This window comes from Leuresthes tenuis, unplaced genomic scaffold (genome assembly GCF_036924035.1).
Source record: "Leuresthes tenuis unplaced genomic scaffold, fLeuTen1.0.hap1 SCAF_2, whole genome shotgun sequence".
NCBI lineage: Eukaryota > Metazoa > Chordata > Actinopteri > Atheriniformes > Atherinopsidae > Leuresthes > Leuresthes tenuis.
In genome coordinates, this window is record NW_027325356.1 from 41298504 (window position 1) to 41414620 (window position 116117).

Sequence of the window (116117 nt, forward strand, 5' to 3'; positions counted from 1 at the left end):
TTCTCTGGAGTGACGAATCACGCTTCTCTATCTGGCAACCTGATGGACGAGTCTTTATATATATATATATATATATATATATATATATATATATATATACTATGGCATGCCGTTCAGGAAATTAATCTTTGAATATATGGAATGAAACTCTGAATATATTGAATGAACCTTGAATATATGGAATGAAACTCTGAATATATTGAATGAACCTTGAATATATTGAATGAAACTCTGAATATATTGAATGAACCTTGAATATATTGAATGAAACTCTGAATATATTGAATGAACCTTGAATATATTGAATGAAATTCTGAATATATTGAATGAACCTTGAATATATTGAATGAAACTCTGAATATATTGAATGAACCTTGAATATATTGAATGAAACTCTGAATATATTGAATGAACCTTGAATATATTGAATGAAACTCTGAATATATTGAATGAACCTTGAATATATTGAATGAACCTTGAATATATTGAATTTAATTCTGAATATATTGAATGAACCTTGAATATATTGAATGAAACTCTGAATATATTGAATGAACCTTGAATATATGGAATGAAACTCTGAATATATTGAATGAAACTCTGAATATATTGAATGAAACTCTGAATATATTGAATGAAACTTGACTGACGACGACCCTGCACCTGCGTCCTGACACTATTAAAAAAATAAATTAACATACCGCCATTCCGACCAAAGGAGGGAAAAAGTGTTGGAATGACGGGACGTTTGATAGAAAGTTAAGTGTCGCCATTCTGACAACTGGAGGCCCATGTTGGACTGGTGAGACGTCGGGATGGCAGCATATAACCGTGGCTGCTACCTCACTTACACTAAAGCATAAATAACTGACAGAAATACAATGTCAAAACATGATCAGTAATCAATTTTAGTAATTTAATCATTTTTCTACACGGCCATTTTTAAGTCACAAAAGTGCCAAATGGGACCAATTCAACATATATGAATGTAAATGAAAACATAATGCCACTTGGGATAGTACACGCAAACAAAGCACAATTTGACACATAAGAAGTAGAGAATATTGATTAAAAAGGCTGGTTTATGATTTTTTTTTAAAAGGAGCTTTTAATTGTTTTTTAAAGAAACTGATTCAGTAGATCTGACGGAACAAGGAAGGAATGTTGGAGGAAAGGCCCAAGTGTGAACACATTAGTTCTGTGTGAAGCTGACACTTTGTCCTTAAAGGAGGTCTGGGCAAAAGAGCCAGAATGAGGTCACATATGCTGTCAATAAACACTAAAATATTCTTTGATTGTTCATCATGAGCGTTATATAAAATACTTTTTTTTTCTTTCTCAAATCAACTGCACTGAAATTACTTGTGAGATGTGAGAGTGGTAACCAATGGTTATAAGTTTCAATGCCTCATTCAAGGACTGAAGAATCTTTTAAAACACCTTTAAGATTTTTTTCATTTGCTTTCACTCCCCCAAAATTTCCCAACATGAAAGTGTGAACACTGTAAAAAATGAAAAAAAGGATACAAAAAATGAACAACATAGGTGGATATAAGTGTGGCTTTTTACCACTTAGCATATTCAATGACATGACTGTCATGAAAACAAACAAATGCAAGGACTGGACTCAATCCTTATCACCCTCTAGGTTTTTCATGAGCTGAAAAACTTAGAACATTACCACATCTTAAATCTATTCACCAAAATGGAGTCAAATCAAACAGGTTTTACCACAGAAAAGTTGACAAATGATACCTGCTTAAAGTGCAGACAGTTTGGTTAAAAAATAGAGGCTCACAGGAAACTAGATAACAGATCCCTGGACAGCTAGGAGACAGTGACCCCAAGTCCCACAAAAATGACTCAAATTGTCTCTTGCACACAGCAATAAGTAAAAAGCACTAGTTCAAGAACTACCGTTTTATCAAAGCAGTATTCCCGCAGAACAGCTTTTGCTCATTAAAGATTTTCTCCCTGTGACTGGGTGGCGATGTTTCTGGTTGGTGGGGAAGAGGCTAACCGTGGTTCGCTGAGCGCAGCTCTGATTTCCTTAGTCAAATCACTATGCATACTGACGCAGGTGTCACATTCCCATTAACACGAAGACCATCCCAGAGAGTAGCAACAGAAGTTGATCTGTTAACACTGCTGAAGCAGACGACTTCCACGACCAGATTACAATTCTGAAGCACTTTTCTTGCCTACGCCACAGCGTGATCCAGACACTTACATTTCGTCATTAAGGAATATCATAGAAAATTAGAGCATGTTTCTGCTAACATAGTTTGGATTCTAAAAAAGGGGCTCTTACACTTACTATGACTTTTATTTAATTACAGACAATCTTTCACCCAATATGTCACGTCTCACCGTTACAAAATATTAAAACTACATAATTAAAAACTATACATACGTTGTTGCATTTCAGGCCTGCAACACTTTGGGAAGAAAGTTGGGTCAGGGGCAATTTAGGACAAGCTGTGAGGTTTCTAGAAAAAAAAAAGAGTTCATTTTAAATTTCAGAAAGGTGATAACCAGGAGATTATCATCAAATTGACACTGAACTGAACTGATTAAGTTCAAAAACCATTTCTAATTCTATGTACCCTAAAAAGGTCCTTTAAAGCATGGCAGTGAGCCAGCGTGCAGTTCATAGTTTGCCATTTTTGTATCATCATGCCTGCTGAGAAAAATGATCGCTTGCAACAAACAACTTGGTAAAGCTCTGATTAACTGTAAAACTTTTAGGTTAATTTCCAAAATAATTTCCAACTAACTGAGGCACCTGCATTGCATTTGTGAAGAACCAATCAAAAACAGGGCAAAATAAAAGCAAAAATCCTTTTACAATAGTTCACTTACACACCTTGCAACTCTTTGAAAGAAAGTATATTCAGAAATCTTAGTACAAGGAATTAAAATTGTGGGGAAAAGGTACTGATGTGAAAAGGACCGTTGAAACTACCTGAAACTGAGATGGAACCAGAGCTTTGGAAAAAAGAGGTTTCAGGAAAATAAAAGCTCTCAACATGGTGAAACTAGAATACTATAGAGCCCTGTTGCAGCTGTGCTCATTCGTATAAAAACAGCTAAGCCAGTTAATAAATCAAGAAACAACATGACTACGGCTTTTTCTATCAAAATTTCAGGCAACAGCGATGACATTTCACAACCCTGCATAACTTGATTAATTCTAAAAGTTTAAATTAAGGTAAAATACATCGATGAAACCCTGATTGCTTGTTTGTCCCCCCCCCACCCCCACCCATAATTGCTGGTGAAGGAAGACAGAGATTCTGTGTACAGCTGATTGCAAAAGCGATCGTTTTTGGAAACCTGAGAAAAGAGAGGGTTTTGACCTCAAAGCACAGTTCATGACCTCCTCTTGATGATGAGATGAAGGTTGTGGAGTGAGTGTAATGGATGTCCCATAGACAGAAAGTCTTTATCAAGTGGGATTTGAGACTACAGCCCTGCTTTTGAGGCTGTGAGATTTGACTATGTCAGCGTGTCTTCCTGTAGTAAACAAAGGCTGCCACCAATACAACTGATGCTACAATGGTTACTGTCCTCCATCGAGAAAAACTACGGATCACCCCCTCCTGGAAACAAAAAGAAAGCAGAGTTAGGAGCAATAGATCTTCCTGACAAGTGCATAAAGAAGACCATGTAATAGCTACATGACAATGGATCACTCACCCAGCCTCCCTGTTGCACTATCCAGGAATAAAGCTGCTCTCTGATAACCTGGAGAACCCAGCTGATGACCCTTCGGATGTTGTCTAAATGGTTGGTGGTAAGAGCCTTCAACACAAAAAAAAAAACAAAATCATGAAATACTGCACCAATACTGTAGGTGCTGCTAATCAAGTTTATGTAGCCATTTTCACAAATGAACTCAATTTGGTGCAGGCTTTTTCTGCAGAGTCTGTTCACACATGGGCTTCGCAGTGAGAGACGTTCAGAATACTGAAGCCTCCAACCAGCATCCACATGCTGACGTGCTAAGTGGCAGCAAATGCTCCAGAAGAATTTGCTGACACGTTTGCGCTCTCTCACCTGCTCCTCTTGATGCTGACATTTGCGTTCCCACCACTCTGGAACACCTTTGGAACATTTCAGGAGTCCAGTGTATGTGTGAAAGTGGTTTATGTTTGCTATTATTCAAAAACAGCTTGGCCTATACTCAAAATCATTTCATGACTTACATTTTTGAATTCATCTACACTTTTTCACTTTAAAAATCTCAGTTTTTTGGGGTTTTTTTTACCATTTCTCCACTTTCGTGAACACCTTGAAAAGCAGTTGTGGGATGTAGTGTCTCTGTAGGAAAAACAAACCATTGTCTGAACCCTGTAGCTACACAGCTATACATGTGAATTAGAGACTGACAAATGACACCTCCACAAACTAACAGATATGTAAAAGACCTAATAGGGTAATGTCACAGGCCCTAGTAAGAATGAAACTGCACATGTTTACACAGAAAGATGAATGTGATAAATAAACAAGCTCACAAAACAAAAGTAGAAAAATAAAAGGCTCTGGTTTATATCAGGTCATTCTGAAGAACCTAAATGTGGCATTGTGTGGAATCAAAATATCTTCAATGTAATGTAATGTAATGTATTTAAAGTATTGCAATTTAGCAGTAAACAGTTTGAAAGGCGGTAAACGTCCAACATTTCCTACATCTCATGAATGACAGATGAAAATGCTGCCGTTGTGTATTTCCCGAATGTCACGATACAGAGCACTAAAGTTAATGTCTGGAGTTTCGGAACTTGTTTCATTACTTTTATTTCTAGGAGTCAACCACAGCTTCAATCTTCTCTGATGTGAACCTTTTGAAACCAGGCGGCCATTTTAGGTAAGTTAGCCTGTATGGTCTTGTTTTTGCTGGCATTTTTATTGATTGTAGGACTGTTTAGGTCAGTTTGTCTGCTAAATCTGTTAGTGTGCCTTGTCCTGGCTCCACCTCTGGCATCCTCTATGCTTTCATTACCCCCTACCCAAACCAGGGCTTGTATCCCCATCCTGCTACGACTGGTGTGCAGTTGGTGAGAGGCTGCGGCAGCTTGTGGTTGTGGAAAAAAAGAAAAGAAAGATTGTTGTTGTGGTGTGAGGAGCAGTGGTGGCTGGCATTAGGGGAGTGACTCTGGGACACCAGTGATCACCTCCTGGAGGTGTCGTAGGCTCAACCAGACGAAACACTGATGAAAGGAGGTTCCCACCTGATGACCCCGATGCCATGTTGGCCAGCACTGCTCACTGGTCTATATAAGGATTCTAGGATATTATTCACTGAGTCTGGTCCATTTTTTTCAGCACAAATTTCTTGTGTTTACCTTGAATGAATGAGTAACAGCCTACACATACCAGAGGGAGAAAGAATGATCGGATTCTTTTATTTAAACCTTCAAGTCAGCAACTTTCCTGACAGAACTAAGCGAAGCAGGCATGACAGAACAAGGCAGCTCATCAGGTATGTCCTACCTGCCTGTCATCCTGTTTTTTTTCTTTGAGCACTCTCCAGCAGTAAAATCCAATCTGATGTGTATTCTTGTCTCAAGTCTTGCTTGTATGCTTTATCTCTTCTTCCTCGCTTCCTCTAATATGATTGTCTTGGGTCTATCTGCTGCATCTGCCGCAGCTGTTTTAAAATTTCAAATGATTTTTTTTTTTGTAATGACTACAGTGTTGTTCGTTGTAGTTTTTTCTGGTGTGTGATGTGGTATCAATGAAGCAGAAATGTTGAGCCGGGCAGGACACCACAGTTCTAAAGTGTGGTATCTCAACCCCCGGGTGCTTCAGTTGAGTTACAGGCCCATGAATGTGCATAACAAAGGTTGGTGTACTTCAAAACAAGTCAGAAGCACATAGCTTTAAGAAGGGTTTGGTATTACAAGTCATTTTTGAGGTCAACTAATCAAGCCAATCAAAGTCTATTAGTCGAAAGGTCATGATGTCATCATTAAACATTTACCACCAAAGCACTTAGTTGTTCCTGTCGTTTGCTGTCACACGAGCATTTGGCTACAATAAAACCAGTCCTTTGTGTTTTTTCTGTCTGGCCTTTTTTTTCCCGAAGCTATTTTTGTGACTGTTTAGAACATTTTAGGACAGCAGTTCATGCATAAAACCAACTTTCCAAGAACAGATTTAAAAGGATAAGCTAGCACAGAGGTACAGAAACACTACGTATAAGCAAAACAGACTCATAAATACCATATATAGCCTTGATCAACTGTGTGTGTGTGAAAATTGTTACCTAAAAGCAAAACAGCTCATGGTTTACTGTGTGTGCTTGTAGAACTGCTCAATAAGAGAGTATGAAGTCATCAGATGAGTGACTGTACTTGGGATGATCAGTTATTAGCCACTGAGTTGCAAAAAGACAGCTGGAATGTTTGACTACTGGAACACACGTAAAACATCTAAAATGGTGAAGAACTGTTTTACAATGGACTGTACCAACAGATTCAGAGAGAAGTCTGGGTTTTCTTTCTGAAAGTATAAAAAAAGTAAAGAGAAGTGAGCCAAATGGAGAAAACCTTTCATAGAGACAACTGGAATCCCGGATATTGATGAAAAAACATGTAACAGTGTCTTTTTTTGGTCTGCATTTTGGATGATGCTTGGCCGTTAGCTTGCCCTGAAAACCTCAGAGGAATAAAAAGATCCTGGTTGAGACCAACAGCCTTTAATTTAAGATAACATTTCTTTGTAATAATCCCAACCCCATGGGCAGCTGCAGCAGCTCCTTTGAATGTTTTGCCTCAGGAACGGGAAACAACCATTCAAGCATTCTAGGCATGTCTACATAGAATAGTGACATAGGTGCATACTCTTTATAGAGAGCATGATTTGAACAAATCCTGCTAACTAACTGTTTCATTGTTAACTGTTTTAGACTAAAGGAGCAAAAACTAAAGGAATTTCTGACATTACTGGAGAAAAGTTCAGCCTTAATGTTTAACAAAAATTTATGTGGTTTTGAAATAGATTTCTTTTCAAACTGATACATGGATTTTTTTTAAATTAATATAAAAAAAAAAACTAACAAGGAGCATATTTTTTCACCAATTTCATGTCAAGTATAATATGTAGCTTTCACCATAACTAATTCATACTTACAACTGTTGCACATGAACTACATGTATCTCTTCCATAGTAAAATACCTTTAGAAAAGGTCTAAAATTCATCTATCTAGCATAACAAGCCAGCATAATTCATAGAAAGGTGTTAGCGTGACAACAGCACAGACAGAGGCTATGTTTCATATCAATTTGCATAAATCTAAATCAGCCTCAGTCAACCTATCTTACTGTCCAAGTAAGTATGTGACTGGACTGATAAAAGCCCCGACAGGCAGCTATCAAACTAAAGTTAATTCTTACAAACAGCAGGAGCACATCATTTCTGAGCACATGTGTCTGCTCTGTTGGTACAGATAAACTGATAATAATTCAACTGGATCAGTTACCCTGTATATAAGTCTGTAGGCCAGATGGAAGAGAGCCACCACTCGACCCCAGTTAATGCCATCAGCAAAGATGCTCCTGGCCACCTTCATGAAGATGTCCTTAGCACAGTTACCCTGAACCTGGTTGATCAGCCTGATCGGAAGAAAAGGAGAAATTAAAATGGCATACTTTGATTTAAAATCATCTCTTATAGGATATGTCCTGCATTAAAAGTAGAATTCATAGTGAAGTTCTATCTATCTAGTTCACTAGAATAAACCACAGACAATATACACCATTAATATATTTGAGTACCACGAGGGATTTTTGTGGGCAATGTGAACACAGCACGGCACTCACGACTTTGTTAGCAGTTTGATTTTAAACGGACCAGAGGTCAGACTACACGGTCAGACTGTAAAATCAATCCATGGGTTGATGCTGCAGTTTCAGAGCCTCAGTTCAGATGCTACAGTCCAGAAATGTGTATTAACAAATGAAGACATAAGTTGTGCCCACTCTATGGAAAAAGAGAGAGCGGTGTTCAGCTCTTATGCTTCATGTGCTTCTACAAAGCTTTTTGGCAACTTGCACTATATGCTGACAGTGAAAACGTTTGAGGAAATTTTCAATATTCAACCCATAGACTGAGATTCATTCATAAACTAGAAATGAAAACAATTTAACAACAAAAAAACTGAAGGATCAACAGACTGGGATTGTTTGTTTTTGTAGATGATGAATTACTTACCGCTGCAACTCTGCATTCCTGTTTAAGTCCTCTGCTATTTTAAGCAGCTGTTCCACCACTTCTTTGATTTGTGGATCCTGTTGTTCATCTGGCCTTCCTCCCAGATCCTCAGAGCAGACATGCCGACTAGGATCCACTGTGTTTATACGCTCGATCACATACCTGTGATGGTTACAATTGATGAGCACCAAACTGCTGCATGTATTTATACAGGATATTGTGTGTTATAACTAAGTTACATACAAAAAAGACATAAGGTGAAGAAAAACAACAACAACAAAAAATAATCAAAGAATCAAAACAGTTTCATTACACAAATGTTAGCATTGGTAAAAACCTGACAACATGAATGTAGGCTTTGCTCTCTAAGAGCTGGTGCAGTTGGATTTATCTACTTGCACATGAAAAGCTCTGAAGATTTTTTTTCATACCCTTTTCATTTGGAGCCTTTGGGCACTCTTGTTTAGCAAGCTATGCCTGCACATAAAAACTCAACAACATTTTGAATGCGCCTCTTTGAACAGTCACTCTTAACTTTACACCAGCTGCTGCAGCAGAGTGGGATGTTACACACCATCACCGTCCTCAGCTCTCTTATTCATGATGGAATTAGAGGGACCTCTACTGGTACGGGCAGAGAAGCGCAAGATGTGCTCAATGTGTTATTGACAGTCTACTTAGGACTAAGTAGATACGATGCAAATAGAGGTGCACTAAAGGGCATGAAGAACCTCTAGATGTTGCAAACATCAGCCACCTCCATATATATATATATATTTATATATATATATACACTATATTGTCAAAAGTATTCGCTCACCTGCCTTTACACGCATACAAACTTAAGTGACCTCCAATTCTTAATCCATAGAGTTTAATATGACGTCGGCCCACCCTTTGCAGCTATAACAGCTTCAACTCTTCAGGGCAAGCTTTCCACAAGGTTTAGGAGTGTTTCTGGGAGTTTTTGACCATTCTTCCAGAAGCTCATTTGTGAGGTCAGACACTGATGTTGGACAGAAGGCCTGGCTCTCAGTCTCAGCTCTAATTCATCCCAAAGGTTTTCTGTCGGGTTGAGGTCAGGACTCTGTGCAGGACAGTCAGGTTCTTCCACACCAAACTGGCTCATCCATGTCTTTATGGACCTTGCTTTGTGCTCTGGTGCGCAGTCATGTTGGAACAGGAAGGGTCCATCCCCAAACTGTTTCCACAGAGTTGGGATCATGAAATGGTCCAAAATCTCTTGGTATCTGAGGCATTCAGAGTTCCTTTCACTGGAACTAAGGGGCCAAGCCCAGCTCCTGAAGAACAACCCCACACCATAACACACCCTCCACCATATTTTACACTTGGCGTGATGCCAAGTACCGTTCTCCTGGCAACCGCCAAACCCAGACTCGTCCATCATAACGCTTCTCCACTGCTCTAGAGTCCAGTGGCGGCAGCTTTACACCACTGCATCTTTGCATTGCACTTGGTGATGTATGGCTTGGATGCAGCTGCTTGGTCGTGGAAAGCCATTCCATGGACCTCTCTACGCACTGTTCTTGGGCTAATCTGAAGGCCACATGAAGTTTGGAGGTCTGTAGCGATTGACTCTGCAGAAAGTTGGCGACCTCTGCACACCATGCACCTCAGCATCCGCTGACCCCGCTCTGTCATTTTACGTGGCCGACCACTTCATGGCTGAGTTTCTGTCGTTCCAAATTTCTTCCACTTTGTTATAATACCACTGACAGCTGACTGTGGAATATTTAGGAAATTTCACGACTGGACTGGACAGGTAGCATCCTATCACGGTACCACGCTGGAATTCACTGAGCTGCTGAGAGTGACCCATTCTTTCACAAATGTTTTATAGAAGCAGTCTGAATGCCGAGGTGCTTGACTTTATACACCTGTGGCCATGGAAGTGATTTAAACACCTGAATTTAATTATTTGGATGGGTGAGTGAATACTTTTGGCAATATAGTGTATATACAGCTGTTCTGAAAGGCCCAAGAGTCTGCAACACCAAGAATTAGGAGGCACCACCAAGCAAGCAACAACAGCTCAGAGACAAAGTTGTGGAGAGTTATAAAGGAAAGGGTTCTAAAAAATTTGCTAAACTTTGAAAATCCTATGGATTACCATTAAATCTATCATCACAAAATCAAGAGGATATGGCACCACAACCGACCTATCCAGTGAGGTCAGTCCACCAAAACTGGATGACATTAATCAGAGGGGCAACAAATAGCCCAAATGTAACCCTGAAGGAACTGGAAAGCTCCACAGAGGAGACTGTTGTAACTGTCCAGGCGAGCATTGTAAGCTCTACATTCCACAGAGCTGGCCCCTTACCAAAGAGTGGCCAGAAAAAAGCCCTTGCTCACTGAAAAGAATAAGAAAACACATTTAGATTCGCCAAAAAGGCATAAAGGTGACTCCCCAAAGACATGAAGTAAGATCTTCTGGTCAGATGAGATTAAAATTTTACTTTTTGCCCATCAAGTAAAACACTGTCTGGTGCAATCCCAACAAATACCATCACCCCAAGAACACCATCCCCACAGTGAAGCATGGTGGTGGAAGCAGCATGCTGTCGGAATGTTTTCAGTATGTAGAGACTGGGAAACTGGTTAAGAGAAATTGGGGCAATTGATGAATGGTGCTAAATAAGGGAAACCGCTTCATGAAAACATCTGTTTCACATTAAAGAGATTTTAGACTTGGGAAAAGGTTCACTGTCCATCAGGACAAGAACCCTAAGCATAATGTTTGTGGTTCAAGTGGTTAAGAGGAAACATTTAAATGTGTTGGAATGCCCAAGTCAAAGCCAAGACTTTTATCAAATTGAGAATCTGTAGCATGACTTAAATATTGCTGAACACCAGCAGAACCCATCCGACTTGAAGGAGCTGGACCAGTTTTGCTTTGAAGAATGGACAAAAATCCCAGTGGATGGATGTACAGAGCTCATGGAGACGCACATTAAGAGACTTGCAGCCGAAATTGCGGCATAATGTGGCTCTACAAAATACTGGAGGAGGAGGAGAATAGTTACACACGCTCAAGTTTTCTAGCTTTAGAATGGATGTGGAATGTATGAGATTTGCAAAAACATTGGAGTGATCTTCACTAGTGTTGAGACTTACCCTCTCAGAACCACTGCTCCTTGCTCCAAGATGGGATCATCGATGACATCTGAAAAATCAAATGATTATCATTAATTCAGGAATCTCTGTCCTTTGATTTCAAATGTTCTTTACATCTAGAGCTTAAAATAATAAACTAAATACTAAACTATTTCAGCTACAAACTAATGTAGTGTTAGAAGCGCTTTGAGTGGTCAGTTAGACTAGAAAAGCGCTATACAAGTACAAAAAGTACCTTTTGTTTTCAACATTTACATTTACAACACTGTTTCATGACAATTGAAACAAGATTGAAACAATTGTTGACAAGAGTAACAATTGAGTATCAGATCCAATGTGAAAAACTGGTCAGGTTATGGTGTTGATGTTGTCCTTTATACATTACAGCAAGAATTATTTTTGTCATGATGGGACAAAGTCCAAAAAAACAGTTGTAGACCTTGTGAAAACTGGAGAAAAATCTGTTTGCAACTGTCTGTTGTGTAACTATTTATCTAGTGCCAAATGGTTTAGCACAGAAACACCATTCTTACACTCTAAGCTGTTCCCAAGAAACAAGAACAGGATGCTGTGGTTCAACAGAACTTTAAGATGCACATGTCTAAGATAATTCATGATACTCTTGATATTTTATACAGTGGAGAACTTTGTGTGTCGCTGGAGAAAGGAATCATTTTGGAAGTCGCCCCACATGTAAAATGTTCACACTTCATCATCCACAGATAAGCTCCTGTTAGCCAGAACTCTGGGGTTCTTCACACAGCATTTGATATTGTCAACTACATAGAATCTTGGCCAGTGCACATCAGACTATTTGCTTCACTCCACAATTACATGGAATCGGAACATAAATCACCACTGTTTTACACTGATGGCTTTCTGGGGGTAAAATATTAACCAGACAGTTTGAACTGCAGAAGGAGGATCATATATTTTGGACAAGTGGATTGCTATCCTTTCAGGCATTTTTGATGAGCTGAGCTGTCCTTCCAAGTCCCAAACACTTTCTTTTTGTAGACGTAGCGGTGTTTAAAAGAAAGCTGGAGTAATAGGTCCCTGCAGGTTGAGGAGGGAAGAGCTGAAATGCTCCCTGAAGTGAAAGACTTTATGGTCAGCTGCAGCACAAGCATCCAAATAATGAAAAGAGTAAATACCATTCACTTCAAAAGCTTGCTCGACCGTCTAAACAGATACTTCCCAGTAAAGGACACACCAGAGATAAGTGACCAGATTCACCAACCTTTTACACGTTCTAGTTTGCAACAACTGTCACTGGAGCGGGAGGATGCCATGTTGGACCTCTCCTCTGACCACACATTACAGACGCTTTCAAATGGTGCATAGTTTAAGATGATCTTTATGTGGCCATCTTCACCATTAAAAAAATACAGTCATTTTGTTCCAATAAGCAGGCCATCCCATTAAATGTGTGAGGATAAATGAAATCTTGGACTGTGGGAGGAAGCCCTAAGAGTACATGGTAAGTGACCCAAACATAAAAAACTATTGTAGAAACTGAGAAATAAATTAATTGCATGTTTTGCGCTGGGATGATTTCAGTTGACTTTAATGATTTTATCTTAAAATATTTCTCATCCATTTAAGATTTCTTCCATTGCAAGTGGACAAGCGTATAACAAAGGATGAATTTGGTCAAATTCAGATCAGATTGGTCAGAGCACATTTCAAAGGTCGGGAATGCGTGTGGTACAAACAATGGAAATGCAAAGGTATCTAAAGCCAAGCTGAAGGACCACAAGTTGCCTGACCTCCCTACAAGCAAGACGCAGAAAAACACACAATTCCAAAGCTCAGAATGAAAAAACACAATGAAAAAACACACAATTCCAAAGCTCAGAATGAAAAAACACACAATTCCAAAGCTCAGAATGAAAAAAACACACAATGAAAAAACACACAATTCAAAAGCTCAGAATGAATTTTTCAGAGAAATCTTCTTGTCACTTTTGTTCACTTCTGCATGGATAAATGAATAATAGCGTTTTAAGCACAAAGCCAAAGCTTTGATTCTATCCTGTAAGTCCTTCCAGCCACCTTTAACTCCACCATCTGAATGTTGAAGGCTGAACTGCTTCCCGGGCCTATGTCTCAATGTAACATACCAGACTTTAAAGTAGAGCATCACCGCAGAGGGGGAATGTGCGGTGGCATGCACACAGCTCATGGATGTCACATCCAGTTTCTGTGGATGACATCTGCAGCAGTATGTGAGGGTCAACCAACCAGGTCCCTCTGAGGCCGACAGCCTGCTGCCCAAAACCTTTAAACGTTATCGTTGTTTTGAGGTGGGAGGAGAAAATGATGGAAAGAAAATCCACTCAAAACATCTGTGCGTGCGTAGCACTTGACTTGTGTGTGTGCGTACTACTTGATTTGTGTGTGTGTACTACTTGATTTGTGTGTGTGTACTACTTGACTTGTGTGTGCGTACTACTTGATTTGTGTGTGTGTAACTTGCTCGAAGGTACGGACAAAACGATAATTAGGAATTCAAAAAGTAAACCTATTTCCAGATAGAGCAGGGAAGAGACAGTAAGTCACAAGTGGGCACTCACATGTGGAGATGCATCTTAAAAACAGATGTGCACTCACCAAGTTAGAGCTGTGATGAATCCGCCAGGATGCATGCTAACAGTACTCACAGCTCCAATATCTGCTGAAACATCACCCAATGCTCAGCACTGAGGCCACTTTCGAAATTCACAAGCAACTATCAAACTGAACTTCATTCCACGTCTCCCTGTCATGTCATGACAGTATCCTAACAACCACTTCCTGTCTCCCACTTCGTGCCAGCACTGGGGCGCTCTCATACGCTCAGTTTGCTCATTAATTACATGTTCATTAGCAACAGGAAGGAGAATCTATTCAAACGTTGCATCAAATTAAGCTTGAAGGTGGCCCGGTATGAAGAATTCAGCCTTTAGGGCCTAAACAGAACTGGCAAAGACTAAATGGCTCCGCCTAAGATTTCTCTGTTCTTTCTCCAGTTGTGTATTTCAAGGGAGCAAAATTGGGACACTTTTAGTTCAACTTAAATAAGGATATGTTCTGTTGATATCTATCCAACCACCATTTAACATCCGTGACAGTACTTTTTCGGGTAAATGACTACTTTGACAGTAGTTATTAGTTCGGGTAAGACGGGGCTTGATACTTCCAGGCCACTGACAAACGAACCTCGGACACACTCTCAGGCCACACATAAAACACACACACATATACAGGACCGCGTTCGGGGACTGGGTTGGACTTAACTCGGGCTTTATACATACTTATGGTTGGGGATAGTGAAATATGAGGGACATGAACAAACGTCGAAACGAAAACGGAACTTGTAAAATTCAGCCTCATTCTCAATAAAAGAATATGAAACAACAGTGTTTCCAGTATTTCGTGTTGATACTTTGTTTCCTTGTTGTTTTTTTTTAAATCATATTAAAAAAGCGAATCAAAAACAACAATGACATAGCCCATTCTGTACTCTGTGTTCTGATATGGCTTCACATACCTTCTCCACCCACGGCGCCCCTCTCAGTTTTCTCCTCTTCTCGGTCGTCAGCCATGCCTCCAAACTCACCCGAAGCGATGATTGTTATTTAAAAAAAATGTTTCCTACATATGACCCTGGTTCGGCAAAGTAAAACTAATAAAAACTTAATTATCGGAATGCACCCTCCTCGTTAATGGTCCTCGCGTACCTCCGTAGAACCCGGAAGTAACACGGAAGCACCGTAATAGCACAGCCAGCGGTACGCCTCGACTTTCCTAGAAGTCATTAAGCTTGATTGAGACCTTTGCCCGCATGTACAGATAACATAACGAAGGCTACTCTTAACATGTTCAAATCAAACGGGCAACATTTTATTGCCCTACAATTCTTTTATTTTGTGAGCAGAGTAAATAGATGGAGTAGATGTAACCAAATAATTATTTGTGATCGTAGCAGACCACAAAGAAGCGAATTAAATTCAATTTCAATTAATTCAATACCTATCAGTAGCAACATGTAAGCATAATTATTCAACCTTTAAACTCACTATGTGAAAAGCAGCAGAAAGGCTACAGTGTGATTTTCTCTGCATTGGATTGGCTCAAACTGACAAAGTATGATTGCAGGTTTTTAGGTTCAGGTTTAATTTGATATAATCTTAGTCAATAATTGAATAAGTAGATAAATAACTTCACGGTTTATGCGGTAAGGAAGCACTGGACTGACAGAGACAGAATGCACTAGGCTCATTTCACATAAAACAGAACAGACAGCCAGAGTCTATGAGGAATAAGACCACATTATTTAAAGACTATGCTGTTAGGAAATTATTAACTGATTCACATCACTTATTATCCATTCAGGCAAGATTATGGTGACAGTTGTTAGTTTCTGCAGCTACATCAAGGAAATGATTTCATATTGTTTTCAATTTGGGTCCTCAACTTGCAGGAGGATGGGGGCTGATCTGTCACATAGGGGACATGAGGCCCACCATGGTGTGCATAGATAACGAATAAAGGAAACCACAGCACTTTATTATTGTCCCACGAGCAATTAACACTGTAATTCTGATGCTGGCTTGTAAACTAATCAATTGTTTTTTTGACATAAATTTTAAATAAGACACACTGATGCAAGAAAGTCTTTATTAAGATTGAGATACTGAATTAAATTTGACTTGACAAATCTAAAAGGGATGTATAGTGCTGTGAATACACTAAGATTAAGCGCCTACCGAGAAGTCCCCAACTGCAGAGCCAGCCGTCTTTATCAATTTGTTCAGTTTCTTTGTGTCACTGGCTCTGAAGCTGCTGTCACAACACATGGCTGCAAAACAGATTTAACTCACCACAATAGACTTATAGAAAATATCTTGCTGCAAACACTGTAGGACCTAAGTGTCCTCAAGAAGTAAAGTTTGCTCGGTCTATTGTATTGTTTTCACTCACCACCTCCACCACTTCTCCCAGGGTAAAAATAGTGTTTGGCTTATCCCGGGTACTCCTGAAAACCACAATTATCTCCTTTGCCTTGTTCACATTCAAGATGAAGTGTATCATGAGTGGTGGAAAAATAAAAGTGTGGTAACCTCTCTACTTAAAATGTTTAGTGAGCCATGAGTCCTAAATTGTAAATTCTTAAAGGAGAATTTCCAACAAGCTGGCAGCCAAAATGTTGCTTTTGTTTAATGTTTATAACTGATCAATGTAGCATAATACACCACAGCAACACAATAATTACAATACTGTCATTGTTTCCATATCTCTTGCAGTTTTTGTTTTGTCATAAGGAAGTAATTGAAGTTGACTCTGTGTCACTGTCAATTACCAGTAGGTAGAGCACTGTTGTGAGTTACTAAGTGAGTAAATGAAAATTATGTTTTACTGTCACCAGTTCACTCCAAAGACTTGTTAACAGAAGTGCCTGGATACATGCACTAAATACATACTGAAAAGGCATCACTTGTTAATGTAGGGGGCTGAGCACTGCAGGTTTTATCAAAGGGCTCAGAAGTGCTGTTCTTTCGCTTATCCCACCTAGTCTTGCATAAATAATAAGAGGACCCTTAATCTTACAGGTCTCAGCGTGAGCATTTGCCAAAATCCTTTAGATAATGAAGCCCAACATTCTTAACATAGATGAAGGGGATCCTGAAAACAGTAATAGTAGTTTTTAATGTATTTTTTTTAATGTAAAGGAAAAACTGTAAAAATACAGCTTATCCTTTGCTGTTTGCTCACATAGTCTTATAGCTGTGTAAAGAAGTGTTAGAGATATTCCTGCAGCCATATATCAGTGACAAAAGTAATGTTGCCCTCCTGATATTCCTGCAGCGTCCTTATCAGGGCCTTAAGCTTGTCCAATTAGTCCACCAGTGACCTCACACTTCCCATTCACAATAATGTTTTAAACTTCTTCCTCCTTTTTCATCATTTTGTTGCTCTAAATCCTAGATGTTTCCTCTTCAACTCATATGAATTTGGGGTCTTATTCATGCTATTACTTTGGCTTAATCAGCTGCTCTCATATGTAAACCACTTTGCCGTTGCCATGGTGATGATCATAACAGATGTGAAAAGGAGTGAGAGTTACCAGCAGCAATCATTCCAACAACACTACATTCAAATCAGTGTAAAAAATGTTTCAGAAGTGTTTGATTTCACAGAAAAAAGGAGCAAGACAATATACCCAGAGCTGCTGTAGGAGTCTGCCACCAGTGCGGTGCCATTCAAAAACTATGTTACATATCCGTTCAATTCAATTAAGTTTATGTATATAACACCAAATCACAACAAATGTCATCTCAAGGCACTTCAATGATACAGTTCAATTCAAGCCAATTAGAGTCTAATTCATTGTAATCATAATCTAATCAAATCCAATTCTTTAAATTAAAAATTGGTCCAATTCATTCATATAGAGCCAATTCAAAAAACAATAACCCAGCTAAGGAAACCAACAGATTGCACTGAAACTTCTCTTCGGTCCAATCTACCATCCTGAGCATGTATGAGGGGACTGTGGAGAGAAACGACTCCCTTTTAACAGGAAGAAACCTATGGCAGAACCAGACTCAGGAAGAAACCTCTGGCAGAACCAGACTCAGGAAGGGTGGCCATCCGCCTCCACCAGCTGGGGTTTGTGTGGACAAAACATGCTCAGGATGGGAGATTGGAGATTGTTTTTTGAATTGGCTCTATATGAATTAATTGGACCAATTTTTAATTTAAAGAGTTGGATTTGATTAGATTATGATTACAATGAATTTTTTGGAGGTGCACGTCAGGATACGGTGGACGGGTCCACGTCGACGTCATAGCTATGACGTCGAAATGACGGAGAAACAGAAACGACTCTTAAGCCAGGATGTTGGAAGGCCAGTGGCTGAGGAGATCCCTGGAGGGAGCTCATCCTCTCAGTCCACCCCCCAAGTGCCTTTATAAAATGTAATAGGCCTATGGATATCTTTTTAAAGCCTATTCAAACAAATATTTATTTGTTTTTGTTTTTCTGTTATCCCAACAGATTCTGATGGTGCCGCTCAAAAAGATAATTGTCAGGAAATGCTAAAATATCTATGATAACCATCTCCCGACAAATATTTAATTCTCTGCGCAGTAATGCTGCACCTTCATCCATGGGATCGTTGTCAAAATGCCATGTTCGTGAAAAAAGTTGCCTCCCACTGTGCCTAATGGACTTCATGAACTTCTAGAAGAACTAGGCTACGCCAAAACTCGCCTGCTGACTGAACGAATGAGGAAATCAAATGGCGTATTTGGCTGAAAGAGGGCGGAGGCAGAGAGAAACTCTAGGTTTAATGAGAAAATCCTGGTCCCGACCAGGTTGGGTTCATAGAGTCTGTTACTACAGTAACTGACAGACAGCTTAAGTTACCTCACTCTCTGAAACAGGCTAGAGTTACCCCTCTTTCTCTGGTTTGAGTTACCTCCCTTTGTGAAAACTCAGTTTCCTACATTCCAAGGTTAATAAACTCAGAGTTTTCACCAAACCTGCTTTGTGAAACGGACCCCTGGTGTCATGGAGTTTGTTGTCCCCTCTTTCCCCTCCTCTCAACCCCCAGCCAGTCGAGGCAGATGGCCTCCCTCTCCAAGTCTGATTCTGCCAGTTTCCCTTTTAAAAGGGAGCGTTTTCCTTTCCGCTGTCGCCTAATGCTCATGGTATGAGATTGCATCGAAGAGAAGTTTCCGTGCACACGGTGGTGTGGTGTTTAGCACTGTCGCCTCACAGCAAGAGTGTTCCAGGTTCAATCCCCCCACCTGGGGCCTTTCTGTGTGGAGTTTGCATGTTCTCCCCGTGTATGTGTGGGTTCTCTCCGGGTACCCTGGCTTGCTCCCACCTTGGTGTGGTTGTTTGTCTCTATGTGGCCCTGTGATGTGTGTACCCTGCTGGGATAGATTTGTGCATTGTTTCTCTGAAATATAAAAACCCTTCCCTGAAAATGATCTGATCTGGATGGCAGCATATTTTCCTCAAAAACCTTGATATAATTCAGAATTAATGGTCCAACTTTTTCTCATGAAAGGATCAACCTCACTGGGATGCTCTTAATATGTGATCATGTTATTAAAACTTTACCAGGTAGATCACTTATTTGTGGGGTCATTTTTCATTCTCTTTTAGTATTACACAGCTTTTCCAGGCATTCGTTGCTACAATACTAACATATTTGAAACATGTTGCTGAGTCCAAACTGAAATTACATTTATTATGAAAAGTAAATGAAAAATCAAGTCTGACCAAAGGATCATATGGTTAGCGTTATACAATACAGTTTGCACTTGAAATGAGGATTCATTGCAGGGCTGATTGCTTAGATTGACCAGTTTTCACCCCAAAAGTTGGTCACTGAGTATATATCAAAATGATTTTTTGAAATCTGATTTCACATAAATTCTATAAGCCTCCACACAGTGGCAGTGTTCAGTTATTTACCAAATTCAGTTTTGAGCATCAGTGGGGGAATGATAAGTGGAGCAGTGTCATGTGACGTTATGACAACAACTCAGAGCCACACCCAGTCAACACACACACAAAAAAACCAGCCTGACAGGTTTCTGCTGAGCTGTTACCCAGTGAACAGACAGAAATAAAAAGGTGTATTCCAACCCAGTGGTAATTTTCCACTGGCAACGAGGGAAGCCAAAACAATCGCTTAGTTACATGTTACATATAAATAGCGTCTTGCTGAAACTGGAGAGAAATCAACTATAAGGGCCACAGTGTGTTATGTCAGCCTTCATTGTGCTTCAACAAAACAGTTCCCCTTTTCAGAAAGTTTTGTGTCAAAAACAAGTGTCATTACACAACAGTGGAATTATTTCTATTCCACTTACAAAAAAATAGATTATAGGACTAGTTTAGCATTTTCTAATCATTCACACTGTTCTGTATTCACATATTTTAATATAAATAAAATTATATCTATATGTATCTCTAAAGTTATCAGTATGAATTTCAAGTTTTCCAAATCTTTTAGAATGAAAAAAACTCAATTGAGCCAAATCTGAGAAGAAATAAAAAGAAAATGTGAAAAAAGTGCAAGTTCAGAGCTTTTAATAATCAATGTCTGCCAGTTCCAGATAAGATACCAATATTATCATCCAGTGGCGGGCCGTGCATTTCACACCTAGGCCTTCAGTAGTGCTCTGTCTGAATCAATCCACCCTCAATAACTATTTTATGGCTGTAAAAAATATCTGTTTATGCAGAAATGCAATATAAAGAGCTGTTGCATGGCAGATAGATAACTCGTGTATCCAGAATAAATGCATTTACTGAAGAAACAAACCCAGGGTGCACAAGTCTCCTTCTACTGCAGCTACAGCTGCCACACACATAAAAAACATCAATAACAACCTCATATTATTTATTAAAAAAGCAACATTTTACTCTCCAAAAATCCTGATTATTTGTACACAAAATCCATCCTCCTTACTTTCCTCGTTACTCTGTCATACAGATTATCCGTGCGTTTCAGTTCCATCAAGAAGTCCTTTTCTATCGGCATCGAAGCTAATGCTGAAAGTCAAGCCTGCCCTGTCGTATTTCTGGCATAAAGTTTTAAAGTTTTAAATCAATTTCTTCTCCTCCTTCAGCCATTGTGGGTTGACAAAACAGCTATAAAATCAACAACTATATTTTTGCTCTTGCAGCTTGCTACAGATACAGTTTGCTAGCTCTCACTAGTTCACTCTCTGACTATCCAATCAAAGGGTATGACTATGCTGGAAGGCCTTGGTGTCCCCAACTCAAAATCTGATTGGTTGAAGCAACAGTTTGACACTTATTTTATGCTACGGGCCGCAGAACTGATTGTGAAGGCCTCCAGGCAGATTTCTTTGACCCTGGCAACAAATGATGGATGAAATGTGATTGGTTAAATGTTTTAATATGAAAATACATGTCTGGAATCAGCACAACCAAGGGAAAAGTTTTGAAAGGAAGCGGACAGACTATTTTGAATTATTTAATAAGTATTCATGGATGAAATATAATTAACATCAGTCTGTGATTCAGATATATTTTAGGCCAGCAGAGAAGGCCTTGTGGGCCCTGACAACCCACCACTGTTATCATCTCATTCTGGCAAATAAAGAAAAGATTATGTTTTAAAATAATTGTGCAGCTGAAGTCTGAATTATGAGCATTGTTACCGAGGATCTTTTGTGCAGTTTTGTCAGACTAAACTAAGAATCTTAAATCTTTGAATATAACAACAGGTCATATTGTGTATTGTGGTTATGTGTAGCCAGGGTGCATTATTTAATTCAGTCAGTGAAAATAAAATGGTCATTTTTTAGTCGCTTTCTTAACATTGTTCTGTAACTTTGTAACCACAGATTATTTGCAGATAACAAGCTAGTATCAAAGTTTTAGTAGAAAAAGCCACCTGCAGCTGCTGGGACCCAGGAGTCAGACTAAATCGAAAATCAAATTGCTGGTTGTAACGTCAAATACATGAGCTGAGGGAATTGAATCTACTAAATCATTTTATATTGTGAATAAAATAAAAGCATCAACTTAATTGTTTTATCAAATGAATATATTAGCCTCTGTCGTCTGTCTCTCTGAAAAAATTTCAACACAAAGTCAGCTAAAGGAGCCTGTATCTGTTTTGCTCTTTCCCTGATTCAATTCAATTCAATTCAATTCAATTTTATTTATATAGCGCCAGATTACAACAATTGTCATCTCAAGGCACGTAAGTAATATAGTCCAATTCAAGCCAATTGGAATTCAATTCATTGTAATCATAATCCAATTAATTCATATAGAGCCAATTCAAAAATTAATATCCTAGCTAAGGAAACCAACAGATTGCATCGAAACTAGTCTTCAGTCCAATCTCCCGTCCTGAGCCTGAGGGACTGTGGAAAGGAACGACTCCCTTTAACAGGAAGAAACCTCTGGCAGAACCAGACTCAGGAAGAAACCTCTGGCAGAACCAGACTCAGGAAGGGTGGCCATCCGCCTCGACCAGTTGGGGTTTGAGAAGACAGAAAAGAGGGAAAAGAGGGGGAAAAACACCATAACACCATTCAAAGGATACCTGTTGGAACAGGGAAACACAAGTTAATAACCACAATAATGTCACATGTACATAATATCAATTGTGAAATTAAACAGGGGGAAAAAGAGAGCAAAGTGAGGAAAGGTGTGACAGATGAGGTCCCCCAGCAGTCTAAGCCTACAGCAGCTTAACTATGGGATGTTTCAGGATTACCTGAGCCATCTCTAACTATAAGCTTTATCAGAAAGGAAAGTTTTAAGCCTAATCTTAAAAGTGGAAAGGGTGTCTGCTTCCCGGACATTTACTGGCAGCTGGTTCCACAAGAGAGGGGCCTGATAACTGAAGGCTCTGCCTCCCATTCTACTTTTAGAAACTCTGGGAACAACAAGTAAACCTGCAGTTTGGGAGCGAAGTGCTCTGTTAGGAAAATATCTTACAATGAGATCTTTAAGATATGATGGAGCTCGGTCATTAAGAACTTTATAAGTGAGAAGAAGAATCTTAAATTCTATTCTGAATTTAACAGGGAGCCAATGAAGAGAAGCTAAAACTGGAGAAACATGATCTCTCCTGTTAGTTCTCATCAGAACTCTGGCTGCAGCATTTTGGATCAGCTGGAGGCTGTTCAGAGAATATGTGGGACAGCCCAATAATAAGGAATTACAGTAGTTCAATCTTGAAGTAACAAATGCATGGACTAGTTTCTCTGCATCACCCTGAGACAGGATGTTCCTGATTTTAGCAATATTACGAAGGTGAAAGAAGGCAGTCCTAGAAACCAGTTTTATATTTGCGTCAAATGATAAGTTCTGGTCAAAAATAACTCCAAGGTTCCTCACTGTAGAACGACAAGCCAAGGAAATACCATCTAGAGTAACTATATAACTAGACAATTTCTCCCTGAAGCGCTCAGGTCCAAAGAGAACAACTTCAGTTTTGTCTGAATTTAGAAGCAGACAGTTCTGAGTCATCCAGGTTTTTATGTCTTTAAGACAGGCTTGTAGTCGGACCAACCTATTGGTTTCATCTGGGTTCATAGATAAGTACAGCTGAGTATCATCAGCATAACAATGGAAATTTATGCCATGCTGTCTAATAATGTTACCTAATGGAAGCATGTACAAAGTAAAAAGAATTGGTCCAAGCACAGAACCCTGAGGAACTCCATGACTTACTCCAACGTGTGAGGAAGATTCTTCATTTACAAGAACTAACTGGAATCTATCAGATAAATATGACTTAAACCAGCCTAATGCAGTTCCTTTAATCCCAATAACATGTTCAAGTCTCTGTAACAGAATGCTGTGATCGATCGTATCAAATGCAGCACTGAGATCCAACAGGACAAGCACAGAAACAAGTCTGCTATCAGAGACTAAGAGTAGATCATTGGTAACTTTCACCAGTGCTGTTTCTGTGCTATGATGCACTCTGAATCCTGACTGAAACTCTTCAAACAGATTATTTCTATTTTTTCAAGAACTTTAGACAAAAAAGGGAGATTGGATATAGGTCGATAATTAGCCAACACTTCTGAATCAAGAGTAGGTTTTTTACTTAAAGGTTTAATTACAGCAACCTGAAAAGTCTGAGGTACATATCCTGTCAACAAAGACCGATTGATCAAATCCAATATGGAAGTGTCAATTAAAGGGGAAAACCTCCTTGAACAGTCTGGTTGGGATTGGGTCTAACATACAAGTTGATGGTTTAGAAGAGACTATTGCTGTTGTTAGCTCAGAAAGATCAACTGGGCAAAAGCCGTCTAAATACAAATCAGGCTCCAAAGATACTTCTAAAGCTGCTCAACTTCATGATACATCAGTGATAATAGTGGGAAGGATTCAATTAATCTTCTCTCTGATAGAAACAATTTTATTGATGAAGAATCTCATGAAATCATCACTGCTGAGTGTTAAAGGAATACATGGCTCAACAGAGCTCGGACTCTTTGTCAGCCTGGCAACAGTGCTGAAAAGAAACCTGGGATTATTCTTATTCTCTTCTATCAATGATGAATAATAAGCAGTTTTAGCTTTACGAAGTGCTTTCTTATACGTTATTAAACTATCTTTCCAGACTAATTGAGACTCTTCTAAATTAGAGGAACGCCACTGTCTCTCCAGCTTTCTTGCAGTCTGCTTTAAAGCAGCTGTGAATTATACCAAGGAGCTAACCTCTTCTGACTGATTACCTTCCTTTTCAGAGGGGCAACATTGTCCAGTGTTGTACGCATTGAAGCTGTAGTGCTGTCAACAAGAGAGTCAAGTTCTACTGGAGTAAAATTTAGGTAGCCGTCCTCTGTCATATCAGCACATGGCAGTGAAGAAAAGGATGATGGAATCAACTCTTTAAATCTGGTTACAGCATTCTCTGATAGACACCTTCTATATGTAGAATTCTTCTCAGAAACCGTGTAGTCAAGTAATGTAAATTCAAAAGTTATCAAAAAATGGTCAGACAAGACAGGGTTATGAGGGAACACTATTAACTGTTCACTCTCAATGCTATAAGTCAGCACAAGGTCAAGGGTATGATTAAGGCAGTGAGTAGGTCTGTGAACACTTTGAGAAAATCCAATAGAGTCTAATATAGAATTAAAGTTAATATTTAGGCTGTCATTTTCAACATCTACATGAATATTAAAGGCACCCACTACAATGACTTTATCTGTACTCAGCACTAACTGGGATAAAAACTCTGAGAATTCAGAGAGAAACTCAGAATAAGGGCCAGGTGGACGATACACAACAACAAACACAAGAGGTTTTTGTGATTTCCACTTTGGGAAAAACTGAGAATCAGAGATTCAAAAGAGCTAAAACTGATCTTGGGTCTAGGACTGATTAGTAACCCTGATCTGAAGATAGCTGCCACTCCTCCTCCTCTGCCTGTGGTTGGAGGAACGTGAACATTTAAATAGTCAGAGGGAGTTGATTCATTAATGCTAACATGATCCTCCTGCTGCAGCCAGGTTTCTGTAAGACAAAATATATCAATATGATGATCACAGATCAAATCATTCACTAACAGAGACTTCGAAGGGAGAGATCTAATATTCAGCAAACCACATTTAATAGTTTGATGTTTTTGTTCAGTTAAAGTTTTTGTTTTAAATTTTTTTTGCACAAGAGGATTTGCTCCTTTTGTGTTTTTTGTTTGAGGGGGGGGGGGGGCAGCATCAGATGGGAAGCCGCAGAGAAGTGTGTAAGACTACAACTCTGCATCCTGGTCTCAACCCTGGGATGTCATGTTTTTGGATGACTAATAAATTCGTCCATATTTCTAGAAATGAGAGCCGCTCCTTCCAAAGTGGGATGGATGCCGTCTCTCCTCATCAGACCAGGTTTTCTCCAGAAAGATTGCCAATTATCTATGTAGCCCACGTTGTTTGCTGGACACCATCTAGACAACCAGCTATTGAATGAGGACATGCGGCTAAACATGTCATCACTGGTCAGATTTGGCAGGGGTCCAGAGAAAACTACGGTGTCCGACATTGTTTTGGCAAAATTACACACCGATGCAACATTAATTTTAGTGACCTCCGATTGGCGTAACCGGGTGTCATTACCGCCAACGTGAATAACTATTTTATTGTATTTACGCTTATCCTTAGCCAGCAGTTTTAAATAGGACTCTATGTCGCCCGCTCTGGCCCCTGGAATACATTTGACTATGGTCGCTGGTGTCGCTAATGCCACGTTTCTGACTATAGAGCTGCCAATTACCTGGGTTTTTTTCACCCAGCCACTTTTCAGTCCCGGCTGCTCGGGATCTGCTCGGGGACGACTAACAGAGCTAACTAGGCTAGTTGGCTCCGCACTGGCTAAAGGGGCCTGGCTCGCTATCGGGTCGTTTTCAACAGTGCAGAGCCGAGCTTCCAGTTCAGATAACCTGACCTCCAAAACTACAAAAAGACTACATTTGTTACATGTACCATTACCACTAAAGGAGGCAGAGGAGTAACTAAACATCTGACACACGGAGCAGGTGAAAGCAGGAGATGGAGGAAGAGAACTGGTAGCCATGCTAAGCTAGAGAACCAGACACACCGCTAAAAAGTGAAAAATAAAGACTAAAGATCTGTAAGAGTGAGCGTTAGAATATACCAAGTATGCGATAGAATTAACTATGCAAGATGTGTAAATTATAGGGAGAAATAAGGTGATTATTAGTAGTTCAAGAGGAGCAAGAAATGTCACAGTGCACACAAAGCAACAGGACGTGATGCAATACGTCTTACCGCAAGGTGAGATTGTTAACTGCCTGTGTTAGGACGGGTGGGTGATGTTTAATTAAGGTGGTGCATTTTATGCTGACACAAAAATGAAACATTTCTTAACTTTGTGTCATTAAAATTGATTGAAAAAAACTCCCACCCTCATGATGACAATTATATTTCCTCTTTAGCATTTTATCACAAAATCCATTGGCAATATTATTTAGATATTTATGCTGTCGTTATTACTTGTACTATTATTGGGATAATATTGCTGTTTTTACATAAATTTTTTATGTGAAAACGTTTTGATTTAATAGTAATACAGTGGATTATGAACACCACACAAAGGTTAAAAATGATGCAACAATAATAATAATACTAATGATGTTGAAACTGAGAATTGCAGTAGTTTGGGAAAAATACATATCTGATTAAGATGTTGAATAAAATAAAATGTTGGGGCAAATGCGTGTTTATCATTCTGCTGCTCTTTTCAAACTTTTTTTCTGAAGGGTGGCTGTACCCCAGAAGGAAGACCAGTCTGCCAACCGGAAGGTTGGTTGTTCGATCACTGGCAGTTGAAATGTCCTTGTGGGGTAGAACTGAACCCCACAATGACTGTGTGTATCATGGAGGAAAAACGGTAAGACTGTAAAGACTCTGCATGTGTGAACAGATAAATGTGACTTGATGTGTAAAAGCCCTTTGAGTGGTCAACCAGACATGAAAAGCTCTATACAAATATAATGCATTTAGCTGTGTCGGAACTGTGGAGACCACTTGCACTGTTTTAAAAGTTTTAAGTTGCTTATCAATCAATGCTGGCTTTTAAACTGTGTGCTGATAGTCAGATCACCTCTCTTCTTTATCTGAAACGATCCAATATCCATTTTTGATTTGTTAGAGCAGTATCCACTTCATCCCAGTCCTTTTAAAGGAGCTTGTATTCAGTGTTTCCAATGCAATTTCATTTGCATGGCTGTTTTAATTTGCACTACTCTGACAAATATCGTGACAAACCTGTAATCACTTAAGTTGATCCTTCACTTCTCTGGGACTTTGATCCAGTGCATGTCAAATCCATTGTCATCTGGAGTGATTGTGGAAATAGGTGGAGCTACACGTGGGTATACGAAAGCTGAAAGATTCATTTGTGGTAATTATGATACTGTTTTGTTTAGTTAATGCCAGTATCTTCTTGATTTATTGTAGTATGATTTGTGTATTGCTCGAGTTGAAATTGTATTATCTATTTAATTCTAAGTAATTGTGATAATTGATTGTTTTGTTGATTTTCTTATTTGTTCATTTAGATCATTTTTGGCTGCACAGTTTGATTTTAGTACAATCCCACTAACCCCCATTCTCCATCCTTTTCAGTTGCCGATAGCCAAAGGTGGTGGTTCCCCTCTTCCCGTGTGCCGTGTGTCCCCCGGGTTTTTGGTTTCTCTTCACTAAGTGTGTCTGTCACGTGTGGCTGGGGTTACTTCTCATCCCTCTTTGGATCCATTTCTCTCTTTGGTAAGCTTCACCACTGAATAGGTTCCCCTCCCACATTTCATTGTATCCTTGTGTGCATGTTAGTTGTTATGGTTTTTAAACTAGGTTTTCTAATGAAAGAAATCTTTTCTTTTAACTGGAACCACGTCTCCTGCCTTCTGTAAATTAGCTTCTGTGCCTTGTAGTTGGAGTAACCACTGAATTATTTCTCTGGGTGAGATTCCCGGAGTGACGTTGTCGCTTCACCCATCTACTCGTCCTTAACCTTCGTATCTAGATTCTCCCTAGGTTATTGCCACGTTAAGTTAAAGAGAAAGGAATTAAACCCAGGAATTCAGTCCCTTGTGAGGTTGAGAGTTAGCAGCTTCACATATTTACTGTTGATCTATCAAGCCATTATGCTGGTTGTTGGGGTCACGTGAATCAAGGTGTCAATAGTTGTGAAACTGCCTGGGTGAAGGATATCAGGACTGACCATCCTGACTACTTGTTAAAATGCATGTGAACGTAAAAAGACCATTTGATGCAATAATTTGTGCAAATTTGTCTCACTGCCCATGCGTGTAGCCCAAAGTAGGATAAAAGCCACATAAATCTTTAATAGTTCAATGATGATTTTGATAAATAAAATAATTGATAGCTCCATGTCATTAAAAAGCTGCAGAAACAAGTTTTACAGTTACTCGGCTCCGCTTTAGGCCATAAGCGCCCACTTTGTCTGACTTATCTCTTACAAAAATGCTTCTGAACGAAAGTCAAAATGTCTTGTAGGTCTTTGACTCCAAGTCTGACAAGGCTCTCTCACTCTCCTCGCACCTGCCGTGCACTTAAAATCCTTTAATTTTCTCAAAAATCGACAGTATGCCTTAAAATGCAGTGTGCCTAATGTATGAATTCATTCTGGTTGTGATTTCTGACCTAGAACTGATTTTATGTGGTACACAGCGCTCAAAAATCTGTCAAAATGTTTTAGCACGGCCTTGGTAAGCCACGAAGCTGCACTGCTTGATGGATTGAGCATTACAGCCATCGTAGTCAGGAGCCTTGCGGAATAATACGATCTGTGCTTCAACATTAAGGTGTGTGCATTCATTCATTCATTTTCTATACCTGCTGCCCCAAAAATGGCTCCTGTTAAGAGACATGCTCACAAAGCAGATTTCAAACTCAACACTATCAGTCATGCAGTACAACAAGTGAGTTGAATAAAGTTTGACTTATCTGAGTTTTGTTTAATTTAATGCGCCTGATAACCCGGTGTGCTTTATGTATGAAAATAAACCTGTTAGCAATCAATCATTGATAATGCGCCTTATAGCCCGGAAAATTACATACTTCATTATCTATAAATTGATTGGACTAGGTTTCCAGCATAAGTTGCCATGGTTTTAAACCCCTATGAAGTAAACCTGCTTTGTGATTAAACTATTAAACTCCAGAACTAAGCGAGAAGTTGCAGACTGGTTTTGTTTTGTTGTGATCACGTTTCTACTACCTACAAGCTTATCCCATCAAAAGGTGATCACAAGGTGGGGTTATAGCATGAAAAAAGCTGAATTATTCAAACTAGAGAGAAACAATCAGATTAAGCATTTACATGGTTACATTTTTCTGTTGATCAGATTAATGACAGGATTACACCACCATCTCAAACTGATTGATAGTTCATTCTCATTGAGCTAGATTGGATCAGTCGGGGGCTGTACTTCAAAGCAGAATTTATGGCTTAGCAAGGTAACTTCAGGTTCAACTCTGGATTTTCTGTTTAATGAAGTTCAGTTCACTTCTTACCTGGTTTTATCACCACGATTGCATCTCCAGAGGTTATGAGTTAGCAACACATGTATAAGCATCCTTCTGCAGCAAATTAAAGAATAAAACAGACACTGGTGCATGGAGAGTGAGCGCCTCTGTCCAAATCAGACTGGAATCAAGGAACTGATAGACTTACACTCAGAAGCATCTTTATAAGAGAGATGTCATCAGAAGGGACTGATTATGTAGCTTAAGAGAGAGACTAAAAATGTAATCCTTCCTTTATTCCTGCGCTAAACCATAAAAATACATCCCTCTTATTCAGTGTATGTGTGCAGTATATCAAACTCGCCAAACTGCATCAAAGATGTCTGTATGCTCACATTCACGTCCACATTTTTCTTATGATGTCAGGGAGCGTGGTGTGGAAGGGAGGTCCCAGATGCAGAGTTCAAAACAAAAACTTGATTTATAGAACAAAAAGCGCGACTGAGCCGGTTATCAATAAAGCTTAAACTGTGGGTCAAACAAAACAAGACTTGACTATGACTGGAAAATATAGGCAAAACCTGACCTGCCCAAAACCTGGGAAACGTGAACCTGATACATCGAGAGAGGTGAGGATTCTGCATTGCACTGAGGGAAACCTGGAAACTAAATACTGTGGGGAGGTGATTGGTGATGGGGTGCAGCTGTGAAACAAAGACAGGTGACATGTATGAACCTCATGATGTGCGAAGGAAAAAACATGGCATGAAATAAACCTAAAACTTGAAAACAAGACAAAAACAAAACTCAAAACGTGACATGACATGACATATGGAATGTTTTTAAAAATAATAACCCATCCTTGTGGTAAATCTTTAATTCAGTTACAGTCTACAAACGGAAAAGTTTGGATGCAGTTTAATATAAAAAAGTTCAATACACATTGCTTAAGTGGCACCTCAGACATTAAGACATTACTTCAGTAAAACATGTCACATTCTTTTATTATAATTTCTGTTGATATAATTCCTAATTTATATCCAATTTGTAACTTCTTGCATGCTGATGAGTAGTGAGACTAATATTAGCCCTTTTCTGCCATATTTATCATCAGTGTGAACAGGACCGAGGTCAAGTAGCCCTCCTCACACCAGCATCCCCAGCAAAAATAACTTCATTAACTGTTAACATGCACCATCCTCTCCACTTCCTGCCGTCCCCCCATTCCTCCAAACACACACTCTATATCTTCGTCTTTCTCTTTCACAGACACACACAAACAGTACACACACACACTTCCTGTCATGACAAGGCTGAAATTGAAAAAGCCTGTTAGTTTGGATCCCTCCACAGCTGACAGTGAAATTAGGGGCATATTCTCACAGGCTTTAGTAGATAGTGTCTCTCATTAGTGATGAGATACAATGTAGCAACTTTCTGTTAGTGTGTGTTTTCACGTGCAGCTATAAAACATATCTGGGATTAATGAAACAACGACTCTTAAGCAGCTTCTGCTTGTAAAGTCATGAAAAAATTCCAGTCAGACAAGCTCTGCCTTTTTTTTCTCCACACACGAGCATTCTAAATAATACTAGTAATATATAATGTAGGCAAAAGTTACTGTAAGCAAGATTTCTTTCATCACACAATGTCACAGTTTGTGTGTGTGCACGTGTATGTATGCAATGCATGTATGTGAGTTCCTGTCACTGAAGGGAACTATGAGATAGACACTTCCATATTGGATTTGATCAATCGGTCTTTGTTGACAGGATATGTACCTCAGACTTTTAAGGTTGCTGTAATTAAACCTTTACTTAAAAAACCTACTCTTGATTCAGAAGTGTTGGCTAATTATCGACCTATATCCAATCTACCCTTTTGTCTAAAGTTCTTGAAAAAATAGAAATAATCTGTTTGAAGAGTTTCAGTCAGGATTCAGAGTGCATCATAGCACAGAAACAGCACTGGTGAAAGTTACCAATGATCTCCTGTTAGCTTCTGATAGCGGACTTGTTTCTGTGCTTGTCCTGTTGGATCTCAGTGCTGCATTTGATACGATCGATCACAGCATTCTGTTACAGAGACTTGAACATGTTATTGGGATTAAAGGAACTGCATTAGGCTGGTTTAAGTCATATTTATCTGATAGATTCCAGTTTGTTCTTGTAAATGAAGAATCTTCCTCACACATTGGAGTAAGTCATGGAGTTCCTCAGGGTTCTGTGCTTGGACCGATTCTTTTTACTTTATACATGCTTCCATTAGGTAACATTATCAGACAGCATGGCATAAATTTCCATTGTTATGCTGATGATACTCAGCTGTACTTATCTATGAAACCAGATGAAACCAACAGGTTGGTCAGACTACAAGCCTGTCTTAAAGACATAAAGACCTGGATGACTCAGAACTGTCTGCTTCTAAATTCAGACAAAACTGAAGTTGTTCTCTTTGGACCTGAGCGCTTCAGGGAGAAATTGTCTAGTTATATAGTATCCCTTCATGATTTTCTTGTGTTTCAAATACATGGGCCAGCGGTGGCCATCAAACAGGCCAGGGGGACTTGAGTGCTATGTAGTGTTACTCCAGATGGTATTTCCTTGGCTTCTAATTCTACAGTGAGGAACCTTGGAGTTATTTTTGACCAGAACTTATCATTTGACGCACATATAAAACTGGTTTCTAGGACTGCCTTCTTTCACCTTCGTAATATTGCTAAAATCAGGAACATCCTGTCTCAGGGTGATGCAGAGAAACTAGTCCATGCATTTGTTACTTCAGGATTGAACTACTGTAATTCTTTATTATTGGGCTGTCCCACATATTCTCTGAAAAGCCTCCAGCTGATCCAAAATGCTGCAGCCAGAGTTCTGATGAGAACTAACAGGAGAGATCATGTTTCTCCAGTTTTAGCTTCTCTTCATTGGCTCCCTGTTAAATTCAGAATGGAATTTAAGATTCTTCTTCTCACATATAAAGTTCTTAATGACCGAGCTCCATCATATCTTAAAGATCTTAAAGATCTCTCCTTACAGAGCACTTTGCTCCCAAACTGCAGGTTTACTTGTTGTTCCCAGAGTTTCTAAAAGTAGAATGGGAGGTAGAGCCTTCAGTTATCAGGCCCCTCTCTTGTGGAATAAGCTACCAGTAAATGTCCGGGAAACAGACACCCTTTCCACTTTTAAGATTAGGCTTAAAACTTTCCTTTCTGATAAAGCTTATAGTTAGGGATGGCTCAGGTAATCCTGAAACATCCCATAGTTAAGCTGCTATAGGCTTAGACTGCTGGGGGACCTCATCTGTCACACCTTTCCTCAATTTCCTCTCTTTTTTCCCATTTAATTTCTCAAATTATATTATGTACATATGACATTATTGTGGTCAATAACTTGTGTTTCCCTGTTCCAACAGGTATCCTTTGAATGATGTTATGGTGTTTTTTCCCCCTCTTTTCTATCATCTCAAACCCCTGCTGGTCGAGGCGGATGGCCACCCTTCCTGAGTCTGGTTCTGCCAGAGGTTTCTTCCTGGTTCTGGTTCTGCCAGAGGTTTCTTCCTGGTTTTGGTTCTGCCAGAGGTTTCTTCCTGTTAAAGGGAGTCGTTTCTCTCCACAGTCGCCTCAGGCCCGTTCAGGACGGGAGATTGAAGACAAGTTTCAGTGCAATCTGTTGGTTTCCTTAGCTAGGATATTGTTTTTTGAATTGGCTCTATATGAATGAATTGGATTATTTTTAAAATTAATTAATTGGATTTTATTAGATTATGATTACAATGAATTGAATTCCAATTGGCTTGAATTGGACTATATTATTTAAGTGCCTTGAGATGACAATTGTTGTAATTTGGCACTATATGAATAAAACTGAATTGAATTGAATTGAATTGAATTGAATCGAATTAATTAGTCATATGGGTTTTAACAACACAAGCCCTTTTGAACACATTGTAATCGTGTCACCCTAAAACATCTGCGTGGGGAACTCTCTGTAAATTACAATACTTGGGTCCACACATCTTGCAGCGCTTTATTGGATTGCTGCTAGATTTCCTTAAAAAGTTAGAAAATAAATGAATGAAAAAATGGGAGGGAAAAGGAAAATCTTTACCACAACAATGTACAAATGTTGTTTTTGTGTGTTAAGTTGGATTTTAAAAAAAGATGATCAGCAGCAGAGAGCACCGGGGCCCCTGGAAGGGTTGCAGAGGTCATCTGAAGTTGTCCCAACACAGAGGTTGCCTACTATGTCATTTCTTTTGAAAAATCTATTCTGACCTGTTCTTTTCACAAACCATAGCTAGGATAAATTGTAATTAGAGCAATGAGGCAATTTGTGTTTCAGAATTTGATTTCTGTCTGATGTTTTCACCGAAACTGATAATTTCTGTTCAGCAGTAACACATTCCGAGGAAGCTGTACTGTAACTTACAGTAACAATCCTACTTCCTTTTACCAGTACTAGTTTGAATGCCACAACTTGATTGGCGTGATTTCAGCAGTGACATCAGCACAAGGTAACATGTAAATGTCTGGGAAACAGGGTTGAATGTGCTGGAAAAGCCTGTTGTGACAGGATCAGCAGGACCATGTACAGTATAAACTCTGTCTGTAAACCTGTCTGCGCCTGTGAAGGTGAAGAAACGTACAGAGCTGTGACCATAGCATATCCTCTTGAGGCATGTGTGTGTGTATGTCATACACAGTGCTCAACACTATGGCTGAGGATTTTGTGCTCAGAATCTGCAGAGCAACACCCTCAGCCTCAGAAAGGTGAGGTCAAACAGCCAGAACATTCTACATCCACGCTTTGTAGGAGCCAGCATCAGCCGATCCTGACAGCGTGCTGAGTGGGGTTGTTCTAGTTAGGTCGGGCACTGGTAAGTTATAAGAGAAGTTAGCACAGGCGAGATGGAGAAGCAAGTTTGTGTATTTTCATCTGATTACAAAAAAAAAAGCAGACGTTACACATTCTGTTTAAATCTGTGACAGTATTAATTCAAATTCTAAACGCCTTCATTCTACATATATTCTATATATATTGCGACCACTTTCTTGCCACTCCTGGATTTTGGTGATGTTGTTTATATGAATGCCTCTGCTCACTCCCTACATCTACTGGATGCTGCTTGTCATGGTGCTTTGAGATTCATAACTGGTTGTAAACCCCTCACACATCACTGCAAATTGTACTCTCTCACAGACTGGTCTACACTTTCCATGCGCAGAACCACCCACTGGTATCTATTTGTCTATAAATCCATCATCAGACTACCCCTCCTATTTCTCCACATACATGACACGGCAACAGTCTGATCGTAGCCTCCGGTCCCTGGACTACGTCACGTTTGCCATCCCGTCAGTCCATACTGAATTTGGCAAAAAGGTGTTCTCCTACACTGAACCTGGAACAGGCTCCAGCAGAAGCTGTCCAGTTTTATGTCGTTAAGGGACTTCAAATTATGTGTAGGAAGGCTGGTGAGACAATCAGTGGGGTCTGCAAATGTACTTAACTAGTTCTTTTTCTTTGGTACTTCGGTAGCTTGTATTAGTTATCCTGTGTTCGTGGTTTTTTTTGTCTCTTGTACGTTCAGTTAGTTTGTATATTTGTGTTTTGCTGCTGCCTATCCAGCAGGTCTCTCTTGTAAATGAGACCCTGGGTCTCAATGAGATTTTACCTGTATGAATAAAGGTTAATAATTAAAAAGAAAAATAGCCAAAGTGTCTTTTGTGGTCCTCATTTTATGGAACAACATTTCAATTTTGACCAATAAACAGTTTGGTTTTGCAACTTCAGCAATGTGTTCCAACCATTTATTCAAGACACGTCCCAAGTAAATAAGATATGTCTGATAAGTCCATTTCTTTTCATGTGTTTTCACATCATCCTTGGCCAGATAGCACCTGTGCCGACCAAGGAATGCTGCTGCGACCACCAGTTCTGGCAGAAGCGACATGCAAAGTAGAGCTCTTGCACAGGGCAGTGACTCCTCTCCCCAGCTCTCAAATGTGACTTAAAAAAAAGAGCTGGGTTTTTCTAATTTGCTTCTCAGCCCCAAACTTGCTGTTTCTAGGTTGTGTTCACAATTAGAAAAAAGTGGAAGCAGGCTTCTCCCAGGGAGACGGCTGCACACAGTTGCAAACTTCTCACAGAGCCACCACATAAGTGATAAGTTCAGCATACACCAGTTTCTCTTCCATGAGACAAGCCCACATAGCTTTACCAGTGTATCCCTTCAGCTGTTCAAAATGCACATATGCTGATCTCTGTCTCACATTTGATGAAGGCCCGTGGTTGAAAGCACATCACTTAGCTGCTCCATCCAACCAAAACTCATTCCTCTGGACTTTGTGACTTCTTCAAAGATGGACTTGACATTGATGTCAACTCCGATGTGGAAACATTTATATGTGATGTATGTCCCTCATGTTGCTTGCAGGGGGTGGTACTTTACAGAATGGAATTATGAGTCATAATTAGGGCTATGAACAGGGAACATATAGCTGTTTCAGTTGGAGGACTTGTTGCCCATGATTCTTACGCTCAATGAATGAGCCCTAATCATTTCTGTGAGAATGCTGTTAAGCATTGTTTTCCTGTTTTTCTTTCTTATTATTCCAACATCTTAGTTCTTCCGTACGTTTTTTGAAGTTTAACTACTTCCGCATACTTTAAGCAAATTAAACCATTTTTGCACAAAATGTTCAACTCTTTCTGGGGATTGTGGCAATATCATTTGGTGTGTCTAACTTTTATAGTTTTTAAAATATTAGTATTTTTGTGCAAATTTTCCTCTCTTTAAAAGTAATGGTAAATCTTTTCAAATCATTCAAAGAGCTTCCTCCTCTTTCAAACTTAACTACTTCAGCCTATTTTCAGCGAGAGACACCATTCAAACTTTAAAATGTTCACAAGACATTCAACTATTACTGAATGATACAGCTTTTTAAAATATTCAGTCAATTTTGAACTATCACAGTTTACAATTTTATCAAAATCCTTGATGATTTTTGAGTTTACAATTCATTCAAATGACACCGAATGTTCATGTGTTGAGTGAAGGCTCCAACTGGCAGAGTGGAAGAATACAGAAAGATTCTTCAGAAAAAAAGTTTTTAACCTGTCACTGTTTCCAAAATCTTTAAGCCACAGAAATAATTTTAGCATTATAATTTAGGTAATTTTGTCCTCTTTCAGCCAATGTGACTTTCATAGCCCTCCGGACTTTACTTTTTGAATTAGAAACCTCTGAATCACAGCAGTACCTTCCAACTGTCAGTCCTTTTTGCATTTTTCTTCTCTTTTCTGTACTTTTCTGTCTTCATACAGCTCCAGCTCCTTTCAAAAATACATTTCAGACCTTTTGAAACAACAGCAAATAATTATCTGCTAAATTTTCACATTTTTCACTTTTTGTTTTGCATTTATCTTCTCTTTTCTGTAGTTTTCTTCCTTCATCCAGCTCCAGCTCCTTTCAAAAATACCTTTCAGGCGTTTTGAAGCTTCAGCTATTGACTTTTTGCTAAATTTTAAATAAACAGCTTTTTTTAGCTTGGCCAGTTAGCTTTTCAGCATTCTCACTGCTGTTTTGCAGGAACAGCTCTTTCTAGTTTTGATGCTTTTTGTTCTTCACAATATGAGTATATAAGTTTGTTCTGAGAGGCAGAGATGTAGGTGGAGCTCATTACCATATTCATAGAGCCCCACTCACTGGATTAGGAAGGAGTTGTAGACTCATTATCCATGTAGTATTAATGCCATAAGAGCTTTTTCGTGGCAAAAACTTAAAAATATACAATTTTCAGGAAATTTTTTCAAGAAAGAGTTGTTAAGAGATCCGGAACAACTGGAACGGGACTTTGAATGTTGTCAAGAAAATCATTACATATCAAATATAAGACTTATTTTCTATTTAAAAAAGTCACATTGTTGAATTAGATAATTAACAAAACAACACACTGAATTTCAGCGACAGATTCTGTCACTCCAGATCTGCCACGTGAGTCTTGGTTAAGGTGTGAACTGTGTAAATCAACACCCAGGGCTATGAAAGTCTCGGTATTAGTGAGAAACACAATAGGTGGACAAAGCTCATGCAAATGCACAAGTCTCTGCTATTAGCCCAAACCTTGCTGCTATGCTTACCTGCAGCACCGGAAAAGCTTGAATTTCTATTCCTATTTTTTGTATCCATGCTGACACCCACCTGAGAAATATTTTGCAAAAGCTGCTTTTGAAAAGCGAATGTGTGTGAAGCAGTAAACACAGCAAACAGGCCAGCAGACTTGACTAAAATGGCATTTAGAACCAAGACATTTCCTCTGACAGTGTGGATTGGGCTTAGTTGCTCTCTGAAATGCAGTCTGTCTATAGACTGACCCACACTACATTTGTGAGTGTTTGCTCAGAATGCAGACAGTTATGTAGCAGAACACACCTATTCACACATGTTCACCCTCCCCTACAGAATCCCCTAGTTCCTTACATCTGACAGTAAAATTCCACAGTCTGCTGACATCTGCACATCAGGCAGCAACTGCCTCTGCTACAGCGAAATGAAAACGGTCATACACACACACACAAACACGCACTTTTAAACCGAGCAGGTTCTAAGCTACAACATGCAACATGTATTGCTGCTGCGACTGTTTTTTTTCTAGTACAGTTAGTGCCACTAACCTACTACTGCTCAATGAGACAAGATGACATTCAGTCATTTCATTTCAAACACATTATTTTCTCATTGTGTGGTTAGTGGCCTGTTTACAGAAACATGGCGTAGTTAGGATCCGGGGTAGCAGTAAAGCAGATGGTGTTGCTAGCATTTACTCCCTCCCTTTCCGTTATGAGGCATATCTGAAAATTTGAAGTTTTGAAATTTTCCACTGTTGTGTGTCTTAAGCCTAGTTTGCTGTGAAATATCATATTTTTGTCCCTTTGGATGAACTCATATTTTGTTTAGGATGAGGTGGGGGGTTCAGAGCTGGAAAACTCCCTGGCTGTGTGCAAGCCTACACATGCCTGTTTAGGAATGTCTGTCTAGGTGACTCCCTGTCTGCTTACCTGAAATCATGTTTCAGAGTTCATTTACATTTTTATAAAGAAATCCAATAACGGCTAACAAACCAGCCAGCCTCAGCGCACCAACTTTGTAACTTACATGTTATTTGTATGTTTTTAGAGATGTTCTCTCCGGGCTTCTGGTTTCATAGCAGTCACATCTCTACTCATTGTCATTGTCTACACATTGCATAACCCACTAATGACTTCACGTGCACCTGCGGAATGGGAGGAGAGTCTTCACCTGGGGATACCAGCAGCACTTCCTTCTACGCCCTGACAGAGAATAGGTCAATGGTGTTTACTGACTTGCAATCATTTTCAACCAAAGGGCTCTCTGAATCTGAGAAGAAAAGGTAAATATCCGTTTCTTAGCATCTTTTATACCCCTCTTTACTTATCCTGCAAGCTACACATTTGAATATCTCGTTGATTCACTTATTCTGTCTTCACAGTTTATTCGTTGCATTTGCTGTACTTTAGATAAAAGCGCCTGTGATGCAGGTTTGGAGACAATGGTCAATATTAGAAAACAGCATTTCAACTTGCTCACTTTAACGCGACAGGTGCGTGAGAGAGGGGTTATCCCCGTATAATGACTCAATGTAATAAGAGTGGTGTGTTCATGAGTTGCTCCACGATCTATCCATGTGCACTGCTGTAGACACATAGGCAACCTCTCAATAAACTGACTTTAATCGTCTTTATCTATTTCTTGTAAGAGACATATCTTAAAAGCCCTTGTGAGAAATAGTTTTTTTTTGGAAATGAGCAGTTGCGAGGAATGCTGTGATGCGTTGCGCTGGATAACTTTTATTCAAGTCTCTTGAACAGCATCTGTCGCGAGTCATACAATACAGCTAGCGTATTCTCTTCTGTGAGCTCCGGCATTTAGGCGAACCTCCTCGCCATTAACAGCGCGGGGGCAGCGGTGATAAAGGGAAGGATTCTACTTAGTGAGGGAAACATTTCTGTTTGACATTGCGGTATTATGATAAACGTTAGAATCGGACATGATGATAGGGAATGTCAAACAATTCTCTAAAGCTACAGCCAAATGGCTTGCGCCTGTGCAAATTCGCAAATGACACTCGATGAGGTGTTACAGCTATGAAGTGATCCGTCTCTGAAGTGAACCACGGCAACATTCGCTTGTGTGCTCTAATCATATCGCGCCTGTTCGAAGACCCCAGCGCGAGTGGGCGACACCAGCTGGCGTAGAGATACTGTAGCCAGAAGACAGCGCTGCGTTCAAGTCCCGTAGAAATGAAAACGCTTAAAAGGCCCAGGGTTAAATCTTAACGTCAACTTCCAACATTTCCCCTTACATGTCCGAATGTTTTCCATTTGAAATATTTCAACTGCAGTCTGATAGCTCTACAAAACGTCTTATCAATCGGCATATATAGCGCAGATAGGATTTTTTAACTGGGGGAGGGGGGGGGGGGGGGGGGGGTATATTTCCCAAATCTTTGCAGAAACACTTGTCTGCATGAAAAAATATCCCTCTGAAGATCCTCTTTTATGAACTATACCCACAACCATTATTTTGGTTGGTAAAATTATGCTTCATATTGCAAGGTCTTCAACTACATTTGACTTAACAGTAGCTCTGCGTAATGTGCCGATGTGCAGTCATCTAATTGCTGTATAGCCAGGGTCAGGAAAGGCAAATAACTCAAACACATTGTTCTATAACCTTTTTGCTGCTTGATTAAAAAGGAAAACAGTTCTTAATTTCCAAAATTAAACTGTTCTCTCGTATAAAAGGCAATTTGGTCCAAGTCTCAATATGGTTTGTCTTTAAAATGTTTTCACAAAACACAGAACTGGTAGATAGTAGAGAGATAGCATTTCTCGACAGTGCCTTACTGATTCCACAACAAGATGCAATATGAATAATTTCTTAGATCACTTAAATCAGCACCTATAGCAACATTAGCATCCAAGGCCACAACAGCGACAACATCAAGAATGATAATAGTAATAGTAGTAATAGATTATCATGATGTTAGATCATTAATTTAAGCATGGATTGAAGTGTATAAACCGTGAAAAACGACGCCATGGTCCTGTATTAAATTAGCTCACTCCCCCTTCTAAAATCATTTCAGAAGAACAGTCACATCTTCCACCACATGCCTCTGTATGCGCTGCACTTGCAAAAGAAATGATCAAATGTTATCAAGTCAATGTTTTTGTAAATTCTGTGAACCACGAGTTGCTGTCTGATCAATTTGAGGGCTGTATTCAAAAGCATTACTCTTAATCCTCTCTCCAATGGATTTGCCAAGAATGGTTATCCAGAGCGTTATTAAAACAAAAACAAATTAAAGACCAATCTTTAAATTCGGGTGGGACCAGCGGGAGTAATTAACAGACAGCTGTGAATAGTCTGAACACGGAGTTAAGACGTTAGTAGGTAAACCGCCCACTTTCCCTCGTTTTCCCGTGGGAATTGAAGGCAACACATTTGGAGACCGTTTCGGCACGATTTTCGCGGAGCTTCCACGCGCGTTATCTTTCTGCAGTGTGTAAGAGGATCGTGTCATTTTGACAGAAAGTGTCCACATACACGGACGACAGTTTTTTTTATTTATTTATTTAACTTATAGTTGCAGTCTATAATGCAGTCTAGTCGTGATTCACTGAGACCTCCAGGGGCTTCATAAGAGATAAACAGACGCTTCTATTGGGAAATTATTTGTTTTGAACGAATTCGACAGGAAACGGTTCCTCAGTTGTCCAGTCGTTTTCTAAAAGATGGAAAGCTCTCTGTCCAGCGTTTCCACGCAACAGCGCAGGCAGCTGTGAGGGTAGATGCTGCTGCAGGGAGCGACGGCTCTGTAGATCTGGTAGGGGTCTGTAGGAACCCTCAGCGCCCACGTAAACCCAATGGAGCGACAAGATGAGCCGGTCACGGGCTTAGCCCACCATGATCACGCGGAGGAGCTCGGTAAGATATTTGTCTCTTGGTGTTGCATGAAATACAGTAACATGATGGGAATGATGTGCAGGTGCTCAGGTGTTGGGGAGAAAGAAACAACTTACTTTTCTGTCAGACAGATGTCCTTAAAGCCCCTCTGGATGATTTAGGCACATGTGAACTGATGTAGTAGTAGTCTGCCATTTGTATCTGCGCATGGAGCCTTCACATCAGTATGTATGCATGTATATATAACTATTTATAACACTAATGCTGAAAGTTTGTCTTCTTGGTTGTATACTTTTGATATATGTATGATATGATATGATACAGAATACAATGAATGTACAATATCATAAATTATTCACCATTCAGTTTACTTGCTGGTGCTATACAATATATATATATATATATATATATATATGTATATGTAAACTTATATTTCATTGTCATTTATTCATTTATTTATCTTTTTTTTGCCACTGGAGGGCTGCAGAATCAAGAATGACATATCAAAGCCTCATCAAGTTGTCCAGATGAATGAGCTTCACTCACCTGACAAATTTAGCTCCTTGTTTTGGTGGAAGCTCTGAAACTGTAGATTATTTTTTTAATCTCATTTTAGTGGATCCATGATGTAAGTATTTCAGTAAATGGTTAATGGGCTATACTTATAAAGTGCTTTTCTAGTCCAGATGACCACTCCAAATGCTTTTACACTACAAACCACATTCATACACACACTCACAAAGCACATCTTGTCTACACAGGTCACACAATGCTTTTTTTCTGTACCATACACATACACACAGCATACAAAGTGGGGTTCAGTCCCAGGACACTGCGACATTTAGTCCAGGGAAACCAGGATCAAACCACCAACTTTCTGATTGGATGACTGCTCTTCCTCATGAGCTCACTGAAACATAAACTACTCATTAATCTTTTTCAGTTATAAGGTGAGCATATGCACAGAAAATGATTTGATAATTATTGCACTACTTGCCCATTTTCCCTTCAAATCTATCAGCTGATAGATTTGACTCAGACATTATCTACTTTCTATATGGTGTACCATATAGAAATTTCTTCGAGATGCTATTTCGAAGAAATGCAGACGCAGTGATTTTATAGCACACTCTTCTCTTATAAAACAAGAAAAATCCCACTTTTAGGCATTATTACAAATTGATATTTGTGAAGTTGATGGATGATAAAATACACCTCTCACATTGCTCTTAGAGTCATCACTGTTGCACATTGTTATTTCTTTAGTGTCTGCCTGCACTGTGTTCCTCCCCTGGCACGCTGATGTCTGTTACATAGACAACTTCAGCTTGTCAATGAAAATGCAATTTCTGTCATTAGTTTGTGTTCCCAGTTTTAATTCTCAAAGCAATACGTTTTTTGCATGCTGGAGATGTTATGTCTCTTTACTGGATTTCTCCATCTAATTTTTTCTCATTAGGGCTGGCTATATAGAAACAGTCAGATAGATGTCAAAAAGACTGCCTTATGTTGCAATGAAGCAGACAAACATTTCAGACATGTGGATAAAACAGTTACTGTATATATATGCTGATTTACAATAAAATATTTGAAATGTGTTAAAAGATATTTGGCAGATTATATAAAGTCTTGGGCAGGTGCTTTGAATGTAATACCTGCGCATACATGCAATGGACTCACCCCCCTCCCACCACCACCAATGTTGCTTCTCAGATTAGGGTCATGTTGAGGAAATGTCATCTGTTTGCCTGAGAGGGAAGTGCAGAGGAAGCAACTGATCAAAGATGAAAAAAGAAAGAAAAGAAAAAGCACTGGTGGGGTTCGGTGTCTGAGCACACCATCTACATATTATATCAGTCACTCTTCCTTTGGTACACACACAACGAAACAAAAGATACAGACTGATGTACCTGAAGGAAACTACACACAGCACGTTGGTGCCACCTATGTGGCTTGAGTGGCTTGTTTGTGTTTAGCACTGTACCTCAGGGGTGCTGTGATTCTGGGTTTGTAATTGCTGGCTCTCTGGGTCCTTTCTATATGGAGTTTGCATGTTCTGCTTGTGCTTGCTCTGGAGAAACTGGCTTCCTTCCTTAGTCCAAAAGATGCCTGAAAATCTGATGATTTTTGTTTGCCTGTAGCTGTTGTGTGACTTTTTTGTACTCTGTGATGGAACAGAGTGCTGTTAAGGATGTGCTGCAACCTTTGCTTAAAACCATTTGTGGTAGACCAAGCAAATGGGGGAAAGTTAGTTTCTTTGTGATTTAGTTCTGGACTCTTAAAACATGCTTTGATGATGCATTTTGATGCTCTATAGCCATGCTTTTGTTGAGCACTTGTTGAAGCTTCTATGCCTGCACCCTATCTCTACTCTGTCACCTCTGACAGAGTCAGACTAGTGGGTTTCTTCTATGTAGTTTATTGTTAGCTTTTTGCATAACTTGTTATATCTTGATTTGTAAGTCGCTTTGGATAAAAGCGTCTGATAAATACAGAAACAGAAACACATAAACATAATAACATTTAATAGCCTTCTTTCACTGAAAATCTTGCTGTTTTTTAGGCATTATGTTGAATATAATCTTAGTCAAATTATTTTATTTCATGTTCATATATTTTAGAATAAGTTGATGATGTCATTACTGTGATAACCCTATTGAGATAAATTTGAAATAAGTTCTGCTGCACATATTTTTTAACAGACAATCTATTTTAAAGTGAAAAAAGTCTTCAGTGTAATATGATATTTGCTTGGCAACTCATTGTGATACTCGGCTGTGCTCAGCGTGTTGCTGCCTCTTGACTAATGATTTAAAAAAAAAAGTTTTTTACCTATCGTTAACTTGAAGAGAATAGCAACTATTAGCTTATTAATCTTTTCGTAGATAATAGTCGGCTGAAACTGTGCAAGAACTGACTTCTCTAACCTTCTGAATGCACTGAATGTACTCCTGACACCTGATTCTGCATGTGCACCGACAACATATAAATGATATCCTTGACATTTACAGAAAAACAGTTCACAAACACAATAGTTAAGTGACCAAGGCATCTATCAGTATCCATGGTGACAGCTGTTTCCTGTTCTCCACCACAGCTGCGAGTGTCTTCCAAGAAGGACTTTGCCATGTTTACTGGGTTAATCCACACATTCAGCTGTCAGCTCATCAGCTAATTACACTCACATTCATCACCACTCATTTGAATCACACGTAACAGCTAATTTGTTTCCTGGAGTCGAATTAATCCCAAAGATTTTTTTGTCTGTGATTATCAGTTAATGCATATACTGTATATGACTGGTAGTAACAGCATCATTTTACATGTACAGTTGATGTAAGTTCTGCTTCATTTGAAAATGTCTCAACACATTGTAACAATGTGACTTTTTGGTTTCTGGAGAGCTAGGATTTTTTTTATTCTTATGAATCAACTGTAAAACAAACATACAAAATGGAGAAACACAATGTATTAAGCCAAATTTGAAATCTGTCTTTGTGTTCTTCTGCCAGGTTCCAAACCCTTCTCTTCTTGTGAGCATTCAGACATCCCACTGCAAGAGGACCCTACAACGATGAGGAGGAGCGATGACTACCTACCCGTCCCTGGTGGGGAGAAGAACCTGGATAGGAACTTTGACAGCTGCAGGGGCACGAACAATGAGTCCATAGTAAGATGTTACATCCTTATTATTCCATTAGGTTTTAGTGTGGTGTAGAGCAGAGATTGTTCTCCAGGAACGCTCTGAGATAAAATGGGATAAAGTAGCAGAGCTTAGTATTGTACAAAGGTGTGTACTGAAGAGACGTAAACCTTTCGATTGTGGCAGCCTCTGATCATATATCTTATAACCTGTTAAGATTAGCAGTTGCAGGGTTTTGTGCTCCCACCTCTGGTTCAGAGGGCTGCAGTTACAGTAGTGTACATGTAGTTCGTCACACTAACAGCTGGTAGCAGTGCCCTATGTGTGGAAAAGCAGGTGGTAAGGTTATACGAAGACCACTAAATCCATTTCTCTGCTTTGGCTGGTAGTCATATAGTGAATGCAAGAGGCAGTTGGGATAAAAGGGAGATTTTAAATGTAGATATGGTATTGATTAGAATTGTATTGATACAAATGTGTGCTGATGTAACATTTATTTAAACAATGAAGAAATTAAAATGGAAACAGATTTCCTAAAGTCAATATCAACAGTGTGTCATTGAATACTGTTATCAATGTTGTTGCTATTTCAACTGCCTATGTTTATGGCATTCATTCAAATCTGTTTAAACAACTTCTTCTATTTACTTACTTGAATGGTTTTATTTGTATTGATAAATCAGTTTTCTGTTGTGTAGTGTGCTCTACAGATTATTGCATCACTCCAATTTGAAAAAAAAAACATCATCTGAGGTTTCCATATGTAGTAGGTAGGGTATAAAAGTTATTTTATGTAATTCAGTATTAAATGTGGTCACTGGTACAAGGCACCAATTACATTGAAGGAATTACAAGCTTCATTGAATGTAGACTCAGACGAAGGTTTGTTCCCTGATGTAATCCTGCTTGGTGGCAACATTTCTTTTTCTGCTTGTTGACTGTGATTTTTTCTCAGAACCTTTATTAGTATCTAGCCATGAAGAAATGTTTCGGGTTTTTTTTTTATCTGTGGGATTTTGAGATATCTATTTGTCTGATGAAAACATTTTTAGTTGATACTCTGCTAAAGAATCGGTCCACATTAATACAACTATCTTTGATCTCACTTGCCTCTCTATATACAGACAAACATACCTTATTTTTGTTCTTTTTAGTTTGCAAATACCAAATAACTAAATGGGTTTAATTATGCAAACCTGTGTCGGCCACAAACACCCAGCTAAGTACAGTACAGAAAGTGGTCTGTTACCTTGAGTTATCCTCAAGACACTCCAGACCTACCCTGACTCGTTGATAAAAGTCCTGCAATGTGACCCAAGACCAGACACAAGTGCCTTTATTTTCACATGATTAGCAAACATCCTTAAGCAAAACATATGACATATAGACTATAGCCACAGGATCTATCTGGTTCATGACTGTTAAAAGCATTGTTTTTTCTTTTTTTACTTATAGAGGGAGCCTCTGTTGGGTAGATTGTCCCTCAGTCAGTTCCAGAACACATCTGTGCTCACAAAGCTAAAATAATGTGGCCATAAACAGCTCACACCACCTTCCAGTAAGGCCTGAGCAATCAAATGTCTGTACATTCTGGTAATTTTAATATTTAATCATAAGTGGATAGTTCTATGCCCCATCATTGTTTGCTTGTTTGGACTTTACAGTGGTTTGCCAGATTTATAACCAATACAGGTGCCAAGCTGAAAACTAAAATAAAAATATAGAAACATTGTAGGATTTAAATCCTACAATATAAAAAAATTCCCAGTTACAGTTTCTACATTTAGCTCAGTACTGCTGTGAAATACAGGAAAGCCTAGAAAACTGCTGGAGTGACTCATTCTGAGCTTATTAGGGGTCAAAAGTGTGTGTGTGTGTGGGGGGGTGGGGGGGGGGGGGGGGGGGGGGGGCGTGTGTGTGTGTGTGTGAGCGTACGCATGCATGCATATGTATATATGCATATGTGGGGGCGGCTGTGTGCATGTGGAGAGGAGAACCTCATTTCCCGGTGGCTTGGTGAGAAAAGAGTTCCTATTGGTGAGTGAAGCATACACCACAACATCCTCATCTGCCCTCTGAGAAGTGAGCTCTGACCTTTGCAGCTATGAATACTTCCTGTTTAGAGAAGGCTGAACATGCATGTGAATCTGTGTATGCACATACACTCACATGACCCTTTCATGGTGCTTGCTATCACAGACATAGAGAGGAACACACATTGTTGTTGTTGTGCAGTTGGTTTGGAACTCTTAAGAGGAGAAGCTTTTTTTCAACAGAGGGGCTGCTCTATCAATATTAGTTTTATGAGTCATTAGTGATCTGCTGGCCTGAAGGAAAATCACTGTTTTCAGCTTAGTTTATGACTCTTTGATGTGTCTGTATTGCTATGTAATTTCTTCATTATCATCATTTTAAACAGCAGATATCAACTGTTTTAATTGCTGTCATAAATTCACAATACAACACAAAATGTGCTGTTAAATTCCTTTCCCACTGGTACATACTGGAAACTCACTGGCACACCTATTTGAAGTTGAGAAATAAGCAACTTTTGATGGAGTCATATGATGCTGTTTTTTTCACAAGCTAAGACCATTTTCTGAGGTCTTACTGAAAAGTGTGTGACATGCTTCAGTCAAAATATCACAGAGAGACAGTACAGCAGCAAATCATTTTAGCGGCATGGAGTGGCACACTCAGCTTCCCTTTGCCTCTGTTTCTCGGGGTTGCCTCTTTTGAGATCTGTTATACTTAATAACACATTATTGTAGTGTGAGAGTGCATACAGTGAATGGCCTGAGAGCTCAGAACAAACAAATAAAAATACTTGTTGGGCAATTTTATTCTAAAATACTTGGATTTCCCTAATCTGCAGTTGGACCATGGACAGCTACTGATCCCTCTCTCAGGCACAGTTTCATGTGTCCAACTGGCCAGGTTGATAAAGCATGAATTGCAGAATGTAACAGTCACTGACTGGTAATAACACTGGTGAAAATTAAAGTTGTGATTCTATAAGTCACATATCAGGCTCATAAAACTCCTCTTTGTTTTTAGCAGCTAACATGAACTTTTTCTTATATTAGAAATATTCCACCAGTGTTTGTTTTTGCAGCGACTGTTATTGGTGCTGTATTGAAGGTGCATTGAAATACAAATGGAAAATTGGAATTTCAAACTTTCAACTTTAAAAATATTAAAGAATGCCATTTAGAGGTCAGATTTCCTTGCCGGGATATGAAACATTAAAAAGAGTAGTTGGTAGTGAGATATTAGCATATTTATTTCCTATGTCAAAGTCAGCTTTATTGTTAATTCTGCAATACATACGCAGACATATTCGGAATTGAAATTTTGTGACTCTCGATCTCCATAACAACATAGTAAAGGTAAAACAGTAAACACTAAATAAAAAAAGTTTCAGTCCTGGCCCGGAGACTCCACAGTCTCCTCCTTGAAGAGGCTATGTGGAGGGTGGATGGGATATGGATGGCTTTGGTGAGGCGGACATTGTACAACTCTTGGAGGGGGGGGGTTCTATGATCTTCTCCGCTGCTCTCACAATGCGCTGGAGGGCCCAGCGGCAGGATGCTGTGCAGGCGCCATACCACACTGTGATGCAGCTTGACAAGACACTCTCGATCGCCCCCCTGTGCACATGAAGGGCGGGAGGGGGGGGCTCCAGCTCTTCTTAGTTTGTGGAGGAAGTGTAGGCGTTGGTGAGCCCTCTTGGCCAGTGATGGGGTGTTGGTGGTCCAGGAGAGATCCTCTGGGACGAATTTGGTGCTGCTCACCCTGTTCATAGCAGCACCGTTGATGGTCAGAGGGGGGTGTAGGGTGTGTGCTCTCCTGAAGTCCACAACAATCTCTTTTGTTTTCTCCACATTCAGGGAGAGATTATTGTGCCTGCACCAAGAGGTCAGATATCTGAGCTGGTGTGGTGTTCTGTGCCTCAAAGCGAGCAAAGAACCCGTTTGGCTCGTTCAGAAGGGAGGTGGAGCTGTCACAGGTCTGCGGTGGGGGGCTTGTAGTCTGTGATTGACTGTAGTCCTCGCCACATGCTGCGTGAAACTCTGCTGTCTGCTGTCACTAAAATGGTGGGGCAGCCCCTCTTCTGTTTCCTCTGCCTCCACTCTGGGCGAGGTGCAGGAGGGGGGGTCGGTGCTGGTCCAGGCCTTCAGAGCAGACCGCAGCCTCGTAGCATATCCTCGTATGCTGGGTTTGGGTTGAAAGGTGTGTTTCTGCCAATGTCGAGCAGAAACTCACGGCTGTAAGTTTGCCTCCGACGTTGGTTGACACAACACAACTAAGACGACAACGAAGACATACAAAAACACTGCGACTTACACGGAAATGTTGTGTTGTCGAGAGGGAGAGAAGCCGCAGCATGTGCACGCGCCACCATCTTGGATTCCTATGTTAAGTGAAATAAAAACTAATGATGAGATCTAATGTGAAAAGACAAGACAAAAGCAAGAACAAAAGAGTTTCAACTTCCCTTTTCCAAGGTACATGGAATGCAACTTCATCTAAAGTCAAAGGTCGGCAGAGATTAATAGGAAGCATGATAACTTTGTAGGGTGACATTAGTTGCCTCTGAAAATCTGAAGGACTCACTGGATAACATATTTCCAGTACTAGGGATGCTGCCTTACAAAAGAAAAATATTGTATTTTTTTCTTATTGATAAAATGATAGTGACTTAAGACACCAAAATATATGTTCTTCCATCACAGAAAATTGTGTTTTTTTTTTATTTATTTATTTTTCCATAAAATGTCACCTTTGATATTTTGTAGAGCATTTAAAAGCTTTTGATTATATTATCAGCTACAATGTCAGAGTCAAGACCACTATATGCTGATGATGAGTTTACTGTTATCGTTGCCTGCTTTGGAGCTCTAGCGACAAAAATTAGCTGGAACTTTATAAAGAACCATTGAACTTTACCTTAAATCCATGTTTCACTTTGGTTTACTTTATAAGCGTCATAGCCTCCACAGAGCAAAATTCTATCCAAGGCTAAATATAGTGTACATTTTATTTTTGTATTTGTGTTTTTGTGAACCCACTCTTCTAGTTTGTCCTTGTTGTGTCCCGCGATGATATTATTTCCTCAAGTATCATATAATCTGTTTTATGACGTAAATAAAACAAAGATTCATCTATTAGATAAACAGCTCACTTTTTCTGGTTATGTCAACTTGCAAGATATATGTGTGTATGTGTGTGTTTTTGACTACCGTAAGCCTCAGTGTTTCATTTCATGGCGTACAGAAATGTGTTACTATAACCTCAGCTGTCACACTCACATACATAAATGCACATATGCTTGTATTGTAATCTCTTAACAACATTACATAGACTTGCATTCATTTCCTGGAGACACAGTGTCATCCTAACCAAAACCGTAGCTTTATAAACCAAGTCTTCACCTAAAAATGTATGATTTACATCATGATATTGTAAGTTCCAACAAAATGACCGTTTAAATGGATTGTGCCCTAACCATCAGTAACACAAACACAAAGATAGGTTTAACTCAAGCCTTCAGACTGCCTGCTGTTTAGTTCATCAAGTGTCAGAGTGGTACACCCTGATGGATCCAGATAAGACTGGATGAGGTCAGACTGTCTTGTTGTTTATGCTCATTTTTAAGAATGAACACTGCAGCTGTGTGCATTGTCACAATGTACACTGTTCTATCAGCTGGGTCCTCACATCACAGCTCAAACCTCCACACCATTCAGTGTACCACTTAAGCAAAGATACACATATAAGTCCAAATTTGTGAAAACAATAAACAATAGTAAGAACTATTGGATTGCAATATCAGTGTTAGTTTCCTGTGTACTCAAAGGCTTTTTCCCCTTTATAATTCAGGCCAGCTTCCTAATTTCTTGGGTATTGTGGTTATGTTCAGATACAAGTTATATGGACATGAAACACAAAAACAGTCATCTAAAGTATCTAGAGCCTCTCAGCATGATTTCTACAATATACATTTTGCATTATGTCAAGCCTTATATGGTTTGTGCCTTCTACACAGAATTTCCTCATATTTTCATCTGTAAGAACATAATTTGGGTTACAACCAAATTAGGTTACTTCATTTCCTGAAAACCAATTTAAAGGTGTTAATTGTTTCTACATCTTTTCAGTAATCTGTCATTAATTCTTTCTCTCTTTTGCTTTAGCCTATGAAAAATATTTATGCAGATGATGGCTCGCTACTGCATCAACAACTAGGCCCATACTTCTCTGATGGACAGCGGCGTGTGGACTATGTACTAGCATACAACATCCAAAAGCCCAGTAGCATCCGGCGGCGATCGTCCAGATTTGACAATAACTTCTTTCGGCAGCTTCGCCGCAGTATGAGCATGAGAAGCAGTCGAGCCCCACTGCAACCAAAGGAAGACCCAGAGTTTGCTGCCAAGGAACAACGGTCTGATTATCATGAGGATGACAAGCGTTTCAGACGGGAGGAGTTTGAGGAAAATCTCAGAGCAACGGGACTAGAGCTCGAAAAGGATGAAGGGGTAAGAGTGGTTTAAGGATTGATATTAGGATAAAAGTGTGAAGTATATTTTGCTATCTAAGCTCTTGCTTCAGTAGTAGTCCTCTCTTTTATCTTAACCCTCCTGGATAATGGGGGACCTGAAGCCTATCCTATCTGTCATTGTGTGAGAGGCAGAGTACCCCCTGGACAGGTCGCTAGTCCAGGGGCTGGTGCCAGTATGTCACCACATAGATACAAACAACTGTATCACTACTGGGGACACTTTAGAGTCACCAATTAACCTGAATAAAATAAAGGAATAAAATTCATGCCCAACAAATGAAAAATGAAGAACATTATCACAAACATTCATTTACATGTATGATCAATACAATAATCTGTTTACTGTAAAAGAAAAAGAAAGAAAGTAGATATGACACATGCAAAGTGACTCAGTTTGTGTTATTCCGTCAGTTGTGAGTGTTTTTTATCACACTGTGCTGTGACTGACTAAATGTTTCTGTTGGAAGACAACGTGTGTCAGTGCCTTGGTAGATTTGGTGAACTGTGTTAGTGTATTATCGTATTTTGGAAGTGTGTGTCTGTGTTTAGTTACACATTTTGAGCATGAAATTAACTGTTTGAGGAATTGTGTGTTTCAGGTGTTATGTGCGTTAACAGTTTTGAAAAAGTGTTTAAGGTTCTGACAAACGGGTCATAGTGGTTGTAAAAAACTGTAGTCCCATTGCTGAAGGAGTAGCCATGTCTGGAATCACAGTATTACCAATATATATGCAAAACATCTTTAAGCGAGCATTACCATGATGAACATTTTGACAGCTGTATCCATGTGTACAACATAAATCATCTACCCTCAATTGATTGACACTCCTAATCTATTAAATGTTGATTTAACACTTAACTATTAAGTGTTTATTTAATACTTAATAGATTCAAATCCCTATTTAATAACAGAATACTAAATTAAGGAGGATCATTCATTACCTGTTGTGTAAATATTAAATTTTTATATTGCTGACATGCATGCTCTAGCACTCATGTGCTGGATCAATTGAATTCCTTTTGCAAAAAAATATCATTACATGTGTATGCATCTTTTTTTGTTGTTTTAAGTGACATTTAAGGTGATAATGCATCATTTTAACCCTACAGATAAGCCAGAAAATATTGTTTCAGAAAACAGAAGCTTGTTTCGATTTATTATGCATTGCTTTATCCACACAGGTCAGTGTGCAGAGCTTGAAACAAGTCTGGCAACGTATGAGTGGTTTTACATAACAGAGGCTGAAGACACATTGACATTTGCAACAAGATAGGCGCTTACATAATAGTATTAAATGTATATGTTGCTCTGCTGTTAATGTGTTTACTTTGGCAGTTCATGAACTGCTCTGTGTTTCTGCTGCTGTTTCATAAAGGAAACTATTCAAATGTTAAAAGACTATTCTGTTGTAATAATTAAACTTTCACATTGTGCTGAAGGAAAAAGCTGTAGCCTTCAATCCGATGGTTGTTGATTCAGTTTGCTTGTCATTGTGTCCTTGGGAAAGATAATGAACCCCACATTGCCCCCAACATATTTCTCATTTGTAAGTCGCTTGGAATAAAAATGTCAACCAAAGAAATTATTGTAATGTGTTCCTTTGTTTTTCAGAGTAAAATTCTTGGAATCGGCTTCTTGAAGATCCATGCCCCTTGGAACGTTTTGTGTCGAGAGGCTGAGTTTATGAAACTCAAGATGCCAACAAAAAAGGTACTCCAGTCCATTTTCATATTTGGATTTCTTTCTCCTTTTTTTGTATTTAGTGGTGAAAAGTGATTAAAGTTTACTGTTGCTCCCCCATTTGCAGTCATGGAACATTGGAAGCCTCTTACAAGGCCATTTTGTTGCTCTGACATGCCTTTGCATGGGAATCTGATCATCTCGAATGTAAAATGCAACAGTGGCAACAGACCATCAAACATCATGCTGAAAGATTCACTCTTTTATCTTTTGTTTGACTAGGCAGCACATACCTAACTTTACTGCTTTACAATTTATAGCAAGATTCATAGATTTCTGATATTTGTACAAAAGACTAATTATCTACTGACCCAAAAATTCCAGCTCTATCGTTCTCTTCCTTCATGTTTCTAGAGACAAATAATATCACAACCCCATCAGTGAGGATTAAGACTCTATTTTTTAAATAAATACTATAGTAGTATAAGTAAGATATTTATGTACTTTTAAAGTTAGTACAATTATTTAAAATAAAAGGCAGAGTCCCTTAGTCCCTTAGTCCCTCACCCAGAATGCGCTCCTACCATTGAATGACTTTTGTAACAGTTTAAAAAAAAAAGTTTTAAAATAATAATATTAGCAGGTGGTTTCTCTGAGATCAAGTAGCAGATCTCTTTTTTCTTCTGCAGGATTATAAGGTTAAACACGGCAGCAATCTGGTGGAAAAGATCCGATTCTTCATTCACAAAGTCACCGCTCCTCTCCATCCAAAAGTGGATGCCAACCAACCAGAAAGTGTCAAATTCCTGTCTCATCCTTTTTCTAGAGAAAAGCAGCATCTGTGAGTAAAATCTCTGACCTTCATTCAGGTATAAAGAGACAGTCAAGTTGACAGTAATATTTCTCACGTGTATGATTTGTACACCTTTGTTTAGTCATGTTCAGTACAGTAGAATTTGCATGTCCCTTCTCTGTGCTCTCTGTGTGTAATAAAACTCCTGAAGTTTATTTCTAAATCCTTTCTATGTATTCAGAGAAAAAGGCTCCATGTACACTGGATTGTCAGAATCATATATAGCAATCAGCCATAACATTATGACCAATGATACATGAACTGAAAAACTCTAATTATCTTATTACCATGTGTTATGTCCACTTGGTGAAACCAGTTAGCAGACAATAACACGACAACCAGTAAATCAAATGAGTCTCAGTGAACAAATGAGGTTTATTGTAACAAAAAAGACACTCCAAGGTGGGGGGAGGATGGGACAAAGTAATTGTGCTAAATAAAATTTGATTGATATAACAAAAGAAGGCCTGTCTGAACTATCTCTGAAGAAAGAAATTAAACAAAATACCTAACTGGCTTGTCTAACAAAAGACCCTCCAAAACAGTACAGTGGTGGCACAACCAATAAACCTAGTGGAATAACAATTACATGCTACGTGAGTGCAAAAGAAATGTAAAGGGTACCCCAACTTACCTTGTCCCAAAACCTCACACACCTACCTGAACAAATATGTCTCTGAAAGAGCACCAAAAGAGACAAGGATGGTAACAATCATGTGCAGCAAAATCAAGAGTCAAGAGCCGGCAAAGGTCCGAGACTTCCTTCATTTTAAAGTGGCTCCTCAGTTGTGATAGGTCAGCGGTAATTATCCAACCAGCCACACCGCCTGCTCACACAGGTGAGCAGCATCCCTGCAGCAATTACCTAAAGACAACACAACACACAGGGAAGGGGGGGCACAAAACCACAGAAGACCTGGCTGCCTGGCACGTAACACCATGGCACGAGGAATACAGAGCATCTGGAAAGTATTCACAGCGCTCCACTTTTTCCACAATATCCTATGTTACAGCCTTATTCCCAAATAGATTAAATTAGTATTTTACCTCAAAATTCTACACACAATACAAACTTAAGCTCATTTGGCAGCAATTACAGCCTCAAGTCTTTTTGAGTATGATGCTACAAGCTTGGTACACCTATTTTTGGGCAGTTTCCCCCCATTCTCCTTTGCAGAACCACTCAAGCTCCATCAGGTTGGATGTGGAGCGTCAGCTATTTTCAGATCTCCTCAGGTGTTCAAGCAGCTTCAAATCTGGGCTCTGTCTGAGCCACTCAAGGACAATCACAGAGTTGTTTTTTGACCAGCGTGTTGGCTTTCCTGAGTAGAAACCATGTTACCACAATTGATAACCACTGGAAGCAGACATGCTTTCAAATCCACTGGTGAACATTCCTTTTGAATTTTTGTCAGGAGTCACTGAATATGAAAAGCAGAAATCAAAGAATATATTCGATTAAACTCTTGAAATTCAGACTTATAGGCTAATGTTGCACATTATTTGCTGTTTATAAATTTAATGTAGCTTTAAATTGAGTTGAACAAAGAAAGGAACCAGGATGGTGGTGCACACACTTGAGATTAGATTAGATGTACAAAACTAAATTATTCAAATCTAATTGCAAATGGGAAAGAAATGGTATCTTTTCATAGATGTATAGATTTTCATAGTAATGTATGGCCAAACACATTTGGTGTTGCACTGTACATGCTCAGAGACTGCTCATTAAAAGGGTAGGGCGGGGTTGGCTACGCAACAAAGATGCCATGTGACAACTTCAATTGAAGATTCTGCATTTTCAAGTAAGGCCTTCCGCATACTTCTATAGCCGGTTATGCTTTGATACTTTTCAAACACACATCCACATGCTATTACAGATTGCTGTCGCTTGTGGGCAGTACCAGAATTATGTTGAATGTCTGAGCTGTGGGCTAATCGTGATTGCGTTAGCGGAGTCGATGGAGTCAAACTAAGTATTAGAATAATACCTATTTTCCATTGTAGCTGTTGATTGTGCATTTTTATCAATTTTGATCAATTGCTTTTTGTTGACCTCGCTTTTTGTTGTCTCACCTCCCACTCCTGGGTCAAGCAAGAGCATTCAATCAATGGGAATTCAGCAAATACAAGGCATCGTCTCTGAGGATGATGCAGTTTTGGGTTTTTGAAGGTGTGCATGCCTGTCTATCTGCATTGATTGAATACCTAAAATCCTTCATAAACGCACGCTTATACCAATGTGTTACCATAGCCAAGACCCATTATCTTCCCCTTAATACATCACAAATTCACTGTGTAAAAACACATTTCAAGTTGGTATTGTGAATCCCTCTCCACTTGCAAAGAACAAGTTGGGTAAAATGTTAATTTGGAATATTAAAGAGAAAACCTGTCCCCTTAGTATTTGGGAATTTGAATAGGCAGCTTTGACCAAACAATATCTATTGTAATTGAGACAACACAAAGGAGTGATAGCCATATATATATATAAACTTGACTTTAAAGGTAACCCCATCATTTAGAATGAAAAATTAGATTTGAAGGATAGAAGTCATGACTTGATAGATACTCCCTGTGTATCCCAGCAAGTGAAAACTGCTGTCACATATAGTGTTCAGAGAAGAAGAATGTCTTACTCTCCACATGCTGAGATGTAAGGAGATAGTGGGCAGTAAGCTGCTATATTTACAGCTCTGACTAACAGCTAGCAGGAGATATCCCTCCACATCACTTCATCAACTGAAACCACTCCAGGCCAGTTTCCTGAGATTAATCTTAGTTATAGACTACAGTCTAATGTGGCTATTAAACCACAATGACATAATCAGACTTTGTCTTTGTGTTATATTATACAATATTGTTACAGTTCTGTCAGTACCAGATTGTACACGTTCAAGGGCCTCTTTTTTTATGAATGCTTTTATGAACAGAGTCTCAAATATAACTAGGGCTCTTGAATCAATCTTGAGTTGCAGACTATTGTCATCCTATCAGGTTTAGGACATGATATTGTGATTTGTATTGGTATATACAAGTATCCAGTTCATTCCTTTATTTTATGTTTCTCAGCACATTCATTGTTAGCAAAATTATTTCTAAAGATTATATTCTATTAGTTCAGATATGCAAACATTCCACTTAACATGACACTTGACTGACTGCAGAAGCAAAACATACATGTCAACAAAAGAAAACCATCTCTTCAAAGGTTGCAGGAAACCTTGATCTTTGGTTTAATAGGTTTAACATGACATGGAACACTAACTTAAAAACATTTTAAGAAATTATGGTAATAGGTGAACAATAGGCTACTCCTTAATGCTAAATTGGTTTCAAACCTAATATAAGGTATTTCATTGCATGTTCACAAAAGACGGTGTAAACTTGGACATGTCACTGTGAAGGAGAGAATCTGTACATTGAACTGCTAGCTGTGAGTTTATATCCATTTTATCTACTGGGAGTTCACCTGTGTTATTCTAGTAGTGGTGTGGGCGCCACTGGCAACACTGACTGTGACGTTATCAGCTCAGTTATCGCCAGGCTACAAATACAACATCCGAGTGTGGTGATTATTGGGCATTTCTGGACTTTTCAGCCACATCTCCCTCTTTACTACACTTCCAGCCTTGCAATAGTTTGTCAACTGCTCCAAAGGAAAAAATTGTTTTATTCATTCTATGCTAGAATGGTAGCAGTAGCATTAGCGAGGCCTCGCAGCTTTGTTACAACCAGCATAAGCTACAAATAAATTAAGGAGAATACCTCTAGACTCAGCGAGAGCAGGGGCGGAAGATGACTCACAGGCAGACTACATGGCAACTGACACTGGAACGAACACGATTATGAGGTGGAGATGTGACTCAGTGAAGGATAGGGGCACAGACCTATTCTCTAGGGCTAGAGCTGGATAGTACAGAATAGAGCAAAGAGAGCATAACTGGAGAAAATAAAGGCAGGCTAGAGGAAAATAAGCTCCAGGTTTGTCCTTGTGGCTGGCAGAAAGTAACACAAATTAGAGGCCTTAAAATGCATCAGGGAATAGATTTTTAATAAGTTAATCGAGAAAGTTAGATGGAGTCCAGCAGCAGGTAGAAAACACAGTCTGAAGGATATCAATAACACAGCTACGGGGGTGGAGGACTAGGTTCTAAGAAGGGATGCAGCTAATACTGAGGTGAATAGGCCAGTTAGAGAGAGAAAAATATGAAGCAGAAAGCTAGATTTAAGTGGCCTAGGGCAAACAGCAACAAAGAATGGGAGGCAGTCAATAAAGATTTGTTATTAATATTATATAGGCTTGGAGGAAATGCAAGCGATAGCTCAGAGAAGATGGGAGATATAATTTACTCTTGTGGTGCAGAAAGATTTGGGGTGCAAGATAGAAAGAGGGTTGAAAGAGTACACCAAGTTAAGTCTAGACGGCAAAGAGAAATGGAGAAATTTGTTAAGGAAAAAGGAAACTTAAGAAAGCAGTGGAGAAGAGCTACAGAAGAAAAGAGGGAAGAAATTAATGTTTTGCAGGAAGAATTTAGAAGCAGATTAGCAATACTCAAATGGGCTGAATATTTTAAGAAAAAGAGAAAGAATAAAGAATATGTAAGGACTGCGTTTTACAGGACCTGTTCGAGTTTGTTAAAGGGATGTTTAACCAAAAAAAGGGAGGGCAGCTTAAGGCAACAAAGGCAGAGGTGGAAGAGTATCTAAGAAATACATATTCAGATCTTGAGCAGGGTAGAGTAGTAGGCCTTCCACCTGACATGCCACCATTAGGAGCGATAGCTCATAATATGGATGTTAGACCACCGAGGTGGAAAGGGGTTGAGGAGGTAGTCATGTGTGCAAAAACTTTGTCAGCCCCAGGGCCAAATGGAGTCCCCTACCGTGTTTATAAAGATGCACCTGATATCCTAAAGTTTTTGAGGAGGCAATTAAGAATAGTTCGGAAGAAACAGCTTATTCCTAGAGCATGGCGTAGGGCAGGAGGCATTCTTATTCCAAAGGAGAAAGAGTCCAGGGGCCTCATGTACAAAGACTTGCGTGGATTTCCAACTGAAACATGGCGTACGCTCAAACCAAAATGCCCTCCAACGTACAAATATATCTGGATGTATCAATGTGTGTGCACGCATGAATCCAAGCACATTTCCTTTGTACATCCCAATCAACGTGGAATTGAGCGCACATGTCGGAGTACCCGACTCCTCCCTGTCCACGCCCCTACTTAAATATGCAAATCATATTTAAATGAGCCCTGCACCTGCGATTCCCCTCTCTGCACGATCAGAAAATAAAGAATAAAGAATAACTTAACGGAAAGTGAGATGGAGGTGCTACTTTCTGAAGTGGAGGAGAAAAATGTGCTCTTTGGCACGCTGTCCTACGATATAAGCAGCAAACGTAAGAGGAGTGGGTGGGAGAGCGTGAGCGAGGCCTGTAATGCTGAGGAGTTGAACAGAGAGTCGACACAACTATGGGTGACACTGCTCTCAGGGGTGGTGGGTGTGGGAGTGTGGGTGACTCTGATTACCCCCAAGGTAAATACCTACATTTGTGTAACTCACAACAAATGTGTTCATACAGTAACTAGTGCTAACTGTGCCGGGGAAAAGGTGAGGCTGATTAAGACATTTCACAAGCACGGGGTTATTAACATGTGCACACAGAGACGATCAGGGGCTTGTTAGAAAGATCGTAAGCTGTTGTTTAACCAACAAAAAAACAGCACGTTACTAACTTTAACCACCGACAAGTAATGATGCTGTGAAGGCGGGATAGAAATTTTCTTCGCACATGCTCAATGCACTTCATGGGGAATAATATTAGGAAAGTTACTCACCAAGAAGCCACCCATCGCGCACAGTGCCAGCTTGTAGTCTGTTCCCAACAATGCTGTTACTCAGAATGTATGAGTCATGCGTTGAACCAGGACACCTCCCCACAATGTTAGTTAAGTGCATTTGCGCATCACAAATGATCTGTGCATTGATGGAATGGAATTGCTTCCTGTTGACATACACAAATGCATCCTGTGATGGCGCTTTTATAGCAATGTGTGTGCAGTCGATAGCTCCGACTACATTAGGAAAACCGGCTGTCACTGTAAATTGCGCTTTAATGTTTGCCTGTTCAGCTGCATTGTGGGAATTTGATATACCTGCTGAGATGCAGATAATCCCGTCCCACACGGCTGGCATGGCTCGGCTCAGGGTCGACTGGCACAGTCCCTTTGAAATGCCCCCGTTGCCAGGAACCCCAACATGGTCATCACCTGTATGGGAACAGGCAGCGCATGGCTCCTCGCTGTGTTGCGCTCCGACGCCGGCCGCAGCTCTGCGCATAGCTCCAGGAGGATTGCCCTCGGGAACCTAAAGCGGCTGATGAGCCACTTGTCCTCATGTTCCAACAAATCATGCCTGTCTCTAAATACACGCTCTCTCCTTATTGCACCATTTGCTATGTCTTCCAACACCGCTAAAGCAGCCATTGTTTTTAATAGTATGCATTGCACCACTTTGCGCATACTTTTATATTCACTCTAACTGTAATTGCAGACACATGGGTGTGTTAATTGTTTATCAGTGATAATTGTTCATGTGTCTCAGATGTGCACATCGCTCATTCTGAGGACAAATTGTGTTTAAATTTATTCATTATAACAGTTTCCAACATCACCTGTAAGTGTCGCCAAAGAAACAACCGCTGTAGAAAAGTGCGTACGACAGCCCTGAAATTTGTGTGAGGCACCGCACATTTCCACAGTCATTTCGCTTTTGATACATCTGATCGTTGACGTGAAAAAGTGTGTACGCCACTTTTTTGTGCGTACGTACCCTTTGTACTTGAGGCCCCAGGATTCCAGGATATTAGACTGTGCCTAAGTACAGCAGGTTTCACAACAGGTTGGCAGAGGCTAGAAATAGGCATTATGGCAGAGTGTACGATTTCTCCATTAGCATTTACAATGGCGATGGAGATAATTATTAAAGCTTCCAAGTGGGTTGTAGGTAGAGAGAGACATCAGGATGGAACGTGCCTTACTCCAATTAGGGCCTACATGGATGATACGACGTTGGTGACTACAACTGTACCATGTATGAAGAGAATACTTAGAGACTTGATAAAAATCTAAAGTGGGCTGGTATGAAAAATCTACAAAGTCTAGAAGAATCTCAATAAGTAGAGGGAAATTAAGTAATAGAAAGTTTGTAATAGATGAAGAAAAACTTCCAATAATTGGGGAAAAGGCCGTAAAGAGTTTAGGTGGATGGTACCAGGCTGAATTAAAGGATGGAGAGCAGGCAGGGCAGTTTCAGAAAGATGTTGCTGAGGGACTGGATAGAATAGATAAATCAGGGCTTCCAGGAAAGTTGAAGCTGTGGTGTCTGCAGTTTAGATTGTTTCCTAGGTTGATGTGGCCACTGTCTGTGTATGAGATTCTATTATCTGTTGCAGAAAAAACTGAAAAAATTAGTTAGCTTTTACATTAGGAAGTGGCTAGGTGTTCCTAGATGCATGAGTACTGTAGCACTGTATGGTAAAGGCATACTCCAGCTCCCAGTATCTAGCCTAGTAGAGGAGTTTAAATGTACTAAAGTTAGGACAGAGCTCCTGTTAGCTGGGAGAAAAGATGTGGTAGTTAGTAAGGTGGTTCCAAACCCAACCAAGGGGAGGAAATGGAATCCAAGAATGGCAGCTCAGGACACAGAAGCAAGTGTTAGACATACAGAGATTGTGGGTAATGTTCAAATAGGCTGGGGAGGCTTCCGGCTTGGTCCAGGCAAACTGGTGTGGAGTAGAGCAGGTCCCAAGGAGAAGAGAAAACTAGTTGTTGAGCAGGGTCGTAGACAGGAGGAAATGTTAAGGGGTACAAAGGCAGTGGCTCAGGCTCAGCAGGGACAGTGGTTGAACTGGAGGAAAGGAGTACTAGATTTTTGATAGGTTCAACATATGATGTATTGCCAACTCCCCAGAACCTAAAACTCTCGGTAAATGGAGACCCGCTATGTTCGTATGTTCAGGTAGTGCAACTCTAAGGCATAATTTGTCAGGTTGTAAGGTTAGTCTGTCACAAGGCCGATATACGTGGCAACATAACCATTGAGAAGCTTAGTTGCAATTATTGAAGATAAGGCAGGCAAATTTAGGAGGACCTAAGGTGGCAATTCAGTTTTTTCAAGAGGGGGAGAAAGTTGATAAGATAATAAGGAGGCAAGGCAGCTTAGAGGATGTTTGTGATTGGGAGATGCAGGTAGATTTAGGAGGAAAGCATGTTGTTCTTCTCTACAAATCTAAGGCCTGATATAGTCTTGTAGTCTTGGAGTAGAATGAGAGTCTATTTCATAGAGCTGACTGTTCCTTGGGAGGAATTAGGAAAAATGAAAGGAAAAAGATTAGGTATGTGGAGTTGGAGGCAGAAGCAGAGCAGCAAGGATGGAAAGTTAGGAAATTCCAGTGGAAGTAGGAAGTAGAGGATTTGTTGCAAAGTCTGCACTTAAGAAGCAAGGAAGAAATTCAGAATATATTTAAGTGGAGGGTGTAGCCCATGTGAGCCTTTTGCAATCAGGCAGCCTTTTTAGGTGAGTTGGCCTGTATGAACTTGTGTTTGCTGGCATTTTTAGTGATTGTAAAACTGTTTAGGTGTGTTTGTCTGCTGAATCTGCTAGTGTGTCTACCCTAACCCTCACCCCCTACCTGTACCCAAAGCATTCCTGTCACATCTCCATAATGTCACCCTGCTCCTCAGTCGATCAAGACACCCTGAAACCTAAACAGCCGCCTCCTCTTCCTGCTTGTATATTTCCAGCAGTCAGGGGAAGAAACAACTAATAAGACTGAACTGGAACAAGGTTGTAGGTCCAGATGGTGTAATTCTCAGGGTCTTGTTGGCCTGTGCAGAATAGCTATGTTGAATTCTACAGTTCCTCCTCAACCTTAGCCTGAGTCAGGAGAAAGATCTAGAGTTGTGGAAGGACATACTGTCTTGTTCTGGTACCTAAAGTACATTCCTTCAGTTTCTTCTCTCTGTACACCTCAGACTTCCACTACAACTCATCTCTTGTCATCCCCAGAGATACTCAGATGACTCAGCAGGTGTCTAACTACAAAGGTGCCCCATGAGCATGTAGCTCAGGAAAAAGAACGGTTGTCTGCTAATCAGTTAAATTCCCGGTTTCCAGAATATTTCATGTGATGACAGATTGTACTTTGAAGCGTCCCTCGAAATGTTGACACTTCATAACACTGAACATTAAATTGCCACTAATGTGTTCATTGATGTGAAAATTTGTGTAAAAATTTGTGTTTATGAGTATCATTGTATGAGTGTTCATTTGAATGGGTGAATGTAGCTTATGTAAAAGCATTTTGAGTGATCAAAGACAAGAAAAGCTCTATGTATATACAGCGCATTTACCATTTAAGTAGTTGACCACTTTGTGGCATGGTGTGTAAACAGTGACCTCACCTGGAAAACAGGTTGAATTAGAAATGCAACACTGTGGCTGTCTACAAAAAGAGACAGAACATACTGTAGTGTTTAAGGAAACATAGGTATTTCAATGTCCACACCAAGATGTTGTTCATCATATATAAAACTCTGTGGTGGAGAGCAATCTGCTTTGCAGATCTGTTAGAGCAACAGCATTAAAGCGGGTGACTCAAAGAGACTGAACAAACTTGAAATGAAAACTGATTGTGTGCTGGGGACTGCTGTGGAGCCACTAGAGCTGATTGTGCGAAGAAGAATGCAGCACAAGTTCATCCACATAATGGACAATACTGCTCATCCTTTACATAACATAGAGTTGAAATAATAAGCCTCTTCTGCTCTGCTGCAAGATAGAATAGTACAGGATGTCATTGCCACCAAGATCAATAACTGTACGCAATAGCAACTTAAAATGATTAAAGGAAAAGAAAATACTGCAATATTATTTCCCTTTGGGATGAATAAAGTTTTTTTTCATTCCATTTCATTTAGCTATTACTTACAGGAAAAGATTTTTGCTGAATATACACTAAATTTATTTTGTAGGTGCAGCTCTAATTTCAGTTCATTGTAGGTTAGGTCTACAGCAAAAAACTGCAGTCTGCAACTCTGCAAAGGGTGGATTTTATTCCTCTATTCGTACCCTCCTTTTTTCTGATACATCTGCACTTTGGGGAAAGCAGTTTATTTTGCAAACATGTATTTTTCTACATCTGAATCTGAAACAGAGTCTGTCTTTGATCTTCTTTTCCAGATTTGATCTGTCCGATAGGGACAAGTTCTTTGACACTAAGACCAGGAGCTCAATAGTAAGTATTTGTTTTAGTGGTGAATGGTTGTTGAGGGTGCATCACACAGGAGATCTCCACATAAAATAATCTGTGTATTATCCTTTCATATAGACACTCCATTGTTCTCTAATCAGATGTCTTGCTTTGCAACCAAAAGAGTGGCTACCGTATTCTTCATTGTGTGTTACTTCGTTGGCATACTCTCAAACATACAGTCACCTACACAGAAGTTTCCAGAGCTTTGCTGATGACTAGATGATGTGATTGACCTTGCTGTATTAGATGGAACTCCTCAGTTGCAGCAGTTCTGCGCTTTCGACTGCATTTCAGCCTTCATCAATCAAATTCTATAGAGTTTATATATCTAGAGAGCCTATATTTCAAACCCTCTCTGAAGAGAGACATATGAACTTCAGCACTTTACCTGCTCCATTTACCTCAGCTTTAATTTTACATGTGTTGTGAAACAAGAAAATGATAAACTCTTGCTTTTAACCAATGTGCTACTGTTTTTAAAACTGAAACTGCAAAGTTTTTAATGTAATTTGTGGTGTTAATACAGGTCTATGAGGTACTGAAGAGGACAAGATGCACGAGAGAAAAATATTCCATGGGTAATACATCTGACATGTTTTTCAGGAATTCATTAATGTGCAATTGATTATGCAAATACGTCCTTAATTTAGCCCTTCAATAAGTCCTTTATTTGTTATGTTCAAGTGTAATTTAGCTACTATCAAAGAAGGCAGCAGCTTGAGGATGTCATAGTATGTCCTGTTCTCTATACAACACATCTCCAAAACTTATTAGTGAAAGTCATAAGAACTGATAGTGTCTGTAAGGAGGGTTTCCTGGGTTGTTGTCATCGGCACCAAGAGTCCATCCAAGCTCTCCTCCTTAATCTATAGTTTAACAGAGTCATTGTCCTAACAGAAATAAGCCTATCAAATGCAGTCCCTATGACCTCAAAAACAAGGTGTTTAAAATGAAAGAAAATCAAAGAACAATATCCAAACAGCAAAGCTTTACCTGTTTACATAAGATGGCACGCGGTCACCAAAAGCTTTTGAGATGTGCCGTGTAACGGATATAATACAGAAAATACATTGAGCCTCTAAAGACTTTGAATATAGATTTGCTAGAATTTACTTTATTTACAAACATAAATATTTGTTAATCTGGTTTTCAGGAGCCTGAAAGAGTTCAGCATTCATCGACATTATCTCATCTTAAACTGAGTACACTCATTGTGGTGTCCTGACCCATGTTATCTTCATCTCTTTCACTTCATCCATCCTTCCATTTTCTATACCCGCTCAATCTGTTGGTCGCTGGAGCCTATCCCAGCGGTCATCGGGTGAGAGGCGGGTTACACCCTGGACAGGTCGCCAGTCCATCGCAGGGCCACACAGAGACAAACGAGACAAACAACCAACTCTTTCACTTATCATCGAAATTTTATCACTTACAAGTTCCATGTAACTGTTTAAAGTTACACTTTGACACAGATATTATGGCCGCACTATCATTACAATCTGACATGGCCGGAACATTGATCTAAAATAATTTTGTTTTGGTGAGAGAATAACTAAAATCATAAAGAATTACCCAACCGTCTAATGTAAACTCCTGTTTAGAAACCATTGCCATGGTTCACTAACTTGCCATACCTGGTTTCATTTTCCTGTGAGGCATACTCTAAGTGAAAGTTTAGTAAGTATTTATTATTTAAGTCCTAATTATTTTTCTGACGGCATTTCTTGATAACATCTTACCATCATAAAAACTTAAAATTCCAATATTTTGTGTATCTTTAAAAATACATAATTCTGCATCAGAGTTTTAAGTCAGCCACTGTAAATCTATTCCTCAGATTTGCTCTCTTGATCACTTGGGTGTTGCTTCTGCTGCTATGTGTTCGTATGTGTCAGTCTTCTCCTTGATTTTGATACTGTTGAATATGTTTTACAGGGATTACCAGTCTGTTAGCCAATGGTGTCTACACATCTGCTTATCCTCTGCATGAAGTGAGTATCACCATCACATTTCATGCACAAATCTGTCTTACTGTAAACATGATGATAGTTTTACATTTCTGTGTGTTATCCATGTAAAAACCTTTCTAACTTTTCTTTTGCTTGTACAGTAACCATGTTTACAACTAGAGGACTCAGAATGTTGTGTTGGTCAAACTCATAAAAACTTGCTGTTCTGATCTTTGTTTGTCATAATAACGTATTGTGAGGTCTAAATGTGGAATAAAATGAGTGCACATAGATGACAAGAGCTTTCAGCTTCATTATGTGATTAAACAGCTCATCAGTTGTGGCTCCTGTCAGATAAATCTTCTTTACTGCAATCTCTGACAAGTCCTAACCTGCAATGCTGCAAGATAATGAGACTTATTCATGAAGGCTGTTGTGTAAGTAACCTTTAACACAGGCTCATGAGTCAGTCATTTAAAATGGTCAGCCACAGAGTTGTGTGGATGTTAAAAATGAGATTTTTTTTCTCAGGAGATCTTTGGCAAACAGAGTGTGTGTATGTGTTACAGGGAGACATTGAGGGGGTGAATTCAGAACCTAATGACAGAAAGGTAAGTGGAGCAAATTCACAAGGTGCAGGACTAAATCAATTACATAGTACAACACAAACACTTTTAGCCTTTAAAGGGTGGCTGTAGCTCAGGAGGAAAAGCAGTCACCTACCAATCAGTTTGACTCTCGGGTGCTCTGGGCCACATGTCAATGCATGTAGTGTGAAAGTGCTGTATCTCGCCCAATGACAGCTGGGATAGGCTCCGGCGACCCTAAATAGGATTAACCTGGTATAGAAAGTGGATGGATGAACACATTTACATTTTTGAGCCATTGCCCCCTATTGTATAGTTCAATTCAGTTTTATTTGCAAGCATGCAATGAATTCCGCAATTGTTAAGAGCAGCTAATGAGTCTGAAGTCGCCTACTCTCATGCTAATGCTCTCTATAATTATATTGTAGGCTGTGTCACTAAGGCAACAGCCCAGTAATTCCTCTTTGGTTCTTCTCAAGCATCAGAAAAGCTTTAGCTTGGTTCTAAATCAACATTCTTATTTCATAATTGCATGTCTATATTGTGAAGGAATGGCTTCCTCTATGATGTGGAAATGAGATTTCATGTTAAATGTGAATTGTTGTTTTCTCTCAGGCTCAGCCTGCCATCTGAATACTCCACTTGGCCGCTCCCCTGTGATTAAAAGCCTTCATTTGTTGCTTTGCGGCTTGTTGCTCTGCCTGTGAATTAAGTGTGAAATTATGTGTGAAAATGTTCCACGAGCAAACAGTGTTTTATGTGAGATTTGCCGAATAGCACTAGCATCGGAATATGTACAGAGAGCACGAATGCAGTCAGCTCTTTGATGGTTATTGTAAATTAGATCATATAGCAGTAATTTGCATATAAATATGTTGCACTACATGGTGCTACACACACACACGTACATGTACTGCTCCATTTCTTATGCTTTTTTTGATCGGGCATAATCATTCATCCTTACATTTACTGCATAACATTATAAATTACGGTATCTATCCAGGATTAATACACAATAAATGACCTCATTTGAATAAAGTTAAAGCAACAAACCCATTATCATACAAACAGAAACTCAGGTGAGTATTTTCTGATCTTCGTGGTTAAAATCTTTTTACAGTTTTTATTTTAAGAAAACTAGCCCCTTCTCATCTAGTTTAAGTTTACACTTTGATCTAGACAAAAGAAGCAAATACAAATATTACAAGATTAAAAGAACAATTAATAAGTTGTCATGACAAATATAAATGCTCATTTGAATTTCCAGTGGACAAAAGTCAGCTCATTACTAAACTGTTTTGTACACCTGGTATAAAGTTGCTGTTACTGAATTTTTCACAGTAATTGTGAAGATAGAAAACAGATCGGTCCCAATACAAACAAACGCCAGTAAATGCTAGTTGCTAATAAATGATTCAGCAAGCCAGATGAACAACTGTTTCAGCAACAGAACCATATTGTATGCACCATTCTAATGATAAATTCCACTTCTTTTTTCTAAATACTTTTTTACATTACTGATTGACTCTAGCTTCTCTTCACAGCTGCTGTACGAGGAGTGGGCCAGCTACAGTGTCTTCTACAAGTACCAACCCATTGGACTCGTCAGGTCAGTTCCTCAGTAGTTCTCTTGTCAAACCAATCAGATAAATTCCACATACAGTTGGCTTTGTGCCAAGTCTACAGTTGAAACAGCAGAATTAATGGCCTTTCCAGCCAGCAAGCCAGAAACATTGTCACAGACATATGGTCTCCTGCAAAAGCAGTACAACTGACAAGCGAGACATGGTGTGTGAACTTGTGGTGTAGGTTCTCAGCCAACCTTCTGAGTGAAGCACTGGTCTCACATTATGATCTAATGTGATCAAAGTCAGGTTTATAACAGCTGTCAAAGGGAGTGGCTGCCAGCTGGAAGGGACAATTCCTTAAAATATTACTTTTATTTTGTTAAATAGGATCTAGTCACATAAGCCATGGTGTCATTTGTTACAGTGATGTATTACAGTGATGTGTTGACCACATATCTCCAACAGGAAGTATTTTGGGGAGAAGGTCGGCCTCTACTTTGCCTGGTTAGGGGTCTATACACAGATGCTTATCCCTGCTGCCATTGTTGGAGTCATCGTATTTCTCTACGGCTGTGCCACTGTTGATGATAATATACCTAGGTACACCAGACAAATGTATCTAATGATAATCCGAAGATTTATTCTTTACTTTCAATGGAAAGTCTTTTCTGCCTCTGTCCTCACAAGTTTTCCTTCATTTTAGTTTCACTTTTCACTGCTCGGCAAGCAAAGGCTGTTTATTTGAAAACATTTGCTGAAGTGCTGCTTAGAAAGTGACTTTTACATATTGTATGTCTCATTTTGGCCCTATGGATGAAGTTTTTATTGTTTGAAGTTTTGGCTTTTTATTGATTTTGAAATATTCTCTTTACTGTAAAGTAAAAGAGATTTTATTTGCAGTATAAATAAAAACTGGCTTTTATTTTTCTGTAAATGGGATTTTGCGGTCCCTCACCAACTTTTTGATTATTTTTTTAAATCTATGAACAGCTGTTGTATATCCAACACTTTATAATGTAAATAGTGTGAATGAATTTTTAGGCATGACTCAACAAATTAAGGGAGATGTCTTAAAGCATGGTGTTTGTCTTGATAAGCATCAGGCTTAGAACGCACCCTCATAGTGACTCCACCTGTTCACATGAAAACTTGCTGAAGCTTAAAATGTATTGCAACACAAAATCACGTGTCAGCTCGTGGGCAAAGTGATGACACAGCATGAGTTATTTGGAAATTCAGATTTTAATCCTGAGATTTTGCTGTACTATTTACACTGAGGTGGCACACATAAGCTGCAATAAACTGCAAATAAATTATATATATTTTTAATAATTATAATTCAAATTAATTACATCATTTCATTGGACAGTTTCTCAAAGGACATTCCACAGAAAAATACTGCTGCATGAAAAATAGTTTTATCCAGATCTCAGTCAGTCTAAGACTCAACCTTTATATCCTCCTTTAACTAAAGAACCAGGCACATTATGCCTTTGAAAGGATTGCATCAGACAGAATACATGCAAATTCCCTTTCTTGATTTGAAAAATACTGCTTTTTTTCTCGATAACTGAGTCTAATTCTTCATTCTGCTGTGCCTCCACTTTTTGCTTTCCTAAACCCCATTGAAAAAAATAATCTCTTTCATCTGCGCCTGCTTTGTTAGTATGGAGATTTGTGATCCCAGGAACAACATCACCATGTGTCCGTTGTGCGACCATGCCTGCAGTTACTGGAAGCTAGTGACAGCATGTGGTACTGCTCGAGCCAGCCACCTGTTTGACAACCCAGCAACAGTCTTCTTCTCCATCTTCATGGCCCTCTGGGGTAAGTATACATTCCCATTCAGGCATAACACCACAATCAAATAACCCCATACAGACCAGTAAACATGTAGAACCTTTTTAAATACTGTATGCGCAGCTAAGCATTGCTTGATCTGTCTCAGTTAATATAGTGTCATTTGACCTATTCAGTGGGCCTTTGATACAAACCTAGATTCTGATCAGAATAGTTACATGGAATAGACAACACAGATTTGTGAAGCTAACAGCTAACAGCCCTCCTCTGATGTCCTTCCAAAACTCGCTGCCATCTGTTAGGAGCAGCAGGGCTTCAGACCAGAGAAGAGCTATTTGTTTAGATGTCTGACAGAGTCGCAGCATGTCAGCCGTCTGGATTCCTCTGCTGTTGACCTGAGGAGGCAGAATAGCACAAAAAGGCTTATTTCTAAGTCTGAGTAAATCCGAAATTCATCTACATTCAGCGTTTATCACCACTCAGCCAATCGCGAATGTTTAATTCATTATGAAATTAATACAATTAGGTTTATGAAGAATGCTATAGTGATCTCAATAATGTTGCAAAGTATGTGTTATTTAATCACTTATAGGAATGTGTATATGAAAATAGTTATTCTTGATTTTCTATTTTGTAAGGTGTTAATTTCATGTAAATATTTTGTGATTCTCGTGTAGTCCAGTCCCACCTCAATGAGCTGTTCCTGTTGATGAGCTGCAGCAGGAGGGTATAAAAGGACTGAGTTGCTCTCTGGTGTTGGTTTAGCTCGGAAAGCGTTGCAAATAAATGTAGCTGTTGGTACAATGTAAGTAGACAGCCCAAGTTCTAGAAAGTTTGGCATCCAGGGAAGATACATTTCCACCATGAAATTTAACGACCTAGTTGCTATGCAAAGTCTATTACATCTACTCTGCCTTTTTATGACAGGCGTTGTTGTTTTTTAAATATGTGTACTGCACATTAGGGCTGCCACAATTCGTCAACTACTCACGATTATGTCGACTATTAAAATTGTCTAATTTGTCTAACTAATTTAATAGTTGATGCGTCGTTTATTTGTTTTTTTTTAAACTTTGTTTTTCTCTCAAAACTGCTGTGGCACCTTCCAATGCTACGTCTGCGTTTTCAGACCTTGACACACATTTGCAGTAGTAGTAACCGGGGGTCAGCCGTGATGTCACGGGATCATGGAATGGTAAATGCTTGTACTTGTATAGCTTGTATAGCGCTTTTCTAGTCTAACTGACCACTCAAAGCGCTTCACTACATGCTGCATTCACCCCACTCACACACATTCATACAGCACGTCTTAAGATACTTAACTACGTGCTTTTTCATACACATTCTTGCCCAAGGACTCTTCGACATGTAGCCCGGGGAAGCCAGAGTCGAGCCACCGACCTTCCGATTGGTGGCTACCTGGCAATGGAGCTCAAAAGTGTGGGAGCATTTTAAGAAAACTAAAGACAAATGTGTGCAATGCAATATCTGCAAGCCAGAACTTGCCTTCCACAGCAGCACATCAACAATGCACAAGCACCTGAAAAGGAAGCATGTTGTTGTAGCTGATTGTGAAGAAGGACCGTCATCTTCGTAAGCTAATTGGCTAGTTAGCTGCTAAAATTAGCGTAACCAGAGCTTGCTACTTACTCATATTGATAGTTGTAAACGTTAACATTAGCGATGACGATTTGATTAATTAGCCTTAGCACACATATTTCATGTGTTTTCTGTAACGTTACAACAGTGATGTGTTTGAATAGGAACGCTAATGTTTTCTAACGTTACGTTTCAGTGCTAAAAAAGTACGTTCATCTTCAATGGACGGCTTTGTTACGAAGCTAGCTACATGCACACCTCAGCAAGCAAATGTCCTGACTGAGTCCGTACTGAACATGTTGGTATTATATTTGAGTCAGTGAGACCAAAACTTTTTGTGAATAATTCCTTAGTTTCAGGTGCCTACCTCATTTGATTTAAATGCAGCTGTGTTTGATGCCAGAGACAAATGAAGGAAAGAAATACCTAAAAAAAAAACCTTAAGTATTTCTTTTTGTTTGCTACAGTTAAATAATTGTCTGTTGCAACAAGCTGCATATTTCATTAAAGGGTTAATGAACAATAATATTGTCTTTTTTTTAGTTAGCATATACCTTAAACACTCCAAGCTGAAAGATAATGATGGTTATATAAGAGCAGCTGTATCCTGGTGCGATAAGCTGTATGTTTTACTTTCAGTATACGTATGATCAAATTAGTCGACTAATCAAAAAAAATTATCGGTGATTAGTCGACTATTAGAATAATCGTTTGTGGCGGCCCTAGTGCACATTAGTACACTTTGGAAGTTGTCAGCATGTACTGTAGTTTCTTTTGATTTTAACACTTGTCATACAAGCACTTAAGTCCTGAAATGTTCTGGAGTTGTTTCAGAGCGGTGTGTCCATATCACTCACTCTAGACTTCTTGTAGAGATTTTCCACTCAGTATTCAAATAAGATCTCAGAAAAACAGGTGAGATAACGTGCAAATGAATCAGCAAATATTTCAGAACATTTACTGCCTGTGCGCAAGTGAAGGTGTGTGCATGCTGTTAGTTGCACCTTCATTCTCCTTTCTCCTGACTTGTATGCTGCTGTCTACTTACTCGTTATTATGGAAATGTGCAAATGCATATGACACTGATATCAACACAACAAGGAGTCTCGTCTATTATTCTCAACAATTTGTAAAGTAAACGGCTATTTCCACAGCTTAATATCTGAGTCGTTCTGCCTCCTGTATACTGGAGGTATACTGGAGGTTCTCCCAAACCTCCACCCTTGCATTTCAAGCTTTGAGTGTTCATCTCCAGCAGAAATTCTCTTGTTGTGAAGCCTATGGGCGAACAGCAACAACAGAAAAAGTCCAGACCAAAGTGTCCACACTTGCTCCTGAAAATGTCAAGTGATTATATGTGAAAGCATCTGTCATGCACTGCTCTGTTGCATACTCAAACAGATTAATTCATCGTTTGTGTTAGATTATTAGACAACTGTGAAATCAAATACTAGTTGCCTGACCTTTATGTTCATTTTTTCTTATAGATTAAACAAACTTAAATAAACAAACACAATTATTTTGTCAGACAGGCAATCATTCCAGTCGGTGCAGGCTGATGATTGGTAATAAGTGCTATGAAAATAATCCTGTTATCTTAGAATTATCATGTAAGTGGGAAGACGATCAAATTTACATAGTTTACATGCAGTAAATAACTAAACAAGTGACTTTAGAGTTTACCTCATCAAAACCTTAAAATATATTGTAACTTCTCAGCTGTTGATTGCTCCTAGTATGTACAGAATGTGTATACTTGTACTTAATCTTGCGGGAATTAAATGAAAATGTTATGCAGTTATTGCAGTTATTATCTATTTTCATTCATAGAGGAGAGAAGTAGGGGCATGCATAAGAGTGTAAGAGTCAGGGATAAGAGTTCAGAAACCATCTGATCTGATTTTGAGTCTGTATTCAGTTTTCTGTTTGTACGTGCTTATGTAGCCGTTCTGTTCATGGAGCACTGGAAGAGGCGACAGATGCGGCTCAACTATGCCTGGGACCTGACAGGCTTCGGCGAGGAGGAGGAGGTGAGATAAACCCACAAATGCATAAGTATTTCAATACTTTTTCCCCATTTGCAGTGTTAGGTGACAACTGGTGACAGGCTGTGTCAGAACAGATGTGTTTTGACATGTCTGGTTTGGAAAAAAAGTCAGAGGTAGATCTACCATATAAGCCTTCAGGCATAGAAAATTGTGAACTACAACTTACAGTTTGACCTCTTCTTCGTGTGCCTCAGGCGGTTGGTTCATTTTGAGACATGGAGTAACAAATAAGATTTTAATTGCTGCCATATATTCAGTCTTGTGTGTCTGAAGAACATAATACTGAAGCTATCAATAGATTGCAGGGTAGAAATGGTAATGCAATAAGGGCTCCACCTTGAGGCAAATATGCAGCATATTTTCACCCCTCAGCAATCACTTGGAACAATAGATTTATTATTATGGACAATGGGCCTCATGCAAGAACATATTCGTTTTCTTTTTCAAAATTTCTCTCACTTTTTGCGTATGAACACGCCACGTCAGATTCAACAAACGCTCGCAACTTCGGAAAATACTGTGTAAACGACTTGCATAAACATGATGAATCCCACCCGTGCGTTTTTAAGTGCATGTGCACGAGGATAGTAAATTTGCATACTCCACGCCCAAAATAATACCATATAAGGCCATGCTTCCTCTCTCCTGTGCCAGGAAGTGTTAATTCACGAGAATGGCATCAAGGCGCAAAGAGAACAACTTTACGGGCTCTGAGATTAAAGTTCTGCTTTCAGAGATCCAAAAAGGAAAATCTGTCATTTTTAGCAGTGTCAGCAGTGGAATTACCAGACCTGCTAAAGCGAAGAAAGCAATTACGAGTTAATTCCGTGTCACCTGTTGTTCGTAATGTCACAGAAATAAAGAAGAAATGGTTTGATATGAAAATGGCTTAAAAATAAAAAATAAAAAACTTCTCACCATGACCAGGCGCTCGATGACTGCAACTAAACCCGTGCAAAATCGGGTGGGGGGACAATGTCGATGTATCGGCGATGTTTGCCGCCTTAAGTACAAACAGGATTGGTGGGGGGGGGGGCAATAGCCAGGAGGCTAAAGCATAGCCTCGAACACCTGGAGAATATGTGTGGCATGGCATGAAAGTCCCTCTTAATTTGTTCTTGTTGGAAAGCGGTGTATGGGAATTTGATGTACCATGGGTGATAAACTGAGAGCGTTGATGATCAAGGGGAGCGCACGACTCACAGAGGACTGGGACACACCCGATCTGTCTCCAATCTCCGTCTGAAAGGTTCCCGTGGCCAAAAATCCAAGGGTGGTGAGGACCTGGACGTGTGGTGGAATTGGGTTAGATCTGTGTTTTTCTCTCTGAGGTTGAGGCTTTAGCAAGCTGCATATTTGCAGCAATGCAGTCCTTGGCAATCTAAATAGCGATGTCAGCCATTTGTCTGTCTCCACAAAGATATCTACATGGTCTCGGAACACATGCTCTCTTCCAAGAGCCTGACTGCACACTGTAAACCCGAATAAGTTACAAGGACTCAAAAAAAATTGAGCCAATCGATTGCCTCAATTTTTAAAAGTCAAATTTTTCCAGAACATAAAAGTTTGGATTACATGCTACTTCTAACTTTTGATAACAGTTCATTTAAAGTGCTCATAAAGTCAACTCAAATATTTGCGGTTAATATGACTTATAGTTTTCTATTAAGGCAACTCAATTATTATCATTTACTATGACGTAAAGTTTCAAGTTTTCAAACTACAGTTATAAGTTCACAGAACTTATTCCATCATTTTTATGTTAACAAAACTCATTGTTTATTAGTTTGTGTTGTGTCATTATTTTAAGTCCAGATTAGTCAAAGATGTTGAGTTGGTATACTTAAAACCATCTGACTAACAACTTAAAATTCATGACGCAATTGATTATAAAATATTTAGTCAGGAAAACTTGAAGTTCCTTTGTAATGAGGAGAAAGAAAACAGAGCATAGATGGAAACTGTATGGGTAGACTAAACAAATACACAGTAGTATATGTTAGTTACTTAAGGAGACTCACTGTGCAGGTTCTGAAAAATCCAGAGACGTCCTCGCGCAGATACACAGACAGGGCATGGTGAACAGTAGTGTGCCTGGTGTGGATGTCATGGAGTTCCTATTTCCAGATAAAAACAGATTTTATGTATGATGTATGATTTTAAACAGTCAAATCAGAACATACGTCCACAAATAATCTGTTCACATCGGCTTGTTTCACGATTTTATTTTTTCAATGTCAAAAGGAAAATTGGTTGGCCGTCAAATACACGGACCCAGCTGTTTACACTTCCCATTGACCTTGTTATATACAGAGTCAAATAACCTTCAATTAGTCAAACCGAATAATGTCAACATAATTATGGGGCTAATGTATATGTTTATTTATGATATCTTAAAAGTAATTAAATATACAATTTAGCGGACTATTTTACGTAACTCCTACGACTGGATCTCTCGTGAATTCTGTTTGTACCTCAAAGAAAACTCAAAAAACGAAAAAATTGGTGAATGTACAAGTTCTCTTAAATCACTCGTACGCACGATTTAAGAACAAATCTGTTCGTACAAGTGGTTCTTGCACGAAGCCCAGTGTTTGTATTGCTCTCAAGTTAAGAATACTTACACAGTGTAAAAAGGCTTGCCAACCTAAATGAATATGCATGTACCTTGTAATGGAAGTTTTTAATCGCTTCCTTCCTAATACCTCTGATGAGCAATGAAATAGAGAACTTTACTTTTTCTGCCGGCCGGCTAAGTTTCTATTCTTCGTTGCAAGGAAAAAGATCAGTCCACACCATTCAGCGGCAATGGTATGAAGAGATACAAACAAAAGAAATACAGAGCATTTATACCTAAGGAGGGGGCTTTGTTCTTTAGATGTGTAACAACATCTCCAGGGGGGGCAGGATGCAGTCTTGATGATAATTAAGAAACAGGAGGTTAAAACAATTATCTTGTCTGAGTGTTAATTAAGAGGTAAATAGTTTAAAACAATTAGCGTGTCTGGGTGATACAAATGGTTAATGTGGATTGGAGAGTCTGTCAGTCCTGAGACATAAAATTTACCATCACAACCTCCATTGTCTTTGCTGTGTACTGAGTGGTGAGTCAGCCCTCAACAAAGATATTCCCACACATACTGTACATCTAAGAGTCTGCCATCAGTACTGGATGTTCTGTGTTTAATCATAATGAAATAAAACAGTGCTGTCCTTTTGTTTGTATAATCTTGTGTCTGTAAGTCTAAAAGTGACATGTTTTTATCCTAAGATACTGACAGCACACTGACATCTTCTCCCTATGTTTTTATGTGTGTGATGTATTTTACAGGAGGAGCATAAGGTTTGGATTTGATTTGCTTCATTTTAAATTCACTTAAATTCAAGCTGACACTCTTTTTAGATATGTGCTGTGGCTTCTGTTACCTAACACCTCTATCCCTCAAGGTGCCTAACAATTTTCTGCAGGTCTTCTTACTTAACATCCTCCTTGTTGCTTTGGTAGTGTATGATATTTTAGCTGAAGCTCCTCTCTGCTGCTCCAAGGTTCATCCTGATGCTGTGGTCTCTTCTTAGTGCAGTCATTCAGCAGTCTTGCTGTCAATGTTTTTGCCTATTGATGGCTTACAGCCTGATGGGACACTTTTGACTCATTGCTCTTGTCTTTGTTTTTCCTTGCCATTGTTTCTTTTATTCATTTTCAAAAATGTTTTAAAAGAAATCAAGTCTCTCAGCATGGAAAGTGGCACATTCTACCAAAGAATAAGCTTTGCAAATGGCTTGATATAATTCACATGAAAATGTTTTGGTACTCATTGATCAACTGAAGCAAAAAAAAAAAAACTTTTCTGCCCAAAGAGTGGGATATTAAAATATGGTCTGTATACAGTTGAAAGGTCCTAGCACATTTCTTCAGTTTACTATTAGCCTGATGGTGTCTAGTTGGTCATTTTGACTGGGGAGACTTTGATGTGTCAGATACATGTATTTCTCAACAATATTTTAGTTTGTTTTCCCAGAATCCATATCACCTTCAACGGAACCAAAATATCATTTTCTAATTTGAAAGTTGTGTTGGGGAAAATTGTAAGCTCACAGCAGCATTAAGCATTTAACAGCAGACCAGAGATAGGAAAACTTTTAATAAATCATTCCTGGGGTCCGCGTAAATAGTCATTTTTGCTTAGGAAAATTTCTAAATGAGTAAAAGGATTACGCATAACAGTAAATAATGGTAGTCATGATGATGAAAGCTGGTTGAAGTCTCCAAACTTTAAGAAAACAAGATTTAGTCTTTCCATCATCAACGGCATTGGAAAGACCCTTCATGAAAGAAAAGGGAAAAACTGTTGGTTTTGATGCTGCAATACGCAAAGCAATGCTCATTTATTTTTATTCAACAGTAATAACTCTGCTTTCAGTAAATAAATTAGGGTGAGGATGAGCAGCGTGTAATGTCTTTGACCTTTGTGGCTTTTTGTTTACTGTTTAAAGTTTTTCAATCTTGATAATGGAGTGATATATTATTGTAATAGCTATAAATGAGCTATGTTTTAGCTGTACATCTAAGAGCTATGTGAAAGCTTATTTTCATATATATGTATAATCTATTCTCCATTAAACAATTTTATTGGAATACCTTAGACAAAGTATCTGTGATGGGATATAACTCAAACATCTGTAGCTTCACCACTCCAGATCCTCAGCTAGTGCAAGTGTGGTTCTCTTTGCTCTACAGTCGTCTATTCCAAAGTCCTTACAAATTCCTCCAAACATATTTTCTTAATCTTATGATGCGTCCTACAGATGTATCTATTATCAGCAGTAAATAGCTGCTTGCCATCATGTTGTTCATGTCAGCGAAATAGGGGAATCATATAGCACCGCGTTTTTAAAGAGGGTCCAGAATTCATAAAAAAATACATGCTTCAAAACTGTGACTGAGAATTTGAAATGGCTCGAAATATCAATCCTCATAAAATTTGTATGTGAAAGATCATTATTTGCTCTGTCTAGGCAGCTTTAACTGCATTTAGGTATTTTCGTAAGCTATCCTAAGCTCTTTTTTTCACTTTGTCTGCCTCTACATTAACTTGACACATGGACATTTAGGCCAAAAGTGATTATTTAACCCTCAGTCTTATCCTTCTCATTTCTCCGGGTTCACTGCAAACTGTAATAACATGGGCACCCATCCATTTACTTCTGACTGCATATTACATGATCGTAACTATATTCCTCAACCTGAAAGGATTATTTGACAGCAATACCAATTACTCCAAACAGCTTGTATAAATTGCTCTATGAAATATTTAACAATTAGATGGAAGGAAGACTCATATTATCAAAATAAATTCAGATGTTACCCAACATACATTGTTTCTACTAATTGTAATCAAATAGATATCAGCCTATTTTTGGTATTTTGGTCACATCTGCTAACACTACTGTCATTCTTCATAACCTCACACAAACTCCATAAAAATATCTCATCTGGTTGACTGAAGCTGCTCCCCCCACTGCACATTGTTTTCAGCAGATTGTCAGCACTTGTGTTGTGATCTCAGTCAGCGTCATAGTTTCTATTTTCATATTATCAAAGTTCTTAAAGAAAAATCTTTACTGGAAAAATGTAACTTGATTAACACACCTAGGAGACACACTTTTTCTAATTTGAGTTTCCATTCGCTGAATTTTTATCCTGGGTGGGTGCAGCTTTATTATTTTAACGAAATACTACAGCTTGGTTTTGAATAGCTCCACTTAGTCCTTTCATGGTAAGTAAATGCACTGATATCTATCAATCCTTTTATTCCTTTCTCCATTCTAGGATCATGTGAGATCTTCTCTGTTCTTTTATGTCTTACCCACTCAGTGTTGCCAGGTGTACGATAATTATCGTATTTGTACAATAATTTTGCCTTGTGTACGATGTACGATCAATAATCCCGAAAAAGGCTAAATATACGATCATTTGATCATTCTTTGAATGTGTAGTTGTAATCGGTTGTAATCAGCCTGTCGTAACTGTCTGTCGGATTTTTTTTTGTGAACCCTGAAGGCATTTCCATTTCCATGTGACAAGTTTCAAGCCAGCCGTGCTTTTCTATGTGAGCTACGAGTGACGTTCAAGTATTTGCCTCTGAAGTTCCTAACAGGTGGCCTCCAGGCCTCATGATATGGCTCATTTAACCTAACGTGGGGTTTAACCTAACCCACATTTAACCTACCTGTGGGGTTGCTGACGCAAAGCCGTGAGCCTGCCAGACGCTTTTCAACACTAGAGTGACTATAGCGCATCAATAGACTCGTTATTTTGGTTATGACGGGTGTACGATCATTTCCCTCAAAATGCGATGATTTTATGTCTCTAATGCTACATTTCCCACCTGGCGACACTGGCTACCCACTTACTGCTAAAAAAAAGATAAAACAGCAGTGTCTGTAAATGTAACAAGGAAAATGGTTTCTCTTGCAGGATCACAACCGAGCAGAGTATGAGCTCCGGGTTATGCAAAAGACTATGAGACAGGATCAATCAGCCCCGAGGGTAAGACTGATGTGATGATACCCTTTTAGCTCTTTTTAATGCCTACCTGCTTGGTCCTGTGATGGGGCTTGAGTGAGTGGTCACGCTATCTGAGGAAATTAGACTTTGAAAGTCACTTTTACAACTTTCAGAACCAACTTTTGTGACTTACTTCCATTGTTTGTGTATTTAATAATATTTTGAAGAATATTTCACTTTTGATCTTGGTTCATATTCACACACAGAAAGCTGCCAAAACCAGAAGTTGCCAGGTTTTTAAAAGAGCATGCAAAACTTTCTGAAAAATGTGTAATTGATTTTCCATAGTTAACTTATGATTAATTGCAAATGCACATTATATTCATTCTTGCAACAATCCAAAACAAATTCTCATGACAAATTCTGTCCAGAACATTCTTCAGGATTCTCAACAAAAAAAAAATCCTGAAAGCTTATCTTCACAAACTCAAGCCCAACAAGCAATAGCAGAAGGGCATGATAACCTGAATATAACATTCTTTCACATGTAACATTTACTCTTTAAGAAGATAATCGTACACATTGTAACTGTGTCTAAGTGGGAATCTCTGAGTGGGAATCTCTGCATCAGCCATGTGTTTTGATACCAAATGATATTTAAGACTTGCCATACTCCAGTGATAACGTAATTAAACTCGACAGTAACGGCAGATAACTTTGGTCTTGTCGAGAGAACCTTCTGGCAGGGTTTTGAAGACAAACTTGCCATTCAAAAAACCCTTTTCTTGATCCATTTTAGCTTGTCATCCACACAATTAAGCCACATCCCTCCTTGATTTCCCTCACTACTGGGTGGACGAAGGGTCACATTACAGAATGTGCCTATGGTAATCTTACATCAGATAAATTCTTGCTGTTAAGAGGAATTTCAATTAACTCATTACTGATACATTAATTTTGATGGGGATCCAAGATAATGCCACAAAATACCCAGATGTTACACATAAAAATGATACAGGGCATATAAAAGACAGGTCCCTAGGAACTAAAGCAACTATAGCAAGTATAGAACAGGCTATAACATTTACCAGTAGGTAAAGTGGTAAACTGTTCAAGCCAAAGTATTGTTTAACATTTTCTCCCCCCTAAGCATACACATACAGTTACACACAAACAGCCACCATGAAACATACACAGTCTACCAGGAACTGACAGCTCTCAGGAACAGCAGCTTTAACTTGTGTAGAATCCAAATGAATTACAGCTTAATCAGCATCTTGAAGTGAACGTGCTAATGAAACACTGAGCCATGTTTTTATAAAGCAAAAGGCACTGAGGATGAAGAGACCATATTCAATGTGAGATGCCCCTTCTGAGAAGTTTCAGAGTTGTGCTTGTTAATGCTGATTATTAGCCTTCAGCCTGTTGTCCAAGGTCGTATCTCCTTTTTCATCAAATAAACACACAGTTCCCTGAGCATGCTGACCTTATTTTCCGTTGACTTGAATGTGACATGACGGCTCAGGGCAGCATTAGCTGTGCTCCACCAGAGCTGCAGTGTTCATATATATATATATTTATATTTATATGTTGTGTGGTGTGTGCTACTGTGCACCCAGGGCATAAAGAGATGTTACTGAAGGATATGAGGCAGTGGGATGAAAAGAAATCTGTTCTACACAGGTCTAACACACAGCTGAAGATGTTTTAAATATCCTCAGTTCCTAACGTGTATGGTTGTGTGTCCGTGTGCACTTATGTGTGTGTGTGCGTGCGTGCGCACATGTGTCTTTGTCTTTTAGGATGAGAAGGTGAAGCTGACATGTACAGACAGACTGCCAGCTTACATAACTACTGTGGTCATGATGCTCTTCATGGTGAGTTTCAACAGTCTCACAGCACTTCTGTCATCAACTCCTAGATATATAGATGGATAGAACCTTATTGATCCCTTGAGAGGTTCCCTCTGGGAAATTAAGGCTTCAGCAGCAGTGCAGCACCATATACCCAAATACACCCATAGTAAAAGAGAATAGTAAATATAAATTAGCAAGCATGTTATGGTATTGTTGGAGTATACACTATATAACATATAGTGCACGCAAAAAAAAAGTCATTGTATAGTATTGCACGGTAATGTTCTTAGTGCACGGAATTGTCTGGTTGGTAGGGCTAACTGATGGCTAACTTGGCTAACTGTGTCCTCCATTCATTTGCCCACCCCCCTCACCCCCCAATGACGAGTTGAACTTTTTCAGTCTGTTGGTCCTGCTCTTAGAGAGGAGAAGCCTGTCGCTGCCTACTGATAACAGTGAATACAGTCTGCTCTGGGCCTTCTTATACAGCTGCTTTGTGTTGCTTATCTACTCCCGCTTGTTGTCCAGGGGGGCTGCATTGAGGGGGGGGGGGGTTGTGGAGTGGTTGAAGAATTGGTTCAGTATGTTTGCTTTCTCCACATCTGGTATGCTGTCCATTAGTCACATCTCCACGAGGATGAACAAGTTGCACTCCCAGTAAATCCGCTGCTTTTCCAAAGCGGACAGCTCGTCCATCTTATATGGCAGCAAGTTCACATTTCCTATTATTATGGAGGGAACTGAAGGTTTAAAACGCCTCCGGTTTTTCACTAGCCGAGCCTTTAACCTAGTACCAACCTTGCAGCCTCCATATCTCCTCTTCAGCTCTGCCAATATGCTGTGTCTTAGTCCATGTGTATTTGTCCTTAGAGCCAGCAGCTCCTCTCTTGAAAAAAAAACAGAGAGCTGGCTCCTGCTCATTCTTTAGAGTCCAATGTATTTTTATTTATTTTTTATTTAACCTTTATTTAACCAGGAAAAAAGGTCACATTGAGATTAAAAAACTCTTTTTCAAGGGAGTCCTGGCCAAGACAGAACAGCAGCACAAACAAAGAACATGTCAACCAAAATAGACACAAGACATTCAGATAACATTACAACAGATAATGTCAATAAAAATGCTAAAAGTACAAAGGTACAATACAAATCATGAAATCAACAACAACATCAGCTAAAACAACAACACCTTTTCTAGATCTTTCAATTTGGATTTAAAAGCACTCAAAGAGATCAGATCTTTGACTTTTAAAACATTCTGTACAAAATTCCAATCAGATGGTGCTGAATACCCAAATGCTCTTTTCCCAAGCTCCATCCAGCTGTATCCATGGGGTACATGTAAAAACTCCTCTGTGAAGGGAGTAGGAAAGGAAAGGAAAGGAAAGGAGGATTTGCACTTTGAAATTAGTTTCTGCTAATTGTGGTCTGTGCTTGCCAGTCTGTTAGGAGCAGAAGATCAATTATAATACACTGGCAACAAGTATGCTTTTGTGGTTAAAGTAATGATAGAGAAAATATTTTGTTCCTTGTATCACAATATCAGGAAAATATCCCAGTTTGGCCTTAATATTTACCTTGTTATGTTGATAACCTTAAAAACTAAAGCTGTTTTATCACTGGTGCAAAAATATAGAAAAAGCATACCCTCCTTTGTACTGATGACCACCATAACATGGTGGAGGGATTTCAGTATCCCCGTGATCCTGAGAGCTCTGTTGTCGGGGGTCTTAGCCCCTGGCAAATTGGGCAGACTAGGAAAATCACTATTAAAATCACCTCATCCGGAAATGGGAATCGGGGGCATCCCTCTGGTACTCACCATTAATCAGGAAGTCACCACCACATGAGCCCACCACTCTCGGGGAGGAAATTGGAGATCAGGTGCCATATTAGCTGGGCATCAGGCAAAGGCCGAATGTGCTTGTCCCCTGGTTGCAAACTGACTCTTGGGACGTGGAATGTCACTTTGCTGGCAGGGAGAGAGCCTGAGCTTGTGTGTGAGGTGGAGTGGTACCAACTAGATATAGTTGGGCTCACATCCACCCATAACGTCAGCTCTGGAACCAAACTCCCAGAGAAGGACTGGACTCTCTCCCAGACTCTGCAGTTGCCCATGGAGCGAGGCAGCCCCTGGCTGATCACCTCCGGGTTGGATTTCTCCCTAGTGAGCCAGAAGGGTGCCTCACTGTTACTACAAGTCGCAAGAGGAAAGGTTGTGACTGTTGTCTGTACATATGTTTGTACACTCGGATGAAGAGAGGAGCAGAGCTGTCAACTGATCACCACCAGGTGGTGAGTTGGATCCGCTGGGGGGGGCCCAAACCATTAGTGAGTGTGAACTGGAAATGTCTGGCACAGGCCCCTGTCTGCAAGGCCTTTAATTCACACCTCTGGGAGAATTTTTCTCACATACCAGGGTAGGTTGGGGACATGGAATCTGAATGGACCATGTTCAGGACCTACATTGCAGGTGCAGCTTCCATTAGCTGTCGCCCCAAGGTTGACGGTGCCTGTTGCAGCGGTAACTGGAGGACCTGCTGGTGGACGCCAGTGGTTAATTAAAGCCATCAAGCTGAAGAAGGAGGCCTTTCAGGCTTGGTTGTCACGGGGGTCACCTGAAGCAGCTGACAGGTACCTTCCGAGTGGCTTAAAGGGTTGCAGCATTGGTGGTTGCTGAAGCTAAAACACGGGTGTGGGAGGAATACTGTTAGGCCATGGAGAAGGACTTCCAGTTGACCTCAATGATGTTCTGGCAAACATACATGGGATAAAACCAGAGCAGCATGGGAAGGAGAAATCTGAGAAACTATATCAGAAGACCTCTGGAAAGTTGCCATACAACATAAACACACATCCTCTCTTTGTATCAGGCACAGACTGATTCAATTTAACACCAGACTGTCCCTGATGTCAATATTCCACTGTGTCCTTGGGACTCATGTTTTGGTCATGTCCAGCTTTGTATGGTTTCTGGTCTTCAATTTTTCAGTCACTTTCAGCAATACCAGGAAAAGCTGCTGTTGTCCCACATCCACAGAAATGTGATATAGTATGCATCGTTGCATGCATGTCGTCTAATATTGCAGAACTGAAAGGGAAAGAACCTGCCCATGTTCACTGGATTAGAGAGGAAATGCTGGGTTTAGAATTAGAAAAAATACAATAGGAGGGTTAGAGGATAAATATGACAAAACCTGGTCACAGTTCATAAGTCATATTAGGAGCCTGCGTTTTACATAACCCATCATTCTCTTTTCTCTTTTTCCCTTTCCTCTCTCCTCCACTTCTCTTATGCTGGATATCCAGGGTACTGTTACGATCATACTGGTTTGAGTCTTTTTATTTTATGTGGTTGAGTGTTTCGTATGGATGCCATCTTGGTGTGGAGGTGAGTGGGATAGGGTTGAGCTTTCAGAAAAAGCTCATCTGTCAGTATAAATGGTTTTGATGTGGAGAATAAAGTTGAAATGGAAAAAAAAAGGTTCCTGACATTAAAGTGCTGGGGGTGGACTAGATTCACCCTTAGATGCATGATGGGGCTGTCTTTGCTGACACACCTCTTCATTGTTGCATGGCAGTCTGGGACAACACCTGTGGAGTGGAGAGTGTGTTCCAACTACTAGGAGATCACACTACTCACCTTCCCTGGGAAAGTTTACTCCAGAGTGTTAGAGAGGGGGCTCCAACCGATTGTCGGACCTCAGATTCAGGAGGAGCAGAGTGGTTTTTGACCAGGAACAGTGGACCAGGTTTTTACCCTTGCAGAGTTACAGAGGGGATCATGGGAGTTTGATCATCCAGTCTACATGTGTTTTGCTGACTTGGAAATGGCTTATGACTGTGTTACCCTCGGGATTCTGTGTGGGGTGCTGAGGGTTACCAGAATCCCTTTTATGTGCTACCCGGTCCCTGTATAATAGTCTGCATTCTTGCATAAAGTCAAACTCATTTACAGTGCATTTTGGACTCCACCAGGGCTACCCTTGTGATCAATCCTGTTTGTGATTTTCATGGAGGTGTAGTCCTTCTGTTGGCTTCTTCAAACGAAGACATTCAGCACGCATTGGCGCGGTCCGCAGCTGAATGTGAAACGGCTGGGATGAATATCAGCTCTTTCAAATCCAAGGCCATGGTTTTCAACCTTTTTAAACCCAGCCCAGTTCCAGTTGCATGTAGCCATATGTAAAGAGAATTTTTTGTTGCAAAAGCAGAGCAACAATAATGATTACCAGGTTCATACCCACATACTTTGGTCTTCATCGTATCACAGTTATTACTTTATCAAAACAGGGACTTTATCTGCAAATTACTGTCTCAGCTGTTATGATTTTTCAATTGTCTTTCTAGCGTTGTTTTGTCAGAAGTTCAGCTGATTGTTAGAGTGCGTCTTCTCTATGCTCTCCTTTCCTTTAGGTAACTGTGACATTTGTCATTGTCTTTGGCGTCATCCTGTATCGAATCAGCATTAAGGCAGCGCTGCACATGAGCAACTACCCTGTAGCAAAGTCCAACATCCGAGCCACTGTCAAAGGCACTGCTGCTGTCATAAACCTCATCATCATCATCATCTTAGATGAAATCTATGCCATCATTGCCCGCTGGCTCACCACACTGGGTAAGGCATACAGAGTTGTTAACCTTTTAAAGGACAGGATTGATCCTTTCACTAAACCTTACTTTCGTACTGCAGAGTGGAAAGTAAACCTTGTATGTTTATTTGGTGTCTTTTGCATACTGTGATTTTTTATTTTCTCAGCAAAGACTGACATTCATGATGCTTTGTCATTTTTAGGGTGAAGATGTCATTTTTGAAAATGTTGAGAACAGTAGTGAAATTAAATTTTTTTATGGAATAAAAACAAAACATTTTCAAAAGGCTACAACAAAATGTTTGGCAACTTGCATGTATCAAACTTTCAAGCTCCTTATATATGTTTCAACGGGTGAGCAGTGATCATTTAAAGCTGCAATGGCACTGTCCTCCAAACTATAAGTAAAAATAGATAACTTTCAGATTACACCTCGGACTTTGCTGTTGCTGTTTCTTATTTTTCTGGTATGATCAATAGATAAATGTACAAAGCTCAGTTTGTTTGTCTTGTTACAACTTATGCTAACTTTAAATTCCATTGTAGAATGTCATACATTTTATTTAACTTTATCTAATAAAACAGAACAAATAGGAACTGTATCTCATGAATTGCTCGCTCTTATGGTGTCATGTACAAAAAAAAAAAAAGCAAATATAACTACTGGGTGAATTTGTCGCATATTTTGTCTCTTTCAGAGGTTCCAAAGACAGACAAGAGTTTTGAAGAGCGTCTCATTTTTAAAACTTTCATCTTGAAGTTCGTCAATGCCTTTACACCAATTGTCTACTTGGCCTTTTTCAGGGGCAGGTAAAGCAGTAACCTCATATGGGATGATGGTTATGTTAATTCTTAACGTTATTGTTATGTTCTCTTATAAAAATTTGACATTTATGAGAAACTTCATCTGAAAAAGGTCATCTAGTGTACAATATGTTTAACTGTGTACATTAAAAGGGTCATGACCATACTCTATACTTCCACATTTCCCCCTCTGACTAAAAGCATAGGATTGATATATTTCTGTGTTTACAGGCTTGTTGGACGACCTGGGAAGTACTTGTATGTTGTTGGTTCCTACAGAATGGAAGAGGTAATTCACAGTTTGTCTAAGAAGTTGTGGACTAACAAGTTCTGTTTCTCACAGAATGCAATTTCAGTTTGAATGAATGCCTCAATAAATAAATACTTGTCAACAGTGCAACACTGTGACTGGTTGTATGAAAACAAGTCATTCAGTCAGGAAAGGTCACAGTGCCAATTCACAGCGGTAATGAGTCCTCTTTAAGATGCCTCCACTTATTTGTAAAGGATTTTTCTTCATTCTTTGCATTGAAGATACACTCTTCTTGTGACATACACTCTCACACATCAAATAATGGGGAATTAGGAATGGTGCTGCTGCTGTCTGACTCAGATACTTATACCTCTTTATTTTAAAACAAGAAATCAAAATGACATGGTCTGGGAAATAAATATGCTTTTAGAAAAAGTCCTCTGAGATAACTATTGAACTATTTTATTGTCTAAGATATATTTAGTTTATTTCAAGGCTGCACGGTGTTGTGGTGGTTAGTACTGTCGCCTCACAGCAGGAGGGTTCCAGGTTCAAATCACAGCTCGGATTTCTGTGTGGAGTTTGCATGTTCTCCACATCTATGCATGGGTTCTCTCCGAATACTCCGGCTTCCTCCTATCGTCTGAAAACATGCCTGTTAGGTTAATTGGTGACTCTAAATTGTCCGTAGGAGTGAGTGTGAGTGTACCCTGCCTCTTGCCCAATGACAGCGAGGATAGTGTCCAGCCCCCCCATTATTTGTTTCATTATATCAGTTCTACATAGTCACATTAATAAAGAGAAAATAATTTTCTAAGGTTTTACATATCAGGTTATGAAAAAAAAACTTTGCTCTGGAGTTCCATAACGGAGAAAGAAAATGGCCCTTTGTCACAAAAATCAGATTGACCTGCAGTCCATAGACATCATCTCACAGTCGCTGTTACAGACTTGACTTTCACTTTTACTTTTTAAGAGGTTTTTATTTTATAAGCACACTTTGTTGATCATTTAAAACATGAAACTTAAAGGATATTTAATTAATTAATTTTTTTCTTTTTTTTATCCACCTTGGTCAGCTGTCACTACTTGCACTTTTTTTGTGATCAACTTTTTTATTTGTAGAAAACACACAAGTAAACAAACAACAACTGAGCGGCACATCAACAGCAAAGATAAAGAAAAAACAAGATCATAAAAGAACACTTATTCTAACTTCACTTTCCACTCCCCTCTGTTGGCTCTTTTAACTGCTCCTTAGCTTGTTCTCCTGCTGAAGTGTCATTGCCGCTTCCCTTTTCAATATTTCTCCTTCCTCCAGTGTGCCCATGCAGGCTGCCTCATGGAGCTGTGTATCCAGTTGTGCATCACCATGCTAGGCAAGCAGCTGATCCAGAACAACCTGTTTGAGATTGGCATTCCGTGAGTACAAACTAGAGATTGTGCGACATGTTCAATCATACATACACCCAGGACACAGCAGACGAGCTGAACAGCACATCCTTATTTAGTGAGTCACAAAATACATCATGCACACCTACTCAGTTGAACTTGCCCTTGAGAAGGATGGTTTAAAAGCCTGTCTGGTTTTCAGAACACACTTACCTGGTAACCAGACAGTACTTGACTGAACTCTTACAGTCAATTATACGCTTTTCTCTGACTTTCTCATAGTGTGCACAGTATGAGAGATGTACTCTACAGTTTGTTTGGAGCTTTTTCTTTATCATATAATATCCCAAAAGCATAGTTCTAAATTCCATCATGAGTATGCATACAGTAATGAGTCCAAAAATATTGGATATTCAAATCAATGTATTATGACTTTGGTTCCAATAATCAACATGTTAGAAAAGATATCACAAATTAAAAAAGTTTACCACATTTACCAAAACTGTTTCTGAATGTTATGTTAACTAAGAATAGATCAAGCTTTTACAGAGCTGAAAATATCATTTCTGTCATGTTGATATGTTCAGAAAGCTTAAGAAACTACTCCGGAAAAGAAAGTCAGAGATGGACTCCAGAGAAGAGGAGGAGTTAAACAAAAGTCTGCAGCGCCATGAGAAAGACCACTTCTTGTGTCCTTTTGCTGGCATCAACTCTGACTACATGGAAATGAGTAAGTCTTCCCAACTTGCCTTAGGAAAAGTCTTTAAGTTAATCTTTTCTATGAGTCTATTAGCCTTATCCAAAGGTGATGCTTGAGAAAAGCTTGCATGGTAATGTTAAGGAGAAAGCTAGCAATAATAATGGATGTGACCACTTCAAACTAATCACCAATGCACACCATCTATGTACTAGTAAACGGACAATAAGTTTGATCCCACTTTATGTTGGACTATTACTTTACTTTGTAAATGTCCATTCATTTTAGTGCAATTTGATGAACTACTGTAACTGGCATACTAATCTTCCTAAAAAAAACGAGACCTTTAATCTAATAAAACTTAAATTTCGCATTGTGCAAAATATCAATGATGTGGTACCTCTGGCTAGATAATTCTTCATGTGCTTGAGAGATAATTGCATGTACGTGTGTGTTTAATAAAGATAAGTGGGTAGAAGTGTTCTGGAAGCTGTTCAGAGCTCATTGCTGTTGTAGCCCCCTAACTGATGTTTGATGCACTAACAAAGCTGTTGATCCACATGTTCCATATGAGGGAATGAGATCTTAACATTGAACACTACAACATGAGCCTCTGGCTTATTGTATAACCTAATATCCCAACCTTAGTTAGAGATGAGAAAAGCTACTTTACCCAGACACCAGCGTTTTGTCATGCAGTTTATCTGCAGCTGCATGTAAAATGTCTGAGGTTTGGTAAAACTGACCGTTGGGTCATATAAAGTGCATCTTTGTTTTCAATGGAAGTTTCCAGTGTAGTTTGCAAAGAACTTTCCAGCACTAAAACACTTGTGCAGCCAGATTTCTATTTGCTGTTTTTGATGTAGAAAGAGAAAGACGTCAAGAAAAAGGCAACCAAAAACGGTAAAAATGAGAAAATCTTCCACTAAAGCTCAGAAAAAAAATAGATAAACAACTTTCATACGGTCACTTGAGGTGGTTTTTGCCAGTTTCAAAGAAGATTTGATACATATTAGGGGGAATGAAAACAACCTTGCAAATCCTGTCTGACCTTGCAAACAGTAGCGTCGCATTACCCACAAATATTTTCTAATATGACATGGTAATAAAATTACTTGACATACAAGGTATTTCTCTGTTTTCTTCTTGTGGATGTCCACCACAGTTGTTATTCCCATCAAACCAGTAAGTGGAAATGTGTCTTAATCACACTTTATTTTCAAACTCTTTTCAAAAGATCACCTCAAATTTGCTTTGTTTGTGAATAGAAACCTGCCTTATGCCACAGTCTCACAACCTAATGATGTATTACTTTATATTTAACATTTGATAATGCAGAAATTCACAGGGTACAAAACAGTGTAAGTATTATTAAAATGCATTTGATGATAGTAATAATTTTGTCTTTAAACACCATTGTCCCCATTTAAAGCATTGGTGAATGGCAGAATGAATACATTACTGGCTCCATAACTGGCTGTAGACTCTTCAAGGCACTAATTGTGCACTCCTGCCATAAGCTAAATAAATGAATGAGTGAATGAAAATAGAAAAAATAAATAAATACTGGTACATAATATTTTACATTAAGTATTAATTTTTCCTGAGAAAAAGAAAATCAAATTCTGAGGGAACAACCCAAATTTGAATGGCAATCATCCACATCTAATTTTATAAAGCACTATTTAGAGGTGTTTTTCCCCCCTTTTTTCCCTCTTTTCTGTCTTCTCAAACACTAGCTGGTCGAGGCGGATGGCCACCCTTCCTGAGTCTGGTTTCTTCCTGTTAAAAGGGAGTCGTTCCTTTCCACAGTCCCTCAGGCTCAGGACGGGAGATTGGACTGAAGACACGTTTCGGTCCAATCTGTTGGTTTCCTTAGCTAGGATATAAATTTTTGAATTGGCTCTATATGAAAGAATTGGATTATGATTACAATGAATTGCATTCCAATTGGCTTGAATTGGACTTTATTACTTAAGTGCCTTGAGATGACAATTGTTGTAATTTGCGGCTATATAAATAAAATTGAATTTAATTTAATAATTTGTTTAAAACAACAAGTTTTAAACAAATAATTATGATTATTTTTGTGAAATCATTCAAATGTAATTAAATTCCTTACATGATTTTTTATTTGCTTCACTTGCATGTTGCAAATTGAACAAAGACTGAATAGTACCTGGAACAAATAGTTACAATACAAAATCCCTTTGAATTGCTTTGTAAAGTCAGTCAGGTGTGACCAAGTATTTGAACACTGAACATCAGAGTCATTTCTCTGAGAGCATTGTTTCACTTAACTTCCAAGAGTATTGATTAAGCTTTTAAAGTAATGTGTATTGACTAAAGCTTTTGCATTACTTCAGTCAATAATTGGATGGAACAAAGTCAACATGTACAGAATGTACATTACATATATAATGACTTTGAAGCTCTGCCAATCGATTAATTTTTTTTATTAAGAATGTCAGCAGCAGGCGCATTTTTCTGATAAATCGCTTGTCCAGTGCTACTCTGCAGGTACAATATGAGACAAAGATGGCCATTGAACACAAAGACAAAACTTTTAACATGCCCTATTTTTTTCTCAAGACAGATGGAGACAAAATATTGCTGAGGAGACAGAATGAAAAATAGACTTTCAATCATTCAGAAAAGACTTGGGTCAATGCTAAATATCCTAACATTTATAGGTATCTCATAACTTGTATGTTTACTTGTCTGGGGCATTTGCCCTAAATATCTAAGGATGGGTATTATTTGATTGGAGTTTTTGAATTATTAAAACAGTGTGATACCCCAGGATATTGGTTTGTGGTACTAAGCCAAATGAAGGAGACTCTTATATTATAGATAACCCCAAAAAATGTTTAAATATGTTATCTGTACCGTCACTGAATGTGTGGCAGGTCACCAATCTGTCACAGGTTCAAATCCAATGAAGTGCAATCTATCAAAGCAGCTGTCTCAGGGAAAAATGGACTGGATTTCAAAGCTCAACCTTATGGAAGCCGCGAACGGCCATGGAAATTTGTTATATGTACTGTAATCTTGTGATAATGACTTATTATTTCAAAGTTGTGAAAAAAAAAACATATTATTTTGTTATCTCGATATAATAAAGATCGTTTTCATGTGATAACAAATTAAATGTGTTTGTCTTGATTTCAACCTACAAGTGCTGCCACGGTACATCTGCTAACCGGAAGCCCGTAAACAAACTAACGTAAAGTGGAACGTACCGGTAGGCTGCAGCTACAGCCAGTGGCTATGGAAGTCGTTCGTGGCAGCTCTTATAGGTTGAAGTTAATTATCACGAGAAAACAATCTTTGTTATGTTGAGATAACGAAATAATCAGGCAGTTTTTTTGTTTGTTTGTTTTTCATAAAGATACAATATTTATCTCAGCTATGTCTAGGTTTATTTGGCCTTCTAAGACAAACTCACCCCAGAATATCTATTGTCTGTTTTGCATTACTTGCTGCTATTTCCACATAATAGCATCTGGTAACAAACAAATCCTATTGTACATATGAAAGGAATGAGGAGTAAATATTAAATAGCTTGGATTTTCCTTATTCATCTTTTCCTTAAGGGTTTACACTCATCTTAGACCAGAAAAAGCATCTGGTAAAAGGTCTTTAAAAGTACATTCTGCTTCATTGTGCTTTACTGTTCACCGTGAGTCTCTTCTAAAGTCTAAGACTGTGTGATGTTTCTAATTGATTTGTCTTGTCATCTCTTATCAGTCATCCAGTTTGGCATGGTGACTCTTTTTGTGGCTTCCTTTCCTCTGGCCCCACTCTTTGCTCTTCTGAATAACATCATCGAAATTCGCCTCGATGCCAAGAAGTTTGTTATGGAGCTGCGTAGGCCAATTGCAGCCAAAGCCAAAGACATTGGTATGTTACCCTCAAATAAATTGAAGAATAAATCCCATAAGTTAAGCTTGGATTCACCTCAGTGTATAGCCTCAGACACAGAAAATACACTTCTTCAGACAAAATAAATAAACCATATTTCATCCATATATGAAAAACAAATACCTGTGGTTATTTGTTTTTCCAAAACATGCCAGTGTAATGACGTTAAAGGCAGTGGCACTTTGACATCAGAGCATCTTTAAGGTTCCAATGTGTTATATTTCAGAAGATTTGCTGGCAGAAATTAAACATAATATTAAAAACCATATTTTCACAAATGCCAACTAACACATATTTTGTTACTCCAGAAAGAGTAACTAACCCTGCAGACTGCATGAGTTCCTCTTCCATGAGGTCTCCTACATTGCACTACCATCTTACTATAGTAGCACAGAACAAGCACTGCCTCACCAGAGGGCCTCTGTAATTTCTCCACAGACATTTGGAATTAGAGGGTGAGGTTGAAGGTATTCATTTTGTTGCAGGCTGCAAATTCAGAGATTAATTTGTCTACATCATCCTACACACTGCTGCTCTACTGCATTGAACATGCATCCAATTTAGTACAGAATAGTTTTCACTTGCCGTTGCATTACATCGTAAAAATTTTGGTTTTAATAGTAATCAAGTAATGGTTGATTGACATGAAGGTGAGCCTAATATTTCTAATAGCCCACCCATAATGTTCCCATAATGCAATGCTTTCTAATTCTTAACCTTGGAACCCCTTGCTCCAACACACCTGATTCAAGTGAATGGGTCATTGCTAGGCTTCTGCAGAGCTTGATGAATGTTATATGAGTTGCCCAATTTATCTGGATCAGGTGTGGGATAACAACAATGGAAAGAGTGTTACTGCAATGTTGTGGTTGATCTTATTTACTGGCCTTCTACAGTATCTGCTTTTACAGCTGAATGACAATTATTCTGATTCTCAGGTATCTGGTACAACCTCTTGAGGGGCCTCAGTAAGGTCGCGGTCATCGTTAATGTAAGTCTTATTTTTTTTCAGTCTTCACAGTTGAACTTTCAAAACATGTCAGATCTAGTCTAGAAACAGCTCTGCAGTGACAAGGGTGCCCATGATTTTCAAAAGTGAATAATCGGCACAAATCTCGAGCTGCTGGAAGCCACTGCCTATTATATTTCTGTAAGCACCAGCATCACATCATCCTGTACTAATTCCACATAAGCAAGAGGAAGTTTTTAAATAGTTCAGTATGCACATTAGTAGCAGCAAGGCTTTGAAGTTAGTTGATCTGTGTGATCTGAAATGAACCACATTTTCACAGTTTGGAAAAGTATACTGCAGGGAATATAAGATTGTAAGCATATATTATGTTACCACACATCAACAAGACTCCATAAAACTATGCTGATGAAGAACAGGTTTGAATGTATTGTACACATGAAAATGAAACCATTCTGGGTAAAATTTGTTGAGGTCCTGAGGGAAGATTTCGATTTCCGAGTAAATTGCCATGCAATACATCATGAATTTTACAATGACTAGCAACTGTTAATGATTATTTATGCTGCAAAATATTTTCTCGTTCAAGAATTATTCAAGTATTATTAGATTCAATTCAATACATCATGAGAAGACATAGTTTAACCTGAAATGACCTCATTAAACCACTGATCGTGCTTTGAAGGGCCACTTGCCCTCTAAAAAAATCAGAGACTCAGGTCATAAAGACTGTAAACTGACGAGCAGTTATCCTCCCCAGGCTTTTGTCATTGCCTTCACCTCTGACTTCATCCCTCGGCTGGTTTATCAGTACACATACAGCCCTGATGGCACCCTGCACGGCTTTGTCAATCACACTCTGTCATATTTCAACGTCAGTGACTTTGAGCCTGGGACAGCACCTCTGCAGCCAATGCACCTTGGCTACAAGGTTGAAATCTGCAGGTAAGATTTCATTTTACTAGATTAACTTAGTAAGTTTACTGTGAACTAAGTCAAAGAAGCATGTTGATTTTAAATAAGTGTTGATGACTTTCATTTTCATGTGAACTACTGAAAATACAGAAATTGTGAAGCATCACATGAAATCTATTATGTCAAGGCTCTGTTGTTTCTGTATCTAGATTTAAGGACTACAGAGAGCCTCCATGGTCCAGCTCACCTTATGAACTATCCAAGGAATTCTGGGCCATTCTGGCTGTTCGCCTCGGCTTTGTTATTGTTTTTCAGGTTTGAAACAACACACAGATATTAATATCAAAGAACCCATGTTTTATGCATTGGCATGCTTTCAAACAGGCACACTTTTGTCATGTGTATTAGTCACTCATATTTAATACATTTATATCCTTTAAGTGAAAAATAACTTGAAAATATTAGCAAGGACTTTTTGGATTTAAGTGTGATAACACTTTATAGAGGGACATAGGTTTCAGCAACTGAATTACCATGAAATGAACTGGAAACAGAAAATTGGTCAGTTTGCAGCCCTAATTCATGGTTATTACATAGAAACTAATTTGTACAGGTAACAGGTTGCATTAACAAATATCCATTTTTTTTATAACTTTGGAACTTACAATGTTTGGCCATAAGGGATTAATTTTGGTTCTATGATATGGAAACTCTCAGTTTGAACTTCTTTCATACTAAACGTTGCTGCTTGTAACCCAAAATATTTTTAAAACATCATCTGATATTAATTATTGAGTCATTAGCTCATCCATGTTGCCATGCTACCATTTTTATCAAAATATTTCACAAATTTAAGCATCTTATTGTTAGCAAGTTACAATATTAATACTAAATTATTGCTATACAATAAGAATTATTTTGCCTATGACTGTTACCCCTAATGGACCTATTGTTACTACTAGGCATGACAATTATATATAATAATTACATACAATAATATAATATTCATATTACAATACTATTACCATCTTATTACAGACATGTAATGTAAACTGCTATCTAAAATTATTTTTAAGTAATAAAACATGTTGTTGCTCAGTTTTATCCACTCCGAAGTTAAAATGCTGCAGTGTTACTTGGTCTGATTGATGGTATTTGTGAAGGAGGGGGATTTTGCCACTATGACCTTACCCATGAGTTTCTGAATAACCACTTTAAAAACTTGTATTTGGAGCTTAACCATTTCTATCTTGGTTTTGGTGGGGTCATAAATTATCATGTGGGTAAAAGCTAGAGCTAGAAACAGTAAATTAAAATCTGATTTAATAGAAATGTCTCTCTTTGAGACACAATATATTGAGAATATATTCAGAGAGACCATGTGCACTAATGACATCACAGTGACTTGTGGGATAAATTTAATTTGACTTTGTAATTTTCAAGAAAAGTTGACACTGTTTTCAATTAAATTCAATTCGGTTTTATTTATATCGCACCAAATCACAATAAATGTCATCTTAAGGCTCTTCAGTTCACTTCAAGTCAATTATAATCCAACTGTACTCACTGTACAGTTGTACTGCAATCATTATCTATTCACATTCATTAAAATCTGAATTGCTCGTTTTCATGCAATGTCAATTAAAAAAATAAAGAAAAGAAAAAAATGTCTAGCTAACAAAACCAACAAATTGCATTGAAACTTCTCTTAGATTTAATCCCCCGTCCTGAGTATGCGTAAGGCGACGGTGAGAAAAAAAACACCCTTTTAACAGGAAGAAACCTCCAGCATAACCAGATGCAAGAATGGCGGCCTTTTGCCTCGACCAGTTGGTTCATGGGAGTCTGTTGGAACCTCTTTTTTAATCCAACACCTAGCAAACAGTCATTGATATTATACGCAGAGACACGCCGGCATTTGCTTAATTTTTCAGAGCTGTTTACACACAGAGTGACCGGTAGGTTATGATGGTTAACACTGGCTGCTCTTTAGCATAAGCTTTTTTCCATTGATAAGCAATCAGTTAACTCTGTCCCATACAGAACGTGGTGATGCTTATGAGTGACTTTGTGGATTGGCTGATCCCCGACATTCCCAAGGACATCAGTCTCCAGATCCACAAAGAGAAGATCCTCATGGTGGAGCTCTTTATGAAGGAAGAACAGGGTAAAAGGATAGCAGCACGGGACAACCACAGCCAGGACAACTGCATCAAACCCTCATCAGCCCCTCATCAGAGCCCACAACAGCCTCGTTCACGGCCTGTTACCCATGCTAGAGCTGGCTGGTGAAGGCTAAAATATTCAGTAGTAACACATGGTCAGTATCTAATCTTTAGCAAAGCTTTTACTGTGTTAAAGTCATTTTAGAATGTTTGCCGGACATTTGACATATTCATATTCAAAGCCTCTTCTCCAAACCTGAGATGGTACAGACAATTTATGTCCTTAGCCATTAACCAAAATTTAACAAGTACGTGGACAGTTTCCCGTGGAAGCCGAGAGCGGCCGTGGATTATTATGATTTACTTTTATGCACTTTTATCTCGTGATAACAGCTTATTATTTTGTTATCTCAACATAACAAAGATCGTTTTCTCGTGATAACGAATTAATTTATTATGGGTTCGTCTTGATTTCAACCTACAAGAGCTGCCACGCACGGCTTCCGTAGGCACTGGCTGTAGCTGTAGCCTAGTGCTAAGTTACACTTTACGTTAGTTTGTTTACTTGACTGGGTTTGTTTAGGGGCTACCGGTTAGCACATGAGAGGCTGACAAACTCTCATCTATCCAGCTGCTTCAGCTAAGGTAAACGAACAGAAAACGATCTTTGTTATATCGAGATAACGAGATAATAAGTCGTTATCACGAGATAACAGTGCATAAAAAATAGAGATAAAAAACCCATGGCCGTTCTCGGCTTCCGTAGTTTCCTGACATTGAATAATCATATCATATCACTATTTATTTGATGTATTGGAAAGAAAAAAAACATTAGCTTTTTAGAAGGATCAAATTCAGAATTGGAAGCTATGCCAACCTCCACCTGCAGCCTCACATGAGTGATATTTTACCTGCTACTTCTCCCAAGGGACTTTAATGCAGCTTATGTAAAAGCCAACCTTCATGAATCCGTCCAGATGCTCCTCCTAACATGTGTTTTCTCTTCAAATCTTATTGTTGAGATTCAACACAGGGGGAGACTTACTAACATCAATGTTCTAAGCTTTGAAAGGCCTTTTTATTTTTTGCACAATTCTGTACATTTGTGGGAATTATTGATGCTTCATTTTCTATATAATAAGCAACATGGCCTGATACATGTGCTTTGTTTTTGGGATAAACGGCAGGTTTTGGAAGACCTTTTGTGTCAAATTTCCTGTTCATTTGTAAAATGAGCACTATATTGCTCTTTGTCATATTTTATACATTTTAAGTACAATCAAACAGCCTAACAGTGCTCAGTAGTATAATTTCTGGAAGCACAAGTCACATTATTCATTCTAATTAACTGGAATCCTTAAAGCTGCAAGATTTAAGATTCAAGTATTATCATTTAATGTTGTCTTGTTCCACGCCACCTTGCTGATATCATGTAGATGCCTCGTTTACCCTTTCTAAACTCAGGTATTGGGTATGGGCGACAATTAGAAAGTGAGACATTGAAAAATGATAATTAGTTTTAAAAGCTTAATTACCTGTTATTGTTCCAGCAGAAGAGCAAGTTTATGATATCTACTGTACATAAAACTATCATGATCATTTTTGCAGTTATTGAACTACCTTAAACAACATGAGCTGTCATCATGAGCGCCTCAGACCCGTTCTGTGGCTCAGACAAGAAACAGCAAATATATATGTGGTTCATTCATTTGAATATTTTTAAAGAGCTAATTGCTAACTTTATTAGAGTACTTTTATAGGTTTAATTTAGCCTTCTTTTTTTTAGAAAACAGTGGCTTGCTGAGTGAAATGAGGTGTCACAAGGGAGTTTGTGCAACACTTTGAAGTGTGCATTTGCAAGTGCACTATTCGAAGATGTTGGAGGAAATTGCAAGATTTGAAAAGACTTAATGTTTGTTTGAGGTGGTTTTTGTTTTTTTTTTAAAATGAGGCTGGAATGCATGAGGAGAGATGGACGTAAATTTAGCAAAAAAGATCTATTATAGTGAATATTTAACTCAGCTGTTTCTGCTTAAAGGGAATGAATACAGGTTGGGGGGGATCCTCAATACCACTCCATTTTCTCTTTCATATGTTGACCAAGCAACTGGTTTTGTTTCCTCTTCTTTAGTGTTTTGTTTTCAGTTCATGACTTCTACTTCCTTAACTTTATCACAACCGTGCATAATTATGTGCACACCACCACCTTCTGGTGAGACTACACAACATAGTTTACTGGGTCTGCCCAACTTTATGTACATTTGCTAATTATGTTCTTAATTGATTTTTGTAATACTTCCATATTTAGCTTGATACCTGCTTGTCAACTATATGAAAATCCTGTTATTATGGTCTGTTGTTAATTCTTGGAAAATGTTGAACAACATGACACTGTATGAATGCTGAAGTTATTCATTCTTGTGAATATGAGCATCTATTTTCAGTTGGGGGCCACTGCCTCTGGTAATGCAGGTTGATTCTCTTTATTCACACAAACAATTTGGAGCACAAAATGGAGCAAATTATTTAACCCACCAGTGGAAATTATTGTCTTATGCAGCTTTAAAGAGCCCAGAAGAACTGGAATTCAATACAGCAGTTCAGAGGTGCCTAGATAATCAGCTTTACAGATCAGGAGATTGTGTCTTGTTATGTTCAACATCAGAAAAGCTGTTAGAATGACTGTGATACATGAATCTTCCCTCTCAATGCCACTTTCTAATATTAAAGGACTCAGTGGAAAGAGTAGGAATTTCTTGATGTCTCTGAAATAGCGTTGCAACAATATATAATTTTATGTATTTATGGTATGAAAATTGATAATTGTCATACCTTTTATTTTTTTGTCCATGATATTGGTTTAATCCAAACAGGCTCATTGTTTCACAAGATAATAATAACCTTGCAACCTTACTTTGAAAAGCACTAGTGTGGTACTTGATGGCCTGTAGGTTATTGAGACAGACTCTCTGCCTTATACTGTCCCTGCTGTGCCAGGGGATCACACAATAAATGATTATCATCTGAACTATGACTGACCTTTTAGGAGTGTCCATCTACTAGTTTTCATGCAAAGAAACACCATGTACCAGTAAATCCTGGCAAAGCAACACTTTTTCAACTGTATGTTGCCTTATTTTACCATGTAAATCACTTGGCATTTTCTTATAGATACATTTGTTTGGCTTTTTGTCCTCAAAGACTGAATAATGTTTTCTTTTTTATATTTAAAAACTGCAAGAATATACGTGGGAGTGACTGGATATCACACTAAAGAATTAAAGTGTAATATAGATAGAAATGTACAGTCAACAGTGTCGGATCGAACCCCTGTTGATAGATTCAATCACTCCCAATTTAAGCCCTCGGCTCAGACTGACAGAATGTATAATTCCATTTATGTTCATTTTTGGTGATGTATGCTAACTTTGAGGACAAAATGTATATGTTTTTTGTACCTAAATGACAATGCATTTATCATATTAATGGGACTTTAACCACCCAGAAACTTTTACAAAGACCATGATAAATCATAATGTATAGTCATTATTTTTAAATCAATATTTGAACAATTCGAAACAATGTAATTGGACCTTCTTTACTGTATTTGAAAAGACTCCTGGGTTGTGACAAAAAAACTGCACATTCATTTTACAAAATAAGTGTCCTGTTAATACTGCCTGCGTATATTACAGGTCGCCTCAGAGCCTGTTTAAGCACAAAATACTTTTTTCTCCAAATCTCTTATAACCTGCTGTTACATGTGAAGACCTTTGTAAGATGTCCTCTCTAGTTGTCTATCTTCAACTTTAATGAGATACTTCAAATTGTGACATGCATCCAACTATTCTAAATTTAGTCAAAGCACATTTTGCAACATGAGTGAGTGTATCTGCATGTATAATCAATTAGTCTGTTTCTGAGATGTTGTCCTTTTTTATGTTCTAATTGTATATTATCTACAAATAAACCAGAGTTGAACTGCCACAGGTGGAAATGTTTTTGGAAAATTCTTGCTTCTCAGTTTGTTTGGATACTTTAAATAACTGAAATGATTAATGATTTTTCAGCGATTTTGAAAAGTCAGACTCTACAGAGTATACAGTTTTTGTGATTTTCCTGAAGGTACAAATGTTATCTTGTAATTCATGTCGTGATAGTCTCCTGTCCCTGTGGAGTTGAACATTTCCACCAGTTTTAGTATCTACATGGAAATCCACACGACACAAACTAATCACTCTATCCTTACTACCTTTTTGTCAACTATACAAAGGAGGTTGTAGAGCAGTGATTCTCAAAGGGTGGTACGGGCTCCCTCTAGTGGTACACCAAATAATCACTGACATAAATATAAATAAAATACATTTAAAACATGGAATTCTATCAAATATTAGAATGGATGAAAATATATTATCAACCGATGGCAAGAAAATGAAAAGAGATACAAATTAAGTTAAGCCTTTTAAAAAGTTTGCAAGTACTTCTGGGTAGCAGTATGTAGCGTTTGAAACTGCCGTTGACATCAACAGTTATTTAAGGTAGCTCTTACAGGCAAGAAGTGGAGGTTCTTAATAATGAAGACGTCTAAACTACTGTCGTGGCTTCGGTCTGCCAAGGGAAGTGTGGACCAGGAGAGAGCAAGAACTGAAGAGGACGAGTGTGGGCAGGGTGCAGGTGCACACAGCGGCTACTTTAGTGGTGCCAGTGAAGCCCCCAGAGCAGCCCCCAGCGAAGTCCCCAGAGCAGCCCCCAATGAAGCCCACAGAGTAGCCCGCAATGAAGTCCACAGAGCAGCCCCCAGAGCAGCCCCCAGCGAAGTCCCCAGAGCAGCCCCCAATGAAGCCCACAGAGTAGCCCGCAATGAAGTCCACAGAGCAGCCCCCAGAGCAGCCCCCAGCGAAGTCCCCAGAGCAGCCCCCAATGAAGCCCCCAGAGTAGCCCGCAATGAAGCCCCCAGAGCAGCCCCCAGCGAAGCCCCCAGAGCAGCCCCCAGCGAAGCTCCCAGAATAGCCCCCAATGAAGCCCCCACAGCGCCTGCGAGCAACAACAACCGGCACAAACCAGTGAGGAGGTGTGAAGAAAACTATACCAAATTTGGATTTATTTGGAGCAGCAGACAGGAAGAGCCCAGGCCGCAGTATGTGGCGACGTTTTGAGCAATGAATGCATGAAACTATCACATCTCAAACGGCATCTTGCAACCAAACACAGGGCACTTAACGATAAACCATCATTTCTTTTTACGAAAATGTGATGAACTGACGCAGTCAAAGTCCACCATTCAGTCCTATGGTACACCCATAGCCAAAGCACAGGAAGCTTCATATCGTGCCAACCTCCAGATCACCAGGACAGGTGTCGTGCCGAAAGGTGATTGTTTGCCAGAATCTGATTTCCGTCCGCAGAGGCGCACACAGCAGCCCGTTGAACGGTAGCGCAAAACCGTCTGCTTTTCTCTGGATTAAACGCTCATAATATGCAGATGCACACAACTGTATTGTAATGTAGGCCTAATTATAGCAAAGACGTGTCTTCGAAAGTTTAACGTTTATCACATAACGGCAACTACGTGATAGACATGTCTCCATGTGATTGGTGTGTCTGATGGCTTTGTGCAAAAATTGATTGCTCCTTCCTTGTATCTTAAAGATGTTTTATGCCTCAAAATGACTTCATATAAGAATTGCGAGGTTCCAAATTAACCAGTAATGGCATGAAATCATCTACATCAAAGTTGTAGGAATGACAATCTGCGAGGACTTCTAAAATACAATATAATTTTGCTCGAATGCAAAGCTAGCAAAATCTTTGTGCTATTTCAATTACTTGTTTTTTGACAGAAAATGTTATAAATAAAGTTAATAAATGGATATAATCATTTATTAACTTGAGGGTGTCATACATTCAAATTTGTTTTAATTTGATGGGGTTTTTTTTATTTATAAAGATATTTCAAGTTTTAAAAATGGTAGAATATTCAGCTGATCATTTAACCTTGTTACAACCCGGCTCTAGGACTGTAACCAAGAACGGGAGGGAAGACGAGGTTGCAACAAAAGTAACAAATTTAATAATGAAGAGAAGGCAAAAGATCAGTATCAGTAATCAGAAGTGTAGGAGTGTATGGATGCGCCTGTGCGTGTGTGAGTGTGCGAAACAAAAACAAAACAAAAGAACAAAGCTGCGCCGTGGCATTCCGCTCAGTCGTAGTCTATGCTTCAACGTCATTTCGACGTCATAGTTACTCGATGTTGACCCCTCCGCCGTAGCCTGACGTGCACCTCCAAACAATTCTAACGACACGTCGCATGGACGCGGGCCGTAAGGGCTGTGATTGGTCCGATCAGAACGTAATTTCCGGCAGTTGCCTTTTCCGGGTTTAATGGCTGTACACGGCGAAGAAGCTCGTTGACATTCGAAATTATCTAAAGTGCATTTGTTCATCAAGGTTGTAAATTCACACCAGTGTAAATTCACACACTCCCGTTCCCAGCCTCGGCCGGTCGTACAGACCCCCCCAGCAAACGTCTTCTCTGTCGCCTGCGCTTCAACATTTGCAATCTAAGCATTTGTTCTTCAATATTGATGAGCTCCAACTGCAAATACAGCTGCTCTACCTCGGTTGCAATTATTTACTGTTGTTAACTGTGACTGGAAAAAAAAAGCAAGGATTCGGCTATAACCCCTGAAACCACACAAACACACAGCCACACCTCTCTACCAGCATGGCGAATTGCAGAGTGTTACCTCGACGCAGAACTTCGAATGCTTAATGAAGACATCACGTCGACATTGTCGACGTTCTGGAAGACTATAAATCTATCTTCAGATGGCGTGCATAGAAAAGGACATCGAGCCAGTGTTCAGCCAGCGTGGGAATAAATATGCTCCACCGGGCCCAGGTGTAGTGCATTCACCGATGACAGTTCCGCCTCCGCTGAACCTGGAAGACACAGCAGAGACCAACCAACAACCAGCCGAAAACATCCTGACATAGAGGGCGGGGCCGTCACACTAAATAAATCATATGTATACCTCTTTTAGCTACCTTTACAATTAACATGTGAGTTTTACAATGTATTTCAGTATTTTACAGTTATCCTTATTTGTGAAGTTTTATGAGTTTTGTGAGTTCTTATGACTGTATGTAAATCTGTAGCAGACAGGAGCCTGCCCATAAAATTTTCAGCCTCAACATTTTAAGTTTGCAAATGGAGTTAGTATATATAGTTTGTGGAGTTTGTGGATGCAGGGAAGTTTGCCCTTTGCCCTGTGGAGAGTCCAGAGGAGGTTCTTTTGGATGGACCTGAAGAGGACGGGGTGGTAGGCGGGTCTGAGAAGGACGGAGTGGTAGGCGGGTCTGAGGAGGACAAGATGGTAGGAGGGTCTTAGGAGGACGGGGTGGTAGGCGGGTCTGAGGAGGACGGGGTGGTAGGCGGGTCTTAGGAGGACGGAGTGGTAGGCGGGTCTTAGGAGGACGGGGTGGTAGGCGGGTCTGAGGAGGACGGGGTGGTAGGCGGGTCTGGGGAGGACAAGATGGTAGGCGGGTCTTAGGAGGACGGGGTGGTAGGCGGGTCTGAGGAGGACGGGGTGGTAGGCGGGTCTGAGGAGGACAAGATGGTAGGAGGGTCTTAGGAGGACGGGGTGGTAGGCGGGTCTGAGGAGGACGGGGTGGTAGGCGGGTCTGGGGAGGACAAGATGGTAGGCGGGTTTTTTGTGTCGCCATTTCCTGTTTTATTTTGAAATATTAACTTCCCTCTCGTTTCAGGTACCTTGCCCTTTCTCTTGTGTCAAATGTCTGATTGTGTTTCCACCTGTTCCCCATGCTCCCTCGTGTGTTCAAATAGTCTGCATTTCCCTCTGTCCTGTGCCAGTGTGTCGCAACTCTTGAGTTCTTCACCCTCACGCCTTGAAACCCACAAGTTATTTCCAAGCCTTAAATCCCAGTGCCTGTAGTCGAGTCACTCTCCTGCAGAGTAATTTTTCATAGCCTGATTTTCGTTCCTCCGTTTTTGGAGAGATTTTTTGTTGTTAAACTTTCATAGAAACCTCTGCTAGTGGAGCGCTTTGATTTAAGAACTTCTTTTGTTTATGTCCGCCTCACTGAAGGACAGCGAGAGAGTTAGTTTGTAATCTGTTATGGCCTTTCTGTTTTCCTCCTAGAGTGGAGAAAGCTTTGTTTGATCATTTTCATAGCCGCACTCTCCTCATGTGTAGTTATTGAGGAGAGCACATCAGGAGTTTCACAGCCATTGATTTGCTCTGTTCAGGAACTTCTCCTGTGGTTGTGTACCAATAAAAACACCTTGTTCTGAAACTCCCTGCATCTGTGTCCTGTGTTCATCTGGGCCTTGTCACTAATATACACATTGTTCATTGTTTATTTAACATACAAAGTGCAACTCACCCTGTATTCTTCAGGAATCTCGCTGGGGTATGTTGCCTCTCTTCCAAACATAAAAAAACGGTGAGAATGTTGTTGTGACTTGGCGCTTAGTCCTGAGTCCAAACAAGACTGCAACCAAGTACTTATCCCACTCATCTAGCCTCTCCTGTACCAATTTCGACAGTGCCCTAGAAAAAAGGTAAAATTATAGAGCACTTTTAAAGTTTTAAATACTGTTTATTTTATAACAAACAATATTTCAAAGCGATACTTATCACGTTATAAACGACATACCTCTGGATGGTCCCGTTCATCCTCACCACCAATCCATTCGTCTGGGGATGGTAGGGAGAGCAAAAGGCTTCTGTGGATTCCCTGTATCTTGCATACATTTCTGTTGACCTGTATTAGGAATAAATAAAGACAGCAAATTAAATGTAGTTATAGATAGAATAAGACGCGACTTAGTTGTTCAATGAGTTTGGCATAAATAATAGAGCATATTTTATGCCCAGATCGCGAAGCCGCTTTTTAGCTGGGTTAAACTAACGTCGCTTCTCCCTCACAGCAGCACTGCAGTCGGGATAAATATAAATCCAAGTTCCTTTGAATACAAACTCCTTATTCTCCCGGGCAAGACGAAGTATCTTTAGTTTGTCCTGGAAGTTTAAAAACTTCCCCAAAATCGGTCTTGGTCCCACTCTGGAATCATGACGTTTGGAAATACTGTGAGCACTTTCTACCGCCAGCGGCGTGGGAAAAAAAAAGATCATGGCCAAAGAGTTGAGTGAGAAGCTGACCGACAAAGATTATTTCGACGAAAATGACATTGCTGGACTGTAGAGAATCCTGGGGGGATAGTTCCATCTATTAAGAAAGACTTCATTTGTTCAAAGAGACAAGGCTCCATGATGAAATCAAGTGCGTCTATCATCCAATGCATGCACTGTCAATTAAGAGGGTCTGTTAATTGATGAAGTGTGCTGTGTGCACAGTAGATGCATGTGCAGCCTGCATGCCTTAAAGGGGCCAATGCCATGCATAAATATCATTTCTACACTGGCCAAATATTGTTTCAAGCTCCTGGTGTTGAACTGAAAGGGGTGTTCTGCCTCAAAATTACTTCATATCACCCATCAGTAATATGTATTCACTACTTGTAAATTGTGTCAAGGGCGAGTGTGAGGTGTAAAATGAGGTGGTCACATATGATGCTTCCGGGTAAAGACCAGTCATTTTGAGGCAGAAAACATCTTTAAGTTACAAGAAAAGAGCTGAAATACATTTTTGGCAAAAGCCCATTTTCTGTTGTAATGGTCCTATAAAATAATTCCAAGCTGTCCTGTGAGCTCAGATCTTTAAATTATGAAGCTCATGAATGAGATCAAGTCATATTTAAGCAGAATTAACCTCTCAATAAATGTATTTGGCCTTCAATAATTTTTTGACAGGTGAAAATACTTATTTTGTGTTGTAATGGTCCTTTAAAAGAATTCCAATCTGTCCTGTGAGCTCTAGTGTTTATATTATTAAGCTTATGAATGAGATCTAGTCATATTTAGACAGAAATATCCTTTGAGTAACTATACTATGCCTTCAATCAGTTTTTGGCAGGTGAAAACTGATTGAAAACTGCAAAACACATCCAAACATGGGAAGCAAATGCTATGTAAGGCCCAGATCAGATAAAAAACAATGCAGAGTCACGAAGATCATTGCAAAAGTTATCATACCATGGAAAACCCACTAATAAATCATATTCATGATAGTCTAATTTCCAAAGCCATCAGACACACCAATCACAAAACGTTAAACTTTCGAAGACACATGTCTTTGCTATAATTGGGCCTACATTACAATACAGTTGTGAGCATCTGCATATTATGACCGTTTAATCCAGAGAAAAGCAGACGGTTTTGCGCTACCGTTCAACGGGCTGCCGTGCGCGCTCCCGCGGGCGGAAATCAGATTCTGGCAGACAATCACTTTTTGGCACGACACCTGTCAGCCGCACACAATCTGCGAACAGTTGTGTTTAGCTTTAGCCAAAGAGATGACGCAGCTCATGTGGGGAGAGAAAGCTGCCAGAGAGTTAAACTTGGTGCTACTTTCAAATGACACCGTGTCAAGGAGAATAAAAGACATGGCTGGCGATGTTAAAAAGAACATTAAGAACAGCCATTAGCAGTCTGCTCATTATATTAAATATGGAAACAACGGCGCACAGTGACTGCTAGCCCGCCTTCTCAATTTGTTGTCTGAAGTTAAGACTGCATAAAAACTCCCACAGTGAGGGGACACCTTCCAGACCAAAGCGCGGAAGTGGAAGTGAAAGTTAAAGTAAAAGTGACGCGACGCGACGCGTGTTCATGTTGAACATCGTTAGCGTTTCCGTGGATGTTTCGTCTAAATGAGCCATGAGCGCTCAGCAGTTTAACGCTGTTCTGTTGGACATTTCTACTCAGTTGAACGCTGATAATCTGGACAACATCAAGTTCCTGGTTCGAGAGGTGATCGGGAAAAGAGAGCTAGAAAAGATCGAAACTGGGCGCAAGCTGTTTCTGGCTCTGACGGAGAGAGGCAAATTAGCAGCCGACGACACGGACTATCTGTCCGACCTTCTCAGGCAAATTCAACGGCACGACCTTTCAGATAAACTAAAGAGCTTTGAGAGCCAGTTTGGACCTGTCGACAATGACTTGGACGGCACGGAGAAAGGTAACGTTGAAGCCTGTCTGAGGGCCTGCTTCACCCAGCAGCCCAAACCTTCTGCCTTCCTCGGTTTTCCTCGAACAGAAAACTGTTAACTCTTACTAGAACCACATCTAAGTAGTCGAATAGAAAATAAGTATACAGTGTTAAGCCGAGGAATGGATTTTTGATGTCCAGTGAATTGTTAAACCACGTTCTATAAGCGTGGATCCAGCAGCTAAAAGGCTTCTGAGCACCACCGGGTAGGAAGGAAATAATCATTTCCCCCTTGTGTATTCAATGATTCTTTAAAAGCCGACTTCTTACTCCCTGTCTTGTTATCTTTAGTTTTCATATGGAAATGCTGTGAATAAAGACTGAATATGATGATGAAGATTCTCAGTCATCCAGGTCACGGTAATCATAAGAGCTGGAAGAAGGGCAACTGGACTTGTTCTTCGGTCTTGAAGACGTTTCACCTCTCATCCAAAAGGCTTCTTCAGTTCGCCACTAGATGGTGGGGCGTATCAGCTGATAAGCAGACGGTCACCTCCCCAGATAGACAGGAACTGCTGGGAAGGTGATGCCTGAGACCACCACCTCTGTTCAAAGATGTTTTCCCAGTGTAACACCGATGGCTTCCTCGACTCCTCTCTCAACCCATCTGTCTTCTCTGTCCAGGATGTGCTCAGTACTGTCCTCAAAGTGTCCATTTTCCTTGAGATGTAGGTGCACTGTTGAGTCTTGACCTGAATAGCTGGCTGACCAAAACTCGCCCTTTCAGGCAGGTAGACGGTCCAGAAGTACATGTGCTGTGGACCCTCTCTGCTCATCAGCTGATACGCCCCACCATCTAGTCCAGAACTGAAGAAACCTTTCAGATGAGCGACGAAACGTCTTCAATATTCAAGAAGAAGTCCAGTTGCTTTCATTCAAGCTCTTATGGAAGACCGAATGGTTTCTGCAGCATCTGTGTCAGTCTAAGTCGTAGTTTCTGCTTTAACGTCGACGTGGACCCCCCCGCCGTAGCCTGACGTGCACCTCCAAAAAACTCTACTACACATCATGTAGCCAGAAGGGCTGTGATTGGTCCACTCAGAACGTAATTTCCTGCAGTTGCTTTTCCCGGCCTCGGCCGGTCGTACAGACCCCCCCCCCCCCGCAAACGTCTTCTCTGGGGCCTGCGCTTCAACATTTGCATTTTAAGCATTTGTTCTTCATACTGATGAGCTCCAGCTGCAAATACAGCTGCTCCACCTCGGTTGCCATTGGTTACTGCTGTTAACTGTGACCGGAAGACAAAGCAAGGATTCGGCTGAAACCACACAAACACACAGCCACACCCCCTACTGGGGGCTGCAGGAACTGCAGAGCAACATGTTACCTCCACGCAGAACTTCGAATGGCGTCATGTCGACGAGGTCAACGCTACGGGGGAGTATAAACCAGGACTTATTTGGTGTAGACTATGCAACTATCCTCGTGCACTTAAATACACATGGGTGGCATTCATCATTTTCGCAGGTCGTTTACACACTTTTTCCGAAGTTAAGAGCATTTGTTGAATCTGATGAGGTGTGTTCGTATGAAACCTTACGAAAAAAGTGAGAGAAATTTAGAATTGGAAGACGAAAATATTCTTGCATGAGGCCCATTGTTTTTAAATTTGTCTAATAGAAATAAAATATTTAATTCTTTCCTGATATCAGATCAACGGAAAACATGAAATACCACAATGTGCTTTCAAGATGATTTTTTTTTGGTTTTTTTAATGGTTCATCTGGTAGACTATGGGTCAGACTCTGAGAACAGTATATATTTGTTGTTGTGGTCCTGTAAAATAAGACGATATTCTGCTCTGGATTCTTTTAATTTTTTCTCCGTTTGATTTAAGCTTTTGTTTTGGTGTCAATGACGCAGACAGGAAGTTGGACTTGTGAAACGCAAGAAAGTCCGGTGGGTTTTCAAAATAAAACTACTTTCTGCGAGCGTAATGCCTCTGACTCGCTCCCAGTAGATAAAAATCACAGCACAATCAAAAAGAACACGGACCCTTTGTGTTTTGGTTGCTAATAATCTGGGGGGGTAAACTTTGTCCCCACCGAGAATAACCGGGGGGGGCTTCTCCCTGCCGTTTTGCCGAAGTTTTATATGGAGTCCAAAATTTTGGTTAACAAGCCCTGTCGGGTGCTGTGCTGAGTTGATGATCTGATACCTGCTAATCGCCATTGAGTCATGCAGTTAAAGACTTTAGTGTTTTTTGTGTGTGTGTGTGTGTATATATATATATATATAATGAATAAAATGTTTTAAAATTGTCTCAGAAAATGTGGAATGCTGTGCCTTAATTCTTAACATATGTTTCTCCCTCAGCTAAACTGAACGATGCAATGGAGGTGATTGCAGCAAATTTGGGAAAGAACTGGCGTAAACTGGGCCGCAGGCTATGTGTGAGCGAGGTCAAGCTTGAATCCATCTCCAGAAGACATCCTACGGATCTAGAAGAAACGGCAGTGGAGCTATTGAAGGAGTGGAGGAAAAGTCGAGGAGCTGAGGCTCGAACGGAAGAGCTGATAAAAGCTTTGAGGGACTGTCAGTTCAATCTGACTGCTGACAAAGTGGAGGACAGACTAAAAAATTAGAGATAATGATACAGATTTCCAGATCAGATTAGACTGAGAATAATCATGAAAATAAAAATCACAGCTGTAATGTTATTAAATCACCCATCAAGAAGGTTATTCATAGCTGTAGCCTGCATGATGATGCAGAAAATCATCTTCGTTGTGATGAATGACTGGTCCTTGAACCTGCTTGTCAGCTAATGATCACCAGGATTCACGTTTAATCTGAAATTTGTTTTTGCATTATTATTACTTTAAACATTATTAGAAACTTATTTGTTTTAAAGTCTTCAAAATAAATACTTTCATGTGAGCTGATTTGCTTTTTATATCAAACTTGTATGCGACTGTTGTATGATTTAAGAAAAAAAAAAAAAGTATTGTGGGTATTTACAATTGTATTTTTAACTTTGTAACGTTGATGTCTCACCCTGTGCTTAGGGGTGTATACTTCCTTTTACAGTGAAATACAGTGAAAGGTTAGGTTAAAATCTTTGATTTTGATAGAGATTATTCAGAACTCTGGGGATGCTTTATCAGGCCACTGTTGTGTATATATATATATATATATATATATATATATATGTAATAGAGCTGAACCGGACCGGGGGACAAGGAAAGAAGAAGAGGAAACAGAACAAAAATAGAAACAAAAACCAGACAACCAGCTGCTACACCTGTAAAAACAAAACAGACGACAATCCATGGCCTCTGAGGGGAATCCAGCCTTAGAACCACCAGGAGCACCTGAAAGCAGACAAGCAGAGAAAAAACAAACACACAAACAAACAAAAACAAGCACAAGTAGCAGCAATCGCATACAACACAGGTGTGGATAGATGACCTCAAACCACAGGATAATACATCAACTGCTTAGCGAGCATGCTACTGGACTAATGAATGTGTGTGTGTGTGTGTGTGCGTGAGAACATGCAACACCCATGGCACAGGATCTACATGGTAACCGTGCTTAGTTATGAGTGTATAAGTGTACAGGGCCACGATCCACAGCCCCCCCCAGCAATCAGAAGCAGGCAGAGAGGGCCACAAGACCCAGGCCACCAGCAGCCCCCACGGAGCACAGAACCCAGGAAGCCCACCGCAGGGACAACCACGCATCCACCCAGAAGACTGCAGAGGAAGCCCCCGGACAGAGCCCCCATAAGCATAGGGCAGAGGCCCCCAGAGAGCCAGGGGCAACAGCCCACCGACCCCGCCAGGCCCCAGCCGCCCAGACATGGGCCGTGCACTGGACCCGGGCCCCGGGAGCCCGAGCGCCCCCAAACCCCCCGGCAGAGGCCCCACCCCACCGAGCAGCAACCAGGAAGCAGGGGTGTGGGAAGAGGACCCCTCCCCTCACCCTTCTGGCTCTTCAATATTTTCTAATAGTGAGCGATTAAAATTGAGGGGCAGCCAAACTTGTAGGACTGGGAGCGCGGCCCTCTGGGCAGCCTACATACCCAAAGAGCCCCGCCCACCAGATGCCACTCAGTGTAACCACCCCCCAAGACCTAAAGTGTGTGTGTGAGTGTGTTTGATAAGTATTAATCTCTAAGGTGTAATTAAAACAGTGGTGGGGAACTGCAGAGTGCAGCCAAGGGGACCACCTACGTGGCCCCATCCACTACACGCCACCGAACACACACGCCCCCAAAACCCTTCATGTGTGAGTGTGTGCTGTGTACAGGAGCCAGAAGGGAGAGGGGTATGGGGATATACACCGGATAAATCTGCCTCCCATTTTGAGGATGCTAGAGACATTGTGTCATCTATCTTAGACAATAATTTATAAATTTTTGATAGCAGTTTTGGGGTGCAGATGCTTAGAAATTCTGCTACCCTAATGGGGAGTTGTAAGTCTGGTTGGTGGAGGATATATTTCTTTGTTATTATAGACTTAAGTTGTTGATATTCTAGGAATTTATTGCTGCCTATCTCGTGTTGTGATATGAGCTCATCAAATGAGATACAATTTCCATTTTGGATTATATGTTCCAGATATTTGATTCTTTTGATCTTCCACAGAGTAAAGTTTTGCAGGATGTCAGGATTGTTCCAGATGGGTGTAAGCTTACATGGAACAAGTGAAGACTTTGTTATTTTAAGAAATTCCCACCAGGCTGTCAGAGAGGTGCTGATGTTAATGCTTTTGAAACATTTGGGGCATTTTACGTTTTGACTAATAAGCGGCAGGTCGAAGATTTCCAGATTATCACACAATGCTTGTTCTATATTTATCCATGGTTCATCTAATGGGTTAGGTTTAAACCATTTTGATATATATTGTAACCTATTGGCTAAGAAATAGTGCTGAACATTAGGTTCCTGTTTTCGGTTGGTAATTTTGGAAGGTTGATATTACTAAGAAACTGATCTATGTTACTGTCTGATGGATCATTTTGTGATGAATATAAGGTTTTATAGAAGTCCCTAAAAGCATTGTTGATTACATCGGGGTCATGGGTGATATTTCCTTCTGAGTCTTTAACAGAAGTGATTGTTGTTTTCTCTTTCTTTCTCTTTAGTTGGTTAGCTAGGAACCTTCCAGATTTATTGCCGTGCTCAAAGCTCTCCAAGCGAAGTCTTTGTATCAGAAACTGTGTTTGTTTATCAATAATTTCATTTAATTCAAGTTTAGCTTTTCTTAGTTCATTCAGTATGTGTTCCTCTTTAGAGGTACTGTAGGCAGCTTCTAATGATTTAATCCTGAGTTCTAAATCTGATATCCTTGAACTGTCCCTCTTTTTCTTATTTGATGAAAAAGATTATTTTGCTTAAAATTACTGCTTTTCCTGCTTCCCAGAGAACACAAGCTGACATTCCTGGCAGGTCATTATTTTCTAAATATACAGACCATTCCCTTTTGAAATAATTAATAAAATCGGGGTCTTTTAGTAATGATGTATTAAATCTCCAATTCCTAGCTGGTGGTGTAACTCTGTTATTCTTCAGTGTGATAGAAACTGGAGCGTGATCACTGATAGTGATGGGGTGGATTTTGGTGTCTGGAATATCCCTCATCAAGGAACTGCTAACTAAGAAATAATCTATTCTTGAATATGAGTGGTGTACCGGTGAGAAGAAGGTGTATTCTCTAAGAGTGGGGTGGTGGGAGCGCCAAGCATCACAAAGACCAAAATCTTTCATATACTGTTTAACAATATTCGTGGACTGCCAGTTCCGCTAACTTCCTGAAGTACTGAGTCTGTCTACTCCTGAGTCAGAAACCATGTTAAAGTCCCCTCCTATGATGAGTGTGTTATCTGAGTGATCAGAGAGTGAAGTGAAAAAGGAGTGAAAAAATGAGGGGTCATCCACATTTGGACCATATATATTTGCAATGCATAAATTCATATTTTGAACAGATAAATTAACTATTAGAAATCTACCTTCTGGATCTATAACTGTGTTGTTTACGGTGAAATTTACTCTTCTATTTATCAGAATGGCTACACCTCTTTATCTGGAGTTGTAACAGGCTGAGTACACATGAGGAAACTGTGCTGTGGTGAGAACATCAGCTACAGTCTTTGATAAATGAATCTCCTGTAATAAAACAATGTCCGCCTGTAAATCCTTCAATTTATTGGAGATTTTGAATCTCCTCTCCCTGGACCCAGCTCCATGCACATTCCATGAAATAAACCTTAGCGTGGACATGCTCAGACTAACGCAGTGAGTGCTGGATGCTTCCTAAAAGCATCCCGTGTGTGTGTGTGCATAGATGCTTCCATGAACCTGCCATTGTTTGTGTTTCTGTTCGTATGGACTTGCTACCATATGTACTTGCACTGTCAATGCTGTGTGGTATTTGATTGCGTGCTTTGCTCAGATCTCTATGTGCACCGTGCTTGTTAACAT

The 116117-nt window shown here is 39.5% G+C and overlaps 3 protein-coding genes across 4 annotated transcripts; 2 read left to right on the forward strand and 1 right to left on the reverse strand.

The window, feature by feature from the left end:
* Positions 1 to 3322: 3322 nt before the first annotated feature.
* On the reverse strand, positions 3323 to 15108 carry LOC140302258 (apoptosis regulator BAX). Its single transcript, XM_072381096.1, has 6 exons — positions 14889 to 15108; positions 11357 to 11405; positions 8219 to 8380; positions 7488 to 7620; positions 3700 to 3804; positions 3323 to 3602 (listed from the first exon to the last, which is right to left on the reverse strand). Exons 1-6 carry the CDS (start codon positions 14941 to 14943, stop codon positions 3504 to 3506), a joined length of 603 nt encoding a protein of 200 aa, XP_072237197.1. The 5' UTR covers positions 14944 to 15108; the 3' UTR covers positions 3323 to 3503.
* A 24078-nt stretch (positions 15109 to 39186) lies between these two features.
* ano1a (anoctamin 1, calcium activated chloride channel a) lies at positions 39187 to 102540 on the forward strand. 2 transcript variants are annotated; one of them, XM_072381097.1, is made up of 26 exons: positions 39195 to 39290; positions 41661 to 41890; positions 45382 to 45539; positions 51710 to 52054; positions 53690 to 53788; positions 54448 to 54599; positions 64859 to 64913; positions 65458 to 65509; positions 66867 to 66922; positions 67450 to 67491; positions 69012 to 69076; positions 69501 to 69635; positions 70702 to 70862; positions 74379 to 74464; positions 80961 to 81032; positions 82793 to 82867; positions 87260 to 87461; positions 88134 to 88245; positions 88471 to 88528; positions 89814 to 89914; positions 90472 to 90614; positions 94332 to 94484; positions 95444 to 95496; positions 96236 to 96420; positions 96600 to 96705; positions 98434 to 102540. In XM_072381097.1, the coding sequence occupies exons 2-26, from the start codon at positions 41830 to 41832 to the stop codon at positions 98680 to 98682; spliced, it is 2976 nt and encodes a 991-aa protein (XP_072237198.1). In that variant the 5' UTR covers positions 39195 to 39290; positions 41661 to 41829; the 3' UTR covers positions 98683 to 102540. The 2 variants fall into 2 exon arrangements, with proteins under 2 accessions (XP_072237199.1, XP_072237198.1); XM_072381098.1 differs by lacking the exon at positions 41661 to 41890 and having other exon boundaries at positions 39187 to 39290.
* A 6733-nt stretch (positions 102541 to 109273) lies between these two features.
* fadd (Fas (tnfrsf6)-associated via death domain) lies at positions 109274 to 112463 on the forward strand. The gene is made up of 2 exons (XM_072381099.1): positions 109274 to 109659; positions 112006 to 112463. Exons 1-2 carry the CDS (start codon positions 109359 to 109361, stop codon positions 112272 to 112274), a joined length of 570 nt encoding a protein of 189 aa, XP_072237200.1. The 5' UTR covers positions 109274 to 109358; the 3' UTR covers positions 112275 to 112463.
* Positions 112464 to 116117: the final 3654 nt, after the last annotated feature.

What these genes read in the sequence shown, in the direction of transcription:
- LOC140302258 (XM_072381096.1), bottom strand. Translation starts at nt 14,943, where the DNA reads ATGGCTGACGACCGAGAAGAGGAGAAAACTGAGAGGGGCGCCGTGGGT. An exon ending in GGAGCAGTGGTTCTGAGAGG is followed by an intron (nt 8,381 to 11,356) that starts GTAAGTCTCAAC and finishes TAACCATCACAG; the next exon opens with GTATGTGATCGAGCGTATAA. An exon ending in CCTACAGACTTATATACAGG is followed by an intron (nt 3,805 to 7,487) that starts GTAACTGATCCA and finishes TTTGTGTTGAAG; the next exon opens with GCTCTTACCACCAACCATTT.
- ano1a (XM_072381097.1), top strand. Translation starts at nt 41,830, where the DNA reads ATGGAGCGACAAGATGAGCCGGTCACGGGCTTAGCCCACCATGATCAC. An exon ending in TGATCACGCGGAGGAGCTCG is followed by an intron (nt 41,891 to 45,381) that starts GTAAGATATTTG and finishes TTCTTCTGCCAG; the next exon opens with GTTCCAAACCCTTCTCTTCT. An exon ending in CATCTTCATGGCCCTCTGGG is followed by an intron (nt 70,863 to 74,378) that starts GTAAGTATACAT and finishes GTGCTTATGTAG; the next exon opens with CCGTTCTGTTCATGGAGCAC.
- fadd (XM_072381099.1), top strand. Translation starts at nt 109,359, where the DNA reads ATGAGCGCTCAGCAGTTTAACGCTGTTCTGTTGGACATTTCTACTCAG. An exon ending in CTTGGACGGCACGGAGAAAG is followed by an intron (nt 109,660 to 112,005) that starts GTAACGTTGAAG and finishes TTTCTCCCTCAG; the next exon opens with CTAAACTGAACGATGCAATG.